This window comes from Crocuta crocuta, unplaced genomic scaffold (assembly GCF_008692635.1).
Source record: "Crocuta crocuta isolate KB4526 unplaced genomic scaffold, BGI_CrCroc_1.0 scaffold162, whole genome shotgun sequence".
NCBI lineage: Eukaryota > Metazoa > Chordata > Mammalia > Carnivora > Hyaenidae > Crocuta > Crocuta crocuta.
Genome location: NW_027529433.1, coordinates 3,032,902 through 3,176,878, shown reverse-complemented (window position 1 = coordinate 3,176,878; position 143,977 = coordinate 3,032,902). Strand labels below are relative to the sequence as shown.

General features: G+C 42.4%; 3 protein-coding genes and 1 pseudogene across 6 annotated transcripts in view; 1 reads left to right on the top strand and 3 right to left on the bottom strand.

Annotated features, from left to right (window-relative positions):
• The window catches only part of MTX3 (metaxin 3), a 26,623-nt gene extending 26,363 nt beyond the window's left edge, over positions 1–260 (bottom strand). For all 4 annotated transcript variants that reach the window (XM_077759883.1, XM_077759881.1, XM_077759884.1 and 1 more), the window contains exon 1: positions 179–260. In XM_077759883.1, the coding sequence (XP_077616009.1) occupies positions 179–259 (81 nt within the window). In that variant the 5' untranslated portion in view covers position 260. The remainder of the gene's footprint in view (positions 1–178) is intronic.
• Positions 261–45,417: 45,157 nt separating this feature from the next.
• Positions 45,418–88,551, top strand: THBS4 (thrombospondin 4). The gene is made up of 22 exons (XM_077759880.1): positions 45,418–45,632; positions 51,600–51,803; positions 63,381–63,628; positions 66,323–66,431; positions 66,812–66,894; positions 67,225–67,276; positions 67,489–67,700; positions 69,155–69,292; positions 71,459–71,527; positions 73,261–73,413; positions 76,816–76,920; positions 77,479–77,586; positions 77,831–77,990; positions 79,389–79,507; positions 80,408–80,460; positions 82,937–83,130; positions 83,965–84,143; positions 84,777–84,825; positions 84,923–85,119; positions 85,720–85,892; positions 87,681–87,820; positions 88,332–88,551. The coding sequence occupies exons 1-22, from the start codon at positions 45,545–45,547 to the stop codon at positions 88,391–88,393; spliced, it is 2,895 nt and encodes a 964-aa protein (XP_077616006.1). The 5' UTR covers positions 45,418–45,544; the 3' UTR covers positions 88,394–88,551.
• A 6,280-nt stretch (positions 88,552–94,831) lies between these two features.
• Positions 94,832–95,433, bottom strand: LOC144228053 (large ribosomal subunit protein eL20 pseudogene; annotated as a pseudogene).
• A 40,561-nt stretch (positions 95,434–135,994) lies between these two features.
• The window catches only part of SERINC5 (serine incorporator 5), a 58,848-nt gene continuing 50,865 nt past the window's right edge, over positions 135,995–143,977 (bottom strand). The window contains exons 10-11 of the mRNA XM_077759836.1: positions 143,132–143,325; positions 135,995–140,571 (exon numbers count right to left, since the gene is read on the bottom strand). Coding sequence (XP_077615962.1) covers positions 140,424–140,571; positions 143,132–143,325 — 342 coding nt within the window. The 3' untranslated portion in view covers positions 135,995–140,423. The remainder of the gene's footprint in view (positions 140,572–143,131; positions 143,326–143,977) is intronic.

The following is a 143,977-nucleotide window of genomic DNA, read 5'->3' as shown; positions in this document are numbered from 1 at the left end:
CGAGCCACGCTTTTGACTCCATGGGAGGAAACCCAACGCGGTGCAGCGAGAAGCGCCCCGACCGGTCTCGGCCCTGCAGCGCCGCAGGAAACCGCGGAGAGCGGCGACCAGGCCCAGCCAGCCTCGCGTTCTGGCCCCGCCCATCTTTCCTGCGCCCTGGTCCGCGAGGCGGCCTCACCATCACCACCAGGGACTCGCTGTGCACCGATGGGAGCCCCCAGCCACCTCCCCAGCAACTGAGCTCCAAGGGGGCCGCCATCTTGCCGGGGCCGACCTTTGCTACCCCGGAAGTACTTAGGCGCTCAATTTCCGGCACGGTGAAACACGGGGCGGGGAAAAGGGAGGGAAGGGTACTTTTAGGCTGTGAAGAGATGCGTCAGCAGGTGGAGGGGTTAAAAGCTCTCTTGGCATCAGATAGGCGTGATGGCTAGGAGTCTTGGTCCTTAAGTTAGATACTCCTGTTAGCTTAAAATATTTCTAGGAGCCTCAAGTGCCCCAACACCTTTGACCATTACTACCTTGGGCCTCAAGCCATTTGTAAAATAGGCAAGATTGTTGTGTTTAAAATTATGACACAGGGAGAAATAACCTGACATGCAATAGGCACTCAATAGTTGTTCAACTCTTTCCTCCATATATTTGACTTTTGCCTCTTCCCACTCTGAATTATGTCACCCTCCTGTTCACTTGGTCTGCTGTCCTTAAAAGTAACTTGTGAATTCTTGAAACTTGTGGACTCTGCCTTTTTTCAGTCTGGAATATCTCCTTTTCCCTGCCACTGCTTCCTCAAAAGTGAGCTTAGATGTCACCTTCTCTGGGATGATTTTACAAAGTTAGGATCTTCTAGATTCCTGCAAACCCTTGTATGTACTTAAATTGTAGCTTCTATTCCATACAAATTTTTTGTCTTTCACTCTCCTTGAAAACTCCTTGAAGACAGAAAAGGATTGGCTTCATAGATGTGAGACCTGTGCAATCACCCAAGGCCACATGCTTAAAAGGGCCCACCATTGTCTTAATGTTCTGCTACCATTGTCTTGAACTTTTTAACTTTTGAACAAGGACCTATAGCCAGTTGAGTCTGTGGGCATGAACTAAATGCTTTTTTGAACATCAAATTGACAGTTTCTCTAAGAAAGAGGAAAAATGAGTTCTCAGAATGCAATGATTCTAACATAGAGTCTGGGAGTTATAACTTAGGTTCTGGGTCCTCTAGAAGGCACACAGTCTTTCTGGGATACCCTCCCAGTCACTTCTCTCAGTTCTTTCCTTTCCTCTGCTTCATTGAGGTAGTTGGGCCCTTTAAACAACTGAAAGCTAAAAAAAAAAAAAAAATCTGCAATTTTCATAAAATTATAATTCAACGAATAATTGCTAGGTACTCCCTAGGGTTAGATGGTTTATGTGGCTTATGTGAGCTTCTAAATCTTTTATCTTTCAAAGGCAACAGTTCTCAGAAATGAGAAAGATAAAGTATGCCAATGGTGGGAATCCATTAATCATAATTTATAAATGGGAAATACTTGACATATGTACCTTTGAAACTAAGTATCAAATATTTATTGAGCAGTTACTGTATCCAAGACACTGTAAAACTCTGGGAGAATACAGAGATAAATAAGACATGAACTGTATCCTCAGGAATTTATAGTGCACACAGGAAACATAAAACTAAGTGTAACAAGTCAGATTATCATGAGTAAAGTCAGAGATGTAAGTAAAATACTATGGAAGCACAAACCAGAAATGATGCATTCTCATGTGTGATTAGTGGAGGCTGTCTCTTCAGTCTTCAGTGTAAAGAAAGTAATTCAACTTTCAGATTCAAGAAATAGGACCTCCCCATTTTGAGGTTAAAAGCCTAAGCCATAAAGCTCAGAGTCCATATACTGCAATCAGGCATTTAAAATAATCCTACACAGAGAATTTGAATTCCCTGAGTCTTATTTGCAAGGTGGAGGGGGCGTGGGTAATGGACGCACATTTTTTGTGGACACATAATTTCTCAGTTCAGCCTGCTCCCTTATTTCTGATGTTACATATGACAATTTCATTTGCATGAAAGAGAAATTAAATCTATCCTCTTAGCATTGAATTGAGACAGAACAGCACACTATTGCATCTGATTTGAAAATCCTTACACACAGGTTTATCTGTGTCTATTTAATAGGAATCTTTTATTGTTGCAATTCCTCCGGAGAGTCTATATTTGCTAGATTGAATTTTAAAACCCTAGTGCAGCTGATTGCACAACCAGGCTGAATGTTGTTCCAGAGAACCACACAGAAAGCTGAAACCTTCAGGAGTTATGCCTGGTATGGATAGTTGGCCCCCTGTGCCTTTTTCTGGCTGCTAAATAAAGTGTGTTGTTCAGAGTTCATCAAAATCATAATTTCATATTCCTACCAGGAAGCATATTATCTGCAAAACATTCACATATGTGTGGGATAACTTGAATCACAGCTTTATAATGAATATTCCAGACAATGTTTTCCCTTAAAAAGAAATATTATTTTTCAAAAGAAGGACATTAAAAATGGCCTCATCTAGTGACTGTCATGTGAACTCAGGGGACCTGACCTTGGCATCCATTCATATGCCTCATATGTTTTCTAACTTGAAAGCCATGGTGCAAGTTCTATTAGGATCCTTTTGTTTGGGTGGTTGGGAATCTGTGAAATGGCCCTGTCAGCAAAGATGAAAGTTTTGTGACAAGTGATCATACAGTATGGTCCTTTGTGGAAAAGTTAAACCAAAAAGACTTAAATATCCCTTTCCACTCTGAACATATGTAATTTAGTTCCATGTTCAGATATAAAATCCTTGGGTAGGAAAAGCAAACACTGAGTAGAAGTCAGGAGAGTTGGTTTCTTACTTTGCCTCTAATCAGCGATAAGACCTTAAGCTAATCATTTTACCTTTATTCCTCAACTCATTGACATATAAAGTCAATGTTCTTTTAGCTCTGAGATACTGTCATGCTATGTGTAATAATCATTTAATAATAGTTAACATTTGTGGAACAATTTCTACATGCCAGAAACTGTTTTCTATATCTGACATAACTCATTTGATCTTCATAATAACTCCATAAGGTGGGTACTGTTATGTTCCCCTGTTTTCAAGGAGAGAAATTAAGGCACAGAGATGCTCATTAACCTTCCCAAGTTCACCTAGCCAGTAAGTGATAGAAGCAGGATTTGACCCCAGGTAGTCTAGACTCATACTCTTTTTTTTAAATTACAATGTAAATGTTTTATTTATTTCTGAGAGAGAGAGAGAGAGAGAGAGAGAGAGAATGAGCAGGGGAGGGTCAGAGAGGGAGGGAGACACAGAATCCGAAACAGGCTCCAGGCTCTAAGCTAACTGTCACCACAGAGCCCAACATGGAGCTCGAACCCATGAACTGTGATAGCATGACCTGAGCCAAAGTCGGACGCTTAACCGACTGAGCCACCCAGGCGCTCCTGGACTCATACTCTTAACCACTATGTCATACTACTGGTAGCTTTCTAAGTAGTCCATTAAAAATTGTAGTTTCAAAATAAACCTATCAATGCCATGATAGTACTATCATTACCTGTTTTAATAATATTTTTGTGTTAATCCATTAAATAAGTTCCTTAAGCAATTTCTGTATGCCCAGCACATTGCTGGGCTATCAGGGAATAATAACTTATGTTCACACTTTCATAGGGATAGTTGATTTAAAAAAAAAAAAAGGCCTACATGTTCAAGGTAAGTAAAGGTAATTAGGGGTGCCACTTTATCAAGCAGGTCACAAGTCTAATGTGGTTTTAAACAAAGGACTTTAATATAATCCACTGCATGGCAAAGGTGTAGGGGAAGAAGTAGGAGTTTAGCTGACCTTGCAGAAAGGATGCGTACATTGGATTTAGATTGGCAAAGGGAAGGAATTCCACATGGGCTATGCTACATCAGTCAAGACGCAGTGTTGAGAATAACTATGGCAAAGAATCTTAAGTAAATGGATGCTGCATTGTATAATAAGGCTGATCAGGAAGAATGTTGATTGACTAACTTAAGAATTAGAATTGGTGGGGAGGGGGGATGGGCATGGAGGAGGGCACTTGTGGGGATGAGCACTGGGTGTTATGTGGAAACTAATTTGACAATAAACTATTTGTAAAAAAAAAAAAAAAGAATTAGAATTGGTGATGTTGGAAGGCATGGACATATGTAGTTTGGGGAAAGTAAAAAAGAAGAGTAAAAGTCTAAGTACGATATTAACAGATGCATGTAGTCATGCATGGAAAGTGGAATGCTATTGTCTCATGGACACCATAGGAGGAAGGGTTTTATGAACCTATCAATTGTATTAATTGAAAGAAAATGTGGCAAATGAAGTGAGGAAATGAGGCTGAATATTAATAGAAGAAAATCAACTGGCACCCTTGTGCTGAGCATTTTTCATTGAATAGGTTGTTAGAAATCAAATTGCAAGGGATTGTTGAAGAAAATGATCTTAGGAACAGGGGCAAGAAAAAGATCATGAGGCATGTGACAGATGAAGAAAAGAAGGAGCAGATGACTCAAGGTAAATGTTTTGAAGGAGATGACAAGGTGAATCTACATACATATGAAGACAAAATTGGCTACTAGTCAGCCTGAAGATGCCAGCGAGAAAAATGCCTTGTATCCTATTCTTAGAGTTCGCAGAATTTCCCTAAGAGTTGAGAGCCTGAGATCAGGAGTATGAGCAGTGGAGCTGGCACTGAAAATGAGAGAGGCTTTCTCTCTGACACCAAAGGAAGTTTCAAGGAGAGCATTGGATGCTGAGTTAGCCCAAGCCAGTTACCTCAAAGAGCCTGAGAGAGAGACTGGGGCTTCAGAAAGAAGGAGAACAATTTAGAGAATGTACTGGTGAGTTAGTAAAAAGTGAATGGCAGCATTGCTGACAGTGGCAAAGGTCAAATTTAAATTAATATGAAGGGGATAAATCAAGTGAGAGTCCTGGACAGGCTAATAATTAGGTGCCCTTTCAATTATTCTTTAAATATTTATTCAAATTTTTAAAAAATTGTAATGATGTTAGCTAGAGAACATTACAGGATCCATTTAAATTTTACCATTTCCATTTGTTAGAAGACCTCCATGGAAACCTAGGTTCTAGTACTACTTAAACTTTGGTCTTGAGGATTGCAGAGAAAGAGGGAGGGGATCCTAGGAATTGAATGAAGATGGAACTTATGGATTCAGTGGGCCTCAGCCATCTTTATGTCTTGCTAAGTTAGCACAGTTGCATGGCTTCTTCCACTGGTACTTTGTTGCCCAGAAGTTTAAATAGGGGGCCGGCTTCATTTATTCATTTGGTATCAAGGCTGTCAGGCAGTGATATATATTGAAAGAGATTCATTTTGTTTCTCCAGCATAGTGAATCTCATGTGTTTTTTATGAAAAATAATTACATGAAACAAAAATAGTGTTATCTGACATAGCAATCCAACAGGAAAATTATATTCTTAAAGTGAAGATGGTAAAGAGCCTTCAAAGGAAATAAGGTTTGTATATTTCCTCAAATTGGTAAAGCACTATATACCAATAGACTGTGATAAGTTACATATATATAGTAATGCCTAGAGCAACCACTAAGAAGAATACAAAAACACTAAATAAATCTAAATAGAATTCTAAGAAATATTAAGACAATAATCTCCACAAATGTTCATTAGCAGTTTTACTGGTGATTACAAAAAACTAGAAACAACCCAAATGTCCTTCAATAAATAAATAATTAAACTAGCTCATCCTTACTCAGCAGTAAAGAGGAACGAACTATTGGTATATACAACAACTCGGATGAATCCAGAAGCAAAAAAATTAATAAACTTCACAATGTTAAAGAGTGTATGATTCCAACAGATTAGTGGCTACCGGAGGTTGGGGAAGGGGGTACTGGGATGGGTGAGTCCACACAGGCATAGCTCAAGAGTCTTGTAGTGATGAAATGATTTTGATTTCAGTTGTGGTGGTGGTTACTCAAATCTGCACATGATAAAACTACACAGAACACACAGGCACATGCAAATGAGTGTGTTTGTAAAACTAGCGAAATCTGAAAAGGCTCCACGGATTGTACCAATGTTAATTTTCTGGTTTTCTGTTGTATTATATGCAAGATGTTGTCATTGGGGAGAACAGTATGAAAGGTATACAGAAGCTCCCTTTACATTTGTTTTGCAACTTCCTATGAATCTATACTTATTTGAAAATAATTTTTTTTTTTTTAAAGAATTTCTCTGTAGCAGCCTTGGGTTGGCTCAGTTGGTTAAGCATCCGATTTCAGCTTAGGTCATAATTTCATGGTTTCGTGGGATTGAGCCCCACATTGAGCTCTGTGCTGACAGGTGGGAGCCTGGAGCCTGCTTCCCACAGGCTCCAGGAGACAATTCTGTGTCTCCCTCTCACTGCCCCTCCCTCGCTTGCACTGTCTCTCAATCTCTCTCTCTCAAAAGTAAATAAACGTTAAAAATATTTTTTTAAAAAAGAATTATGATGCAATGGTGTGTGATGCAAAAAAATTCGTATATAAAATGTCCAGAATCCTCAGCCAGATGGCCCCTAAATGTGTAGACTATGTGTTTTCATGGACCTTTGTACTTAGGACATCCTTTCACCAGCAGACCCATGCCATTTATATGTTTTCCCAGAAGTGGTGTTGAGCTATGTTCAGCCAACCACACGGCTCTCCATAATTAATAAAGATGAATAAGGATGGACAGCTGGGATTAAGGATCTCTTAATCTTAGGACACAGGACACAGGACACAATCTTAGCACTGGATAAACTCTCCTGTACCACTGGGATTGAGTCAACCTTGGAGCTTCTGTATGACCTGAAAATAATCCAGCAACCTCTATTTTGGCTAAAGACATATTTTAGAGTTTTCCTTANAAATATAATAATTATAGTACATAGAATCATATATATATGATTTTATATGTATATAAATTCCTTTATGTTTCTCCCATTGAGTTAGCTCATTTTATGAGGGGGAAATCATGAAATTCACATGCCTCATTTTTTATGGTAGTAATTAAAAAACCATTAAGTACCATCTTCGTAAATGTTTAAAAATAAGTATATAAAATAATCTTAGTGATTTCCAGAACTTAAGTCATTCATGATATTCTTAAATTCTTAGGGAGCTACATTAACTTTTCCAGATTAATAAGCTACCATTAACAGTGAAGGACAAAAAAACCCTACAATGTCAAATCTTGAGGTCTAGATTGTCATTTACTTGAGGGATTCTTTGCTTTATACGTTAAGTTGTTTTAAATAGCGAACCCCACTAGCATTTAAAAATAGTTCATAAATACAAATTCTATTTATGTACAATCATATCAGTTGTGGAAAATGACACATATCTGGTCTCACACCCTACTTTATGGAACCTCCTCTTGAAATAACCATTACTTACATCAGTATTTTAAATGTTATCTTAGCAGGCTAAAATGAATTAGTGTATATTCTGAGTAATGGAAGTGACTTAGGATGAGGAAAGGACAGAGTCCAACAAATTTGAAATGGTGTCACAGGGCACTTTTACATGTGTGATTGTTCACAGCTCTTGAAATTCTTTTGTTCCTCATATTCACCAAAGGGCTGAGGCAACAACATTAAAACCAAGCCAAAAGACATACTGACTAGGTATATGAAATAATGGAATGTATGTTGACTACTTGACAATGTGTCTCTATGTAAATACTTGTGAATTATTATTAATTTGTATTATTGTATCTACTCACACCCTACAGTTGCCCACACATAAAGTTGCACCGTCTTTCAACTTCAAACGCAGGGGCTAAGTCTTATATCCTCCACAGCCAAAAAGCACATCACGGATGCCCATAGTAGATGGTGTTCCCCTAAAGGGGAGAAAAGGACACAAAACATGTTCAACTATTAAAAGAGTGACTCTTGAGGGGCGCCTGAGTGGCTTAGTCGGTTAAGTGTCCGACTTTCGCTTAGGTCATGATCTCGCGGTTCGTGGGTTCGGGCCCCGCGTCGGGCTCTGTGCTGACTGCCAGCTCAGAGCCTGGAGCCTGTTTCAGTCTGTGACTCCCTCTCTCTCTGACCCTCCCCTGCTCACGCTGTCTCTCTCTCTCCTAGAAATAAATAAAACATAAAAAAAAAAATTTAAAAGAGCGAATCTTGGGGCACCTGGGTGGCTCAGTCGGTTAAAGTCCAACTTAGACTTGGGTCATGATCTCATGGTTTGTGGGTTCAAGCCCCACATCAGGCTCTGTACTAACAGCTCAGAGCCTAGAGCCTGCTTTGGTTTCTCTCTCACCCTTTCTCTTTCTGCCTCTTCCCCACTTGTTCATTCTCTCTCTCTCTCTCTCTCAAAAACAAGTAAACTACAGGAAAAAAAAAGAAAACTTAAGCCTACTTAACAAAAGAAAGAGAGACCATGCACAAATCTTTTAAAAGAGCAAAAATTGCTTCTTCGGTTTCCAAAGTCTCACACTTACCCTTGCATCTCATCACGATGTCTGCTCCTTCCTCTGATGGTTGTGTTCTATCTTTCCATTGCATCTTTCCCTACTTTTGGAAGCTTTTTACTTTTGCTGTCCCCTGCCTCTACAAGGCATACTCATCCATAAGCTTCCCAAAACTTCGTGCTTTCTATTACTGCCACCACAGCCTTCCACTCTGCACATCTGAATCCATCATGTGAATGAGACAATAAGACTATTATGTGAATAAATATGATTAATATGCCTTTCCTCCTTTTCATTGGAGTAGATAATTAAGTGACCTTGAACTCTCATGTAAGTCATGTTAGTCATGCAAGACTAAATAAACACTGGAAACCAACAGGATAAAGGGAAGTGAGCAAAGCAAGTCCAGAGGGGATTCTCTTGGGTGTATTTTCCAGTGTGGAACAGTGACTCAGTATGAATATCCAGGGCAGTGCTTCCAAGAACATGTATGTTTGTGCAGTGGGGGGAGTGTTACAAGGCAGGGATTGTGGTAGAAGCTTCCTCAGGCAAAAGAAATATTCCCAGAGGGTCTCCACTTTGAAGAAAAAATTTTCTTCTCTCTGATTTTTTTGTGTGCAGATGTATTTGTTATGTATGTGGATCCATTTTTAAAATAGTGTATTTTTAAATTCATTCTTCTTTAAAATAATTTGTACTTGCAGATATGGCCAACAGTTTATAAAAATTACAAGAGACCAGTTGACTCTCAATTAAACTGCTTATCTGATCCATAAGTACCTTCCCTCTACTTGGATTTCATAAGCCAAATGGTGTCTTCAAAATTTGCAAATACAGTTGCAATTCTGTTGAACATATTTTCCATGAAAAATGTTGTGAGTACAAAAAACATCTTAGAGGTAACTGTCAATACATATTTTCCTTGCAAGTACTATGCATTTGTTTTTGTATTTTAGACATACCTTAGGAGAAGGTTGGGTAACAGAATTAGCAGAAGCATTGAATCTTTCCTCACAATAACCCTAGGAATAGTATTATATTCATTTTATAGATATATCCCTTCAATCCAACAAACATTTATTGAGTTTACTAAATGCCAGCACAGGTAATACCAAGGCAAATAAGATGTAGTTCTTGTTACTGAGTGGCTTACATCAGAGAAGATAAGCATATAACATCCATTCTATGCAACTTGTACTCACTGGTATAAATTCAAGATATTATGGGATTATAGGGGAAGGATAATTCACCCATTTGCAGAGGGCTTGGAAGGATGAAGTGGCATCAGGCAAGTACTCCTTAGAGGCAGTTGGCCAGGAAGGAGTTCCCAGCAGAGATAACAACTCCGGTGGAGTAGAAACTACCGAATGAAAGAAGATATTTTCAAATGACACATCTAGCCAGGAGTTACTAGCCAAAATATATAAAGATTAAAGATCTTATACAACTCAACATACAGAAAAACAAATAATCCAATTAAAAATGGGCAGAAGACATGAACAGACATTTCTCCAAAGAAGACAGACAACAGACACATGAGAAGATGCTCAGTATCACTCATCATCAAGGAAATGCAAATTAAAACTACAATGAGTTATCACTTGTTATGACCTATCACGGCTAAAATAAAAAACACAAGAAATAAGATGTAAAGAAATAGGAACCTTCATGTACTATTGGTGGGAATGTAAACCGGTGCAGCCACTGTGGAAAACAGTATGGAGGTTTCTCAAAAAAACCCTAAAAATTGAACTACCTTATGTCTAGTAATCACATTACTAGGTACTTACTCAAAGAATATGAAAACACTAACTCAAAGGGATATATGCACCCCTAAGTTGATTGCAACATTATTCACAATAATTAAATTGTTGAAGCAGTTTAAGTGTACATTGATAGGTAAATGTATAAAGAAGATTATATGTAAATATATAATATATATGATAATATGTACATAAAACATTACAATGGAATATTTTTTGGTTATAAAAGAATTATATCTTGACATTTGCAGCAACGTGGATGGAGAAGAGACTATTATGCTAAATGAAATAAGTCAGTCAGAGAAAGACAACTACTATATGACCTCACTCATGTGTGGAATTTAAGAAATATAACAAATAAACAAAGGAAGAAAATAAAGAGACAAACCAAAAGAATGACTTCTAACTATAGAGAACAAACAGAGAGGAATTAAGTGGGGGTGGGGGGAGGGTGAAATAGGTAAAGGGGATTAAGAGTACACTTCTCTTGGGGTGCCTGGGTGGCTCAGTCAGTTAAGTACCTGACTTCAGCTTAGGTCATGATCTCACAGTTGGTGGATTCAAGCCCCATGTCATGCTCTGTGCTGACAGCTCAGATCCTGGAGCCTGCTTTGGATTCTCTGTCTACCTCTCTCCCTGTCCCCCCTCTGCTCATGCTCATGCTCTGTCTCTCTCAAAACTAAATAAACATAAAAATTATTTTAAAAAGAGTACTCTTGAATGCTGACAAAAACTGAGGACTGATGGATGTGGGGGGCGGGGGGGATGGGCATGGAGGAGGACACTTGTGGGGATGAGCACTGACTGTTATGTGGAAACTAATTTGACAATAAACTATTAAAAAAAAAAAAGAGTACACTTCTCTTGTTGAGTACTGAATTATATATAGAATTGTTGGATCACTATGTTGTACATCTGAAATGATTATAACACTGTATATTAACTACACTGGAATTAGAATTAAAAACAAGAAATGGAATAGAAAAATATATGTTGTCATCTGAAAACTATGTATAATTCAACTTTTCAGGAGGGTTAAATGAGCAGTAGATAATGATGAGAAATATAAGACTATAGACATAGTCAGAACCCTACATAGCCACACTAACCACACTAAAGAATTTGGACTTGGAGGCACCCGGGGTAAATACCTTGTCCTGAGAAGTGATTACATGAAGACTTTTACCCAGTTCTGTTTGTCTCCAAAGGCTGTGCTTTTTACACTCTTACATATTTACTCCACAAACATTCTTAAAGTTTAGTATTTGCCAAAGATATAAATAAATCATATTGTAAGTAGGAAAAAAATAATATTAACTTGGAAAATACTTGAATAACATTACTTGGAAAATGTGTGTTATAATCCTGCTTTCACTATTTTTTGAACTTTGAGTCTATTAATTAGCTATCTTACACTCTGCTATTTTAATTTATTTTTTACACCCTGCTTTTTTGTACCCTACCGTGCTCTCTATTGTCATTAATATTAAAATAACAAACTGACCAATATTGGGCTTATACTTGGTAGGTGCTCCAAAACAGGCACTCTGCTTCTTGAGCATACAGCCACCGCCTTCAGTAGCTACCTGACATGGATTTGAGACCAGACCTTCACATCAAGGGCATTTCTATCAAGGCACATCTGCTCGGCCTGATGGGAGCAGATGTCTCTCCCAGTCTTGGCTTAAGGGACTGACATCCCCTCGCTGGAGGTCAGAGGAAACCTGACCTTACTAAGAATGACTCTGCTGCCCCTAAACCATTAGCATTTTCCAGAGAGGAACAGAAGCATAAAGACCATGCCCTCTGTTGTATTTAACAGTCATACTGCCTCAGGAGGGCTGGGAAGAACTCCTTTGGATGACCTCATGCTCCATCTTAACATGAATGGTCTTCATCTTTTCCCACCAAACCATTTAAATAGAGAGGGTGCAGAGAAAGTCAACTGTAATCACTTCGTGCAGAGCAGAGAGCAGAGAGAGAACATTCTATATTCAAGAATAAATTGTCCAAGCAGTAAATGTCATTGGGGTGAGTCCTGTAATGAGACAGGAGAGAAACATCAAACAGTTGAAGAAACTCCAGGAGAGAAAAAGGAAAATTCAAGAACTAGATGAAAGAGCATTAAGACTATATGGCTTCAGAAAATTGCCTTGATGGTGCTGGAAAGGTGACCTAGTACATATCCCCACCACAGGAGGTGGGTCAAGGACCTATTATTGCAATGAAAGCTCTCATGAAAAGCTTTGTTTCCTCTTTCTCTTTAAAAGTTTTGATTAATGCCCTGATTCTCATTATAAGAACAAAGAATGTATTTTTTTTTCAGTAAGAACAAGGTTGTCATCTTAAACTTTCTTATGATTGTCTGTTCACATTCAATATTGTGTTTAACTCCTGGGATGGAGAATGGAGGGTGGTTATTTCCAGGAGAGGGAGATGGAAGGGGCCTCAGTAATTTGCAGTAACGAACTTAGCTGACAGTGGGAACAAATGTTTGTTGTATTACTCCTTATGCTCCAGTATATACCTGAAGCATTTTATATCCTTTTAAAAAGTGAATTCGAAATTCAGGCAATATTTAGAGAAAGGAGAGAAGGAGCAAGAAAGATTTCAGAAGGGCAGGGGATGAGACAAAGAGGAGAAATGAGGGAGAGGTAGAAAAAGATGAGAAGGGATGGTTTTGAACCTACCAGAGTTTTTTGACTCTATGCTGCTTGCTAGTGGTTTGCCCTACCAACCATTGCCCTGATTGAGTACGCTCTCTAACTGTCTCTCGCCACACGAGGCTCAAGCAGAGGCCGAAGCAGATGTCCATGGCATTCTGATCTTTACAACCCAGACACAAAAGCAGTTCTTCCAAAGGAAAGAAGAGAAAAGAAAAAGAGAGGGAAAAGGACAGCAAATGCAGTTGTTTCAGGAAGAAAAGAAAAAACAATGAACACATATATATATATATAAATGAACCTAAAGCCACTCTAAACTACTTCCCTTTGGGGACAGAAGCAGATACCTCAGCCAAGTTCAAAATGAAATCCCATATCCCTCCAGACCCTTTTCTTGTCTTTACTGTGTAATTTATATGCAAGTTGTCTGCATAGTTAATCTTTTGTAGCATCTGGTATTTATCATCAGAAACAGATTTGGGGGAGATTCTGGAGGAGCTCATCATATATTGTGGGTTTTTAACATGTCTACAAGTCTCTTTCTTTAAAAGTTAGAAGTGCAGCTGAGCACAAGGAAATATGTAATACAAAGTAAGAGGGGCACATTACCAGGGAGGTGAAGATAAATCGGAACTAAAATTTTTGTAGTGTTTTATTTATTTTTGAGAGGGGTGAGGGCAGAGAGAATCTGAAGCGGATTCTAAGCTGACAGCACAGAGCCCACTGTGGGGCTCAAACTCACTAATTGCAAGATCATGACCTGAATAGAGAGCTGGATGCTCAACTGACTGAGCCACCCAGGCACCGAAAAGGGAACTCAATTTTATAGCTAAAGGGACTTTGAAAGTCTTCCAGTTCAGCTCCCTGATTTTTTACAAGGAACACTAGCCACAGTGGCTGAGCTAAAACTAGAAGCTAGGTTTTCTGAAACGTCATTCGTGTTTGCCTTAAGGTTTTACTTTCACCCCCAAATAGAGAAAATGGAAGGTTTTATTAGGTTATCCATTTTAGAATGATGACTAAAATGTGTGAAATGGTATTGTTCAACTTCTGTAAGTGGGATTAGCATTGCATTTGACTGGCCTGGGAGAGTCAGGACTCTGCCTTCTAGGCAGGTGCTTTCCACTGTTGGTGACAGGGAATATCTCTCAGTGTTCATTCTTGAGATGCAGATCTGAGATCTTGCCAGACACTTCACAGGCTAGATCTCTGCAGGACATTGGTTGGATCCTTCTTCCTTCTCACCTACTACAGTCATTCCTTCTCTGTGGCCTGTAGATTTGATTTAGAAATTTTAGAGAAGTGTTTGCCCATTGCAGTAAAGGTTCACCTTTTAGCACTCTTGCACTGTGGTAAATGAAAAAATAAAAAAATAAAAAACAATTTAAAATTAGAGTAATAATTAGAGAGCAAAAAAATGACAGTAATTAGAGTTCATGTGGGAAATTCACAGTCAATATATTTTGGAACAAGGTAGGTTTTCCTTGTTCTGTTTCTTAGCTCCTTTTGTGTATATTTATTTTAGAAAATCCAGAAAGTATTATAAATGTTTCACTTTCACTGTAATATTGTCCAGATTTCCCTATATTGGCAAACGTAATGGATCATGATTTTCTCAAAGTTTAGTAGCTTGTACTTCCATGTGTAATAAAAATAAGTATAGTTAAAGGTTAATTTAATTAGTAAATGTACAGTTATCTGAATTAACTATCCCTTAAAATTTAATTTACCAGGAATGACAATTTTGGATTAAACTAAGTCATTCCTAATATATTTTAATAGACCTAAACCACAAAGTACCTTAAACTCTGTATGGAGACAACTTAGCCTAGAAGGATGAACAGTGTATGTGAACTCTAGTGAGTTGGGGTTGGGGTTGACCACATGTTGGTCTGAGCTCTTCACTTCACTTCTCTGAGTTCTAGCATCCTGATTTGTGTAGAAGGGCACCAATCACCCTTCTGCCTGTCTGGTGGGCTGTTATAAGGATCCAGAGAGATAGAGTAGTTAGAGAAGTTTATAACCTGGAACACTGTGCACACAGTATGTGTTTTGTTTGTGGCATTGTTCTTAAAGTAAAGAGTTTTGTATGCATTTTTCATTTTCCTGAAAAGCAATGGTTTTCAGAAAAGGAACTGGGGAAACGTTTTTTCCTTGTAGCTGTAAAATATCAAGAAGTTTCATTTCCCCAGGTTAGTCAATTCTCTTCTGCTCTAGTTCTTCTGGAGTGACACCTCTTCCCTCCAGATTCTCTTGCCACTCACGGTCAGCTTGGACACCACTCTCCTCACTGGACCTCAACATCGCCCTGCTCTCAGATCCCACAGAGTGCATTTCTTCTCCCATGGCGCTTACATTCCAAAATATGAGAGCCAAAGAAATCAGAGTCCCAGAAGCATCAGATAGGAGGGTGAGTGGATGATGCCCAGTGAACAGGATAATGCCCAGGAGGTGTTCATCCTCTGCCATAACTTCATAGCCCATAAACATATATAGAACCAGACTCAAACATAATGTGTTTGGATACTAACAGAGAGTAATTAAGCTTATTTTTTCTTAGGAATTTCACAGACATATAAAAGAACATGGTTAAAAAGGACTAAATTTAACCCTGGTAAATTTTTTGAACTTTCTGGTATTTAGTGTCAGTTCCTACTTGTCCCAGCCATGCCCATGGGTAGGGTTGTGGGCCTTAAAGGGACAGTCTTCGTGCAGCCCTGAGTGATCAAAAGCAAAGCTGAGTTTATGGGGCATCTTGCACCTCCTAAAATTAGTTTGCACCATGATGCCAGGTGAGTAGTGTTCAAGGTCAGCCACTCCACCCCTGAGAACCAGGCATCCTTCCTCCATGCCCCATCTATAGGACTCAGCTATTACCCAGATCCTTCTTCTTGGTCAAGCTCTACTTCAAGACTGAAATCCTGTCAATTGACACAGCTCTTGGGCTCCATTTGCTTCAGGGACCCAATTTGTCTGTGCATCAAACAGAAGCCCAAGAATGGGTGAGAGGCCCAGAGTGAGCCAGTAACAGGATCTTCTCCAGAATGCAGGCCTTCTGATACCAGCCTTGGGCCCATACACATATCACACATGTCACTTTTCTTCTGGTGATGTGGACAGTATGTTGAGTTTTGTCTGAGATGAACGGTATCAATTATTCTTCTCAAATGGTAAATACTTAGTTTTATTTTGACAGTGAATAAGGCCACAGATGTTCCTGCAAGAAAAGAAAATGTAAGGCCCTGATCTGTGTATTTTGGGTAAGATCTTATTACAAACTGAACCCAGGTCCAGAATAAATGTGGACCCTTCTTAGCAGAGCTTAGGAGCCTTAAAACTATTATAGCATCACAGCAATGCTAACAAAAATCAGACCAGTATGATTTTCAGGGAAGAAACTAAAGATACACTCAAGCTGTATTCATAGTAATAGAGTATTTGTGAAAGATAATTAGCTTGTTTATGTACTGTATCAACAACAAAAAAATTTTACAGACCAGTGAGCATCTTCTAACTAAAATCAGTGATTTAAATTAACACCTAAAAATGGTTCCACCAGTGAAAAACTAAGGCACATATCTCCATCTTCAGTGGAGTTGCCAGGTAAAATACAAGATGCTCAGTTAAATTTGAATTTCATATGAATAACAGATAATTTTTATACTAGTAAAAGCTTTAAATTTAACTCAGCTTCCCATATTTTTATTTGATAAATATGGAAACTATAATCTAAGGGAAAAAATTTTGTTTCCAGATAGTGGTCCTGTATAAAACCCAAAGGCAATGATGGCAAATAAATTTGGAAAATATTTGAATACAATTTCAAATCTTACTGAGGCAGGGTTTCTCAACATTGTCACTACTGACCATTTAGGGTGGATAATTCTTTATGAAGGGCAGCCCTGTGCATTGTAGGGTGTTTAACAGCATCTGTGGCCTCTACCTACTAGGTGTCAATAGCATTCCCTAGTTGTAACAACCAGAAATGTGTCCAGACATTGCTAAATATCCCCTAGGACACAAAATCATCTCTGGCTCAGGACCATTGTTCTGAGGTAAGAAGCTTATTTATAGGTAAGCATGGTGCATGCACTTATTGATAGAAAACTAGCCTGTCCTTGTCTTGAAGAAAGAAGGGAAAACCCTTATTTTATACAGTTTTCATTTTAAGGCATCTTGAGAGACACCAATGGAGAACTGATGGAAAGTGGTTGAGGAGCTGAAGAGCTGGTAGACATAGGATTGTTTTGCAGTCTGAGGCTCTGTGAGAGAAACTTCTGTTTCCTCTCTGGAAAAGAAAAAAAAAAAGGCAGTAGAGAGGACTTATGTGAAGGCTCAGGTTCCCAACATAGCCTCATCCAGGCTCTGAAAGAACAGTTAGTACAGAGTCTGCTGATTTCTGGAAAAGGAGTGTTATGTTTGGATAGCAATAATTGAAATTCCAACCTAGACCACCTAGCTGAATAATCATGTGTGTGTCCAAAAACCCCACATTGCCAAGAGATGTGTTGAGAATCGGAGCAGGGAAAACTTTACTGTTTCATCTTCAGAAAACAATTTGACAGGAAATTTTGCTATGGTGTTGTTGCTTCTGTTTTCCCCAAGAAAACATATGAATTTAGTTTGCTGTCTAAACCAAGAAAGTAATGTGGTTACACATATTATGGAGACATTTTTTAAAGAATTAACCTTTCAAGCCTTTGTGGCTCTAATTACTGTTCTTTGGTCGTACATAGAGAGTCACTAATCATTCCTTCCTCCAAAGAATTTATAGCATAATCCTATTTTCCACTCAAGTTCTACATGATTGCCAGATTGGAGTGAAAAATCAAATCAACTTCCAGTGAAGAGAGACTCAAAAGAACAGTGGTTCAAGCAAAATTCCAAAGAGAGTACATAAGATTCTTATCCTGCCTTTATTAATTTGAAATCTACAACTTTGTATTTTGTGAGGGCAATGCAAAACAATTCTTTTAATTGAATCATTCTAATGAAATTTAGAGGACAAATAACCCTACTAATATTGTGTTTTAAAGTTAGGCCAAGGCAATTCTGCTCTAAAGGTGAGGCACTTAAGTTTTGGTCTGAAGTTCTTTGGTTAGGCAGACAATATACACAATGCAGCAGAGACCCATTGCTCTTAAGATAAGGTCTTGAATCCATACTGCACTCTGCAGGGTCCTGACTTATCTGACTGGAGTTGATCACACTTTCTCTAGCTCCTAGTGTACAGGCTAAGCCTCACGAGCATAGAGACCTCAAAGTGGAGTTGCTCAAAAAAGATCAGTGTTGGTTACTCTTTCACATAACAGCTTAGAATGATGCAGGTGTTCTGGGGCCCAGGGTTCATGTGGACTTTGATCCATGAAGCGATCTAGTGAGCAAGCACTCTATCTTGTGCTCCTCTACCTTGTAAGGCATTCTCCTCATCCATATGGTCAAAGCTCACTCACCAGCACCCTCTTTGTGCTCCAACCTGAAGAAAGATGGCCAGAATGGCAGGCAAAAAAGCTTTCTTTTGAAGATGTCTTGCAGGTGGGTTTCCTAGGAAACAGATTCTGAGATGGGGATCAGCGTGCAAGAGGTTTGTCAGGGAGTGCTCCTGAGATCAACAGTTGTAGGGCGAGAGGAAGGAAGCAGAATTGTGCAGGGGAGAAATTGTGCTGCAAGACGGGCACGACAAGACCTCAAGTGACCCTCTATAGAGCCCTGAGGCTGCATGGCCCTTCAGAAGTGGGATGGAAAGTTGGGCCTTTATATCCCTTGACCAGTGATAAGCTGTGAGCAGCCCCAGGTGGGGGACATGACCTGGGATGAGATGGATCTTTTTAGCTCAGGCGGTTTTCAAAGAAGGCTGTTGGCCCCCAACTATCTGCATGGCTACATGGCAGCACAGCACAGCAGCCAGGATATGATGTGACCTGGAAGTCGCACAAACCTCTTCTACTTACATCTTATTCTCTAGAATGTCTAGAATGACCTAGAATGACCACCACAGCTGGGAAAGAGACTGAGAAATGTAGCCTTTAGCTAAAAGGCATGTGCCTAGCTGTGACTAAAAGGAAGAAGGGGAGAATGGATATTGGGGGACAATCACAAGAGGGAAGATAATCATACTTGAGTTTGTTCCACTTATTGACTATTTTAGACCAAAAACTATTTCATTGAGGACGCTACCTGCAAAACACGGAGGCAGAAAGAAAGCTAAAATTGGGGCAGGAACAATAGAGGCTGCTTATATCCAGTGATGTCCCTTGACTTGTGGTGACTACACCAAACCTAGGTAGACTTTGGAATGGGCTGGGGACTGATTCTGCAGAACTCTGCCAGAAGAGGTTCCTAGGGAACAATTCCAATCTCCTTCCCCAAAGCCCAAGCTACTAGTGGAACCAAATAAAGCAGTATCTCCATGAAGGGCCTTACTTTGAGTTCTATCTATATCCATCTATGGGATGAGGTGTTTTTCTAAGACCTGCTATATATCAGAACAAGTCACTTAATGTAGAGGATAAAGTGTACTAAAATATGATTCTGATTCTGCAGAGAAGACAGTAATTGTACTGACCCAAATCAAACACACATCAGATAGCATTACAATACTTTGTCACTTTCTGTTAAAGTTACTTGGATTTTCAGCAAAATAATTGTGTGTAGGAAGGAAGGAGACTGAGGAAAGCTTAAGTGCCTGCTACCCCTCTTTCTGCACAAAGCAGCCAGACTGACTCCTGCCACTGACTAGACCAGGAATTGGAACGAAAAACCAAAGCCACCACTATAGACTGAGCATAAGGAGATCACTAGAAGCCTGGTAATAAACTCTTATCAATAACAGAACGGTATTATATAGTATGGCACCAAGCAACCAACTGGTCCTCCTTATGCAGCTGGAATAAGAGAAAGGAGGAGTTAGTATGTAGGGACAGGAAAAATAATAGTGAAACTATAGAGACCAAAAGAAAGGAAGTATGAGGGACCATAGCAGTCCCACTACCAGAATGCCTGATGGACTCCTAGAAATATTCCTCTCTCTGCTCCCCTCTGTCCTGGTCCCCATCTTCCCCCACACACCCAGAGCTGGATTCCTGGGTACTTCTTAGGTACATACAGGCACGTCCACAGGAATCAGGATGGGCCAAGTTTCTGCTCTCCTGAAAAAGTGTTTTATTTCTTGACTCCTGAAGAGTTGTGCCAGGATTCTGCATGCTGACATTTTAAGAATATAGTGAAATTACCACGAAGAGAGCTACTTTGAGCCACATCTATGTCCACCTCTGAGATTTATCCATAGCCAGGTATATGCAGGTGATAGCGATGGCCTGCCCAAAGTGTAATTGTGCCAGGCAGTATAGGAGAAAGATAAAGAAAGTAGTTTCCAGAATTCCAGAGATCTGGGTTAAAGCTTCAGCTTTGCCACATATTTGCTATGTAACCTTAGAAAAGTCATGTATCCTCTTTAAGCCTCCATCTTCTCATTTTTAAAATAAACACGTAAGGATAGTACCTGCTTCATCCTTAATTGTGAGAATTAAATGAGGTAACATTAGCTCTTGGCACAAGGCCTAGAATGTAGTAAGCACCCCAAAAATGACAACTGTAATAGTACCTACCCCATAAGTAAGACTCCATGGAAGAAATATACCTTAAGGTAAGAAGAAAGTTAACGACCCAGTAGTAAAAAACAAACAAAAATTTCAAAAGGAGAGAATCTGAATACAGTTTGGTGGTTTCTAGCTCTCAGCTCTGTCTCCTGGCCCAACTTCTCAGAAATTCATCATCAAACTCCACATGGANGGCAAGCTGTAATTCCTCAAATTTCACTTCAAAATGCTGCACAGCTTTGGAATCTCATAGGATCCATAGCTTCAGAGGTGATACCTGGAAAATGTGACACATTTTTCCAGCAGACATGACTGTGGTCATGATGTGATGACAGTACCTAGTAGACATCAATATGGTGCGTGTAACAATGACCTCCAGCAGACACGAGTGCAGTACTCAGCAGACATGACAATGGTTCCTAGCAGATATGTGATATCTCTGGTGCTCTGTGGATGAAGCAGGGCCCTCAGAAGCCTCTACAGTCTGAGGCTGGTTGAGACCAAGTGGTGCTGGGGTCCAAGGCTGTGGTATTTATTGGCCAGTGGTTGGAGGAAGAGAAGAACACAACTGACACCAGACAGTGGCTGCTAGTATTTAGTTATCAACATGTGCAGTTCTAGTCCAAGATATAGAAATTTGGGTATGAGGGAAGTGGTGACCAGACTCTGAAGTGAGCTGGAGTGAAGAAAATAGGCATAAGTCTCTTATCTGGGATCCCTATAAGCGTCAAATGAAGACCTACGTATTTCAGTGAGGAATTGGAGTGAGCACTGCACCAGGACCATAGAGCACTTGGTTTTCATCCTACGCTGCCACTGACTTTCTGTGGGGAAGTACCTTAACCTCTTTGAACCTCAGCTTCGCATCTACAGAAAGGAGGGAAGAGAGTTGAACTTGATAACCAAGACCCTTTCTATGACGGTTTTACTTTATCACTACCAGATTCAGATAGAGCCAAGGTCTCTTTAACACTCTCTTCCAGTTGAAATATGTAACTCCCAAGGACTTGAAAATGTTACCATTTTGGTACAGAATCTTTTCATGGAAATATTACATCCTTTAAAGTAATTAACGTTCAGTACTCAACCTTAGAACATTATCCAAATTTAGATGAGAAAAGATGAAGGAAGGAAAAAGGTGTTACCCTATCATATTTTTTCTTTGGGGCATGCAAATAAAGATCCAGTTAGGGCATGGGGAAAGTTTTTGTTTCTTTAGTACTGAGTTGGTGACAGCAAAAGCTAAGTAGGGGTTGACTGTCTCCGGTATGGACTTCCCTGAGGTGATCGAGGTGTCAAGGCTGCTTCCTTCCAGCCAAGACAAATGATGCCCTCTGGGGCTTGCGTGCTTGGTCACAAGTCAGAGACCTTCTATAGAGATCTACAAGTCCCTGGAGAGATAGTAGGGCACATTCTAAAGGGCTAAAGTTGGGGCTCCTGGGTGGTTCTATTGGTTAAGTAACAAGTTCTTGATTTTGGCTCAGGTCATGATCTCACAGTTCATGGGATTGAGCCCTGTGTCAGGCTTTGTGCTGTCAGCTTGGGATTCTCTCTCCCTTTCTCTCTCCCTTTCTCTCTCTCTCTTTCTCCCTCCACCCCCCCCCCAATAATAAATTTTAAAAAATAAATAAATAAAGGGATAAAGCTGGCCTCCCCTGGGGATGGAGGTAGCCAACTGGCACCTCTATGAGATGTAATAGGAGAGGTGAATTCATATTCTGGAGCTCATCCCCATGCCTTCTGGTACATCTCCCCCTGTGATAAAGAACCTCTAGTAATCATATGTTTCATGGAACAACACCATCCTCGTCATTAATGAGATGATTGCTGATTGTCAACATTCACGAAGAAGATCCCTAGAGAGGCCAGGTGTCAAAAGGAAGATTGGAAGACTGGTTCCCAAGAGGAGTGTTCCTTTCCGTGGTGACAGTACCAGAGAGCAGGGTCTGGGATTCAGCCTTTGATGTATAGATACTCTTCTCTTGTCAATGTGTGAAGGAGGCTGAAGAATAATAAGCAGATGACCAGTATTGTCACTAAAAAGCAAGGTCTCTTTTATGAAGTTGACATTTGCCTCAGCCTGGTAAGAACATTCTTAGACAAACTGCAAGGAAGCCAATTTAACAGAAAGTTGCCTGGCAAGAAGCAAGGGTGCCGCTGGATGTGGTCAGCCTGTAATTACCTGATGCATCGATTTCCACCATGTGGCCTGCCTGCTTCTTGGACTCCTTGGTTGTGTTTGGAGCCAGGACAACTCTTCTGTGGACAGTACTCACATGTCCACTGCCAACGTTTGCCTCACTGACTTCCTGTGCCACCATTTCCAAACTTCAATGTCTGACCAATTCCCTTTCTGACTGACACCATCTTTCCTTCAATGTGTTAACATCCTTCATCAGGGCAGGTCATGCTCTAAGATATGGCTGCGTACTGAGTTTACCCACTACACGTGCTCAACTGACAAAAGGCTATTTCCTTTCATAGCCTAAATCTTGAGGTCACCTCATTGTTGCCCTCCTCCCATGTAACACCTACACTGTAGTCTTAAAATATCGTTTTGTTTTATTTCATTTCACTTTTATTTTCTGTGTTCTTTTGAATGTCTCCACTGATTTTTTGAGTGGGACTGCTCCGAGAAAGGGTGTTATTTTTAGTATAAATTGAATCAAAGAAGATGAAATCTTATAACAAATTCAATTGCCATAATCAACTTCATTATATTGAAGGAGGGCAGGTTNTTTTTTTTTTTTTTTTTTTTAGTTTATTTTGAGAGAGAAGGAGCACATGCATACAGGAGTGCCAGAGAGAGAGTCCTAAGCAGGCTGCATGCTGTCAGTTGAGCCCAATGTGTGGCTCCATCCCACAATCCTGGGATCATGACCTGAGCCGAAATCAAGAGTCAGACACTCAACTGACTGAGCCACCCACGTGCCCCCCCAGTACAATCTCTATTTGAGAGATGAAACTGTTCATAAATGGTAAGATGAGTATATATATATTATTACATTTAGAATTACCACTAGCTCTAAAAGTTGGTCAATAAAATACTGGCAATGTGAGGTAATAACTTTTCATTTCTCTTTTTCGTAAGATTTTGCTTGTCTTGTTTGTGTTTTGTAACCACTAGCAGCTACTAAAAAACCCAAGCCTAGACAAACGGCTTGTGATTTCAACCTTAAATGAACAGATTCAAATAGATTAATCCATACCTCACTCCCAGTACTGAACACTAAAGAGCAGGCAAAATCGTCGCTGCTTTCCAAATTTTGATCTTCTATTTGCTTTAATCATTTCTTTTTATTTACTGACCCATTCTATTATATATTTATTTATTCTTACCTGATTTGTTCCACAAAGCACTTAAGACAGATGACAAGGACACAGGATGAAAGTTAGGATTGGGGAAAATAAAAATCAATACTACATAAAGTTAGAGGAAGGAGTTAAAGATACATAAGATAGGGGCGCCTGGGTGGCTTAGTCGGTTAAGCGTCCGACTTTCGCTTGGGTCATGATCTCGCGGTTCGTGGGTTCGAGCCCCACGTCGGGCTCTGTGCTGACTGCCAGCTCAGAGCCTGGAGCCTGTTTCAGATTCTGTGTCTCCCTCTCTCTCTGACCCTCCCCTGCTCACGCTGTCTCTCTCTCTCTCTCTCTCTCTCCTAGAAATAAATAAAAATATTTAAAAAAAAAGATACATAAGATAGTAGTAGCTCCTGCATAATTATTAATCTGGAGGTCAGTGTTTGGGCTGGGCTTCCTGGTAGCAAAAGGAAAAGTGAAAATATAATAGGGACAAAATTACCTATTGCCTATAAAGAAAACCTCCCAAAACAAATAAAGCCTTTTTTGGCATTTGAAGGTAAAATTTCTTTATTAAAATTTTTTTTAATGTTTATTTATTTTTGAGAGAGCACAAGTGGGGTAGGGGCAAAGAGAGAGGGAAACACAGAATTTGAAATAGGCTCCAGGCTCTGGGCTGTCAGCTCAGGGCCCATTGCAGGGCTCAAACTCATGAACCATGAAATCATGACCTGAGCCGAAGTCAGAAGCTCAACCAACTGAGCCACTCAGGCACCTCTGAAGGTGAAATTTCCTATTTTTATCTTTACATTTAAAAAACTCAGTGATAGTTGGTGGGAGTGTAAACTGGTACAGCCCCTCTGGAAAACAGTGTGGAGCTTCCTAAGGAAACTAACAATAGAACTCCCCTATGACCCAGCAATAGCACTGCTAGGAATTTACCCAAGGGATACAGAAATGCTGATGCATAGGAGCACATGTACCCCAATGTTCATAGCAGCACTCTCCACAATAGCTAAAACATGGAAAGAGCCTAAGTGTCCATCAACAGACGAATGGATCCAGAAGATGTGGTTTATCTATACCATGGAATACTACATGGCAATGAGAAAGAATGAAATCTGGCCATGTGTAGCAACATGGATGGACCTTGAGGGTGTTATGCTGAGCGAAATAAGTCAGGCAGAGAAGGACAAATATCATATGTTTGCACGTATAGGAGGATTAGGAGGAACTTGACGGAGGAACAAGGGGGAGAAGAAGGGCGGAAATGGTGGGGGAAAGGGAGAGAGGCAAACCATGAGAGACTCTTGAATGCTGACAAAAACTGAGGACTGATGGATGTGGGGGGAAGGGGGGATGGGCATGGAGGAGGACACTTGTGGGGATGAGCACTGAGTGTTATGTGGAAACTAATTTGACAATAAACTATTTGTAAAAAAAAAAAAAAAAGAAAGAGAAAAAGAAACCTCAGTGATATGGATGACACCATCCCACAATACAGTTTGGCAACATGTAAACCAAAAAAAATTCTGTGTTTTTTGAGTTTTTTTTCCTTATTCATTTTCTTCCTTTTACTAGAGAAATATATCCTCTGTCTATTCTTCCAGAGGTTAGCATAAGTATTGTAGTATTTAATAGCATCTAAGCTTAATCCATTTTTTTTATCTGCTCCTGAGAAGTATGATCATGGACATTATGAGACTGTATCAAATTTCTTCCCTCCCAATTTTATAGTTTATAGTACTTTAGTTCTATCATACTTTTTAATTCTACAAATTAAACATTATTGTTGTTGTTTTATATGACCAATGTTTAAATTTATTTATTTATTTATGAATGTCTTTGCTCGCCATTTCTTCTTACATTTCAGACTTCCTATTTGAATTCATTTTCTCTGAGCCTGAAGTATATCCTTGAGAATTTCATTTTGTAATGACTTATATTCAGTTTTATTTGTCTTAAAATGTCTTTATTTTGCCCTCATTATTTTTTTTAAAGTTTATTTCTTTATTTTGAGAGGGGGGGTGGGGGTGAGGGGAGAGAGAGAGAGAGAGGGACTGAATCCCAAGCAGGCTCTACAGTGTGGAGTCCAACATGGTTCTTGAACCCATGTACTGTGAGATCATGACATGAGCCTAGATCAAAAGTTGGACCCTTAACCCACTGAGCCACACAGGCACCCCTGCCCTCATTCTTAAAAGGCCTTTTCACTAATTGTAGAGCTTGGGGTTTATAGTTATCTCTTCTCAGTACATTAAAGATAACATTCCATATCTTCTGGCTTTGGCAAAGGCTGTTGAAAACAGTGTTGTAATTCAATTTGTATTCACTTGAGGTGACTTGTCTTTAGTCTTTGGCTGCTTTTAAGATCTTCTCTTTGACCTTGGTGTTCTTTTGCTACAATGTGCCTAGAAGTGATTTTCTGCTTATTTATTCTGTTTGGGATTTGTTGGGATTCTCTGGTTTGGTGTCTTCCAACATTTCTGAAAAATTCTCAGCCATTATCTCTTTACATATTGTCACTTTTTCATTTTTTCTAAAGTCTGCATCTAGAACTTTAATTAGACAAATGTACTTTTTCACTCTATCATTCTTTACTTTTCATTTTTCATATTTTTAATCTTGTTTCTCTGCACATTATAATTTCTTCAGTTTTATCTTCCACTTAGCTAATTATCTCTTAATTTTGTCCAATCCGCTGTTCAAGTCATACATTGTTTTTCATTTCAGTTATAGTTTTCATTTCTAGAATATTTATTTCAAATATATAGTAGAACCTTGGTTTTTGAGCATAATTTGTTCCAGAAACATGCTCGTAATCCAAAGCACTTATATATCAAAGCAAATTTCAAGAACCATTGGCTCAGTTGTGATCATGTGATGTTTGGCATCATGTACTACACATATTGCAAGACATCGCTCGTTTATCAAGTTAAAATTTTATTAGAAATGTTTGCTAGTCTTGTGGAACACTCACAGAACAAGTTACTCGCAATCCAAGGTCTTACTGTACTTAGTTTTTTATTTAATAGTTTTTGTTTGTTTGTTTCTTGTTCTTACTTCCAGGCACTCTTTTATTTCTTGAAGCATATTAAATGTGTTAATTGTATAGTCCAAAAGTCTGTGAAGGTGTGGTTCTGTTGTTTCTCACTTATGTCCTTGTTTCCTTGAGTGTTTTGTAATTTTCTTTTTATTGTGGACTTATATTCTTTGGAACATTATCTGTAGGAATTTTTTTGAGAACGAGGTTAAATTTCTTGTCTCCCAGACAGGATTTCCTGTGACTTCAGTTGTCTAGAGGCACTACTGTTCTTTATTTGACACTGTATAGTAGCATGAATTTGGGACTGCAATACAACAAGGAGCAACATCACCTATGAAGTATTCTTGACAAAAGCTTTTCACCTGAATCTGGTCATGAGAAAAAAACTGGTCAAATCCAAAATATAGGACATTTTACATGATTGTTGGTGCAAATTCTTGAAAAAAGCCATTGTCACACATACAAAAAAGAAAAGGCAGGATACCCTTCTTAATTCAAAAAAGAAAACTAAAGAAACGTCAAATGCAATGATTCACTTTAATCAGCTTCTGTTTTTCTTTTTTTAAGTCATAAAACATATTTGGGAAAAAATTAAGAATATTAGAATACAGAGCACATATTAAATGATATTATGGAGTTATCATTACTTTTCTGAGGTGAGATCATGATATGGTGATTACATAGGGGGATGTCTTTATTCTAGGAGGTGCCTACTGAAGTAGGGGTAACATGTCCTGTACTTGTAACTTAATTTCAGTTGGTTCAAACAAAACCCTCCAAATGTATATCTATACACACAAAGACACACACACACACATGCACGCACACACACACATAGAGGAATCAGCGTAGGTATAAGTAGGGAAATCAGTAACCGTAGGAGATTTGTTCATTGTGCTTTTCTCTTGACTTTTGTGTAGGTTTTGAAACATTCAAACTTTTAAATTTTGTGGGAAAAGCAAAGCAAACAAACAAAAAACTATATTAGGCATAGCTGTAGCTACAAATTTTTAGGGGGGAGATTTTCTCCCCTACACAAGGGCCAAGATCAAGCCAGGCAAGTCTCCTGTTCTCCTTTTCTGAACAGAGGGTTTATCTCTAATCTCTTACACAGAAGGTGTAACTTCTTGAGGCCTCAGCTTTATATGGAAGAGGAGATCTTCTTTTAGACTTTTCACCCTAGGAGAGCCTTAGACTTTTTTAATCCCTTCAACCTATGAAGCTGATAAAACAGAGGTTCAAAATCCCAGGGTTTATCAGATACTCTCAGGGTAAAAGCTTACTTTAGTGCTTATCTACTACCCAGGATTCATGCTTTAACTTTATATTTGGCCATGCTGGATTTCTTGATTGTTTTCAGCCCAGTAATACATCTAATTTGTAAAATATTTTTCACCCCAAAATTTCATGGTTTTTTTATAGTTTATTGTCAAGTTGGTTTCCATATAACACCCAAGTGCCCTTCTCCATGCCATCACCCCCTTCCCCTCTCCCCCGCCCCCATCTTCCCTCAGTTTGTTGTCAGCATTCAAGAGTCTCTAATGGTNGTTAATTTTTTGAGGAAACTCCACACTGTTTTCCAGAGGGGCTGCACAAGTCTACATTCCCACCAACAGTGTAGGAGGGTGCCCATTTCTCCACATCCTCACCAGCATCTAGAGTCTCCTGATTTGTTCATTTTAGCCACTCTGACCGGCGTGAGGTGGTATCTCAGTGGGGTTTTGATTTGTATTTCCCTGATGATGAGGGATGCTGAGCATCATTTCATGTTGTTGGCCATGTGGATGTCCTTTTTGGAGAAGTGTCTGTTCATGTCTTCTGCCCATTTTTTCCACTGGATTATTTGTTTTTTAGGTGTGGAGTTTGGTGAGTTCCTTATAGATTTTGGATACTAGCCCTTTATCTGATTTGTCATTTGCAATGATCTTTTCCCATTCCGTCGGTTGCCTATTAGTTTTATTGATTGTGTTCTTTGCCGTGCAGAAGCTTTTTATCTTGAATTCAGCAAAGTTGCAGGATACAAAATTAGTGAATCGGTTACATTTTTATACACTAATAATGAAGCAACAGGAAGAGAAATCAAGAAACTGATCCCATTCACAACTGCACAAAAAAACATAAAATACCTAGGAATAAACCTAACCAAAGATATAGGAGATCTGTATGATGAAAACTATAGAAAATTTGTGAAGGAAATTGAAGACACAAAGAAATGGAAAAACATTCCATGCTCATGGATCGGAAACATAAATATTGTTAAAATGTCATTACTACCCAAAGCAATCTACACATTCAATGCAATCCCCATCAAAATTGCACCAGCATTCTTCTCAAAGCTAGAACAAACTATCCTAAAATTTGTAGGGAACCACAAATAGCCAAAGTAATATTGAAGAAGAGATCCAAAATGGGGGGCATCACAGTCCCAGACTTTAGCCTCTACTACAAAGTTGTAATCCTCAAGACAGTATGGTATTGGCACAGAAAATCAATATTATTTATTCTGCAAGAAGCAGATCTCAGAATCGTAACATTCCATGATGTTCCACAGTCACTGATTATACTAGAATAATTACTTTCCAATGTCAGTTACAGGTTGTAGATGGAGGATATTTTTACTCTCGGACCTTCCTAGGCCTGAACCAGCCCCCCAAAACTCTATTTTTCTGATCTGTATGTTGACCAACATATCTAAGTGTCCCTGCACACAAATAGTTACTCAGGAGGGAGATTATTGTGTTTCTATATAGAGCCTTGCCCTTGATTTTCATGTTCAGTTTTTCCCCTGAATTACCAAAGCAGCCAAAAGCATTAATTATGATTGTAATCAGGGTAATTTCCTCTAAATTCTGCTGTCCTTTTCTTCTTTTTACAAGACGGTTGGGTGCCCTTTCCCTAGGAGAATATGCTCTGCTTGTTTAAGGATTGTCAAGGCAACCTACTGCTTCTCCATTTCCTCTCATTTAGGTTCTGGATAATAATAGATTAACCAACTCAATTACAAATCAAAATACTTGAACCTCATTTATAAAAAAAGATAATAATGAAACAACTACTTGCCAGGCACTAGGTTACAGGTTTATATTTATTGTTTCACTTAAAGAGTGCTACTGGCATCTCCAACAAGTACCATTAGCATTTCCATCTTTGGATGACATTCCAGTCCAAGAAACAGAGCCATTACATGGCTTCCCAAAGACACACAGTGATGAAGTCAGGAACAAAACCAGGCAATATGGCCACAGAGCCTGCTGCAGTCCTAACCAGGACACTACCCCTACTTCTGTTCACCAACTCTTCTCTGAAAGAAAAATTCACATATCCGGGTTGTCAGCTTCAGGTCTCCAGAGTCAGAGCCCCAGCCTAGGAATAAACAACCACCACTCGTTGAAAGCCACAATATCTGAAGCACCGTCCTTGAAGCTGCATCTCACACAACTCGCAAGGTTGGTGTCATTCACTTTTCCCAGTGATAAAAGGAAACATGACCTGTCCCATAACAAGAGCTTAAGGGAATTCCCAAGGCCATAGACCTAATAAGTGCCTGAGGCCCATGTGACTCCTCCATACCACTTCCCCAGATTAGACCTAGCATTCCTTCACAGGTCAGGGCTAGGTCATGATACACTGTGCTGGTGACCACACCATTTTGGCAATGGCCTTTAAAAAGTGCAAAGAAAGAAACAGTAAATACTGGAAAACTGAGTTTTTTGGTTTCATGTAGTATTTTTATATAAATAAATTAATAAAAGAAATTCATTCTTATGGCTTCATTTTACTTAATTTGTCCAGGAATTAGGGTTTAGGGGTTTTGTTTTGGTTTTTTGAGAGAGAATGTGCACCAGTAGGGGAGGGGCAGAGGGAGAGAGAGAATCTTAAGCAGGCTCCCACTCAGTGTGGAGCCCTACTTGGGGCTCGATCCTACAACCCTGGGATCATGACCTAAGCCAAAATGAAGAGTCAGACGCTCAACCAATTTAGCTGCCCAGGTGCCCCAGGAAGTAGAGTTTTTTGTATTGATCAGATATTCATTCTCCCTAAGGCAACACAGCACAGTAGAAGGATGCGAGGCCTGGGGTCAGAGACTTGAGTGTGAGTCCCAGCTCTGGCATTTCCTTGGGAAAGTTGTTCAACCTCCTCGACCTTTAGTTTTCTAGTCTGTACAGTGGGAATTAAAACTATCCTACCTATCTCAGCTCACTGTGAAGACTGGGATCACATAAATGAGATATTTAAGGAGATATTAGTGAGATATTTAAAGTTGATTACTATTATTATGTGGGATACTAAGATTCTTCCACAGAAAAAAGAAAAAGATGAGGAGTGTATGTGTATGTGTGTGTGCGCGCGCGCGCCTGCATGCATATGCACGCACAAATATGCATATATGAATATGCACACAAGTACTATGTATAAGTAAGTTGTTTTATGCAAATGAAGATGAAAAAACTAGTCACAATGTCACAGGACCAGCCCTGATAGAGTGCTAAGGCAAGCCTGCAAGGCCTCTGATCTCAGCTGCTTAAACTATCAGATATGCGGACAATATTGGTCACTGCTGTGACCAAGGTAAGAGGAACAGCAGTCCTCAAAGGACTGCCACAAAGCTGCGTTTCCACTGTGACTTGAAGGGGCTGCTGTGGAACACCCTAGCTCCCCCAAAGGGCACTGGGATCGAGTTCTCACATAGAGGTTGGGGAGGAGAAATGGGGGATAATGAAAGAAGAAAATATTATAAGGGGCATGGGACTCTCTAACAGGTTCTTTAAAAGGAATCAGCATTTAACACCCCCAGACACAATAAGCTTGTCCTTGAGTGACACTTTGCTGTCTTCTCACCTTTCCTTCTCAGGACCCACTTCGCCTTCCTTTAAAATATTTTTTTTTAGCATTTATTCATTTTTGAGAGACAGAGCACAGGGAGGGGTGGAGCAGAGAGGAAGACACAGAATCCCAAGGAGGCTCCAGGCTCTGAACTGTCAGCACAGAGCCTGAGGCGGGGCTTGAACTCACTAACTATGAGGTCTTGACCTGAGTCGAAGTCGGATGCTCAACCGACTGAGTCACCCAGGTGCCCCTCTCTTTTCTTTTTCCCCAATTCCTGTGCTACTTTTTCTCACTTCTGGTTTTTCTGGTACAACTTCTACTTCACTGAATTTGTTGGGTCTATTTTCCTTTCATGCTGGTCAATTTTTAAATGCAGCAGCCAAAATAATCAATATCACTAGCAATTACATCCATACTCAGAATTACTTCTGTAAAGGGACATACCAGAGACCCATAAGGAAATCACTTTCTGAGAATTATCTAAGTTGGAGTTTCATTTTTCACTGACAGGTATGATGGAAGACATACCATATACCAATAAAAGTCAGTGGTCAAGTGGAATAATAAAATATGTTTGCGGTTCACCTCTCCCCTAAAAGGAATCACATTTTCATTAGACAGATTTTTTAGGTCAGTGACCAACTCCCTCCTATTTCTCCTGAAACTGATATAAAGCTGGCACATTTTAGTACCATTGGAAGAATACTGTACCTCAAAAGTGGAAGGAGAGAGACAGTAGATTTAATATTTATTAGTTTGTGGTACTAGGAAGCAAGATGAAACTCATGCTCTGTGCCCCTCAACTACTAGATCTGAGTAGAGTAAGGAATGGAATATTAGCAACAGGAGTCCACTAATATTTGCTTCTTTTTCCTTCCCACCCCTTCTTTTTTTCTCTACTTAATATTAAGCCTGACTTGGGGCGCCTGGGTGGCTTAGTCGGTTAAGCGTCCGACTTTCGCTTAGGTCATGATCTCGTGGTTCGTGGGCTTGGGCCCCGTGTCGGGCTCTGTGCTGACTGCCAGCTCAGAGCCTGGAGCCTATTTCAGAGTCTGTATCTCCCTCTCTCTCTGACCCTCCCCTGCTCACGCTGTCTCTCTCTCTCTCTCTCCTAGAAATAAATAAAACATTAAAAAAATATATTAAGCCTGACTTAATGGATAGGATTTTTAGGAAATGTATAGTCTAAAACAAGGCTTAGGAACTTTTTCCATTGAGGGCCAAAGAGTAAATTCTTGAGGGCTTTACAGGCCATATGCACCTTGTTGCAACTGCTTAACTTTGCCACTTTGCCACAAAAACAGCTGCAAATGAGTGAACATGGCTGTGTTCCAATAAAACTTTATTTATAGCTTAAATTTTACATAATTTTCACATGCCAGAAATAATACTCTTCTAATTTTTTTTCCTATCCATTTAAAAATGTAAAAACTCTTCTTAGCTTGCTGAGCCTACAAAAACAGATCTTGCCAATTCCTGGTCTAGAACTTCTTATATATTAAGAGTATTCTTCACATCAGACCCACTGAAATTGAAGTTATTTTGTCCTTTTTTTTTTTTTTTTGCCCTTCCACTTTTTCCTACATTGGTTATTATTTTCCCACACCCTTCCTTCTACTCTGATTTACCAGTACATCACTTTTCCTCTAGCTTCACTTATTTGTGAAACTCACAAGAGAATAAAGACCATTTCCCAAAGACCTCCCTGTAAGCACCTATCACTGTGGTGGGCACTAACAAAGTAGAAGACACAGAGTCTATGGCTGACTATGTTAATATGGTCATTTACCCATTGTTTTCTTTCTCCTCCTTCCTGGTACAGTCTACTCCCACAATAGAGGCTGGATACTAGTCATCACTTTCCCATCCTTTCTGATAGACAAGACATGGATATATCTGTGATCCACTCCTAGACAATAACACCTGAGAAATCTGTTTGGGTGCTCCTGGGAAAGGTCCCCCCCGACCCCCGACTAGAATAAGAGAGAAAGAGAGACCAACACCAAAAATGAGAGACAACAGCAGAAGCCTCATTTCCTGCTTCCTACTTTTGGATGATGTCATGTAAAGATAAGATGTTTGGAGCTGCAGCAGTGAACTTGCAACCATAAAGGAAGTCCAAAAGCTGATATAGAGGCATAATATTGTTAATTCACTGAACTACCCCTGCAACTTTCTCTCTCTGGAGTCCGTGTTATAGGAGAAATAATAAACTCCTAGGATGAGAATTCTGTTACTGTGTTACACAGACAGCCTTCACTCTTGTGAAGCTGATATTATAGGAGTGATATGACACACAAAATGAAAACTATTATAAGAAAACACAAAATATCATGGGGAGGAGTTAAGATGGTGGAGTAGTAAGGAGACCCGGAGCTTGTCTAACCCCTTGAACACAGATAGATCAACATCAAACCATTTTGAACACCTAGGAAATCAATCTAAGGGTTAACAGAACAATCTGCATAATTTGAGGGCAAGAATATGGCAGCTTCTCTTAACAAGCAGACCAAAACATATTTAGAATGTAACTTCCTATATTTGGTATTTTTAATTTTTTAATTTTTATTTCATTCTCTTATTATTATTGTTTTTCTTCCTCCTAAGTGACAAGATGGAGGAATTAATCTCAAAAAAGTGGGGGGTGGGGGGGGAGGAAGAAATGATGGCTACTAGCCTGGCTTTAAAAAATCATGGAAGACACCAGAGAATCCCTTTTTATGGAGATAAAAGAACTAAAATCTAATTAGGACAAAATTAAAAATCTTATAACTGAGGGGTACCTGGGTGGCTCAGTTGGTTGAGCATACAACTCTTGATTTCAGGTCAGGTCGTGATCTCAAGGTCATGGGATCTATCCCTGAGTTGGCCTAGGTGATGACAGCCCAGAGGCTGCTTGGGATTCTCTCTCTCTCTCCCCCTCGGTCTCTCTCTGCCCCTCCCCTGCTTGCACTCACTAACTCTCTCTCTCTCTCTCAAAATAAATACATAATTTTTTTTGAGTTTTTAAAAATGCTATAACTGAGATGCAAACCCAAATAGAGGCCATAAAAATGAGGATGGACAAAGCAGAGGAGTGAATTAGTTATATAGAAGATAAAATTATATGAAAAAATGAAACTGAAAAGAAGAGAGAAACAGAGGTCAGGGATCATGAAGGCAACTTAGGAAATTCAGCAATTTATTAAAATGTAATAACACTTGTATCATAGAAGTCCCAGAAGATGAAAGCGATAAGGGGCAGAAGGTATATGTGAGCAAATTATAGCTGAAAACTTCCTTAATCTGGGGAAGGACACAGACATCAAAATCCAAGAAGCACAGAGAATTCCCATTAAATTCAACAAAAGCCACCAGCCATCTCCAAGACACATCATAGTCAAGATCACAAAATACACAGACAAGGAGAGAATCCTGAAAGTAGCAGGAGTAAAAAAGCTGTTGGACTACAAGAGAAGACAGATCAGGTTCACAGCAGATCTGTCCACAGAAACTTGGCAGGGTAGAAAGGAGTGGCAAGATATATTCAATGTTCTGAATGGCAAAAATATGCAGCCAAGAGTACTCTATCCAGCAAGGCAGTCATTCAAAAGAGAAGGACAGATAAAGAGTTTCTGAGACAAACAAAAATGAAAGAAGTTTGTGACCACTAAGCCAGTCCTACTAGAAATTTTAAAGAGGACTTTTGAGTGAACGGGGAAAAAAAAAAGGCTAAAGTATCAAAGACTAGAAAGAACCAGAGAGCCTCACTAGAAACACCAACTCTACAGGTAACACAAATTCATATCTTTAAATAATCACTATGAATGTAAATGGACTGAATGCTCCAATCATAAGACATAAGGTGAATGGATAAAAAACAAAACAAAACAAAATTCTTCTATATGCTGTCTGCAAGAGATTCATGTTAATCTTTTTTTAAATGTTCATTTACTTATTTGAGAGAGAGCACATGAGGGGCAGTAAGAGAGAGAAAGAGAGAGGGAGAGAGAGAATCCCTTGCTGTCAGCACAGAGCCTCACATGGGGCTCAGTCTCACAAACCATGAGACCATGACCTGAGCTGAAATCCAGAGTTGGATGTTTAACTGAGCCACTCAGGTGCCTCAAGGGACTCATTTTAGACCTAAAGACACTTGCAGATTGAAAGGGGATGGAGGACTGTCTATCATGTTAATGGATGTCAAAAGAAAGCTGGAGTAGCCAGCTTGTCATATGTCAGACAAACTAGATTTTAAATCAAAGATTGTAATAAGAAATGAAGGAGGCATTATATCATAATTAAGGGGTCTATCCATCAAAAAGATCTAACAATTGGAAATATTTTTACCCCCAACTTGGAAATGTCAAATATATAAATCGATTAATCATAAACATAAAGGGACTCACTAATAATAACACAAAAATAGTAGGTAACTTTAACATCCCACTTACAGCAATGGACAGGTCACCTAAGCAGTAAAACAAGAGAGAAACAGTGGCTTTGAATGACACACTGGACCAGATAGACTTAACAAATATATCCAGAACATTTCATCCTAAAGCAGCAGAATACATATTCTTTTTGAATGCACATGGAACAGTCTCCAGAATAGATCACATACTGGCACACAAATCAGCTCTCAACGAGTACGAAAGGATCGAGATCATATCATGCATATTTTTAGATCACCGTTGTATGAAACTTGAAGTCAACCACAAGAAAAATATTGTAAAGCCCTCAAATACATGGTGGTTGAAGAGCATTCAACTAGAGAATGAATGGCTAACCAGGAAATTAAAGACTAATTTTTAAAAAATACATGGGAGCAAATAAAAATGAAAACCTGATGGTCAAAAACCTTTGAAATGCACCAAAGGCAGTTATAGAAGGAAGTACATTGCAATTCAGGCCTATCTCAAGAAGCAAGAAAGGTCCTAAATATAAAACCTAATTTTACACCTCAAGAAGCTAGAAAAGGAACAGCAAATAAAGCCTAAAGCCGGCAGAAGAAGAGAAATAATAAAAATTAGAGCAGAAATAATGATATAGAAACCAAAAATAAAAACAGTAGAACAGATCAGTGAAACTAAGAACTGGTTCTTTGTGAATAAACTAAATTGATAAACCCCTAGCCAGACTTATCAAAAAGAAAAGAGAAAGGGCCCAAATAGATAAAATCACAAATAAAAGAGGAAAGATCACCACCAACACCACAGAAATACAAACAATTATAAGAGAATACTATAAAAAATTATATGCCAACAAACCGAACAATCTGGAAGAAATAGACAAATTCCTAGAAACTCACAAACTACCAAAACTGCAGCAGGAAGAAACAGAAAATTCTGAACAGACACATAACCAGCAAAGAAATTGAATCAGTAATCAAAACTCTCCCAACAAACAAGAATCCTTGGACAGATGACTTCCCAGGGAAATTCTATCAGACTTTTTTTTTTTTAATAGTTTATTGTCAAATTAGTTTCCACATAACACTCAGTGCTCATCCCCACAAGTGTCCTCCTCCATGCCCATCCTCCCCTCCCCCCACATCCATCAGTCCTCAGTTTTTGTCAGCATTCAAGAGTCTCTCATGGTTTGCTTCTCTCCCTTTCCCCCACCATTTCTGCCCTTCTTCTCCCCCTTGTTCCTCCGTCAAGTTCCTCCTAATCCTCCTATACGTGCAAACATATGATATTTGTCCTTCTCTGCCTGACTTATTTCGCTCAGCATAACACCCTCAAGGTCCATCCATGTTGCTACACATGGCCAGATTTCATTGTTTCTCATTGCCATGGAGTATTCCATGGTATAGATAAACCACATCTTCTTGATCCATTCATCTGTTGATGGACACTTAGGCTCTTTCCATGTTTTAGCTATTGTGGAGAGTGCTGCTATGAACATTGGGGTACATGTGCTCCTATGCATCAGCATTTCTGTATCCCTTGGGTAAATTCCTAGCAGTGCTATTGCTGGGTCATAGGGGACTATCAGACTTTTAAAGAAGAGCTAATACCTATTCTTCTCAAACTATTTCAAAAATAGAAATAGAAGGAAAACTACCAAAGTCATTCTATGAAGCATTACCTTGATTCCAAAACCAGACAAAGATCCCACTAAAAAGGAGAATTACAGGCCAATATCCCTGATGAATATGGATAGAAAAATCCTCAACAAGATATTAGCAAATTGAATTCAACAGTACATTAAAAGAATTATTCACAATGATCAAATGGGCTTTATTCCTGGACTGGAGGGCTGGTTCAATATTTGCAAATCAATCAATGCGATACACCACATCAATAAAAGAAAGGATAAGAACCATATGATCCTGTCAACAGATGCAGAAAAAGCATTTGACAAAATACAGCTTTCATTCTTGATAAAAATCCTCAATAAAATAGGAGTAGATGGGACATACCTCAACATTATAAGGCCCATATACAAAAAACCCACAGCTAATATCCTCGATGGGGAAAGCTGAGATCCTTTCCCCTATGGTCAGGAACAAGACAAAGATGTTCACTCTCACCGTTACTATTTAACATAGAACTGGAAGTCTCACCTTCAGCAATCAGACCACAAAAATAAATAAAAGACATCCAAATTGGCTAGGAAGAACTCAAACTGTCACTATTTGCAGATGGCATGTAAAAAATATAGAAAACCAAAAGACTCCACCAAAAAATTGCCAGAACAAATACATGAAAACAGCAAACTGTGGGATATAAAATCAATGCACAGAAATCTGTTGCATTTGTACATACCAATAACAAAGCAGCAGAAAAAGAAATTTAAAAATCGATCCCATTTGCAATTGCACCAAAAACAATAGGATAACCTAGGACTAAACCTAACTAAATAGGTAAAAGATCTGTACTCTGAAAACTATAGAACACTTGTGAAAGAAATTGAAGAAGACATAAAGAAATGGAAAAGAATTCCATGCTCATAGACTGGAAGAACAAGCATTGTTATGTCTGTAACTACTGGGACTTCATCAAGACAGAAAATTTCTGCATAGTAAAGGAAACAATCAACAAAATTAAAAGGTAACCCATGGAATAGGAGAAGATACTTACAAATGACATATCAGATAAAGCATTAGTATCCAAAATCTATAAAGAACTTATCAAACTCAACACCCAAAAACCAGATAACCCAGTTAAGAAATGGACAGAAAAAAGGAATAGACACTTTTCCGAAGAAGGTATCCAGATGGATAACTGACACATGAAAAGATGCTCAATATCACTCATTCTCACGGAAATACAAATCAAAACCACAATGAGAAGCATCTGGGTGGCTTAGTCGGTTAAGCATCATCGTCTGCTCAGGTCAAGAGCTCACAGTTTGTGAGTTCTAGTCCGCGTTGGGCTCTGCACTGTTGGTGTGGAGCCTGCTTAGCATTCTCTCTCTCCCTGCCCCTTCCCCACTTGTGGACACTCTCTCTCAAAATAAATAAATAAACTTTAAAAAATAAAATAAAATGCTAACATCCTGTAAAAAAAAAGTAAATAAATAAACCATGATGAGATACCGCCTCACACCTGTCCAAATGGCTAAAAATTAATTAACAACACAAGAAACAACAGGTGTTGGCAAGGATGCGGAGAAAGGAGAACCCTCTTGCACTGTTGGTCGGAATGCAAACTGGTGCAGCCACTCTGAAGAACAGTATGGAAGTTCCTCAAAAAAAAAAAAAAAAAATAGAACTACCCTACAATCCAGCGATTGCATTATTAGGTATTTACCCAAAGGACACAAAAATAAAGATTTGAAGGGGTACATGCAGCACAATGTTTATGGCAGCAGTATTAATGATAGCCGAACTATGAAGAGAGCCCAAATGTCCATCGGCTGATAAATGGATAAAGAAGATGTGTATATGTATATATACAATGAAATATTACTCAGCCACCAAAAAGAGTGAAATCTTGCCATTTGCAATGATACGGATGGAGGTAGAATATATTATGCAAAGCAAAATAACTCAATCAGAGATAGACAAATACCATATGATTTCACTCATATGTTGAATTTAAGAAACAAAACAGATGAACATATGGAAAGAGGAGGGAAGAGAAGAGAGGGAAACAGACCACAAGAGACTGTTAATAATAGAGAACAAACTATGGGTTGATGGAGAGAAATGGGTGGGAGACAGGTTAGATGGGTGATGGGTATTAAAGAGAGCACTTATTGTGATGATCACTGGGTATTGTATGTCAGTGATGAATCACTGAATTCTACTGTTGAAACCAATATTGCGCTGTATGGTAACTAACTAAAATCTAAATTAAAAGAAAATAAAAAATATCAACTTTCCTAGACCAATACATGATACTAGTTATACTTTTACTGTTCTTTGATTAAGAAAAATGCCATATCAATGACTCCCTCCCTGGCAAGAGCTCTCTTCAAAATACATGAAAATATGCTCACACCTCTCCCAATGGTTACTGCACTATCTCCACCTTCCACTTCATAAGCAAGCTTTTTCAAAGTTATCTTACTTTTATTATTACTCTTACTATCTCTACTTCCTATTCTGTGGTCTTCACTCCTTGATGCCATTACTCCACCTTCCTTTCATGCACACTACTCCATCAAGCTGCTTTCAACAGTATCTCCGCTGACTTCTGGGTTGATAAATCCAAGTATGGTTGTTTAGTCGTTACCTTGTTTGACCTCTTCAAAGTGCTGATACTGTTTACCATGACTCCCTGACCACACTTTCCCTAAGTTCTTCTCATCTTTTTCTCTTCATTGCTGGTTTCTCCTTTTCTACTGGCTCTGAAGTGTAGTGCTCATCAATGTTCTTTCCTGATCTTACACTTTTCGTAGGTAGTCTCATCTATACCTATACCTATTTTATAGGTACCTATAATGATACCTGTAAACTTATGATATCCAACCCAACTCTCTCCTAGTTGCGTACCCATGGAACTAAATGCCTAGTGGACAGCTCCATTTGAATGCCTTGAAGGTGCATTCATCCCAGTATGGCCAAGCCAAATCATCGCCTACTCATCATATCTTGGTGGATGGCACTATAGTTCACCAAGTTGCCAAGGTCAGAACCCCAGATATTGCCTTGCTAAGTTCCTTCATGCTTTTGCACATAACATGTATTTTCTGTTTGCAGTGTTCTTCCCTTACTTTGTCACATGAAGATTCTCATCCTTCATGACCCAAATGAAAGCCAGCACTTCCAGGAAGCCTTTTCCAATTCTAACTACAAGTTAATATCTCCTAAGTATTTTCTTATTTCTTAGGATACATGGCATTATAGCCCGTATCACATTATTTACATCATCTGGTTTTCTGAGTAAACTATAAGCTGAAGATCAAGAACTATGTTTTATTCATCTTTGTATGGCCATTGCCTAACACTGTGCTGAGCACATTCTAGAACTCTCAATAAACATTTGTTGAGTATACGAAGTGATGGACACATAGTAAATATTTGTTGCCAAACTCATCACATTAATGAGAAGAAACTCTAATTAAGATTTCATACCTGATAGGTAGCTATCCTTTCTAGCTTAACACATGAGTCACTGATTGGATAGCAACATCCACATAATTTTAGAATTTGGAATTGGAAAAACTGAGTATATCTAATCCAACTGTTTTATGAGCTCTTTAAGGCTCATTTGTAATTAGCAATACCAGTTTTCCTGTTGATAGTTGTTAACTAAGATCCTTTATATGTTCATTCTTTTAGTTAGGTTAAATATGTCCCCAGGAATTCAAGTGATACTATTTGTTTGCTTACAAACCTTTTTTCCCCATAGACAAACTTCAATTCAAATCAAATTATCCCCAGTTCTAAACCCCTGACATCCAAATGAATAGAATTTTAGCATTTATTGCAAGTTTTCTTTATGTCCTATTATTTCATTGCACTTTGTATCATATTTTCTTAGCAAATATATTTAGACATCTGGCACTAACTTTGGTATTGTCCTGGTGCAATAATCATTGTTATCACTTGACGTTGCAGGAACTACAATGTAGATGGATTAATGTATTGTTTAACGAAGGAGAGAAGTTCCTTTAGGAAATGCTAGTTTCAAAACTCTCCCTGGACTTCAAGTTGGATAGACATAGTTATTTGTAATAAATGTCCATACAACTGCACTTTTCCAAGAATCTTTTTACACAGTATTTAGTAATGTATATTAAAGAAGCTTAATGAGAGGTTTTTCTAATAGTCTACTTAGACACTTAGTGAGATTGAAAATGAATGATTTTACACATTTCTTTTTTGCTTCACTAATCTTCAGTGCCTAAATTGCTCTTTTAATTTCTGGGGGGGAAAAGCTTTTTACTTTTAACTGCACACTAATCAAAGCCCCCCTCCCCCAACTTAATTTACAGGCTCTTATTTGTGGTAACGAGTTTCTAGAGAAGCTGTTTTCCTGGCACTTAATCAAGTACCTTTGTTATTAACATTAAACTACAAAGTAACCCAAAGTCTGCATTTTCTTGTGTGGTGGCATAAATGTTATCACATTTCAGAGTGTAAAGTATATTCGCTTGAAACCATCTTTATTATATTTTTTTTAGAGAGAGAGAGAGTGAGGGAAGGGCAGAGAAAGAGGGAGACAGAGAATCCTAAGTAGGCTCTACGCTCAGCACAGAGCTTGATGCAGGGCTCCAACTCATGACTCTGAGACCATGATCTGAGCTGAAATCTAGAGTCAGATGCTTAGCTGACTGAGCCACCCAGGTGCTCCTAAACCTTCTTTACAGGTTAATAATTATTTCCCATTTCTATTCCCTTCAAGAATTCAAGTAGAAAACTTGACATAACTAATGATAATCCTATTCAAATAACAATTAACAAATATGTGCAAAACCTCTATTTAGTTGTGCCAAACAGCAGTATTTAATATGAGTAATTTCTCGCACTCATGAAGAACAGGAGGAGGAGCAGGATGGGTATCCCCACACCCAAAATGAGGTTTGGATGTTGAGACTGATGATGATGCCACACATGTAGCAGAAGGGTTTGAAAAAGTTTGTTACCCACATAATGAGGCTTTCCAGAGAGAGTAGGATGGGCTTCCAAGCTTTTGTGAAGATGGCTTGAGAGAATAGGGAAAAGAGATGGTTTGGGGATTTTCCTGGAGGTTAGGAGGTGAGGCTGGGGTGAGGGTTCCTGGGCATAATCTAGGGCTTGCACAGTTGGAACTTCCTGCCAGCACCAAAGGAAGGAGCGCCCAGGCTTTCTTACCACCTTGCTTAGATGTGGGGCCGAGGGGAAGGGGAGTGGCTGTGAGAAAACATAAAAAATGGAGTTACGCTCTGTATTAAACAGTTATAAATGGAGGGACATTGGGTATATCCGTTACTTACTGTAACTTCTATATCAGTTATATAACAATCCTAAAATCTTAACGACATACAAAAATATTTATTCACATGTCTGGAGTCAGCTAGACAGCTCTGCTGATCTTGCTTGAACTCACTCACCTGTCTGAGTCAGCTGTCAGCTAATCTCAGGTGGCTTTGCCTAGGATGACTGTGGTGACTCATCTCTGCTCCACGTCTGTCATCCTCCAACAAGCTAGCACAGCCATGCCATCATGGCAAAAAGGCAGAAGTGAAAGAGTAAGCAAGCACAATCACACAAACACTTTTTAAGCTTCTGAATATGGCATGTTTCCTAAATTCTATTGGCCAAGGAAGTTACATGACCAAGCCTAGAATCATGGTGGGAAGCCAAAGATGTGTAGATGGAAGAGTAAAGAATTTGGGCAATTTTTGCAAACTACTGCACAAATGGATTACTAACATATCACAACCTCTTAACCTACTTTGTTGAGAAAAGGAAAATCAATTCACTGAGCTATTTATTAGTAGGTGCTGGGCACTGTACTTGGAATTGGGGCTACAAAAACAAATAAGATAGTGTTAAGGTGCTCACAGTCTGATATTGGGGAAAAAGAAACAAAATAATACGTTCTTAATATTCAGTGTGATAAGTGCAACAATAGATATTTTAATGAGGTGGCACAGAAAAGGAACTGATTATTAAGTCTCTCACCTCCTTTATCATAGATTTCATAGCCAATTTAATGGATTTTGTTGTAATCAAATCTCCTCTTGGTTCCTCTCTTCCTTCTTTATGGAAGACATAAAGAAAAAGCTGACTGAGATTCTCCAGTGGATGGCCACATAAATATTCAGGCTCTTTAGAGGTAAAACCAGATTATAAGTATGCTGGGCTAGCAGAAAGTCAACCAAGATCAACTGGGTTCTCTTGTTGCTCCATTACCCTTAGTAGTCATCCAGTTTCTTTTTAAAAAATTTTTTTTAACATTTTTATTTATTATTGAGAGACAGAGCATGAGCATGGGAGAGACAGAGAGAGGGAGATACAGAATCTGAATGAGGCTCCAGGCTCTGAGCTGTCAACACAGAGCCACCCAGGTGCCCCATTAGTAGTTAACCAGTTTCAACCAAAATTTACTGTGGGCCTACCTGGGCAAGCTATTTTGTTGGGCATTTCCTAAGAACGGGGGTCACCTTGCAAAGATGACTAAATGAAGAGGACTAAAAAATAAGATCTGCCTCCAAATAACTTAGTTATTGTGTAAATCCATTGTACAAGACATAAATCGGCAAAGCTGTTCTGCTTATAGCAGAAGTTGGCAACCTGGAGGCTGCTCTCACCCAGGCCACTGTTGGGGACCATCATCTCATTGGTTTACAGTCACATTGCTAGGATCACGTCTCCTTTTTCTCTACAGTGCACTCTCACATGTAGATAAGCGGCACTCCATTCCATAGAGTGGCGTTCGTGTAATGTGGCATTAAATGAAACCCAGAACTGTGGTAGGCGTCAAGTAGAAGCGATATCCTAAGATAGCTTGCAAATCTCCAGGTCACCAGCTGTGGCTGGAGTCCTAACAGGTGAGGGGTTATTCTAGCACAGTTTGTAAATAAGACGATGAGTTCATCTTCTAGCTTGTGGCAGATAGCTTATTAAACTCCCAAATGAAATTCTTTGAGACATGAAGATAGGGACAGAAATACTTTGCTGGATCTTCTCCATTTCTCAAGATTTTTAAACAAGGAAACATTTTGCCATTGTTCTGAAATATCTTTTCCTCTAGTTAATCCACATTATTCTAGGGGGCTTTGCCTAGGAGAAAGACGAATTCGTTATGTTCCTTCCTTCTGTTTCAGTATGCTCCATGTTCCCATACCTTCAAACTGTCACATGCAAACTTTCGGGAGGACGGAACAGAAGTGGGCAGGCAAGAGTGTTTGGAAACTAGACTGAAAAGAGTATCTCCGGAAAGCACCGCCACCCTATAAATGGTTCTGTCCGGATTGATTCCTTGAGATGTGTTTTATTTCCATTAAAAACTCAAAACTTTCAAACGTTCACTATCCGTGTCTCAAAACTTGATGGGAAAAATATTCAACACTTGAAGTATTCAAGAAAGGCTTGAAAAAAATAAAAGAAACCAGTTGCTGTCTGGAACGCTTTGGGAGGTGGGAGAGTCTTCAGGGATCATTCTCAAGGGAACCTACGACGGCTATGGGCGTTACAAAACCTCCCCAAGCGCGGCTCTTTTTAGAAAACAAAAGGAGTAAAGGAGGTGGGGGGTCAGGGTCACTTTCTTCCTCCGTTAGCTCCCTTCTCCGTGTCTCTCTCGCGTCCTGTGTGCCTCCAGCAGCCCCCTGGCTCCCCCGCCTCTCTCCCAGGAACCCTCTCCCGCCCAGGTGCCGCTGCACCGCGNCGCCGCGTCCTGCGCACCCGGCACCTGCGCTGCCCGCGGGGCCCGACGGAGGGACGGCGCGCAGCTGGGGACGCCGAGGCACGGCCGAGGCGCCTCGCTCGCGGGCTTCTGCGGCTGCAGGAAGAGCCAAAATGCTGGCCCCGCGCGAAGCCGCCTTTCTCCTGCTGCACCTGGCCCTGCAGCCGTGGCTAGGGGCCGGCGCTCAGGCCACCCCCCAGGGTAAGTGGGCTCGCGCCGAGACGGGGACGGAGAGTCCCGGGCTCCTCTTCCGCGCTCTGCTCCGGCGGCAGGAGGGACCAGCTCCGCGCGCGCTGCTTGGCCCTCGGTTCCCAGGGGCCTCCGTCGGTACTTCTCTGAAGCCTCTGGGTTCCGAGTCCCAGTATTTTGTGACCGCATTTTCTGAGAATCCACTATCCAGCGATGAGCTCAGTTCGAAACTTTTCAGTGCATGCAAAGAAGTGGAGTTCATTTCAGAGCTCAGCACACGGCGCTAAACCTCTAACACATCCTGAAATCCAGTTTCTCTCTGCTGTGGTTCTCTCTGGCCGGCCATCCCCTAAGTCTTTGCTCCCTAAACCGTCTGACCCGGCGGGAGCGACGTTCCCGAGAAAGGCGCACACTTTATTTGCCTCGTGACTCGCTCTTTTCTGATCATTGTTTGGACCCCAAAACCATCTTTGGGAGTCGGCATGATCTCTTGATTCCTGAGACAAATAGAGCAGGAAGGACTAAGAAGTCGGGGTTTCTCTTCTAGAGATAAAAACTTAAAACTAGATAAATACTTCGAAAAGACAGCTGAATAATCTTCAAACCTCTGTGTGAGATGGGGTGAAAATAACCACTGGGCAGAACGCACTTAAGCTTAAACTGAGTGTGTGTGTGTGCGCGCGCGCGCGCCAAAAGGAAGAAATTACTTAAGCAAGAAAAGATGTGAGGTCTCTAACTGGCCCTCCGGTGATGACCTTCACCTGTTGACTTAATACTGAGGCGCTAAATAAAGCTGGAAGGAGTCACACAGGTTGAAGTAAAAGTTGTTCTTCCTCACAAAGCCAGGGTGAAGAAGGCCTCTGAGGGAAGTCTCCAATTCCTTCCCCTCTCATTGCAGCAATAACCCATTTAACCTTTCATTTCACCAAATAACTGCTTTTGATTTCAGACCAGGCAAGCAGAATAGTGGTCTCCTGGGGGTAAGTAATAATACGCTGCATTTAGTTTGCCTTGAAATATTTGAAAAACTGTAGTCTGTATTTATTCATTGTGACCTCTCTCCGAGGAAGGTGAAAAAGCTAGCTTTTTTTTTTTTTAATCGAAGTGTAATTGGCACAGAAGGATAGATCTGTTTCAGGTGAACAACAAACACAATGATTCCAAAATTGAGTACATTGTGAAATGATCACCATAATAAAGCTGGTTAACACCTGTCACCATATGCCATTACAAAAAATATTATTGTCTGTGATGAAAATTTTTGGGTCTTTTAGCAACTTTCAAATATGCAATACTGTATTATTGACTATAATCAGCATGCTGTACTTTGAATCCCCATGACCTATTTGTTTTACAACTGGACACCTTTCACCCTTAGCCTACCCCCCCACCCCATGCCAGTATGCTCACTGTCTATGAGCTTGGCTGGTTGCTTGAGTTTCTACATAAAAAGTGAGATCATGCAGTGTTTGTCTTTCTGTGTTTGACTTATTTCACTTAGCATAATGCCCTCAAGGTGCCTCCATGTTGTCACAAATGGCAAGATTTCATTCCTTTTTATGGTTAAATAATATTCCATGATATACATATACCACATCTTCTTTATTCATTCATCTATTAATGGACACTTCTATTGTTTCCATATCTTGACTATTGAACATAATGGTGCAGTGAACATGAACCTGTATATATCTTTTAGAATTAGTATTTTTAGGGTTTTTGGATAAATACCCAGAAATGAAATTGCTGGATCATACGTAGTTCTACTTTTAGTTTTTTGAGGATCCTCTGTACTGTTTTCCATAGTAGCTGCACCAATTACATTCCCGCCAACAGTACACAAGAGTTCCCTTTTCTCCACGTCCTTGTCAACACTTGATACTTCTCTCTGGTAATAATCATTCCAACAGGTGTGAAGTGGTAACTCGTAGTGGTTTTCATTTCCCTGATGATGACTAATGTTGAACATCTTCTCATGTTCAACATGGCCATCTGTATGTCTTTTAAATATAATTTACTGTCAAGTTAACCGACATACAGTATATGCAGTGTGCTCTTGGTTTTGGGAGTAGATTCCCATGATTCATTGCTTATGTAAACACCCAGTGTTCATCTATATGTGTTCTTTGGGAAAAAAAAATATCTGTTCAGATCTTCTCCCCACTTAAAATCGGATTTTTTTTTTTTTTTTTTTTTTTTTTTTTTTTTTTTTGTTTTTGGGGTTTTTTTTTTTTTTTTTTTTTTTGCTACTGAGTTGTAGGAGTTCTTTATATAGTTTGGATGTTAACCCCTTATCAGATATGATTTGTAAATATTTTCTGTCATTCAGTAGGTTGTCTCTTCATTTTCTTGATGATCGCTTTTGCTGTTCAGAAGCTTTTTAGTTTGATGGGGACCCACTTGTTTATTTTTGTTTCTGTCTTTGGTTTTTGATGTTAGGAAGGAAGCTTTTTGGGTGCCTGGGTGGCTCAGTTGGTTAACTGTCCATCTTTGGCTCAGGTTACGATCTTGTGGTTTGTAAGTTCAAGTTCCTCATCAGGCTCTCTGCTGCCAGTGTGGATCCCACTTCTGATCCTCTGTATTCTTCATTCTCTCTGTCCCTTGCCCACCAAAAAATAAATGAACAGTAAAAAGGAAGCTTTTCAATACAATTGAAAAGTTTTCGGATTGCAGATATGATATGGCAGTTTTGAACTTGCAGATTAATATTTTGTGTTGTATGAATTCCTGACGTGAACATACGGCTTCATGGTCTGCTGCAGGTATATTCCCTAAGTTATCTGTAGATGATGAGATTAAGTCAAGTTTCTGATAGATTCTTTTATTGACTTAGTCTTCTCATCATCAGCTGTCTTTTTTCATGCCATGGTAGGGCTAACTGGCAGCAGTAATTTCATCTCTAACACTAGAAGGTTATGGTTAGATCCTGGAACTATTAACAAAATGTAATAACATTAATTGAAAATTGTTGTGTCTCATTTCCTTTTCAAAACACTCTCCAAACTCATTACTAGGTAATCCCAACTCTCCGTCTTGAGAGAAGCCAATGGATTAGATGAACCTTGCAGACTGAAATAGAGTAAATTTGGCTTGAGCTAAATCATGAACATAATCATAGTCAAAGCAAGAATCCAGAATAGCAAGATTTTAGCGTTGAATGCAGTTCCCATACCTTAAACACACATTGGCAGATGCCTTGTCCTGAATGGAACTTAGAGACATATTGTTTCATTTCCCTTTGCTGTTACTTGTGGATGTGAAGCTTGCAATTCTCTGGAAATTAAAAAATTTGATTAACCTTTTGAAGTACAGTAGGCAGCAGTCTTCACGTTTTGGGGAGAGGGTGGAGTCCTAAGTGTTTGGCTTTCCTGCACCTCTGGTATTAAATTGCCTATTTGGTAAGGTCTTGAGTACATGGAAAAGAAACCATACACATCCAGTATAAATACAGATTGTCTCTTAAAGAGTAGACATTCTTGAGTAATTAGGTTTCTGCCTGTTTATTTTACAACTTTCATTTATTTCTTTTTCTTAGTACAAAAGCAGCACCTGTTGATTGTAAAAGTAAAAATTAAAAATTGCATAAGCAGGGGCGCCTGGGTGGCTTAGTTGGTTAAGCGTCCGACTTTCACTTAGGTCATGATCTCGCGGTTCGTGGGTTCGAGCCCCGCGTCGGGCTCTGTGCTGACTGCCGGCTCAGAGCCTGGAGCCTGTTTCCATCTGTGACTCCCTTTCTCTCTCTGACCCTCCCCTGCTCACGCTGTCTCTCTCTCTCTCCTAGAAATAAAACTTTAAAAAAAAAAATTGCATAAGCATAAAAAAGGAAATAGATAATTATACAACCTAGACATAGCTACTATTCATGTTAGGTTCTGTTGTGTTGTCTTTCAAATATTTTCATTTGGAAATATATACTTCAAGTGGGGTCATGTTATATGTATAGTTTTATGACTTTTTCAGTTCTGTATATCATGAACATCTTCCATTTCTGTCAGTATTCAGCTGCATTACCATTTTTGATAGATAATAATTCACCTTCGGGAGGGACTAAAGTTTATTGATCCAGGGCTCTAATAAAGGACACTTAAGTTGGATCCAGTGTTTTGATATTACAAACAATAATTTGTTGAACAATTGCATTGCTACAGGATGGCTTGGATGGCTAAAATCTCCTTGATCTCTGCCAAGCCCTTCTTTCTCTGCTAAAGACAGTTGGTGTTTTCATAACAAAGTGCTATGCTAACCAAAGGCCTTTGGTTTCCCATCTCTTCCAGTTAGATTTTCTCATAATTCCTTCCTAAATAGAAATTCGAGAATTACCACTAGTAATGGATACTTTTGGGTATCATTGTGTTTATTGTTCTTACAATCAGATGGTGAGAATAATACCTTATTGTTCAAGTTAGCAATTCCTTCATCTTTAGTTAAGCATATGAACTTTTGTGCACGCGCAAAGTGTGTGTGTGTACCATAGCCTGCAGGAACTTCAGCCTCTAAAGCTGTTTTCGAGATAGAGTAATACACACACACACACACACACACACACACACACAAGTACTTGCCATTGTAATTCTTTTCCTGTAAATTGCTATTTCATGTTCTGTGACCATTTTTATATTGCTTATTTTATTGATTTGTAAGAGCTCTTCATAAATTATGGATACGCTTTTCATAATCAGATTATCGTATCTAGAAAACAGCTTTAGGGACAAAACATAAGAGACTCTTAAGTATGGAGAACAAATAGAGGCTTACTGGAGGGGTTGTTGGGGGCGGGGATGGGCTAAATGAATAAAGGGCATTAAGGGGTCTACTCCTGAAAGAACTGTTGCAGTATATGGTAACTAGAATGTACATTTAAAAAATAAATTTTTAAAAATAAAAATTTTTAAAAGAGTACATTTCTTTTGAGCACTGAATTATATATGGAATTGTTCGATCACTATATTGTACATTGGATGTAAATTTAAAAAATAAATATGGAAGAGAAAACCGCCCTAGAGGCTGAAGTTCCTTCAGGTTTTGGAATTGTTCAAACAATATCTATATATATACCAACAGAAATACTAAGTAACTTCTAATGACTATTACCCATTTGGCCTTTGCCTTTTAAATAACTCTGGATGTATACTCTGACAGCTCTCAAAAATAGTACAAATATGTATATGTCTCTATAATTGATCTCTATTTCGATATAGATATACGTAAATATGAATGCAGATTCTAGTTTTTATAGACCAACTCTATCAGTCAGCTTACACTTGAGAAAGAGAAACCCCACTGTTCTGTTTTACATCAGGATTTCTTTTAAGTATGCCCTACATCCACTGTGGGGCTTAAACATACAACCCTGAGACCTAGAGTCTCCTACTGAACCGACTCAGCCATCCAGGCACCCGCATTGAGATTTTTAACAGAGATATATTGGAGAACTATATATGCTCAAAAGGAACACTTGGGTCTCACAAAGACGACAGAGTATTTGCTGACAGTGTGTCCCACCACATCCATGCTTTGTGCTGCATGCCTGGTGTCATTTATCACTGACCAGGAAACTACAGTCGGCTCTGGTCCAGGGGATGCATGAGAACCCTAAGGCAGCCATTTACTACTTGGGGACATAAGAGAAACAATAACTTGCGTGCTCTCACCTGTCTCCCTTGTACTGCAACCCTTTAGCGCTTTTCCTAGCGGACTTTTTCAGAACGACTTCTTGGGCCACATGAAATTTATGGTTTGCAAATTTAGTCGTACCTCTGGGGTTCATGACCTAGTGATGAAGATTATGCTGTATTTTTTTCTGGTTCAAATGTCCAGCCACTATAAGAATGAGAAGGAAGAACTGGTGAGTTTAGCAATGTAAATGGTAACAGCGTTAATTTACATTACTTAGATCTTACTGTCAAATTGTGCCCCTTCAAAAAACATGTTTGTCCCAAACTTCTTTCACTGATGATCTCTTTCTTCCCATTCCCCTAGTCTTGGACCTTCTCCCATCATCCAGCCAGAGGCTGAACCCAGCTGTTTTGCAGCCAATCCTGACAGATCCCACCTTGAATGAGGTCTATGTGATCTCAACCTTCAAGCTGCACTCTAAAAGTTCATCCACCATCTTGGGCCTTTACTCTTCCGTTGACAGCAGCAAATATTTTGAATTCACCGTGATGGGACGCTTAAACAAAGGTAAGTACCTTTGCAGAAATCCTTTTCCTAAGAATCTTCTTTTTCTGTTCCAGCTTTTGGGATCTTCCTGCTTTTAGATGGTTCCCTCCGACCATTTTATACTCCTCCTGTCTGGGGATGGTGAGTTGACACTTGGAGAGAGAGTGAAGACTTTGTGACCAAAATGCCCTTTGACATTGTCCCATCCTCCTGTTAGTCTTTGTCCAGTTTGGTAAGGGACAGGACCCAGGACCATTAGGCCACTGAGTTAGTTCAAGCCTACAACAAATACCACAGACTGGGTGGCTGAAACAAGAGACATGTATTTCTCACAGTATCGGAGGCTGAGAAGTCCAAGATCAAGGTGCTGGCAGATCTTGTTCATGGAGAAATCTTGGGCCCTGCAACCTTCTCCCCATGTCCTCCTGTGGCCTTTCCTCAGTATGTGCCAGTAGAGAGAGCAAGCGCTCTATCTTCCTTTCCTTATAAGGATGCTGACATCCTGAGGGTTCCACCCTCATGACCTAATTTAAACTAATTACTTCCCAAAGGCCGACTTCCTAATACCACCACGCTGGGGGGTTAGAGCTTCAGCTGCTGAATTTCGGTGGAAGGAGGGACACAAACATTCAGCCTCTAACAGCCACCCACACCATTCTTCTGTTCCCTTGGAAGCATGTGGCTTAGCAGGCCTAACTCCGAGCTCCACAAGCACCTCTCTGGACTTGATGGAGAGAATATACCTCAGTCAGAACTAAATGAATGGTACTCTTTTCCACCTGTTTCATACCGGTTTACACAGGTCTGTCGTCTGTTTGGTTGCTTTGCTTTGCTGTCAAATGTTTTGCTGTTAACGTGAGTTACTACAAATACTAAGAAATGATTCTCAGAGAAATGGGTCACTGTTTTTTCATCTCCTTCCCCTCCACCCATGCCCTCGGGACAACACCTGTTCCTGCTTATTGAGGAATGTGACAGATATGTGTTTCTGTTGCCTCATGTTTTTAATATAAAAAGGAGGACTGGTCCTTCTGACTAGATTTTATATTTCCTTCAGTTTGCTTTACTTGGAGTGGTTCAGACTCTCTATCAGGTGCTAATTGTGATTGAACACATACATTTTCAAATACTAGGAGCTGAGAGAAATTTCTGATTCTTAGCTTTCATAGGACTACAGAGTTAAAAGCAAGAAGGAATAGAATTTTCCCTCCTTTTATGTTAAGTTCCAACCACCCCCCTCCCCACCCCTCCCCACTCATGTGTGCTCTCTCTGTCTGCACCTCAGGTCTCTCGGGGGCTGTATTGAGGTCTCAGATAGTGAAGGGAGTCTGGGGACATGGCTCAGCAGATAGTCTAATGATTTCTGCCCCCTTTGCCCCATCTGCAACCCTGGTGGGAGGTAACTTCACAGGTCTCTCTACCTTGAATCAGACAGCCTCACTGGCCTCATGTCCCTAAAAGAACTGCTCATACTCTAATAACTCAGGCTATTCGGTTTGTGATCCATGAAAACCACCCTTCTTTATCTAAAGATCAATAGCTTCCCACAAAACTATGTATTTTAGATGCATTGAAAGATTTGTATTGAGCTCACTCAGCTTGGTGACTACAGGGCCCTCTGCCGAGTGGAAAAACTCTGCTCCTGGCTATTCACCCTCACTGAATCTCCCCCTCCATTTCAAAATTGGCCAGTATGTGTGAGCCCAGTGTGGAAAATCTGCGTTGCCTGGAAACACAAGGCAGCAAATTCCCAGGGACTGATTCTTTGTTTTGATTCTGTATGGGCAGAGATAACACTAGGTAGCAAGATGGAGAGGTAAGGGTGCTTTTAGTGTTTCCTTTGAACAACCACCTGTCATGTGCTTCAGCTGTAAACACCAGCTGATCTGCATGTTAGAGAAGAAGATGAAAGGCTTGAACACCTCTGCACCCTCCAAGCTGTTAGAGGAGATAAATAGCTGTTAGGATTCTTTTTAAAAATATTTTCTAACAAAATACAGAAATGATAATTATCAGAAAACAAAGGGGAATTTATACCAGAGTTTGGGGAGTAGAATTTGCCCTAGAGAAGTTTCATTGGAGCAATAGAAAAAGTATAGAGATGTGCCAGCATGGTGAAACTGAGGGTTTTAGAAAGGAGCAGCAGCCTTCTGACTGGAACAAGAAGAAGAGAGCACTGGGTCCATCAGCTCCACAGAACAGAGGGGGATGTGGTGACTCCCCATCAAGGTATTCGGTAGTGGCCGTGCAGGCCTGAATTAATTTGTGGAGGGTTGAGGAGAATCGCCTTCCTGGAAGGGGAACCACAGTCACTGTCGAAGGCTCTAGATGAGCTCCTATGATAAAGTGAAGTGTATTCGATGAAGAATATGAAGCACAAGTTTGCCACTGAGCTCGCTGCTTGTACAAGTCCCCCTTCGCTTGGCTGCCTCATTCTTGCTCATAAGCAAAACTTGGATGGATTTATACCTGAAGGCAGAGACCTTTAGTAGCTTCTCATTCCAAACCAAATAAGGTATAGACGTCCCTGTCAGAGTTTTCTGTTGGATGGCCCCCCCACTAGTCTTTGTCATTTATCCCTCCTTCCAACCTTCCATGTCACCTATGCTTGAGCTAGATGGACTAGTTACCATTTCCTGGGCCCACTCATGCTGTCTGTCCTTCTCTGTCCCTTTACTCTTGTCCTCTGCTCCCCACTGATACCTTTCCTGCACCATATACAGATATAAAAATTCTGAAGATGCAAGAATGCTCTTGAATTCTTTCTGACATCTTTTATTATATGACTTCTGTAGAAGGTACTAATAGTAGTTTGCTTGCAATTGAATTCTTGTTTCCAAGTGGTTGTACGCTCCCTCAAGGCAGGGACTGAGTGTCCCTTAACTCACCTTTGCAACCCCTAGCACAGTGCCTTGTACATAAAGTAGCTCATGAACAAAGTGAATAGAATAAATGTAGGCTGAGAAGAGTAGCCTTGTTTACTAAAGAAGACCTACACTGTTGTGAAAATTCTGGACATACACAATGTCTGGTACCTAATCGTTCTGGCTCAAATGCATTAATGAATGAAGGAATTTGAAAGACCATTTGGATGAAGATATAAAGGAAATGCAGTATTTCTGATATAAATGATCTATCAGATTGTTAGTAATACAGGTGGTAGAGTCTTGATAGAAATAAGCATTTTACAGAAACCACCTGGCTGGACAGAAGATCTGGTTCATATTTTTCTTGGATCTGGCAGAGAGGCAACTTTCCAGTTAGTATTCTGAGTTTAAGTCACAGTTAAAATTAACAGCTCTGTCCCCATGAATAGGTCTCTGAATTGCTTAGCCTTAGTTTACTATCTCTACAGTGGGGGTGATAATAGCTACCTCACAGATTGATTGCAAGAACTGAATTATATAAAGTATAATTTTTTAGAGTGTGAAGCTCAATAAAAATTTCAGGTTCTTCCATATGTTTCTATAAGATAGGTAGAAAGAAGAGGAAGACCAAGAGGTCTCTATGTTTTAGGGAACTATCTTCCAAAGATGATTTGGTGAACTCTTGGCCTGCCTTGATGAGACCTTCACCTTTCAAAAAACAACAACAACACTAAGAACTGCTTCTTTAGACTTAGTTTGTTTGCTACAGAACAACTTGGGGGGCACCTGGGTGGTTCGGTCGGTTGGGCATCCGACTTTGGCTCAGGTCATGACCTCAGGGTTTGTGGGTTCAAGCCCCATGCCGGGTTCTGTGCTGACAGCTCAAAGCCTGTAGCCTGCGTAGGATTCTGTGTCTCCCTCTCTCTGCTCCTCTCCTGCTTGCAATATAGCTCTCTCTGAAAAATTAATAAACATTAATTTTTTTAAAAAAAAAGAACTTGTTGCTGTGGAAATGAAGGGAACCCCAAGAATTTGCAGTAATGACTGCAGACAGTCAAGCTCCTTTGCCTTAAGACAGGACATGTCAAATAGTTCAGAGTAATGGTTCACAGAGAAGTCTGTGGGCTAAAGAGAAGCACGGCATGAGAGAGCTAGAAGAGTTTGAAAAGTAGAATTCTGGGGGCACCTGGGTGGCTTAGTTGGTTAGGTGTCCAGCTCTTGATTTCAGCTCAGGTCATGGTCTCAGGGTTCTTGAGATCAAGCCCCATATCAGACTCTGTACAGACCGTGAAGCCTGCTTAAGATTCTCTCCCCCATCCCTAAAAAATTAGATTCCTGAGCCCATGATGAAGGGGGAAAATGAGGTGCCTCAAACATGTATCATAATATTTATGGGGCCCATCCAGTGTACCAGGACTGTTCTAAAGGTTTAACACTTATCGCTTGTGATCTTCACAGTATTCCTATGAGGTGCCCCTTAATGAGCTCAGTTTTAAAATGGTCATGTATAGAAAATGGAAATATTAGTGAACTTCAGGACAAATTCCTGGAGGGTTATATTATTATTCTTGTATCTTGGGATTATCTGGAAAAGAAAGAGCTGGGATTATTTGAAAACAAGTGGGGCGCCTGGGTGGCTTAGTTGGTTAAGCGTCCAACTTTCACTTAGGTCATGATCTCGTGGTTCGTGGGTTCAGGCCCCGCGTCGGGCTCTGTGCTGACTGCCAGCTCAGAGCCTGGAGCCTCTTTCAGTCTTTGACTCCCTCTCTCTCTGACCCTCCCCTGCTCACAGTGTCTCTCTCTCTCTCTCTCTCCTAGAAATAAATAAAAACCTTAAAAAAAAATTTAGAAAACAAGTGAGTTCACTAAAAATAAGTCATGCAAACTTTTTTTAAGTTTCTAAGTGGAGATCAAAAAGATGCTGTGAGCATAATATATCTTGATATCAGAAAATAATTTTTTGAAGTCACTGATGGTATGTTTCTAGATAGTATAACAAAGAATCAGCTAGAAAACTAGTACTGTTAACGGTTAGTGTATTGTTTTACAGCAAAGCGTCTAGTGGTGTTTGACAAGGCTCTATCTTGGGCATTGAACCCTTCACCGTATTAGTGATTTAGGTGAAGACATAAATAGTATTTTACCATTTCTGCAAATGGCACATAGCTGGAAAAGACAGTTGAACATGCTGGATGCCACCATCAAGATTAACAAGATCCTACCAGGCTGTGGGAGAACTATCCTAAGAGGTCTAGTCAGCATTAAGAACCAACTAGTGTTGAGTTCAGTGCCTGACACTTAGTAGTTGTTTAGAAGTGTTTGTTGAATGAATGAACAGACACAGTAATATTTTTAAAAATCTTCTTAAGGGGCGCCTGGGTGGCTCAGTTGGTTGAGTGTCCTACTCTCGATTTCAGTTCAGGTCATGATACCAGGGTTGTGGGATCTAAACCCATGTGGGGCTTCATACTGAGCCTGGAGCCTACTTGGGATTCTCTCTCCCCCTCTGCCCTTCTCCCCAACTTTTATGTTCTCTCTAAAAATAAAAATTTTAAAAATATATATCACCTGCATCATTAAAAAAGAATCTCCTTAAATTTTAGGCTTCATTAATGTGTTCATGTTGCCAGATTAAGGAAGCTAATAGTCCCACCATACTCATCCAGGACATGTTTCACAAGGACACTCTCATGTCAGAGATTACCTTGAGGAAACTCACCAAAACAACAGCCCTCTGGACCCCATTTTTTATGACCTTGCAAATCAAAATGTTGAAGGATCTGGAGAAATAAAGGAGCCAGATAGAAGACATGAGAGAGATGAAAGTTGCTTTAAAATATTAGAAGAATATCATTTGTATTAGGGATAAGACTAAATCTGTCTATAGTTCTGAAGAGCACAGTTTGGACCCATTGACAGAAGTCAGAGGGAACAACAGATATTGGCTCTGTGTTAGGAAGATCTTGGAGAGCAATCCAAAAGTGAAATAGGTTTCCCTGCAAAGTAATTAGTTCCTTGTTCCTGGAAATGTGCTGGTAGAGGCTAAGCTTTTATTGAAGGGATTTGTGAAATGGGATATTGAGCTAGTTGACTTACGGCATTCATATTCTGTGGCTCTGCTAAGGCCCAAGAGATTACATGGGTGCTTAAGGAATTGCTTTGCAGCTCCCTCTTATAACATGACCTTGGGATTTCGTGTGCACTCATGGCTTTTGTTGCCCACCGGATACTTGTGTACATGATGGATCTCATAGCTTCTGAAAGTATAAAGCTCTCTGCATATGTTTAATATAATTGTGCTTCCTTTCACTGGGTGATTTCTTTGCAAGGTGTGTGTGTGTGTGTGTGTGTGTGTGTGTGTGTACACATGTACTCTGTGTACTTTACATTTGTTCAGACTGCTATAAGAAAATTTCAAAACTTCCACACGGCATTCATCCAACCTGGGAGTCGCCCAGCGTACTTTCAGGAAAAGCAAGTTGACGGCTTACCTTTTATATGCATTTCCAAAGCAGTAAAGTTACAAAGATCCAGTGTATAGGGCATAAAGATAAATAAGCAAAGGCAAACAAGAATATCCATCACAAGAGACATTAATGGCCAAAGGACTTTTTTTAAATGTGCAATTATTTTAAAAGTAGAGGAAAGGTTGACAGCAATGGCTTTCATCATATATTTAAAAGTGCCAAAGTGCAAAGCCATTTGCCAAGCAAAGCAGAAAGGCCCGGACTACCTTGAGAGTTTGCTGCCTGCAGGCCAGGTCACTCTGAACTCTTTTGCCCAAGCAGACAAAATATTATCATTCCCAGTTCTTGAAAACTGGTACCTTACTTCATTGCTCTGACATTCAGTACATCATCATATTTTTAACTACCAAGTCCACTTTTTCGAAAAGCACCCTTTGAAAATTCTTCCCCAAGAAAGCACTATTTCAAATGTTCGTGGCTTGGGTTCTCTTTCATCTCTTGCCAGTCACAGGGCTGGTATTTAATCAGGCTGAGCTACATGGTTTCTATGTTGGGCTGGTAGCCAGGCATGGAAATGTAGCCATAAAATCAGGCCCCAAATTTTCTGTGATACAACGATGCTAAGTTTAAATCTTTTTAATGTTTTATTTATTTCTGAGAAAGAGAATTGTGAGCAGGGGAGGGTCAGAGAGAGAGAGAGATACGGAATCTGAAACAGGCTCCAGGCTCTGAGCTAGCTGTCATCCCAGAGCCCGACGTGGGGCTCGAACCCACGAACCATGAGATCATGACCTGAGCCGAAGTCACACGCTTAAGCAACTGAGCCACCCAAGCGCCCCATAAGATGCTAAGTTTAGAAGGAAAGGATTGGTAAAAAAAAAAAATATATATATATATATATACACACCAGTATAAACTGCCCCTCGCATTGTTTAAGAGATTGTGGGTTAAAAAAAATCAGAGTGGATACATGAATACTCTATTTGATCTATTTTTCATTGAATAAATAGCTGTATTTACCATTTTCAAATGCTAAGGGATGTGAGAAAATTAATAAAAATGAGAAACTTGGCCCCAGATTTTATGCTCTAGTAGTGAAGGAATAAACAGATACACTCATACCTATATTTGTATAGCAGTTTGTAGTTTTTGCGTTTTCTTATTTGACCACCACTGAAAACCAAAGCAGATAGGAAGGGCATTCTTACTAGCTCCACTTAATAGTTTAAGAAATGGACACTTAACAAAATGAACAGGCCCAGGGTCACAGAACTATTAAGTACCTGAGTCAAGACTGGACTCGAGTTCTGGAAAAGTCCTGACAAAGTGTTACAGGACTAGAAATGAAGACAGCTGCCAGCCATGGGGAAGAAGGAAGACTTAGAGAAGTAGGGTGCATTTGAGCTGGATCTTCGTTTCAGATGTGTAGCCATGACGGATCAGGAAAGAGAGCGATGGAGCAGAGAGCATTCCACGCAGAAGGAAGGACAAGGGAGGGCAAAGGAGTTAGAGACGGTTAAAGACCTAATACGGGCTGTTCAGCTTGGCTGGGTCATGAAGGCAGGGGGAAGGTTACAGCTAGTCCTGAGATCAGGAGGTTAGATGTTACTTAGGAACCACCAGGGAACTATTGAAAGATTTCATTTCTTGCCTGCGTGTGGCTTTGAGAAAGCAATAACTTGGTCATAAAAGTCCTATGAGGAGCTCAAGCTGTCGGTCTAGGAAAATTGTGCAGACAGAACCCTTCGGTGGGAAGGTGAGGCAGGAGTGGGGTGGACAAAGCCAGCGATAGAACAGAGTCGAGGCGGAAACACCACTTGAAGACCTGTGGTTTTCTACTTGTATCACCAAACAGACTGGTTTCAGCTCGTGGTGAGTGGAGAGGGAGTAAGAGATGGCAGTGTGCCACAGCTGAAGAAACAAAGCTGTACTGATGAATGTTTTCCTGAGTGCGATGCTCCTGGAGGCGGTGACGGCAGAGGTGTGGTTGACCCAGGAGAAGACCACTCCTTGGAGCTTCAGGGGAATGGCTTTGCCCCCCTCCTAGAGGGGGACCTGATGATGTTACTAGCTCTGTAGTCTCCTCTCTGTTTTGCTCTCTCTGCTGTGTGTGTGTTGCCCTAAGATATGGCGAAGTGAGCACTGGAAAAGGGGGCCACAGAGAGGAAAGCAACCATGTCTGTCCTCTCCTGCTCCAACAGTGATTGTTGCCTCTGGAAAAGGTCAGGGAAGCTTCCACCCAGCAGGCTGCAGGCTCCTAGAGCCAGAGCTTTAGACTGGTTCTGGATTCAGTGTGACTGATGTGAAAACAGTGAGTTTTTTGAGCAGGTAGGTGCCTGTCTGCCCTCTGGGGCAGCCTTACTGCTTTGAAGATAAAATAAGTATTGAAGCGCTGAGGCATTGAAACTCCTTAGTTTGCAATAAAAAAGAAAAATGGAAAATGGAAACCATAAGAGAAATGAGAATCGCTGGATTAAATATGAAGAATGGTAAATGCAAAGCACTTGATAATTTTTCTGCTAACAGACATTTTGAAGATGGAAGTTTCCATGAGTCTTCTTTTCCTTTTGTTTCCTCTTGCCGTTGTCACAAGATCTAGGAATGTGAGGAATTTGTCATTTCGGCTTTGCACTGGAATGCAAAGCCAGGCAGAAGTATAGAATCCCCTTAAATAACAGCATGAGCACAACAGTAGGATTTGCTCCCTGCAGTAGATAGTGAATTGCCCCTCTCTCAACTTTGTAATTTATATATGGAACACTTTCCGTGCAATCATTTTATTATTCACTGAAAGTTCATGTTCACGACATTTAATGTGCACCTGTTAGACATAAAGTGCTCCACTGGGTACTCTTTATAAAATTAAACTTAGTGATTCAGTTATGAAAATAAATCATGGCCCACATGCCCTGGAAAGCCTGTTAAAAGCAGGCAAGATGCCCATGAAAATATGTTTCCTTTGAATTCCACACAAATCTCAATTTGGGGAAGAAAACCAGGGCTATTTGTTTTAAGCCACTGTGTGTATCCTCTTAAGCTGTGAATATGAGGCACTGAGGTTGTGGTGTAAGAGAATAAGGAGATGTTGAGTATACATGTCTATGACCTAATTGAAGTTTGGTGGCCCAAGTGGTATTCTCACTGGCCTGTAAAACTCCAGGATTTGTAAAACTGTTCAAAACAATGAGGAAATCAGCTATTAAAAATTGAATTAGTCCATATGTTTTGGTCAATTTTCTCCCTCTTTTGGGTACCATATATGCCTTCAATTTCCAGCTGTGTACTTACTACTTAAATTCTCAACATTATTAAACAGGTAAAAACTCCGGGGTTTCCCCTATTTATAAATAGAATGTATAAATTGCCTCAAGAATTTCTACTCATGTCTGCTTTCTTCTTTCCCACTCTTTCTCTTCCTACCACCATATATAAAATACTATGTTTTATATTAGAGTCATAGAAACGTCTTTTAGCCAGTCTGTCCTGCCAGGTCTTACCAATTGTTTTCTCTTGGTAAGCGAGCAGTGGTGAGCCCATAGGCACAAGGGAAGATCTCCTTATTTCTCCTGGCGTCTCTCTACATCAAAGAACTTAAGGCCATCTGGCCCTCTCCAGCCATGGTCAAATGGAAAAACAGATCTGGTTAGATTTTAGAAGTGGTGGGAATATCCACCTAGACAGTCTAATACATTTGGAGGAAGTCTTCAGATAAACCCTTAAAGTTTCATAGTAGTGATTATTTCCTCTGGCAGTACTACAACATAAACAGGCTGGTTACTCCATGGGGCAGCACCAAGTTGGCATTTACACTCTACAGAAAAGGTACCTGATGGATAGTCCAAGTTACTTGCAACAAATCCTACAGCTTGACAGCAGCACAGTCAGGGTATATGTATATAATTCACTTCTTTTTTTATTTTTATCTTGTATAATACATGTTTCTTATTAAAAAATCAGACAATGAAGATGAGCAAGAAGAATATATCATCCAAGCACCCACCAATGACCATGTTAAAGTTGACATACTTCCTTCTAATTTTCTGCATATTTTTTTCTGAATGAAATTATACTGTGACTCAACCTTTTTATCTCTCCACAAAATACTGGGACTCTTTTTGTGTTTTTAATATGCATCTATTCCATAGTATTCCATTTCATGATTACATTAAAATTTAAGTAGCTAGTGCACACCTTTTATGCATATATTTTGTACCAAATGTTTCTTACATATTCCTGATGATGATTTCTGGTAATGAACTTGGTACCTGTGGGTGAATCTGGAGGTGTTCTTGGTAGACTCACTTAGCCCTTAAAAACAAACCACTTTGGTTTTTAGAGTAAACCTCACCTGCTGGGTTTTACTCTCAAAGGCTCAGCATCCAGGAACACTTTAGCTCAGGGTTCAATAAATTCAAGACAGTAATGCAGTAAAAAGCAAGACAGAAAACCAGAATCTTAAAATTTATAAGAATTTTTATTTAACAAGAAGTGGAAATGCTTGAGCTTAAAGAGATATGTGAAGAGATAGCTACCTACATAGAAAAAGAAAAACAAACAGAAAATAAGGTTGTGGATCTTCTTCCTAGTCCTTCTTTTGCAACCATGGATACCTTCAGTTTTCGAACTGAGCATTGTGAAATTGAAGATGGGTTGCAAAGGGACAGTATGACAGATAATACTCCATTCAGTATATGCTTACAAAGGCCTGTGCATTGTTCGCATTCCTTTAGTCATGGAATAAACTATGGGTCAGTTTCAAATTCTAATCCTGCCACTTACTATGTCCTTGTATAAGTTCCTTCACTTACCTGACGTTCACTTTTGTCATCTGGGGTTATTCCAGTTTGGTAGTGTTGCAGCGACTAGAAATTAAGTGTTAAAAGCAACTGAGGGCAGCACACAGCTCCATCGTAGTGCTTAATAGATGTTTGGTAAATTCATGAATTTATGCATTCAGGAGCTTATTTTGGATTTCCATTGACTTTTTGATGAGTTCTGCTTGCTATTGTACTCATCACTGTCTGAAATTGTTTATTTTCAGATTGCTACTTAGTGCCTGTCTTTCCATGAGCACAAAATCCTTAGCAACAGAGTGGGTTGTGAGTGCCTAGGATAATGGCTGGCACACAATGTGGTGAATATTTATGGTTCCAACTTGCTTGCATTGTTTCTAGTAACCCAGCCTGTGACCTAGAGGCTGTTCAGCAGAGATTTGCCACCCATTCTCCTTTTCTCATCACTAATTGATATGTGCTTGGTTCCAGCCGTCCTCCGTTACCTGAAGAATGATGGGAGGATTCATTTGGTGGTTTTCAACAACCTGCATCTGGCCGACGGCAGGCGGCACAGGGTCCTTCTGAGACTGACCAATTTGCGGCGAGGGACTGGCTCTGTAGAGCTCTACGTGGACTGCACCCAAGTGGATTCTGTTCACAACCTCCCCAGAGCCTTCTCTGGCTCTTCCCAGAGTCCTGAGTCCATTGAATTAAGGACTTTCCAGAGGAAGGCACAGGTATGATCCCACAAACCTTTCTCCAATGTGAAAAGAGCCAAGGCTCAGGAAATGTGGAGGAGTATGCTGAGGTCATGGGTGGGTCTCATTCTGGGTGCATAATTAGCATTACCTGTAGAGCTTAAAAAACTATTGATAGAGGGCCCACCCTCAAAACACATTGAATCAGATTCTATAGATGTGGTGCCTAGGCATAAGTATTTTTAATAATGCTGCTTCTAATGGGAAGCTATAATTGAGAGCCATTGCTTTAGATGATGAGTGAAGACTTTATGTGTATAATTGTGAAGTCAGAAAGGAATAGCAAAAATTTGAAAAACAATCTTAGAGGGCCTCCTGACTGGCTTAGTTGGTAGAGCATGTGACTCTTGATCATGGGTTCTTGTGTCTGAGCTCCACATTGGGCATAGAGATAACTTAAAAACGAAATCTTAGAGCAATAGGATGATCTATTTTTAATCTTTCTATAATGATATTNGTAGTGAGTGTGTGTTTAGGAATTTGTCCATTTCTTCTAAGTTGTCCTGATATTACTATTTTTAATGAAAGTGAAAAAGAATGATTGGAAATGCCAAGCACTAAGAACAACATTTTTCACATGTCTTATTAGAGCAGTCCTAGCAAAAAGGACCTTGCTGCCAAGTCCTTTTAGTTCCATGAGGCCTTAACAGTCCCAGCACCTCTTTTCTGTTTTATGACATGTTGATGGTATTTTTTATTATATCATGGCACCTTCTCTAGAAATTGCCATATATATGTCCTTTAAATTTTTGTGCTAGGAAATATATTTTGTTTACTATAAAGAACTAGCATTCTTTGTCCTTCCCATTTATTATAACTGGTCATAGTTCCTGAATTTTACCTTCCATTAATGTAGAAGTCAAAATCAGTAACTATGTTCATCTGTTATGGCCCATAATGTTATCTTCTGTGTCTCAATCTTCATTTCCATTTCTATCTTATTAGTTTATTGTATGTGCTTTAGTTACAAGCTGCTCTGAGCCCTTTGTACAAAGAGGCTGGGTATAAGCAATAATTTCCATTACAACTAGGAATGCTGAGTTTTACATAATAATAGAAAAACAATGAAGCTGATACTAGAATTTTGTGCTTGGAGAATTGGAAGCATTTGCAAGCAGAAATTGCAAGAAAGCTAAAATGCTAGGGTTTTGTTTTGTTTTGTTTTACTTTGTTTTTGCAGAAAAAGAGAGATGTATATAGATTTAGTATAGTTTTTTTATGTTTTTTTATTTATTTTTTTACAAATAGTTTATTGTCAGATTTAGTATAGATTTTTATAGAGAGAAAAAAGTAGCAAAGAGAGATATGCAAAACTTTATTTCTGAATCCTCAAAATAACCCAGATAATCAGGTCAGTCAGAAATTGTGTCACTGACCATTTCAGAATTTAGTGTGTGCCACTAAATAAGTCAGTTTCTAAAAGCCAGGAGTCAGCCATGTCAAGGTCATGAGAAACTACACTCATTGGAATTTTTTCAAAAGTTCTAAATCCTTAGACTGTCAGAGTCTATAGTGTTCTGTCTTCATAGTCACCTTCTTATTTATTCAGTCAGCTAACAAATAGGCATATTCGAGGTGTTATGGAAAGCCTGGTGGTTAAAATAGTCATGGCCCGCCTCCATAGAGCTTATAGCCTGATGTCCAAAACCATATCTGTTACATAGCATGTGTTGCATACATCTTAACTTAGCTAAATTAGAAAGCAGAATTCCTCTGAAAATCCTTAGTATCCTCATTTTTATTTTTTTTAATTTATTTTTAATTTTAATTAACATACAGTGCAATATTGGTTTCAGGAGTAGAATTCAGTGACTCATCATTTACATGCATCACCCAGTGCTCACCATAACAAGTGCCCTCTTCAGTACCCATCATCGATCCAGCCCATCCCCCACCCACATCCCTCCATGAGCCCTCAGTTTGTTCTCTATTGTTAGGAGTCTCTTGTGATTTGCTTTCTTTCGTCTCTCTTCTTCCCCACCTTCCCAGATATTCATCTCTTTTATTTAAGTTCCACATATGAACATCCTCATTTTTAAAATAAGGGTGATAACTACACTGGCAGTTAACATAAACTTTTTTTGTCATGAATATATAATAATGGGTATGATTAAAAATTACAAAATAAAGTGGTGAGTAAATTGACTTTGTGATTAAAAACGAATGATTGATACCAACCAATAATGTGAAAATACCTAATAGTCATAGAATATACTGTTTATTCATTCTAGCCCAAGGAAATCAGGGTCTTTGCTAAAAGCTGGAGCGAGGTATCCTAAAAATAATAGCGTTTAAAATTGAGATCAGTGTCTTTTTTATTGCAGTCTAAACTCCATAAATAAATTCCAGACAATTCTTAAGAGGTGCCTGCCACAAAATAACTTGTTTACCATAAAAGCAAAAGCTTTTCCTCTTCTTGGAGCCACCTTGATGAACCTTCAGGCAAATGGGATGCCAGCATTTTCCTAGGCTTTTGGCTACTTCCATATTTGCTTCAGTCAAAAGGATAGGGCTGGCAGGTATTCGGAAAACTCAAACCCACAAAATTATGCAAGGTGTCAGAGTCCAAGTATACAGGGCTACTTACTCTGTTAGGAAAATTGTGTGAGTATGCAAGCACATTGGTTTTTTAACAGCATCAGCAATGTGTGGTATGAATGTGATTTCTTCCAGGATTCCTTGGAAGAGCTGAAGCTGGTGGTGAGGGGCTCGCTGTTCCAGGCGGCCAGCCTGCAAGACTGCTTCCTACAGCAGAGTGAGCCACTGGCCACCACAAGCACAGGTGCGGGCTCTTAGGCAATTTGCACACCCTCATCAATGCAGATAAACCCTGAGCCCCCAAGTGGGTTAGGTCCCCTCACTGAAAGGTAGACTTCAGTAGAGCACCACTACGGGAGGTGTCTACAGAAATCAAGCTCTTGTGGCAGAGTCCAGAACAAGAAATATTTCCATTGTACTTTTATTTTTATCACTCATGAATTTGGGCTAACAGCCATAGGCATGACTATCATTTTTTTTTTAGGTGAATTGGATGAATTACTTCCAGTTAAATTCCTCTCCTAGGGTTTTTGTCATGATTCCTTGGGAAATTGTTTGTTTTTGAGCCATGGTAGCAATGTCTGTTAGTGGCTGAATGCTCCTTGCCTTTTGCTATTGCTACAGGAGACTTTAATCGGCAGTTCTTGGGGCAAATGACCCAACTCAATCAGCTCCTGGGAGAGGTGAAGGATCTTCTGAGACAGCAGGTAACAAGGAGGGCACAGCATGAGAAATCACTAGTCCTATCAGAGAAGCTCATCATAGGAGCTAGTGGAGGTGCAGAGGGAGCAGGGCAGGGAGACGGACCTGGGGGCAGACCTCAGGTGGCCCCATGTGACCCAGTACCCTGGAGGTCTGTTTGAAGGGATCTGGAAGTGGGGGACGGGTGTGTGATAGCTCTGCTTGGAGCCATCAAAGGCTACATTAGCACTACCTTAAGAAATGTTTACTGGATTGCTACACATGGATTCTTTCATTCCTGGATTATATATCACACACTCCTTTTTCATCCTGTTTTTCCCTTCCCATTTCTAAAGGTCAAGGAAACATCATTTTTGCGAAACACCATAGCCGAGTGCCAGGCTTGCGGTAAGTGCTGTTCTAGTAACTGCTTCATCCTGGGTTGGATGAGCAGGTGAGAACTGATGAAGGGCCATGGAGTGAGGCTACATTGACTCTGGTTTCTGGAGGTTTGGCACAGAGTTGGAGGGAAGAAGTTCATTGGAAAATCAAATTGCATTTTGAATCAGCTATGTTTTTCTGGTGGTCAAAAAGTCTGCGGATTATTGGCTTTCTTCTAGGTCCACTGAGCTTTCAGTCTCCAACCCCGAACACACTGGTGCCCCCTGCATCCCCAGCACCCGCGACACCCTCGACACCCCCAGTGCGCCGCTGTGATTCCAACTCCTGTTTCCGCGGCGTCCGATGTACCGACACCAGAGATGGCTTTCAGTGTGGGCCCTGCCCCGAGGGCTACACAGGAAATGGGATCACCTGTTCTGATATTGATGAGGTAGAAGTTCAGCTACCTGGGACAGGAGTTCCCTAAGTATCTTGTACACCCTACAGCTTATGGAAAGGAAGCCAGGTTGATGATGAAGGGATAATGTGGGCTGTCCTCCAGGTGACATAAATACTACTCCCTCCTGAATCCTTAGAGACCATGAGGCCCCATGAGCAGCAGGAGGAAGGAGGCATAACACCCGGTTGTGGCTGTGGTCCTAATATCTCCTCTCTGTGTTTCCAGCTGCTCTGGTGGGCCATGTCACTAAAGTGCTGAGATTTGTACCCCAACATTGATTATTTCTCTCATGCAGTCAGTGTTACAGTTTTTATTTTTCTACACTTCTGCAAACGTGAGAGGGGGAAGATCTGTGTGAGGGTATATTTCAGGGATTGCAGCTAACTCCTTCAGGTTAGAAGTGCAGACGGGAATCTCAAACCAAAAAGTCCTATGAGTAACCAAAAGTGCTAAGGGATGGAGCCAGAAAGACATACGGCAAATGCAGGCTGTTTGGCCAGCTTGCAAAAGCCTCTGAAGGAGATTGTTTCGAGACCATGGTTAGCCAGTCGTTAGTCTGGTCCCAAAGCAGTGTTTACAGTACGTAGCAAGGCAGCCACCAGAATGCCTTTCCCCTCCCACCAAGATAGAGGAGTAGTAGAAGGAGAAAGAAGGGTGCATGCGAAGAGTTTAGGTGTGTGTGTACACACACACACGCATACATACGCTCCCTCCCTCCCTCCTGCAGGCTTCTGGTAGCACTCAGCTGATTACTTTCCCAGGTAGTAACAATTAAGATGGTCTGTAGTAATCCCGCAGTTGGAGAAACATCTGTACATGTTTCACAGAACTGCATCTGGTTTTTATCTGTGAGCTGGAATTTTCCTCCTTTTGAAAGGGCAGGAAGTGGTCATGTTTTTTACATTAGTTGAAACGGTTAAAAAAAAAATCAGAACCAATCTCCTAGACTACCAAGAGCCTTCAAACAGCCGTGGACTCTACAGGGCATGAAGGCAGGCACAGACCCTGATAGATCACATCTTGCTGAAAAAACAACAGCTACCCTGGCTTTGTCTTCTCGAGAATTTTTTCATTTGAGAATTTGGTTCAGTAATGCATCTGGATTTTCATCTTAACAGTCAGCTGACAGGCGGTCCAAGAACACTGTCCTTTCACAATGATTTTAAATTACAAGGTAGAATATCAGGGAATTTACACTGGGAGGTAGACTGATTATCATTAAGGACCTTTTCCACTTGGCTGTGCCATTATTCTGTAATACAGCAAAGCCCACTAAAAGGCAACCTCATTCTGTCTGTAACTATGAAATTCGAAGACTTTATATCCTTTTACCATGTTGGTCACCAAGAAATGGGTAGTTAAGTAAATAAGCATGTGTCCAAATAGGTGAATGAGAGTTTGTGTTTTCTCCATGTGGCTAAAGACTTGGTGTGTTTTTTTCCCAGTGCAAATACCATCCCTGCTACCCAGGTGTGCGCTGTGTGAACTTGGCTCCTGGCTTCAGATGTGATGCCTGCCCCGTGGGCTTCACAGGGCCCATGGTGCAGGGTGTTGGGATCAGTTTTGCCAAGATAAACAAGCAGGTGGGCTGAAGTTATGGTCTTTCTATGCATTTTTTATCTTAAATACCAAGAGAAGAACTTGGGTTTGTTCCCACCTCTTTGATTGTAACCCTTTACCTCCTTGAACAGCCAATGCCATGTGGAATGCCATGGTGCACAGGAGAAAATGAGGAAGTTTTCTAACTCATTTCTGAGTATAGACGTTCATAATCTCTAGCAGGGAGGAAGCCATTAAATCAGGATAATAAAGTATTGCTAGGAAAACAGTGAGTGGGGTAGTACTAAATATGTGGCTTGATTTCAGACTTACTCTGGTAGCCATTGAACATTTTGTCCTGCAGAATAACTTGAGAATCAAGGAAACAAATAAAAGCTTTGAAAAATTAGGTCACTTTTACAGAGTCATTGTTGCTGATAAGAAGCTGCTTTAGAGATGAGAGGATTTCAAGAGTAAAAATAATCCCCTGAGGAAACCCCTCTTCTTCTCATATAAGCTATAAATTGCCATAGAGCACTTGAGCACTTTATGACAGTCTCCATTTATTTCCAAATGTTCTATATCCTGGCCATTATTTAACTGACTGACTGTGAAATTCTTTTTGATGTTTGAAGCCCTTAAAAATGGTTGGTCTATAAATATATTTTACTACCTTAGGGAAATTATTAGGTTTGAAGAAGGGCAGGGGTTCATTATTTTCTAGCTGCCTATCAAAGGATTCTAGAGGGCATCATTTTTTAAGACTAGAAAAAAGGCAAGCTGGACACCTAAGAGTGACAAGAAACCATTAGAGTAAGGACCCAAAGCTTTTCTTCCTTTCCTCCAAAGACAAAAATCTCTAAGGCTAAACCAAGGAAAATAGACAAAATGAAATAGATGGTGCTTTGTGTAAGATAGGAGCACTGCCCCGTGGATTTCCAGTAATGTGGTAGACTGCACTCAAGTAGAAGGGAGCCACCCTGCTAAAACTTAACAAATTAATGCTCATGGGAGGTAGGATCTGGGTATCAGTCTAAGAGTGGGGATCTGGGATATTAGCACCTGTGTGGATATAGCAGATGTAGTCTTGGACCTTTAGAAAGATCTAACACTGCTTCATAAAGCCATGAACCCTTCCCAGTTACAAGGAGATGAGAAAACTACCAGCTCCCCAAACCAACAAGGAAACTTCATGTCATTTTTGGGACATGGTTGACCAAAAGGAATATTGCTCACAACAAATCAAAGCTCCAGGTTGGTACTGTATACCCTTATGAGCTTCAAATCTATGGTACAGATATAACGTGGAAATACAAGCCAGATAATTTACATAAAAGATAGCCCCGGTGCGGTAAAATCGCTAGGGCCCTGGCTCATGTCAAAGCCATAGCACTTGTGAAGAGACTCTGAAACCTAGCGCCAGCGAATCATGCAAAAACAGGGTACTACAGATATGTTGTTCATAAACATTTTGTTCATTAACAAAAATAGTGATTGATATGAATAAGCTACCCTGAGGAAACATGATAAATAGAAAACCATTCAAAAGGATAAAGAGGAAAAGGAAGGAATAGATACCATAATTTAAAAATAGGGCAATGGGAAAAATAAAAGGCAACTTTGAAAAATAGGTTAAACTTAATCAATGAAAAATGTAATGATTGACATTAAAAACTCGATGAGCAAGCAGCTATCAGAGAATGTATAGATTGGAAGGTGTAACTAGAAATCCTCCAGAATGCAAAACAGAAAAATCAAGATATGTGAAAATGTGAACAAGGAGTTAAGAGCCAAAAGGAGAGATTAATGAGAAAGTCCAATATTGGCTTAATTGCAGTTCTAAAAAAAGAATTGAAAGTGTAGGAGCAGAGGGAAGCTGAGAATTTTCAAGAACTGAAGAAAGCTAGGAATCCTCATATAAAAGTCCATCGAGTGCCAAGCAGGATAAAGAAGTACTTTTTGAGTAAAAAGGTTGTGGGAACAGATGAATCATACACATTGTGTTTTCTCAACACTTAAAATCCCAAGGCAGCAACTATCGTTTGAAATTAGGTTAAGTACAGATTGGTACAAACGTGAGGAGGCCAACATGACGCTCCTGTTATCATTTTACCTGAAATTCATGTCTTTAGCCAAAAGTACCAAAACAAAGCAAAATTTATTTGCATTTCTGCTTAAACGGAGTCTGTCTTTAAACTTTCCTGTACTAGGTCTGCACTGACATGGATGAGTGTCAAAACGGAGCGTGTGTTCTCAACTCTATCTGTATTAACACTCTGGTAAGTATTTTTCATGGCTGATTTTTTAAAAAAAACATTTTTATATTTTAAAAATGTGAAGAGCTTCTTAGTTTATACAGTTCAGAATATACATTTTATTGACGATGACACAATCCCCAAATAGCACTCATTATTTTTATAAATCTCTTAAGAAGTCATTTTATTAAAATGCTTCGCCCTTAGGAGGTCTAAAGTGTATATATTTAGGTTTTATTTCTGAAAGTTCTTGTCAACTGATTCCACAATAGAGGTGTGGCCCACTAAACCATCGACAAGAGAACTACTTAATTCCATTTGTGACTACTTCTAACTTTATGTCCCTGGGAAAGTCATTCCGTCTCTAGGTTCCTAGTTTCCTTGTATGCAAAACAATTTTATAGAGCCTGGGTGGCTCACTTGGTTAAGCATCCGACTTCAGCTCAGGTCATGACCTCACAGCTCGTGAGTTCAAGCCCCACATCAGGCTCTGTGTTGAAAGCACAGAGCCTGGAGCCTGTTTCAGATTTCTGTGGGTGTGTGTCTCTCTCTGTCTCTCCCCCCCTCCTCCACTCATGCTCTGTCACACTCTTTCTCTCTCTCTCAAAAATGAACATCATAAAAAAATTTTTTGACCTTTTATAAATATCAAGTCCTTTATTTTAGTTCTCACAACAACCTTGTCACTAGGCACTGTTATTCCCATTTTACAGTGGAAGAAACTGAGCTCCAGAAAAGTAACTGGGCCAAGGCCATGCCTCTTCTAGGACTTCCAGTCTGGCTGCAGAGCCTGTGTTCCTACCCACATCCTCTGCCACCTAGGAATATATAGGGATTGTTGCTGCTTAGGTATTTACCAGGGCCTTATCAGTGAGTCTGCAGATACAGATTTGGGAGATACTGACATAAAGGTAATAACTAAAGTCACCCTGGGGGACGAAAACTAGACATTGGAGCCATCTAGAAAGTAGAACTCCAGAGAACCTCAAAAATGGGCCAAGGGAAATGAGCAGCAGCCAAGAAAAGGAGAGAACTGACCAAATGGAGCAACCCAGTGAGGCCAGTAGATCAAGGAAGACCACTGGAGTCGGCAGTAAGAGGTTGTTAATGACAAAAATCATTGAACCCTGTAGTTGACATGGTTGTCTTTAATGAAATGTAATTTTATCTCCGTAAAGCTGTTTTAAAAAAAAAAGCCGTGGCTGGTGGAAGTGGCGCTGTGGCGGGGCTGACAGCTCATTTGCCAGGCTTCTCCACAGCAGCCTACCTCATCAAGGATTCTCAGTGCAAGGCCACTGACGTTTCTCGGTACAACTGTTCTTTGTCACTCCATTTTTAAAAAGCCAAAGGAACAGTTTTTTAAAAAATGCTTTTTTCCTCCCCTAGCATGCTTTCCAATCAAACCGTCTCCCTTGTCCACAGAATAAATTCCCTGTGCCTCCCAGGGCTTCGCTGACACCATCAGCCCCTTCCCCCTTGTCTTCCATGGCAGAGCGGGCAAGTCCTGGTGATGGAGGTTCACTCCAGCCTTCGTCCATCTTCCCTGCTCTTCCCTCATGCCTGCGTGGCTCGCTGCAGCTTCCATGCTGGCGGTGTCTTCCTTGGCATTCACACAGTCTTCCAAGATGTGCACATGAAAGTACAGGCAGGCATGAGTGTCCCTAAATCTTGGCATCACTGAGTACATACAAAAAGAGACAGAATTGTGGGAGCTATGCTCACAGCTCTGAGCCCAGCCTCATCATCTATCTTTGCAGGGATCTTACCGCTGTGGGCCTTGCAAACCAGGGTACACTGGTGATCAGACGAGGGGATGCAAAACTGAAAGGAGCTGCAGAAATCCTGAGCTGAATCCTTGCAGCGTGAATGCACAGTGCATCGAAGAGAGGCAGGGGGATGTGACATGCGTGGTAAGTTGTCTGTCACCTGCTGGATGATTTTTTTCCTCTTCTGTTTCAAACACCAACCCCTCCCCAGTTTCTGGTTGCTTCCAGGTAAAAGGTACTCAAAAGTAAAAACATTTCAACTGAGATAAACACAGAATATAATAGTATCAGAGTCAGCTGAATTCACGGAGAGCAATATGAAGTCCATCAAACATCAGCTGCCTTTTCTCTCTCTCTTGGCTATGGGTTGACACTATTCCTTCAGGCACATCAGCAGTAGAGCCCTCACCCCCAGGTGTCCTCTGTGGAGAGCTAAGAAGTGAGCAGCAAGAAGTGAAGGAGCCTCCTTTCCTCCCTCCCATCTACTGCCCTATTTGTTCGTGGACCCTATTAGCATACTGCTGTCCTTTCTAGCTCTCCTCAGAATCTGGCCTGATGCTCCAGGAGGCAGGTTGCAGGGAAGTGGTGGGCTGTTGTTGGCTAAACTCTCAGAGAACCCTCCTGTCGTCTGCCAGTGAGCGGGAGGGGACAGAGGGCACTTTTCTGTCTCCACCTACACCCGGATTCAGGAATAGCTCAGCGGTTGGTCACTCTTTTCTCTGTGCCTTTCCCAACTCTAGAGCCCATCTGGGGAGGAGGTGGCTGGCGAGAGAGCAGGCCAGTCACCGGCTGACATGTATCTCATGCCAGATGGGTGATGCTGGGCCCTTGGTGAATAAGAAGGTCCATTCCTGCCATCCGCTCCTGAGTCTTCAGGGCTTGTAGGCAGTGAGAAATCAGCCGCTTCAGCTGTTTGTCTCTCCTTCCCAGTAAGTCAGGACCATGGCAGGTGGCCCTTCAGATTCTGGGACTCACAGGTTCATGATGATCACTTCTGAGCAGCAGGATGGATTCTGGGAGACACTTCCTTCTCTATACCTCGAACTTAGACTTCTTTATCACTATGCTAACAAAATTTTCTACTGGGAGCATATGGCCTTTCCAACAGGAGAAATGAGAAGAGTCAAAATGAAGCTGAAGAAATGTAGTAACACCCCTTCTCTCTGGCAGCACAGAGTCTATAACAAGGTCCTGGAAAGGAGCAAGCTGGGTCAGAGGGACAAAGCCCACAACTTGGCTAGGTCCTGTTCCAGGATATGTTGATTACCATTGAGAGGCGAGTGTAAATCTGTGTTTAAATCCTAATTTTCTGTGAACAAATTAATGACTTCCCTGGGATGGTGGGTGATGGAGCTCTTAATATGTTTTTGAATTTGTAATAAGGCACGACGACAGATGGTAAAGGATTAATACACTTGGTGTGACTACTAAAATAATTTAATCTGCCAGAAAATGGCTCATTAAAAATGTATCTGTTCCTAGATGAAATTTTTTTCTTTCGTTAAAATGAGTCAAGGACCATACCCCATGGCCAGGCTTTCCAGGCCTTCCAAAGACCCACTGAAGCAATTGCACGGAAATAGGGGCACTTATGGGTGGGGTGTCTTTGGCCTCCTGCCTTCTAAATTCCCGGTTGCAGAAGGAGAGCATGGGTGATTGAAAAGAGGCAGGCTGCCACTTAGGAAGTCACTGGTCTTCAATCACCTTTTGATTAGCAAGGCCAGGAAATGTCATGTTTATTCATGTCAAGTTCATTTTCCCTAAGCCCTGCTTCTGTTCCTCAGCCTCTCTGCCCTCTCCCTGCCTTTCTGGTTCCCTGTCCTTTTCCAGGTCCTCTTCCTCACTGTTCCTTCCACTGTTCTGCCTGCCCCGTCTGCAGGGGTCTGTCCTGTTCCTGGGCTGAGCCCCCAGGTTCCACCTCATGCCCAGGGCCCCACTTATGGAATAATTTCTTTTGTCCTTGGTTTGCCAGTCATCCTTGCTCAAGAGCCTGGTTGTCTCTCCTACAATGGGGTAACAGTGACCTTGCAGTATCCTTGTAAGGATTGGAGACAATGGTTACAGAATCTGGTACGGAATAACTCTTTTTTTTTTTTTTAAATGTTTTATTTATTTCTAGGAGAGAGAGAGAGAGAGAGACAGCGTGAGCAGGGGAGGGTCAGAGAGAGAGGGAGTGACAGACTCTGAAACAGGCTCCAGGCTCTGAGCTGGCAGTCAGCACAGAGCCCGACGCGGGGCTCGAACCCACGAACCGTGAGATCATGACCTAAGCGAAAGTCGGACGCTTAACCGACTAAGCCACCCAGGCGCCCCCGGAATAACTCTTGATGTCTGTTATGCTGGCAGTGAAGTCAGGGCTGGTGACGACAGGATACTTGGGTAGACTTCTCCAGGGTTGGAGAGAACACACAGGCCTATCCCTGCACCTGTGGGAATCTTCTTCTGTTAAAAGGGCATGAATAAAGGTAAAGTACCTCAGGAGGTTACTCTTTTGATGGAAATTGATTTAGAATACTGTTAAAATCAGAGATATGATGACGGTTCAAGAGTGATAAGAGAAGTGCCACAAAAGCCACATGTACTCATTTCTGCTGGGAGAGGAAATTGAATAATCATAAGGAGAACAGGTTAACGGTAACTCTAAATGACACATGCCCTTTGAACCAGGAATTCCACACTAAGAAGCTAGTACGGGTACAGAATGACAAAGGTACAAAATAACCTGTTGTAGCCTTGTTTGCAATAGAAAAGTGTTTTAAAAACCGGACACCCATCAGTAGAGGACCGGTTGAATTCATTAAGGCACATGACTACCACTTTGGCTATGATATATCTGTGACCGTTAAAAAGAGTGACATGAATCTACTTGGAGTGATACGGAAAAAGTTCCAAGGTATGATGTTAATTCTTTTTAATTTTTTTTTAAATAAGGACAGAACAGTGGATATAGGTGCTGTCAGTTGTTCTAAAGGTCAAAAGGAGAACAAGAATCTGTGTATTTGTTTGTGCATGGTGTATCTGTGGAAGTATCCATAATAATGGATTGCCTGAGTCAAAGGAATAGGAATGGGGAGGAGTTTTCGCTCTATAGCTCCCTTTGTACCTTTTGATTCATTACACTATTCAAAAACTAATAGTTTTGGGGCGCCTTGGTGGCTCAGTCGGTTAAGCGTCCGACTTCGGCTCAGGTCATGATCTCATGGTTCATGGGTTCGAGCCCCACGTTGGGCTCTGTGCTGACAGCTCAGAGCCTGGCGCCTGCTTCAGATTCTGGGTCTCCTCCTCTCCCTGACCCTCCCCTGCTCACACTGACTGACTCTCTCTCTCTCTCTCTCTCTCTCAGAAGTAAATAAAACATTAAAAAAATTTTTTTTAAATCATAGTTTTAAAATCCTACCCAAGAAGGTGGTGTAGCTCTGGGCCCTCCCTCTGGGGATGTGCAAACAGTTAGCAAGGATTCACAGGGTCAGAGCGGAGGCTCTTTTCAGCCACCTGCCTCCTACCAGGCTCAGCATCCCAAGCCTCTCCTGGGCTTTCCCTTCACAGTGTGGCATTGGTTGGGCTGGCGATGGCTATATCTGTGGAAAGGATGTGGACATTGACAGTTACCCCGATGAAGAACTGCCATGCTCTGCCAGGAACTGCAAGAAGGTAAGGAGGGCACACAAGAAAAACACTGCATTTGCTGGGGGCTTTCCAGAGCCACAGTTTATATGGGGGAGAGATCCTATGGGTTCTATTTAAAATTGCATTTTGAAAGTAGCTGTGTCTCAAATATAGCAAAACAGCCATCAACAGGAAAGTGAGGCTGCTACAGTCAATCTTGAGGTTAGAAAGCATGTCTGACCTAAGACAGATGTAGACAAGGGTGGGGAAAATATGGAGAAGTTGATAAAAGGGTACACACTTGGCAGGCATAAGATGAATAAAGCCTGAGGATCTCATGTATAACATGGTGACTGTAGTTGGTAACACTGTATTGTCTAATTGCAATTTGCTAAAAGGGTAGAACTTCAATGTTCTCACACACAGACACACAAAGCGTCAATATGTGAGATGCTGAATGTGTTAACTCAATGGTGGGAATCTTTTCGCAATATAAAGGTATATTAAATAATCACAGTGTACACTTCGAATATATTAGAATTTTACCAGGTATACATCAATAAAACTGAAAAATAAGTCAGATGTAGATGTCTCTCTTCTCAGGATAACTGCAAGTATGTGCCAAATTCTGGCCAAGAAGATGCAGACAGAGATGGCATTGGAGACGCTTGTGACGACGACGCAGATGGAGACGGGATCCTGAACGAGCAGGTACTCGCTCTGCCGGGAGGGCGAGTGAATTGCCACACATCAGGGAAGCAGAAGAAAGCCTGTGAGGTCACCTGTTTATATTAGTCGTCCCCCATGGTAGTTGCCGTGCCTGAGATCCGGTGGCATCGCAGCTCTCTCCTGCGCTCTGCCAGTGCATGACAACGGGGATGGAGGCTCGCTGGCAGGACTGGGGACCTTGGAGGGATTCAGTAAACTCTTAGTAAATGGACTTCCGATCCTTTAGGATAACTGTGTCCTGACTCACAACGTGGACCAAAGGAACAGTGACAAAGATATCTTTGGGGATGCCTGTGACAACTGCCGGAACGTCCTGAATAATGACCAGAAAGACACTGATGGAGATGGAAAAGGCGACGCCTGTGATGACGACATGGATGGAGATGGTGGGCTTGTCTTGCTTTGTCTTTTATGTGGGACTCATGTGTCCTTTGCCCTTGTTCCCTGTTAGGAGCAGAAATAGGATTGTTAACTCACAAGGCCTCCCCCATGGAGTGGTTTCCTGCAGCCTATGTCTGGCCCACCTGTTTCTATGCCAGGAGATGCCATAGGCCGCTTCTCTATTTCAGAACCCTGGGGGTTGCTGGAACTCTGCATCATTGCCAGAAACTGTGTGGGGATTACTTCAACCAGTGTCTTGCCAGGGCTCTGTCTTCATAGGGCCTGTGTCTTCCTAGAAAGAGTGTATCTTTCCTCCCACCCGGCCCCCTTCCCACCTGTGAGATTCCTGGGAGCAGAGAATTGAATGAGGGGGCCTTGAGCCAGGGTCACAGGCTACAGCCTCGGATCCAGCCCCTCTTGCAGAGAGTAGGGCATCTCCCGGAAACGTGTCCATCCCCTGCCTATTTTGGGAAGAGCGTGGAGGCAGGAAGGCTGCCTTGCCCAGCTCCAGGCTCCACTGAAGAGGCCTTCTAGTGTGGGCTGTGTGAATGGCACCCCCAGGCGCACAGTTTGAGCTCTGGAGCCTCTAAGGATGTGAGGCAGAACATTTGTTTCTGTGTAGCCTCCACAGCATATAGATGACAACCATCAAAGTATAGGATGGATCTGATAGTTTTTGAAAAACATTTCACATCACAAGGGCTTTGAAGGAAAATCTTTTAAGAAATGTACTCCTGGGCCTCCACCCACACAGCCACCCAACACACACACACATGCGCGCACACACACACACACACACACACACACATATACACACCCCACTCTAGAATAGGAGGTATGGACCTCCCTAAAACATGACCTTATCTTCTGCAAGCCCGACTGATGATCAGATCCAGTGGTATGCTGGTAAACCAGTTCAACAAACCAAAAAAAGCTCCAAGATCTGGCATTTGCCAGTTTCCATGCTATATATACACTCCCACCATGACTGATTTCAAGCTGCCGGCATGGGACATAATCAGACAACAGCTGGGAAGATGGGGGCCTGGTGGGCCTGGCCCTCAGGTCCCAGTCTTTGTTGATACTGCCACAAGGTCCTCCCTCTACAGGGTCCGTCCACCTCAACCTCCTGACCTCCTCCTCTGGTTACAGTGATAGCCCTTGACATCGTTGGTACCTTCTAACTCCATGGAGAAATGCCTCAGATCACTGTTTATTTTTAAGTCTCCCAGCATCCATCCTTTGATGGCACCTCCAGATAATTGCTGAAAAAGCTAGTGGCTCTGGGAGGAGGGCCCAAGACATCTACTCACTACGTGTCTGGGTAGAGGCTTGAACTCTTAGCACCCAGCCTGTCCTCTAGGCCTGTGTGTTGACCTCAGAGAACTGTTCCTTTCTTGTAGGAATAAAAAACATTCTGGACAACTGCCCAAAAGTTTCCAATCGTGACCAACGGGACAGGGATGGCGATGGCGTGGGGGATGCCTGTGACAGTTGTCCCGATGTCAGCAACCCTAACCAGGTGAGTAGCGTTCAGGGGATTCATACCCTAGGCTGAGCTCCCCTAGGTGAAGACGCTTTAAGACCAGGGCCTAGAAGACAGCAGAGCTCACTGACTCAGCTGCTTGCTCTTGCACATCCCTACCAGGGCAGACGTGGTAGAATTGCACACCTGAGGCCTGGAGGTGGTGGGAAGAACGCTACAGGAGACCTGAGGCCCTCTGGGCTGCTCTCACGGGCTATAGAGTGCCTGTGAGACTAGTAGCAGGAGTTTAAAGATGCCCAAAACAAGTCTTCTTGCTGGAAGGAAAATGTAGCATCGAAGCTAACCATTGGGAGCCTTGTGTCCTTTTAGTCTGCAAGCCCCTCCACAGCCTATGTATGGACATTTCAGATGACGTTCAGTCAGCACCGTGTTGTTTCCCTCCCACTTCCTGTCTGGATAATTGGATATGATGCGTCATGTGTTTTTACAGCCCCGAGAGAGGGGCATCACCCTTGCCCTCTGTGACTCACTCCCATTCTGGCTCAATTCCAACATGCAGAAGCAGTGCCCAATCAGTCTGCCTCGTCCCCATGCCTTTGGCTGGCTGCCCTCAGACCCACGCCAGAGTTGCACGTCTCCACCTGCCCCCCTCCTGCCCCGGCGCCCTTTCCCATCAGCTCATCTGGTGTGTAGGCAGCCCAGCCATGTGGCTTGATATTTTGGAAGGCTTTTTTGACAATTCAGCATCATGCCCACACCAATATGGTGCTGTGCTTTTGCAGTTCCGCCCCAACCGAATTCCAGAGAAACCGCTCCTGAGATGCCGTGGTGAGGGGCCAGGTCTGCCTTCTCTGGAACGTCCCATGCATGAACGTCCCATGCATGAAGGCCCAATTACTCAGGGATGAGTAATTACATGCTCTGTTCTCTTCACAGTCTGATGTGGATAACGATCTGGTTGGGGACTCCTGCGACACCAATCAGGACAGGTATGGTACATTTCCCAGCTGCATTAGGGCCCGATGAAACATTGAGAGAGAATTTTAGATTCTGGAACCTTCTGCTGCTACCTTGCTTCAGGATCTCTCTGAATAAATTGAGAGAGATTGAGCTCCTGGTGGGACAGTAGCCCTGTTTCTGGCCAGGGTCACCACCCTTCCTTGAAAGTTCTCGATAGCCAGGTGACAGTGTCAGGAGGTACCACAAGGCACTGCCAGCAAGTGAGACTCTAACACAGGAGAGGCAGTAGAGCATCATGCTTCAGACATGGGCTCTGAGTGACACACAAACTAGCTAACCTCAGGTAGGTTATCAAATCTGTGCCTCATTCTTTTCATCTGGAAAATGGGGACGACAATGGCACATAACTCCCAGGTCTGTTGTGAAGACTGAGTTAATTTACAAAGAGTGCACATTACAGCTTCCCTTACATACCTAGCACTCAGTGGGTATGAGCTCCTTTATTATGAGAGTCTTTCAGCTCAGGGAAGCTTCACCATCATCCCAAAATAGAAATCTGTCAGTTTGCTGAGGGATCACGGTTATTTCATTGTCCTTGGATTTTTTTCATTTTGTGTCCTTTCTTTGGTGGTATTGTTCTGTGCAAATGAGTTTTGTCAACCTGGCTAGCCCCACACGATGTAGTCCTATATTAAGACACAGGGCTGGATCAGATGCTATAGAAACATCAGCAAGAACACAGCCAAGTGCATCTCTGCCCTGGAGGTGCCTGTGGTCCAAGGCTCTCTCCCCTTTCATCTCCATCAGGGATGCTTGTAGGGCAGCAGGACAGGGATGAGAGAGGGAAATGTCCCTTAAAGGCACAGCAGGAACAAGCAGGGCTTCCCTTCTGAACCTCCTCTCTGAGGTGGCCCTACCCACACAGGTGTGCGAGCCCAACCTTGTACAAGGACAGCTGCCATAAAGTCCCATTTTTGTCTTTGTGCTGTGTCCTTGCTGCAAAGTATGTGTCAGCCAGATGAACTTAATCCTAGTTCTCAATACTTTGCGGATGAAGAAACTGAGACTGCAGAGAGAATTAAATGCACCTCGCAGGTCCTGTAAGAATAAAAGATAAAGTAGGTGAAGCTCCTGGCAGGGCGCTGGTCCGCAGGAGACCTGTGCCAAACGCTGGCTGTGTTACTGTTACCACCGCACAAGGAGAAGCGTCAGCCACAGAACCTGACCTAGGCAGTCTCCATTTCGGAGTGGGGCCTTCCCTAAGTGATGGACATCGAGAATGTTCCCTGGTGCAGGTCCTCTTGCACCGACCACCATCTAAGGAATCTCTAAAATATCCGATCCTGTCAGCCTCTAGATATTTGCCTAAAATAAATGACTCATTCTGCTACATTTTAATTCCCATAAACTTGAACCTTGGGGAGGAGGACAGGAACTGCTTGTTTTTGCATAAAAATGTGCAAGGCTGTATAGAATGGCTGCTGATGGAAATAGCTCAGTCTTATGATTTAAAAATCAGCCGTGCTACAGGCACAGGAATTCGACTGTTGGAGCCATGTCATCTTCTACTTGCCCAGGTTGGCCTCATTTTCTCTGGGACCCATCTGGGACACATGGCCTGAAGGGCATGAGCTGGGCTCTGGCTTCCCTCCCCTGTCCTGTCCCTGCCTGGGATAGGCCGTGGGTGGAATGGGGTGAAAGAAACATGGGCTCTGATTCTGAGTAGCCATGGGAGGCCTCCATCAGTGCAGGAAAACCTCTGGGGACAGGGCAGTCTCCTCCTTTGGTGGCTGTAAGGTCGGAAGAAAAGAAATGTCAGGTGGGCAGAGAATGAAGGTCTGAGCCCAGCCTCCATGCTTGGCTCTTGGGAAGGGGCCGCCCTCTTCTCTGTGCCTTTCTTCCTGAGGCATTCACATCTGCTCCTTCTTGGGCCCACTGGCCAGGGATTGTGAAGAGGAAGAGGAAACATTGGAGGGCTTCCTAGGAGCCAGCACATGGAAGTGCTTTATCATAGCTTAAAATGTAATATGCCACATTCTAATCACAGAAGCATTTAATATTCATAACCCTATGAGGTGGGCTCTGTCACTCCCATTTTACAGATGTGGACACATCTGTGAGCCACCAAGGGGTGAAGTCTCTTGTCTGGGGCTGCATGCTAGTAACCAGCTGAGCCAAGATTCACTGAGCAGCCTGGCTCCACTGCCCCTTACCTTGTTCCCTTTGCACAGTCTCGGTGGGGAGTGGGGGGCTAGGTCATCATAGTCCCCAGGGACTGATAGGAACTTATGGTCACAAAATCACAAATCACCCTTTATCTTCTTGAGTAGATATGATGTACTTGTTTCAACAAGACGAGGAAGTGGGAAAATGGTCTTGGAGGCTCACAGGGCAGCCCTAAGGACATGTGGGTTGACAAAAGCCCAAGCCCCCACACCCCAACTCTTTCTTTCTCCCTGCTCTCCACTCAGCTGTGCTGCAAACCACCTCTTCTTCCTCCCGCAGTGATGGAGATGGACACCAGGACAGCACAGACAACTGCCCCACTGTCATTAACAGTGCCCAGCTGGACACTGATAAGGATGGCATTGGTGATGAGTGTGATGACGATGATGACAATGATGGCATCCCAGACCTAGTGCCCCCCGGACCGGACAACTGCCGACTGGTCCCCAACCCAGCCCAGGAGGATAGCAACAGTAGGCGGGCTCAGCCTCAAGCTGCACTGGGCCCTCAGGCTCCCTTCTGCCAGGCACATGGTGGCACACCTCTCCCAGGGCCTCGCTGAGTAGCCACAGCCTGGGTCCTTAGCAGACCCCTGGTGTACTCCATCAGAGAAGAGCTGTCTTGCAGCTTCGGAGCAGCCCGGGGATGAGGTCACATGGACCAGGGACTCCTTGCCCAGGAGTCACAAGTCCTGATGGCTGCAGAGGCCAGGTCAATAAGGAAGAGTGTGCACAAAGCCAGAAATGAGACCAAGTAGTGAGGACCTGGCGAGTGGGTGAGGGGGTGCCCATCCACAGCGCAGCAGTATTCGGTTCAAACATTTTAATACCAGGTCAGCTGAACAAAACGTACCAGGAGCCAGATTCAGCCCAAGGATCACCAGATGGTCTTAGAGACTCTCTGGTGACAGTCATTTCCCTCTTTGTCATTTGTTCTAGAGAAAGTACTATAGATGTTAGCTTATGTAATGTCCTCCTTAAGATCCACCGGTTGGTGAACCTCAGGTTTGTCCCCCAGCATTTCTCATGAGATAAATTTTGAACAGTTGCCTTCCACTCGATCCCCAGAAAATTTTTTGGTCACGTACAGTAGGGTTCAGCAACCCTCCATGATGCCTCCAGGATGGGGCTCGAGGCCATCTCAGACATGGCTGCTGCTGGGCTCCTCTGGCCACCTGGGGGGAGAATCCTAGCCCTGGAGGTAGGGTGTGGGCTCCCTCTGGCTCTTTGCCCAGCACTGTCTCTGTCAACGAGCAGTGGTGTATGGGGTAGTAGCCAGCTCTTCTCCTCCTCCCCGACCCCATTCAGGTGATGGCGTGGGAGACATCTGTGAGACTGACTTTGACCAGGACCAGGTCATCGATAGGATCGACGTCTGCCCCGAGAATGCAGAGGTCACCTTGACCGACTTCAGGGCCTACCAGACAGTAGTCCTGGACCCTGAAGGGGATGCCCAGATTGATCCCAATTGGGTGGTCCTCAACCAGGTAAGCATGACATGGTTGACAGCATCTCCACTCTGCCTCTCAACACAGGTTGTTCTGGGAGAAGTGGGTAACAGAGAGGGGACACTGTCCCGTACTGCATTTTACTCTTCATAGTCACCCTATGACAGCACTTTCATTAGCCCTGTGTTACACATGAGATCAAGTCCCATCAATCTTAGATGATTGCTTCTGGTAGCAATGCAGGTGATGGCCAAGAATGCTGGAATGGGGACCCAGGCAGTCTGACCCCAGAGCCATGCTCCTGATCTCTCCAGTAGGCTGCTTCCCACATGTTTTCCTTGCTGTGTAGGTACAGGCACAGAGAGGCTTAGATTTTTCAGTGTTACCCAGGAAGTCACATTCATTAGAAGCCTGTGTTCTCTCAATTAAGCTGATTCAATAAACCCTTAATTACAGTTTTAGCAAAATAATCTCTATTTAGCTTCCCACACACACACAAATATGTGCTTTCTTTGAGGACATAACAAGGTACACCAGTTCCTCAGGTGATGAAATCTTTGTGTGGAGGTCAGCTCTCGCTGATCACTCACCAGTGCTTCCAGGGGCTCCGGGCTTCCTTGAGCTTTCTCCACCCTCCCAGATGGCCCTTAACTCCTTCAACTCTCTCTACAGGGCATGGAGATTGTGCAGACCATGAACAGCGATCCCGGCCTGGCAGTGGGTAGGTCCAGGGTGTCAGGAGCAGGTGGATAGAATCCATCCTTTGCAACTACTCATGTGGCTGGTTGGCCTCTCTGGTCATCTTCTGACCCCTACAGGGTACACGGCATTTAACGGAGTTGACTTTGAAGGGACCTTCCACGTAAACACCCAGACAGACGATGACTACGCTGGCTTCATCTTTGGTTACCAAGACAGCTCCAGCTTCTACGTGGTCATGTGGAAGCAGACAGAGCAGACATATTGGCAGGCCACGCCATTCCGTGCTGTCGCAGAACCTGGCATCCAGCTTAAGGTATCACCAGTTCTAAGTCATTCATTTCTCTTCTGAGCCCTCTTTTTAAATCCTCTGTTGTCTCGTGTGGCATTTAGTTCGTCTATGAAATTGAGGTGCCTGTGCTAGGGTTCAGGTCAGGGAACACTAGAGCACACCCAGGGCTTGGCCTTCATTCTTGGGTACAAGCTACATCCTAACCTCTGGGTGACTGATGGTGAGAGTGTCAGCCTGAGTAGGGCTCAAGAGTTGGGGGAGGTCTGGGGGTACATCACCAGGCACAACATGCCAGATCCTGGCTCCTCTGTTACCTTGACGGAGCCAGCTCTGTACAGGAGGGCTGAGTGGCTGCCTCTGTCACTCCTGCTGGGAGGAAAGGGAGACTTCTGAGCTCTCATCAAACACATGTAGGGAACAGCGGAAATGTGGAATGGATTAGTTGGGTATCGGCCATTGCTGGTTACTGAAGGGTTAAGGGTCACCTCAAGGGAAAGGGCATTAAAGTGTTTACGCTTTTGTCCAAATTCAAGACGGCCAGAGTATAACCATGAAGTCACCACCTCAGGGACCCAGGAAGGGCGGTCTGTGCAGTCTGTCCTACCCTGCTACTGTCCTTTCCAGGCTGTTAAGTCTAAGACAGGCCCAGGGGAGCATCTCCGTAACTCCCTGTGGCACACCGGGGACACCAGTGACCAGGTCCGGCTGCTGTGGAAGGACTCCAGGAACGTGGGCTGGAAGGACAAGGTGTCCTACCGCTGGTTCCTGCAGCACAGGCCCCAGGTGGGCTACATCAGGTACGTGGAAGACATCTCACCTTGCACTTGAAGCAAAGCACATCCTCATTGTGCATTACCCAGCTGTCGGCTGCCCTGAGCAGTCCTGACCCAGGATGGCCTGCCAGGGGCACACTTCCGAGACTCAGGCCATGGCTTCCAGGAAAGAAATGGGTGGAAGACACTGAAGCTCAAACTCACCAGCTGGAGATTACTGCCAAACTGTGGGTGGAGGGACTTTCTGCAAGGGAGGTCTCAGCATTGGGGGATGGAAGTGCTTGAGTGGTGACCCTCTTTCTGCCATGGTGACCAGTGTGAGGTGAGCCCTGAGTACGCCTCCCTTCCACACGGGCTCTGTACGGTGCCTTATTCATGAATATTTCACGCTGCACTTCAGTGGGTCCCTGGTGGTCTCTTCCTCTCTGGACTATAAACTCCCTGCAGGCAGCACCTGTATCTCATTTTATCTTGGTCTCCCCGCTGCCAGGCCTGTACCACATGTGGCAGGAAGTGATCTTCTTGTGAGCCAATGCCATCTGCCTCATTTCCCTATAGAACTATTTAAAAACCAAGCACTAAAATCTCTTCTCGGAAACAAGGATGGCTTAGGCTACATCTTTGAAATTTAGACCATGTACTTACTTGCTCATTCCTCAAACGTGCAGCTCAGCACGGACGCCAGCTTGGGTAGACCAGATGCAGTCTCCGGACCAGGACAGGACAGTAGCCTAGTGGAAAAAAATCATGAATTAGCCACCATGTTTCGTTCTTCTATGAGACATTAAGTCTAATGTACTGTTGGTCACACAGTAAGATGATCATGTTCTGAGCCCTATGAAACCTAAAGCCTTCTTTTCTATCCCAAAATGCAGTCATAGAATATACAGTCTGCCTGCACATAATTTGGAAAACCATCTGATTCCATAACACTACAATAGAAAAACAAGAATAATTTATGACAAAATCATATAAATGCTTGAACACTGGTACACCACAGCACGAAATAGAAGCAGTGATATTCTAATGCATGTTGTTCTGCTGGTGAGTTAACTTCTAAAAGGCACACAGCTCCTTTTTAAGCAAAACAAAGGAGTCAACAGTCTCTCAATTTACTCCCCAAAATTCAGTATGTATTAAAACTGTGCAAAAAATACTTGATGTTCTCAAGTAAACGGAAGTTAGGGACTAGCCCCGCCCAGATCATTATCAACAAGGTTTTCACCTACCCAGGTGTCTGAAGGAACACTCCAAAGGTATAGAGGATGCAGGACAAGTTTTGCTCTCTCCAGGGCTTTGTAAGCCAGTCAGCATCCCTGACTTCTGTCATAAAATGCCAGACAAACAGCCACCAATTTCTAAAGCCCTTGTTGAGGGAGTGCTGTTGCTCACGATGAGATCACTATCAGTCAGACCTCAGGAAAAGGAGTGATTTTTCAGCATGTTGTCTGGACAAGGTAACTCACAGGACACTGAGGTCACCTCTTGGTCATGGTTCACATTGTGGTTTCTCTTTAACTCATCAGCAAGAACCCATAGAATAGGACTCTGTGCCCAACATGGTGTTAGGCCTTTGGAGAGAGAGAATATGGGAGGACAGGGACATACAGTCCTTGACCTCATAGAGCTTCCAATCTAGTAGGGAAGGGGCCACAGCTACAGCACAGCCCAGGTCTGTGAGAAGTGGGAGTATGAAACAGCAAAGATGTGGGTATCTAAGAAGTGGGGGGCCTGGGTCCCACAGCGGGTGCTTCACCTTGACGTGGGCTTGAGTTTCATGACATAGACCGGCTTGGGCTGTGTTGTCTGCAGAGTGCGGTTTTATGAAGGCTCAGAGTTGGTGGCTGACTCCGGGGTCACCATAGATACCACCATGCGTGGAGGCCGGCTTGGCGTGTTCTGCTTCTCCCAAGAAAACATCATTTGGTCCAACCTCAAATATCGCTGCAATGGTGACGTACACTCTTGTTCCTATAAAATATTATTACTAGAATTAATCAAATAATGCCACCTTATTTTTATAGCACGGTTTCCTCTCAGAAGCCCAAAGTTCATGCTGCATAGTCATTAAAATGTAACAGTCTCTGTGTAACCAAAGTAAATGGTAGCTCTCCTTTTCCCTGTTTGCTAGATGAGGACAGCCTGGATTAGGATTTGGGGGTTCAGTGAGAAATTCAGTCCGATTTAATTTACGGCAGCCTTTGTTTTCTTATGGCTCAAACATAATCACACTCAAAATCCATTCTGCCTGCTAATTTCCTCTAGGCCTGTGAATGAGCACTCCCGGGCTTTAAGCCAACAATTTGCAAAGCAGCCTCCAGTCAAAAATGGCTGTGGAGCCTTCAGGGGCCTGTTGCTCAGGCTGACAGTGCCCCCTACAGGATACTTGCACAGCACAAGATGGACCAGGATTCCAGGTGGAAGGAGCTTTACTAACCTCCCTGTGCCTGTTCTGGTTTGCAGACACCATCCCGGAGGACTTCCAAGAGTTTCAAACCCAGAATTTCGATCGCCTGGATAATTAAACCAAAGCAGCAATACGTAACTGTTGTTCCAAGCACGGAAGCCATATATTTTTTAACTTCCTACAACTTGTTTAATATACACTGTGCCTTTCTTTCACCAATCCAAATATATCAAACTTTTTCTATGAATGTGGCAATAAAGAAGAGATAATTTTAAAGCCTGGGTTACTCAGACATTTACTTACATGTGGCTCAGGGTGTGTATGTGGTTCTCTGAAGTATACGTCTTGAGCTTGCAGGGGGAGCTTTTGCTTACACTGGGTGAATCAGTGACATTGAACCAGTGCATCCATCAGAAGGCTCGGGCCGAAGGTCTTATCTCCGGTTACTCTGGTTATCTTCACATAAAAGCCTAACAGGGCAGTGCGTACCTCAGCAGTCTCCAAAACACATGCTCTGGGGAACCTTCCCCAAGAATATTTTTCCTGACCAGTCAGTCCTGGAGCAAATCTGACCAATTCTTTCTGACACCCTTCCCCCCTCTACACACACCTTTCCACACCGACACATTCAGCACAGTAATTGCGCTTATTTATACATTTGGCTCCCCCTAGTGGAATGCAAGCTTATTGAGACCAAGGGCCCAATATTCCCAGTGTCCAACATAGTACCTGAAATAGATTTCCAGTGTATGTTTGCCGACTTGCTGGCTGAATGCCTCTTAAGTAACAAAGTCAGTAACCCCTCACAACATATGTTCTATGATATTATCAGTAACCTAATTTCAGTGTTTGTTTTTTTTTTAACTTTTCTAAGGTCTCCAAGTCACTATTTTTTTCTTTCATAGTTTATCGTCAAGTTGGTTTCTGTATGACACCCAGGGCTGATCCCAACAAGTGCCCTCCCCCCTTCCCATCATCCCCATTCCCCTCTCCCCCACCTCCATCAGNTGAGAAAGTGATCTAGTTTCATTCTTTTGCACATTGCTGTCCAGTTCTCCCAGCACCATCTGTTGAAGAGGCTGTCTTTTTTCCATTGGATATTCTTTCCCACTTTGTCAAAGATTAGTTGGCCATACATCTGTGAGTCGAATTCTGAGTTCTCTATTCCATTGGTCTATGTGTCTGTTTTTATGCCAATACCATACATCTTGATGATTACAGGTTTGTAGTAGAGGCTAAAGTCTAGGATTGTGATGCTTCCCGTTTTGGTTTTCTTCTTCAATATTAGTTTGCAGTGCCTAATTTATACATACCATTCCATTTGTAAGACAAAGAGCCAAGCCACATTTTATAAATCCCCAAAGATTTCTGTTTCAAAGAATATTGCTGGGTGGTAATATACCCTGCTATTCCAAGACTCCTGGAGGTATCTTAAATCATAAATAAAGGATAACCACTAGCACCACAGTTTTATCATGATTTCAATAGTCAGAAAATTCAATGGCAGATGCATGACCCATAAGAGATATGGAGAATTTCAAGATAGCCCTCCACACATGTAAAGCCTAGAGGTGTATGTTGCCTCCTAACTCAGGACGTTAGGTCTCCTACATCAAGGTCTTCAGTGGGTGGACAGAACTCAGGACTATCTACCCATTTTTCCTTCTGCTGACACTGCCTAGGCCCCCAGGGGGATTCTGTTACAGGAGCTACTGTCCAAGGATTTCTGGGCCATTCTGCTCTTGTGGGATTTTTTTCAGTTTGTGGTTCCACATCTGTAATTCTTTCTCAATTCTAAAATGAAGAACATTTTGTTAGATCTTGTTCTCTTTCAATCTTGCCCCTTTTCTGACTTTTGGTATCTCACTGAGAGGTTATTCTTTCCTGAGCCCTGAGGGCCTCTAGAAGCTCTCTGGCCCATTTGGTCTTCCACACACTCTGCCAACAATACAGGTAGGTTATACCTTTATAGCTATCTTAATGGCCTTCTGCTGACTCTTTGGCACTTTACTAAGCAGTCTGTGATGAAAACCACAGATTTAGTTCTCGAGAGATTTCATTCTCATCACCAGAGTATATACCAGATGCTGGACAGGAAATACACTAATCTTTAAGAAGAGAGCGTGTTAATCAGATCTGGTTGTGAATCTGAGCTTAATTTTTATAGTATTTTGATCCAACTTTCAGTGAGCCTGGTTTCTTTATCAAAACCATTCTCTGGCTCCCATTTTCTCTCCTTCACTGCCTCTCTGATGCTGGTGGAAAGAGGAGACAGCCTTCCTGTCCCCTCCTCAACCCCAAGTCTCCCTGCTGTTAGCTATGCAGCTGCTCCAAGAAAGCAATATATTCATAGAAAAGTTTCTATAATTGATATGTACATATGGTTGCATATTTGACTTTAGACCTCTGATTTTAAGTTAAAAGGTATGAAGGAATTTGGTTGACAATATAAATAAGAGTGAGGTGGTTAAGATAAATTAAATCCACAATATATAAAAGTTTGTTATATTTACAAGAGTTACTTGAGTACCTAGGTAGTTTTTGCCAAACAAATGACACAAAAATTACTTTTATAAATGAATTTTTAACACATTAAATTTAGGGGCATCGTGGTGGTCAGTTAAGCAGCTGACTCTTGATTTCAGCTCAGGTCATGATCTCATTGTTCATGGGATCCAGCCCCATACTGGGGTTTGTACTGACAGCACAGACCCTGCTTGCGATTCCCTCTCCGTCTCCCTCTCTTCCTCCCTTCCTTCCTCCCTCTCTCTCTTTCAAAATAAATAAATAATTTAAAAATAAGCCTGAAAGTGATAAATTTTGCTATAGCACATTTATAAGTACATTTATAATACATTTATAAGTACATTTGTGTATTTATACAGAACAGTAAAAAACTTTATAAGTTGAACTTACAAACTTACGGTTTTGGAATTTGTATCCTTAATTAATCATATACTAATTTTAACAACCTGAGGCACCTGCATGGCTCATTCGATTGAGCATCTGACTCTTGATTTTGGCTCAGGTCATGGTCTCTCAGTTTGGGAGAGGGAGCTCCATGATGGGTTCCGCCCTGAAAGCACAGAGCCTGCTTGGGATTCTCCCTCTCCCCCTCCGTCCTTCCTCTTCTCTCTCTCTCTCTTTCAAAATAAGTGAATAAACCTTAAAAAAAAAAAACCCATAAAGGTCTTACGTAGCTTTCTGTGTACAAGAACTGCCCTCCTAAGCAAAAAACAAAACCCACAAACAATAGTCCAGTGCTAGTCTGGGGAAATACATCCTCAATTCCAATAAGTGGTGACAATTGTTCAACAGCACAGCGCATTTCTACAATGGGGACTGTCCCCGTACAGAAGGGAAGAGAACCTTGGTACTGCTCCCTGTGGCTCCACGGGCATCACCAGGCACCTGCTGCAGTATCTCAATGGCCTGGATGGCAGTGGTGCTGCTCTCAGCAACCAAACCCTCATTTGACGGCCATCTGGCCCAAAGAACATTGCATGGTGGGCTTGGGGCCTCAAGTGGGGATGTGGCAAGAAGCACCCCTCTTTCTTCACCCTCCCACCCACCAACCCCTCCATGTTCAACCTCAAAAAGATGCATAAATGCACCTACTTATCTGGAGGGTCAGGGGTGAATGATACCTGCAGACTCAAAGCTCCCTTTTCTGGCTAGATGCCCCAGAAGTAAGTGTGCCCTATTCCTGAGCCCATCATAAAAGAATGACAAGATTTTCCTCATATCACCTGCCTCCTCAGCCATGTAGTAGACACGAATCAGCCCTTAAACTCAAGTTTGTGAGAAAAACAACTTTAGTTCCCAATTTCAACTTGTTATTTTGAAAGCTCATCCTGCCAGACTCCAGAGACAAACTACTTCCGACTTGCGTGGGGTTTCCACTCTTCTCTCAGGATCACTCGAGGACGCCCTCTCAGTACCGAAGTGTTAGGGGCTGGGGAAGGTCTGTCCACACAGATTCCTCCTAACATGACCATGGTCAGCACTCACCAACACCCCCATTCTCAGAGGCCGTAAGGTCACAGGAGGGCCCCCAGATCTGAATGAAACTCTGGAGCCATTTCTTTTCTGGCCCTCACTTTCAGGGCGATAGGAAGCCCCTCTACCCCCTCCCTCCAGCATGGGACAATCTGACCCCAATCTGAGAAGGAAAGCCTATCTTTCCCCACTTGCTTTTGGTCAAGAAATGTTTTGTTTCCAGTTCCTTTACTTATGTCCATCCCCTAAGCTCCCCTACAGGCTCAGCTTCTAGGCTGGCTCTGACTCACACATGCCACATCCCCACCAAGGCAATAAGCTCAGCATCCACCCTCTGCCTGAATGGGAGAATTGGGGAACAGGGAAATATGAAAGGGAGATGGGGTTAGTGTCTTATGGTGCTACCCCACCACATTCTGAATGAGCCGAGATGTTGATGATCTAAGGGGTAGTGTAGGATTCTCTTTGGGTTTCTGGGGCAAACCTAAAAAAATAAAATAAAAAGCCACCAGGAATATTGTTTGGAAAAGTCAGACTTACAGAATGAAATTGGAGTTGCTCAAGAGGTAGAGGGGTGTGGTGGCAGAGGAAGAGAGAAAGGGATTCCCCAATCCTGGAGGAGCAGAGACATGGTGCAGTCTGGAGTGGACCTGTGTGCCCCACTCTTAAATGGTTTGAAAAATTGAGAAGAGCCTCTGAAGGGGGTACCTGGTCATGACCGCAGACTGGAGCAGAGACGAGGGCTCTAGATGGCCCAGCTTATAGTGACAGGTAGGCCGATCGCGAGGAGCACCAATGTAGCCATCCTAGAGGAAGCACCCCCACCTCCTCCCCATAAGCCCAGGAAACCTGGAGGGAGGGGTTGAGGAAGGAGCCCTAGTATGGACTGACATTACAGGTTGGCTAAGGGAGAGGGCAGGGCGACACACTGAGAACAGAGAGCTGGGCTCTGCTCAGCCCTAACAAAGAGGAACTGACCAAAGGAAAGTTGAGGAACAGAGGCCACAGGGACCTATGCTCAGGGAAAAGAAGAGGACCATCCAGAGAGCCGGGGCAACCTCCAGGCCCCACACTCCCAACTCCAGAAGGTGTTTCTGGTGACACTGTCCATCCAACCTCCAGTCACCAAGGCAGCCTTGGACCCATGCAGAAATGGGGAGCCCACCAAGCATATTCACTATTTTAAAACTCCTGCACATGTGTTGTTGTTTTTAAGGAGAAATGGAATAGAATAAGCATCATTCTATTCTATTATTTCTTAGAATAAACATTATTCTAAGAAAGTACCAAAGAAATCAATGAGCAATTTAAAGTGATTCAGCAGCATGGGGCGTCTGGGTGGCTCAGTTGGTTAAGCATCTGACTTCAGCTCCAGTTATGATCTCATGGTTTTTGAGTTTGAACCCTGCATTCGGCTCTGTGCTGATAGCATGGAGGAGTGTGCTTCAGATTCTGTGTCTCCCTCTCTCTTTGCTCCTCCCCTGCTTGTGCTCTGTCTTTCTCTCTCTCTCAAAAATAAAGTTTTTTAAATAGATAGATAGATGGATGGATGGATGGATGGATGGATAGATAGATAGATAGATAGACAGATACAGCAGAATATTACCTAAGACAAGTATGGGTGATTAAATGACATAAAGGGAAAAAAATAAAATGAAAATCAAACAAACAGCCATGACTTCGCCTCCCAGCTCACATCACCAAAGCTGGACCCCAAATCAGTTTCTTTAGCCACTACCACCTGGACCTGGATTCTTCAGTTCCTACTGGTTGGATTTGTTTCTAAAATGAAAAGATGCCTATGTTTAGATCAGGCCACATCCTCCAACTAGAAATTCTACAAACAGTCCCTGAGGTTGCTCCACGTGGGTAGGGGAACCCAGGTCTTGACCTTGTAGCTCCTGGAAATCCCATATTTGGTTCAAAGTACCCTGGGGAAAGGATTCATTTCAAGCCCTTATCCAAGCTATGGCCTAGCACACAAGCCTCCCCCTCACTAAGTTTACCTTGCTAACCAATACCGGGTTTATGCATCATAAAACACAATAGGAAATCACTGTCAGGCACATGTGTCTCTGCAAAAAAAGAGGTGTCCAACTATGTGAACATCTCTTGCTATATTTGGGGCGGGGGGAGGTTCCTCTAAATAGCTGTTTATTAATTGCTTGTTTTGTAGCACCTGATAGAAAAAAACAGCAGCAGATACCTAATATCTAAGAAAAATTTATGGAGGGAAGTTTTTCATTGAAAGTATTCTCTGGCAGGGGTACCTGGGTGGTTCAGTCGGCGAAGCGTGGGACTCTTCATTTCAGCTGGGGTCATGATCTCATGGCTCCTGAGACGGAATCGCCTACCACCCTCTCAGGCTCTGCGCTGACAGTACAGAGGAGCCTGCCTGGGATTCTCTCTCCCTCTGTCTCTCTGCCCCTTCTCTGCTTGCCTACACTCTCTCCCAGAATAAACAAACATTGTTTTAAAAATAGAAAAGAAAGTTTTCTCCATTAGTTTATTTTTAATGTGTTATCTTCACATTTTCTTCCTTTTTTCTTTGTTCTTTTTATGTGTTGTTGTTGTTGCGGTTTTCCCCAAGGAGTTTATTTGGGCAGACCTGGGGCCAGGGAGTCTCTGTATCTAAAAGGTGTTGGAGCCTCTCGGTGATGAAACGCTGCCGCTTGTGAGCCGGGCCGTGGTGGTGCGGTGGGAACTTGATCTTGGAGTCGTGGAACCGCTTGACTGCTGGTCAGGGGCACATGCTGGCTGCAATCTTCTCCACCTTCATGATCTGGATCGAGTGGGCCCAAGCGCAGTGCGGGGCACCCATGAGACGCTATCACCGGGTGGTGGCATCCTCAGTTGTCAGGCCCCGGTACTCCGCGTACATGCTGTGGCTGTGGCTGTGGCTGTGGGAGTCACAGCGCAGCCAGATGCCCAAGTCCTTCACCCGCACGGGGGACTTCTCAAACACCTGTCCACAGTAGACAATTCCCCCTGAAGGCTTCTTTATCTTCAGCTGAGACACAAAGTCCCAGAAGTGGGACTTAGCCACAACATGATTAGGGGCAAAGATTCCAAAGTGGCACAGGAGCGGCGTGCAGCACTTGGGGGTGCGCAGGGAGCGACCCACCACCTTGTAGTCCGAAGTGTGCCCGAGGCCGTCATGGCACACCCTCCGTCCTCAACGTCACCCAAGAGAGGACCGCTCCACCAGACTTCTGAGGACCGGGGGGTGAGAGCTAGCCTCCCAAAAGTCCCTTGGAGGCCTGTGGTTTCTGTGAGCTGCTGGGGATGAGTACTGTACAATATTCTTTTTTTTTTTTAATGTTTTATTTATTTCTAGCAGAGAGAGAGAGACACACACACAGCGTGAACAGGGGAGGGTCAGAGAGAGAGGGAGACACAGACTCCGAAACAGGCTCCAGGCTCCGAGCCGGCAGTCAGCACAGAGCCCGACGCGGGGCTCGAACCCACGAACCGCGAGATCATGACCCAAGCGAAAGTCGGACGCTCAACCGACTAAGCCACCCGGGCGCCCCAGTACTGTACAATATTCTTAACTGTACCCTACCCTCAGCCCCTCAATAAAGTATTTATTCAACTGGAAAACCCAGTTGCCTCAATTAACCCAACAGCTGGAAGCTTCAAACTCTTGTCTTTCTCCACTGAATCCACGAGGGGGCGGCAATCCTCCAAAAACAGGCCTATTCTGAGCAAGCAGCCCTTTTCCAGCTAAAAAACACCTGAAGTTCATTAAAAATCAAATAACTCCAATTTATTACTTATTTTACTCCTAGTATCAACATTGCTAGTAGTTCAGTGCTTAAGAACTCTTATAACCAAAACATTCAATTAAACAAAAACCAACAACTACACATGAGACAAATGAAATTTGAATTACTACAGATTAGGCTCTGGATTGACACAGAAGCCTCATTTTTTTGTTTGTTTTGTTCTCTTTCTAGAATTGCCTATAGAAGACCTTCCTTGTCCTTCAGCCTAACGTCACATGCCGGTCTTTTCTGTGAGCCAAGCAAAGAGCCATTCATCCATCCGTTCATCATTCACATCAGGCAAACACCTACTGAGCAATTGCTGTGCGCCAGGCACTGTGCTGGGCACCGTGAGGGCCACAAAAAAGTACATGAATCCAGTTGGCTTTAGTCCAGGTCTCTATCTGAGTGAGAGCCATTTTCACTCCAACACTGAAAATTGCAAAAGAATCATTTGTTTTAGGACTGCAAGAAACTTCGAGCAACTTGCTGGACTCCCTTGCTCTCTGACCCTATCTGTAAAGCAGTGTCCACTGGAAGAACCCCCACTTACTTCATCCTCAGAGTTTTCAGCGAAGCCAAACAAAGCCTTGTCCTAAATGTCTCACCAGGAGGAATTACTTTCCAGGGAACAGAGGGCAGCTTCCCAGGCAGGGACAGGTGGCTTGACGGAAGTTAATTCAGCCAAAACCTGTTTGGCCTGCACAGTGTTTTCGCTGTTCTTGGGGGGTTTTTTTTGTTTGTTTTGTTAACTTATGCAAACCTTTAAAACTCAGAAGAATGTGGAGTCCTAGTCCAAGATGGCAATGTAAAAAGACCTGAATTCACCTCCTCTACAGGCATAACAGATCTACCCTCATTTGCAGAACAGTTCCTCCTGGAGAAAGATGGAGGGTTGTCTGCACAGCTTCTGGACAACAAATGATACAAAGAGCCCACAGACAAAGGCAAGACATGGAAACAAACAACAAGGGGAACTCCCATCCCCAGTGCTGCCAACTGCATGGCAGAGGGGTGGTACCCAGAGTCTGGGAAATCCTCTACCCTAGAACACAGGGAAAAAAGCCTAAGCTTAAAGAGCAACTAGAGGGGCGCCTGGGTGGCTTAGTCAGTTAAGCATCCGACTTTCGCTTAGGTCATGATCTCGCGGTTCGTGGGTTCGAGCCCCACGTCGGGCTCTGTGCTGACTGCCAGCTCAGAGCCTGGAGCCTGTTTCAGATTCTGTGTCTCCCTCTCTCTCTGACCCTCCCCTGCTCAGGCTGTCTCTCTCTCTCCTAGAAATAAAGAAAANAAAAGAAAAAAAAAAAAAAAAAAAAAAAAAAAAAAAAGCCCTAAAATCCTGCAAGACAGTGGGAGAGTTAGGAACACTCTCAAGGGTAGAAGGACTGGTGAGCACCACAGTTTACATTCCCCTCCACCTTGACAGTGCGGACAGGAGCAGAGCCCGGCACCACAGCTGTCCTGCTGCCTCAGGGAGCCCCAGGGCCCCAGCCCACACCAGTCACAGCCGTACCACCAAGGCGGCCCCACATTGGTGCACACCCGGACAGTCCTGGTCGACGCTCTCTACAGCTAACAGCCATTTCACCCAGGAGACACAGGCACAAAGCAGCCTGCAACCCCCCCAGACCCACATCACTTTGGCTCCAGACAACTTGCCAGGGCACCCCCAGTGCAGAGCAACCTGTGGGTACACCGATGTTGGTTCCAGCCACTCTGGCAGGAAACCACCTACACAAAGGGCCCCAGAATCCCGTGGCCGGTACACCTCAGCTCCAGCCATGATGCCCAAATACTCCCTGCACAGGATGCCCCGGAATACCCTGGCTTGTACCCATTTCAGCGTCAGCTGTCCTGCCAGGGCACCTTCTGCAGAGAGGGTCCCAGGACCACTCTGGGCCACACCTCCTTCAGTTCCAGCCATCCCAGCAGGACAGCCCAGGACACAGTGCCCTGGGACCCCCAGCCCATGACAGCCACATCTCCAGCCAACCAACCAAAGTCACCAGGAACACACTGTCTTCACAGGGGATGACTATACACAAGACCATTCCTTCAAGGCTAGGAGAGGTAGATGTTTCACCTAATTCATAGAAACACAGAAAGTCAAGCAAAATGAGGAGACAAAGGAATATGTTCCAAACAAAAGGATAAGACAAAAGCCTCAGAAGGACTTGAAGAATATACTAACTGAAATGAAAAATACTCTTGAGGAAATCAACAGTAGATTGGAGGATGCAAAAGGAAAAATCAGTGATCTGGAAAGCAGGATAAGGGAAAGCACCCAAGCTGAAAAGAAAAAAGAAGAAATAATTTTTTTAAGAGCATAAGCAAGGAGCAGGAGAGAAGGGCAAAAGGGCAGAGGATGAGAAAATCTCAAGCAGGCTCCATGCTCAGCACAGAGCCTGACGTGAGGCTCAATACCATGACCCTAAGATCATGACCTGAGCTAATATCAAGAGTTGGATGCTCAACCAACTGCCACCTAGATGCCACATACAAAAAAATTTTTTGAGAGTATTTAGAATGTTATATATGAACCTCATGGTAACCACAACCCAAAAACTTCTGATAGATACACAAAAAATAAAGAGAAAGAAAGCCAAGCACAACACTAAAAAAAGTCATCAATCATAGAGAGGAAGAAATAACAGAGAAGAAATTCAAAAACAACCAGAAAACAATGAATAAAATGGCAATAAGTACATACCTATTGGCAATGACTTTAATTGCAAATAGCCTAAATGTTCCAATCAAAAGATAGAGAGAGAGGGAATGGACTAAACAACAAACAACGACGACAAGACTCATTTAGACAGTGCCTACAAGAGACTGACTTCAGAACTAAAGACACATACAAACTCACAGTGAAGATACGGGAAAGATACTCCATGTAAAGCCTGGGGGAAAAAGTAAGAGTAGCAATACCCATATGGGGTAAAATACACCTTAAAACAAAGACTGTAGCAAGAAAGAAAGAAGCAAATTGCGCAATAATAAAAGGATAAATCCAACAAAAAGATATAACAATTTTAATAACTATATGCTTGACATTGGATACCTAAATACATAAAGCAAACATGAACGGACATTAAGGGAAAAATTGACAGTAGTACAATACTAATAGGAGACATAATACCCCACTTACATCAATAGATAAAACACTCAAGCAGAAAATCAGTAAGGAAACTCTTTTTTCTTCCTCCCTCTCTCCAAAGTGTTTTTGAATGACACATTAGACCAGATGGATTTAAGAGCTATACACAGAACATTCCATCTAAAAACAACAGAAACACAGGTTTTTTTTTTCAACTGCACATGGAACAGTCCCCAGGATAGATTACATATTATGCCCCAAAACAATCTCAAGAAATTTAAGAAGGAAATCACATCAAACATCTTTTCCAACCACGACAGTATTAAAGTAGAAATCAATTACAAGAAAAAAACTGGAAAAAACGTGAACATATAAAGACTAAACACCATGCTACTAAACAACCAATGAGTCAAAGAAGAAATCAAAAAGAAAAACAGGGGTGCCTGGGTGGCTCAGTTGGTTAAGCATCTGACTTTGGCTCACGTCATGATCTCACGGTTTGTGGGTTCGAGCCCCACGTCGGGCTCTGTGTGGACCGCCAGCTCAGATTCTGTGTCTCCCTCTCTCTCTGACCCTCCCCTGTTCACACTATCTCTCTCTGTCTCAGAAATAAATAAAAAACAAAAAAAATTTAAAAAAAAATACATGAAGACAAGTGAAAATAACACACAACAATCCAAAATTTTAGGGTCACAGTAGAAGCAGTTCTAAGAGGGAGATTCATAGTGATACAAGCCTACCTCAAGAAACAAGAAGAATCTCAAACCACCTAACTTTATACCTAAAGAAACTAGAAAAAGAAGAACAAAGCTCAAAATTAGTAAAATGAAGGAAATAATAAAGTTCAGAACAGAAACAAATAAAATACGGGACCGCCCCCCCCCCAAAAAGAGAAAAGATTAACAAAATCAAGAGCTATTTTTTTGAAAAGATAAACAAAATTAATACCCTTTAGCCAGACTCATTAAGAAAAAAAGAGAAAGAACCCAAATAAATGAAATCAGAAATGAAAGAGAAGGGGTGCCTGGCTGGCTCAGTCAGAAGAACAAGTGACTCTTGATCATAGGATTGTGAGCACCATATTGGGTGTAGAAATTACTTAAAAATAAAACCTTTAAAAAAAAGAAATCAAAGAAAAGAAACAACTGCTGACACCACACAAATACAAAGGATTAGGGGTGCATGGGTGGCTCAGTCAGTTAAGCGTCCAATTTTGGCTCAGGTCATGATCTCACAATTTGTGGGTTCGAGCCTCATGTCAGGTTCTGTGCTGGCAGCTCAGAGCCTGGAACCTGCTTCAGATTCTGTGTCTCCCTCTCTCTCTGCCCCTCCCCAACTCACATTCTGTTTCTCTCTCTCAAAAATAATTTTTTTTTAAAATACAAAGGATTATCAGAGACTACTATCAAAAATTGTAACCAAAATTTGGACAACCAAAAAAAAAATGGATAAACTCCTAGAAACATATAATCTGCTAAAACTGAATCAGGGAAAAATAAAAAATCTGAAATAGATGGATTACTAGCAATAAAACTGAATCAGTTATCAAAAACTCCTGATGAACTAAAGTTCAGGACCAGATGAATTGATTGGTGAATTCTACCAAAAATTTAAAGAAGGGTTAATACCTATTTGCCTCAAACTATTCCAAAAAATAGGATAGATAAGAAATCTTACATATACATTCTATGAGGACAGCACTACCCTGATGTTGAAACTAGACAGAGACACTTCAGAAAAATAAAGCCACAGGGCAATATTCCTGATGAACATAGATGCAAAAACCCTCAGCGAATTATTAGCTAACCACATTCAATAACATATTAAAAGGGTCATTCACTATACTCAAAGGGGATTTATTCCAGACATGCAAGAATGGTTCAATACCCGCAAATCGATTAATCTGATACACAATATTAACAAAATTAAGGATAAAAATACACACCGTCATTTCAATAGATGCCAAAAAACCATTTGAGGAAATTCAATATCCATTCATGATAAAAACGGGTAACAAAGTGGGTTTAGAGGAAACATATGTTAACATAACAAAGGCCCTACCTATATGACAAATGCACAGCTAAAACCATTTCAATGGTTAAAAAAAAGAAAAAAAGAGAGCTTTTCATCTAAGATCAGGAACACGACAAGGATTTCCACTTTTATTCAGCAGAGTACTAGAAGTCCCAGCCATAGCAACCAGACAAGGGGAAAAAAGGACCCCATATTGGTAAAAAAGAAAACTGTCACTGATTGCTCATGATATGATACTGTACTTGGAAAACCCTAAGGATTTTACCATAAAACCTATCAGAAGTAATAATTCAGTAAATGTACGGGATACAAAATTGATATACAGAAATCTGTTGTGTTTCTATCACCATCCCAGATTTCAAGATATATTAGAATGCTATAGTAATCAAAACGGTATGGTACTGGCACAAAAAAAGAACACGTAGATCAATAGCATAGAGAGTCCAGAGATAAACCTATACTTATGTGGTCCATTAATCTATGACAAAGGAAACAAGAATACACAATGGGGAAAAGACAGTCTCTTCAATAAATAGTTCTGGGAAAACTGGACAACTAGATGCAAAAGAATCAAACTGGGCCATTTTCTTACATCATACACAAAAATAAACTCAAACTGGATTAAGGACCTAAACAGGAGACCTGAAACCCTAAAACTCCTAGAAGAAAACATAGGCAGTAACTTCTTAGATCTCAGTCTTAGCAATATCTTTCTAGATATGCCTCCTCTGGCAAGGGAAACAAAAGCAAAATTAAACTGTTGGGTCTACACCAAAATAAAAAGCTTTGCACAGCAAAGGAAGCCATCAACAAAACAAGAAGGGAGCCTACTAAATGGGAGAAGATATTTTCAAATACATCCAATAAGCAGTTAATATCCAAAATATGTAAACAAATTACATAACACTAAAAAAATTCCAATTAAAAAATGGACAGAAAAACTGAATAGACATTTTTCCAAAAATGACACTCAGATGGTCAACAGATACATGAAAAGATGTTCAACATCACTAATCATCAGGGAAATGCAAATCAAAGCCAGTATGATATATCACCTTACACTCTCAGGTATTAAAACGACAAGAAATACGGCACCTGGGTGGCTCAGTCAGTTGAGTGTCTGACTTTGGCTCAGGTCATGATCTCATGGTTTGAAAGTTCAAGCCCCATCTCAAGCTCTGTTTTCCTCCCTCTCTCTGCCTCTCCATCTTCTCTCTTTCTCTCTCTCTCAAAAATAAATAAACCTTAAAAATTTTTTTAAATACAAGAAATAACAAGTATTGACAAGGATATGGAGAAAAAGGAATGCTCCTTAACTGTTGGTAGCAATGTCAATTGGTATAACCACTGTGGAAAACAGGATGGAGTTCTCTCAAAAATTAGAAATATGGGGCACCTGGCTGGCTCTGTCAGTGGAGCTTGACACTCTTGATCTCAAAGGTGGTAAGTTCAGGCCCTACATTGGGTGCAGAGATCACTTAAAAACAAAACAAGAGGCGCCTGGGTGACTCAGTCAGTTAAGTTTCCAACTTTGGCTCAGGTCATGATCTCACAATTCGTGGGTTCGAGCCCCGCATCAGGCTCTGTGCTGACAGCTAGCTCAGAGCCTGGAGCCTGTTTCAGATTCTGTGTCTCCCTCTCTCTCTGACCCTCCCCTGCTCACGCTGTATCTCTCTCTCAGAAATAAATAAAACACTAAAAAAATGATTTAAAAAATTAGAAATATACAATTCAGTAATTCCACTACTGTGTATTTGCCCAATAAGAAAAAAACCTAATTTGAAAAGATATATGCACCCCTATGTTTATTGCAGCATGATTTACAGTAGCTAAGGTATGAAAGCAACCCAAGTGCCCAATGATAGGCGAATGGATAAAGAAGAGTGGTGTACACACACACAATGGAATATTACTCAGCTATAAAAAAAGAGGGGCAACTGAGTGGCTCAGTCGGTTCAGTGTCTGACTTCTGCTTGGGTCATGATCTCGCGGCTCATGAGTTCAAGCCCCACACCAGGCTCACTGCTATCAGCCAGTCAGCACAGCGTCTGCTTGGGATCCTCTGTCCCCCTCTCTCTGCCCTTTCCTCACTTAGGCTCTTACAAAAATAAAAAATGTTTAATGCTTAAAAAAGAAAAAGAGATCTTGCCATTTGCAACAACATGGATGGACCTATAGGGTAAAGTGTTAGGCGAAGTGAAACAAATCAGACAAAGGAAGACAAATACCGTGTGATTTCACTTATATGTGAAATCTAAACAGACAAAAAGGAACAAAAGCAGAAACAGACCCATAAATACAGAGAACAAACTGGTGGTTGCCAGAGGAGAGAAGGTAGAGGGATGAGAAAAAAGGGGAGAAGGAGAATGGGAGGTATGGCTTCCACTTACGGAACGAATGACTCAGGGGAATGAAAGGTAGAGAATACGACCAGTGGTGCTGTGATAGTGATGCGTGGGGATAGGTGGCAGCTACACTTGTGACAGAGTTGAATTACTATGCTGCACACCTGAAACTAATTATCATGGTGTATCAACTCTGCTTTAATTAAAAACAAAAACAAAAAACTTGGGGATGTCTGGGCAGCTCAGTCAGTCAAGCATCTGACTCTTGATCTTGGCTCAGGTCATGATCTCATGGTTCATGAGTTTGAGCCCCACACTGGGGTCTGTCTTGATAGTGCAGAGCCTGCTTGGGATTCTCTCTCTCCCTCTCTCTCTGCCCTTCCTATGCTTGTGCTGTCTCTAAAAAATTACTATTTAAAAAAATTTTTAAACAAACAAAAAAACTTGGATGAGTTCACATTAAAATCTGGATTTTCAGCTTAAGAAATCAAAAGTTCTGACCGGTGTCCGTAGTGTAGTGGTATCACATTCACCTCACAAGAGTAAAGGTCCCCAGTTCAATCCTGAGCAGAAACACACTTGTGTTTGCCCCTAGTGTATAATTTTAAAATGTTTTTCAGAGTAGCAGTAATAAAAATCAAAAGCTCTGGCCACCCTCTCTGCATTCCTGCACAAGAATCTTAGTGAGGGATGGGGCGCCTGGGTGGCTTAGTCGGTAAGCGTCCGACTTTCGCTTAGGTCATGATCTCGTGGTTCGTCGGTTCGAGCCCCGCGTCGGGCTCTGTGCTGACTGCCAGCTCAGAGCCTGGAGCCTATTTCAGAGTCTGTATCTCCCTCTCTCTCTGACCCTCCCCTGCTCACGCTGTCTCTCTCTCTCTCTCTCCTAGAAAAAAATGAAAATATTAAAAAAAAAAAAAGAATCTTAGTGAGGGCTGCGATCTGCCCATGCCCTCTTCATTCAACCTTCTTCACTCATTGAGCTCTTGTCTGGCCCCTCGAGGTGACAGAGTCTAAGACCCCTGACTTGTGATGTTCAAGGCACTCTGAGAGGCCCGTAGGGGTTACCGAGGCGAGTTAGGGTCCACCCCTGTGGCTGACACCGGATAGGTGACCTTTCCCTACTTCCACAGTTACCGAACCGCAAGGCCTGGGCTCCCAGCCAGGAGTCCCAACTCCTCCCACCAGCAGGGCTCCACTAGAAACAGATGGCGCACTCAGTTAAGTAATTAAGATTTTTAATAAAAGGGCCATTTATGAAGGCTGGGGCAGGTTTCAGGAAACTGGAGAGCACAGTACCCCCTCCACCGCCCCAACCAGAGGGGGTGCTGCTCCCACCCCTTCCCACCAGCCTTGACAGAACAAGTGGAAAGAACAATCATCATTCCCAAAGAGGGGAGGAGTACAGTGGGGGTCGGTGGACAACAGCTGTGGCCTTAGAAAGAAGCGCACGGCAATCTCACAAAACCTTAGAGAGAAGGAACCAAGGAAATTGGTAGCCCAACCTCAACTCCTCCCCGTCTCCAGTTATTCAAACTCAGCACCCAGCTTTGCAACGGGGTCCATTAATGAGAAATATTCATCCAGCCCTTTAGACAGAAAGCAGGGTGGAAGCAGGTAGCAGGTGGGCCTGACTTTTGCCCCAGGACAGAGAAGGCCCAAACACACTCCCTACTCCACCTGAGTTTGGCCCCATCACAGCGCCTTCTGCCCCAGGCATCCGACCAAAACATCATAGTGCCAAGACACAGGGAAGAGAAAAGATGAACGGAAACGGGACTAGCTCAGCTTACCATTCCTGACACTGTGCACACATTACCTCTAATCCTGCAAGGGGCGAGGGGAAGCAATTCTTTTTCTAAGTGAAGAAACTGAGGCACAGAATGGTAAGGACTTGGCAAACGACAGCTACTTTATAAATGGTGGAGGCAAGATTCAAACTCAGTGTCACTAGCTCCAAAACCTAAGTTACTATATTTAGTTATAGAAAACAGTCATCCATATGCAGGAAACAGTTAAGAAAGCAGGCCTGAGATTGCTATCCTTTCAAATGCCTGTTTGCAAAGTTGGCTCTTGGCTGGCGACGGAGAACTTGAATTTCGGTCACGTCTGGTTTGTCAAAGTCACATGGCTGTTAGCAACAGGACTGGGCCTAGATCCCAGGTTTGGGGACTCATAGGCTGATGCTGCTCCACTAGGAGAGCTGCCTCCGAGGAGCAAGGTCAGGGTGAGGTATGAAAGGCTGTCCCTCGGGGTACTCAAACAGAAAGTGCTGACAGTTCCGGGGATCTCGTGGGAGGCCATCCTCACTCCTGGTCTTGGTGAAAATACAGCAGTAGAAAGCAGACACATCCTGGGACTTCAGAAGCCCCCATTTTCCTTCTCCACACCTTCCTCTCACCCTTCTGAGACTTCATGCCTTCATTTGCTCTCAGAGTTCCAACCTGGGTTTACTTGGGAGTATCTCTTATGCTATATACTGAGCAGAGCCTGGCTGTGCTTCATCCCATCTGTACCTCCACGGCCAGCTGCCTTTAGGAAGCACACAGAACCAACAACTTATACAGGGGCCCTGGTCAACCTCAGGCTTGAGAAAGAACTCACTGGGCTCCATCTAGCTTTTCCGTGCACAATGGGCCTTGTTTACCTGAGTGTTTCTACTCAAAAACACTGTAGCAGATGCTTTTGGTGGCCTGTCCATCTCTCTTACCACTTGTCACCCATTGATGTCTAACTGCCAACACCTGCAGTTTTTTAATGTTTTATTTATTTCTGAGAGAGAGAGAGAGAGAGCATGAGCAGGGGAGGGTCAGAGAGAGAGGGAGACACAGAATCTGAAATGGGTTCCAGGCTCCAAGCTGGCTGTCAGCACAGAGCCTGACACGGGGCTCGAACCCACGAACCGTGAGATCATGACCTGAGCCGAAGTTGGACGCTTAACCGACTGAGCCACGAGGCGCCCCCAACACCTGCAGGTCTTTATGTCAGAGAATTCTCTGGCACTCAGGCCTTCTCGCTATCCCCTAACCCCTTGGCAGGCTAGAAGTGCAGGGAATTAGGTGGTACTTGCCTCCCCACCCCTGCCTTATTCTCTACTCCCCTTCCTAGTGTTCCTTCACCTCCCAAATAAACAAGTTGTACTGCAATCCTTAGCTCAGAGTCTGCTTCTGGATAAACCAACCAGAAGCAAATTTTGCTCAGCACTAGCCCACTTAGGTTTTACTTAATCCAGAGTTAGGGAATCTGAGGCTTGCGTGGAGACCCTGTGCTCAGGAGCACCAGCACAGACACATCCATATAGAGGACTTCTCTCGGAGCCAGCCATTCCAAAGACATCCGTAGTCCTCAGCCACTTTGCCCCTCCATGAACAGCCCAGAAGTCCAGCAAGTGGAATGAAAACTAGCACAATGGAGGAATAGTGGTATTGGATCTCATTCATCTTTTTAACTCCACTCACCATGACACCCAGCCCTCAGGCCTTGCTAAGTGCTCATTAAGTATGTTGATTGGAGGGGCAATTGGGGCGGGCAGCCTCTGCTCCACAATGCTCCACTCCCAAGCCCTGACTATTTGACCTCTCAGGGCACCCAGGATGATTCCGCCACCCTTACTCTCTCTGCGCATAATGGTGCAGAATCTGCATTTGGTCTTTAAACTATTCTTCTGCATCTTCAGGAGAGCGTGCCAGAAATATGCTCTTGAAACAGCCTGCCTGTTCACAAATACATTTCCATTGCAGCAGGAGCAGCTGTCACTCCTGTGGGGGGCCTGCTGGCTCATTGAGGCCTACTGGTCTCACCCTTGCCACCTGCCCAAAGGGAAAATTTAATCCATAGAAACTTAAGAGGGCCTAATTCAACCCCTCTTCCAATTCACAGATCATCTCAAAAGCCTGCCTGATGTTTTTCATCTATTTCATGAACACTTCAAATAATAGGGAACTCACTACTACATGCTGTAGCCTATTCATGGTTAGAAGGTTCTAATTATTAAGTTTTTAGTAATAGACATTTATTAAACACTTACTATGTGCCAGGTACTATCATTTTTTTAAGTTTACTTACTTATTTTGAGAGAGGGAGAGAGCAGGGGAGGAGCAGAGGGAGAAGAGAGAGGATCCCAAGCAGGCTCCGTGCTGAGAGACCGATGTGGGGCTTGAACCCACAAACCAGGAGATCATGACCTCAGCCAAAACCAAGAATCGGAATGCTTAACTGAGTGAGTTACTCAGGAGACTCTTTTTCTTTTTCCNGCTCCGTGCTGAGAGACCGATGTGGGGCTTGAACCCACAAACCAGGAGATCATGACCTCAGCCAAAACCAAGAATCGGATGCTTAACTGAGTGAGTTACTCAGGAGACTCTTTTTCTTTTTTTCTTTTTCCTTTTTTTTTTTTTTTTCTGTGCCAGGCACTATTAAAAGTGCTTTATGTGCAGACTCTTTTTATCACCATCATCTCATGAAATAGCTGCTATTTATCATCCCATATTGCAGCACAGAGAAGGCAGTAGTCTGCCCAAGATGACAGAGCTGACAAGTGGCAGAATAAAATTCCAAACCAAGGAAGTCTCATCCAAAGTCTTCCTGCATTACCTTTTTGTTACTTGGGACTGAAACCTTTCACCATGTAACTTAACCTTTTTAGGTCCAGATCCCTGTGAGATTGTGATGAACATAAGGACTCTCCCCTCTTGCTAATGTGCTTATGTACACACAATTTTACATATAATTTCAGGAAGTCAACCCACTCCAGCCCATGACCCCCAGGTTAAAAACTTCTGCCAAATCCCTATCAAGATTCCAATGACATTTTTTACAGAAGTAAAAAAAAAAAACAACAAAAAAAACCTCCTAAAATTTATGTAAAACCACAGAAGACCCCGAATAGCCAAAGAAATCCTGAAAAAGAATAAAATAGAAGGCAGCACATTTCCTGACTTCAAGCTATACTCTATAGCTAGAGCCATCAAAAGTGTGGTATGGGCATAATAATAGAAAAATAGACCAATGGAATGAAACTTAGCGCTGAAAAATAAGCCCAAGCATATACGGATTTACGATCAACTAATATTTGACAAGGGAGCCAAGAATACTCACTGGAACAAAGATGGTCCCTACAATAAACGGTGCTGGTGTAACTGGACAGTCATATGTGAAAGAATGAAACTGGATCCATACCTTACATCATTCACAAAAATGAACTCAAAATGGGTTAAGGCCTCTTGTTTCCTGGGTGGCTCAGTCTGTTAAATATCCAACTCTTGATTTCAGTCCACATCATGATCTCACAGTGGGATCAAGCTCTGAGCCTAGTTCTACGCTGACAGCATAGAGCCTGTTTGGGATTCTCACTCTCCTCTCTCTCTCAAAATAAAGAAATAGATACAAAAAGCCTTAAATGTAAGATCTGTAACCATGAATTCCTAGAAGAAAATATAGGAATAAACCTCTTTGACATGGGTCTTCGTAATGATTTTCTGAATGGGACAACTAAAGCACAAGCAACAAAATAAAAAAAAACCAAGTGGGAATTGAGTAAGCTAAAAACTCCTGCAGAACAAAAGAAACCATCAAACAAGTGAAAAGAATACCTACAGGATAGGGAAAAAAATACTTGCAAAGATAAAAGTGATAAGGTGTTAATATTCAAAATATATAAAGAACCTAAACAATGCAACAGAAAAAAAATTTTTAAATGGGCAGAGCACCTGAACAGATATTTCTCCAATGAACTGTCTAGATATGAAAGGATAACAGGTACATGAAAAGATGCTCAGCATCCTCAGTCATTAAAGAAATGCAAATTTAAAACACAATTAAGATCTCACCTCATGCCTGTTAAAATGGCCATCACCAAGAGGGACATGAGATAAGAAGTGCCGGCATAGAAGTGGAGAGAAAGGAACCCTTATGAGACTATCATTTGGTACAGCCACTAGGGAAAACAGTATGGAAGCTCCGCAAAAATTAAATTATCATATCCAGCAATTCCACTTCTATGAGTGTATCAAAAGAAATGAAACCACTAACCTATAAAGATGTCTGCACCACCAAATTCATGGCAGCATTATTTACAGGAGCCAACACATGGAACCTAGGGTCCATCAGTGGATAAATGGATCAAGAAGTTGTGGGGGCCTCTGGGTGGCTCAGTTAGTTAAGCATCCAACTCTTGATTTTGGCTCAGGTTGTGATCTCGCGGTTCTAAGATCAAGCGCCAGGTAGGGCTTGGTGCTGACATCGCAGAGCCTGCTTAGGATTCTCTCTCCCTGTTACTGTCTGCCCCCACTTACATGCTTGCTCTCTTTCTCTTTCTCTCAATATAAACAAACAAACATTTAAAAAACGAAGTTGTGGGGTATGTGTGTGGTATATATATACACATACACATGTGCACACATACAAAAAAATATTATTCAGCCATTAAAAAAAAGGCAATCCTAACGTTTGCAACATGGTTGGACCTTGAAAGCATTATGCAAAGTGAAGTAAGTCAGACAGAGAAAGACAATGCTCTATGATTTCATCAATATGTGGAATCTAAAAACAAAAAATCAAACTGATAGAAAAATCAAGCTCAGACTTTGGTTACCAGAGGCAGAGGGTCAGAGGAAGGGGGATTAAGGAAATACGGTCAAAAAGTACACAATTCTGGGGCACCTGGCTGGCTCAGTCAGTAGAGCATGTAACTCGGGATTATGAGTTCAAGCCCCACATTGGGTGTAGACATAACTTAAAAACAGAATCTTAAACAGGGGTGCCTGGGTGGCTCAGGTGACTTCAGCTCAGGTCATGATGTCCTGTCTCATGAGTTCCAGCCCCACATTGGGCTCTGTGTTGACAGCTCGGAGTCTGGATCCTGCTTTGGATTCTGTGCCTCCCTCTTTCTGTCCTCCAACCCCCGCCCCCCGCACCCACTTGCACTGTGTCTCTTTCTCTCAAAAATAAACATTTAAAAATTTTTTAAAAATAGAATCTTAAACAAAAAGGTATAAACTTCCAGTGAAACACAAATAAGTAAATAAGATAACTAAGATAATAAGTACTGGGGATGTAACATAAACATGATGACTATAGGTAACATTGGTGTATGAAATCTAGGAAAGTTGTTAGCAGAGAAAATTCCCAGCATTCTCATGACAAGAAGATGTGAGCTGAACCAACAATGTATGTGAAATGTGCTATATTGCTTAAATGTATATAGTGATGTATGTCAATTACACACACACACACACACACACACACAGAACCACTGCCAACACACCAACAAAAAATATTTTGCTTTTGCAACTATTTGCACATCATTTGAGGAGCTTTTCTATGTCCGGTGGGCTTCCTCAGGTTTTTCTAGTCTGTTTTTGCAGATTCATGTGAAAGAGTATTCAACCTTATTAGTAACCAAAGAAAGACAAATAATGAGATTTAAACAATAATGACTGCTAATTTGTACTTTTGAAATTAACAAGAAAAAAGACTCAGAAATCATGTGCTTGAAAGGTAGTGCTCATTTGTTGCTGTTGACATTGAACCTGTTGATCCACTACCTATAGGAAGCAATTTGGCAACGCACAGGAAAAACTAATGCAAATGCCCACAGGATTCTGACCTGGTAATCCCACTCCCAGAATTTATTCCAATACAATGATTTAGAAAAAAAAAAAAAAGCCGTATGTGGACAACTATGTCTAGCAAGCTACCTGTAAAAAGATAAAAAAAAACCCTTAATACCCTACAAAACAGTTGGGAAATTATAAGTGAATAAAGTCATTAATGTAGTGGAACACATCAAACAATGCACAGTGTTAACAACATTCAGAGAAAAGAAGTGGAGCAGAGAAGCAACATCTGGATTGCTGTTAATTATGAGGCGATAGGGCGGGAATGCCCAGGGAGCTTTTAATTTGTTTTCAGGGTCTTACTCTAAAAGGCAAAAGACCAAGCAATCAGAATTAAAGCACCTCAGGGGCACCTGGGTGCTCAGTTGGTTAAGTGTCTGACTTTTGTTTTTGGCTCAGGTCATGATTTCACAGTTTCGTGGGTTCAAGCCCTGTGTTGGAGTCTACACTGACAGTGTGGAGCCTCTTTGGATTCTCATTCTCTCTCTCTCTCTCTCTCTCTCTCTCTCCCTTCCTCCCTCCCCTGCTCACACTGTCTCTGTCTCTCTCAAAAATAAGTAAATAAAACTTTAAAAATTTTTATCAAAAAAAGAATAAAAGCAACTCTGAGGGGAGAGAGAAAGGCCGTAAAAAGATCAAAGGAAAAGTTAGAAAAAAGAAAACTATAAGGGCACCTGGGTGGCTCAGTCTGTTAAGCTTCCGACTCTTGGTTTCAGCTCACCCCATCTCATGGTTTATGAGTTCAAGCCCACATTGGGCTCCAAGCTGACCGTTCAGAACCTGCTTAGGATTCTCCCTCTGTTCCTCTCTATGCCCCTTCCCACTCATTCTCTCTCTTTCTCTCTCTCTCTCAAAAAACAAATAAACTTTAAAAAAATAAAGAAAAAACTAAACAATACCCTCCATGAGCTATTAGAAGACGTGTGTTACAGTCTGAATGTTTGTGTCTCCCCCAAATTTACAAACGTTAAAATCCTAGTCTCCAAAGGTGATGGTATCATGTGGTACACCTTTGGGAGGTGTTTAGGTCCAGAGAGTAGAGTNTACTGGCTATGATCCAGGAAGGGGACCTCACCAGAAGGTAACCATGCTGGCACCTTGATCTCGGACTTCCAGTCTCCAGAACAGTAAGCAATATATTTCTGTTCTTTATAAGCTTCCCCATCAGTGGTATTTTGTTATAGCAGCTTGAAAGGACTGAGGCAATATGCATCCATGAAAGAAGAACAGAATGCTATATGTAGGAAAGAAAAGGAATAATCACAAAACAGAAAAGAGCTCTTGTGAGTTATAATTATGATAGCTAAAACAGTAATTCAACAGAAACTCTGAAAGATAAAAAGAGGAGATACCCGGTCAAGGGAACAAAATAAACAGGTAGAAAATGGAAGAGAAAAGATGATCAATGTACAAGTCTCAATATCTATGTAATAGAGTCCAGAAAAAAAAAATTAGTGACAATTTCCAGGAAAGAGAGTTTAATTGGCTAAGCCAAAAGCATTTGCACAACCCATAGCTGGATATGGAGAGGAGGATCTAGCCCCATTGGGTTCTATAGAACAAGGCATTGTCTCAAAGATAACTACACACAAGAACATGCCTCCCAAAAGGGAAAGTAATAGGCCTTGTTAGTAAGTGAGGGTGAGCAGATGGATGAGGTGGGAAACAAAGGAAAAAGGAAATGGCAGATGAAATAAGATTTCCTTATAATCTGCCTCCCATTGACAAATAATTAACGCTGATTTCCCCAGGAATTCCCTACTGCCTTACCCTGCTTTGCTAGAGGGAAAAACAACGTTAGCTTGACAATAGCTAGGCCTCCAGTATCTTGTGAGTCTTCTTTAGCATATGAAAATCTCATTGGAAACTTCCCCTGGACTTGACCTCCCCCAGCTCCATGGTATATAACTATTCTCTCTTCGTGGTCCCGGGACACTCTTCATGCCCAAGGGTCCTGTCTCCCATGCTTTAATAAAATCACCTTTTTGCACCAAGAATTCTTTCTTGGCTGTCGGCTCCAGACCCCATGAACCCCACTCTCACCCCAAAAAAACCTCATCAATGGACACCCAGAATCTACAAACGCCGCTACTCAGGAACACGGGCTGACTCCTAGTAAGCAAACATTCTTCTCTAGCTTCTGATAGAATACCTTTAATAAGATCTGAGAATCCTATCAAATGTGTAATCGCCCCCTCTAGACCTTGTGCGCATCATCATAGATAGGTAAGAGTGCTCCCGCATGTCCTACATGACAGTTGCCTCACATGGGTTCTCTCATGAAAGCCTTACAACAAAGCCACATGCCCATCTTGCGAATGAGGGAACTACTGCCCAGAAAGGTCAAGAAGCAAGTTTCCATAGGGCTGGCTCAGTCAGTAGAGCACGCAACTCTTGATCTCAAGGTTGTAGCCCCATATTGGGCAAAGAGCCTACTTTAAAAATTTTTTAATTAAAAAGGAAAAAAAGAGAAAGAAGGAAATTCACCAGGTAATGATGAAAGCTAGGATTTAGACCAAGTTCATCTGAGCATGAAGCCTGCGCCCTTAACCCATCCACAAGACTTTATATTCCTCTGACCAGTGCTCTCTGAGCCCCACATGCACCACTGCCCTTAGGACCCCCGAAGAGGACCTCAGGTGGGTCGTTAAATGGTTACGATGACCTCAGCAGAGCACATGGCTCCATACCTCAGCTTCGGGAGCCCCTGGCACCCAGACCACCCAGAGGGGGGTCCAAGAGACCTCGCCTTTCAGTTTTTTTACATTGACATGTACCGTTAAGTTCAGGTGTGCAACATAATGATTTGATTTTTGTGTATCTTGCAAAATGATCCCCATAATAACTCTAGTTACCATCTGTCACCAGTTACAAATTTTTTCCTGTGATGAACATTTTTAAGATTGACTCTCTTAGCAACTCTGAAAGAAACAATACAGTATTATTAACTGCCGTCACCATGTTGTACACCACATCTCCAGGACTTCTTTTATACCCGGAAGTGTGTGCCTTTTGACCCCCTCACACATCGTGTCCACCTCCCCGGCCCCAGCAACCACCAATCTCACCTCTCCTCCCGCATCTCAATCAGGGGCTGCGAAAGCAGAAGCTTGAGGGGGTTTGAGAGGCCCCCCCCCACAGCTGACGCTTTCTCCCAACAGCAACAGACAAGGCCTCCAGGGCTTCACCAGCATGGGAGCAACTATGCCAAGAGCATCTGGGGCCGGAAGGTTTGGCGGGGACAAGCTACGGGTTGGGGGAGACTCACCTTGGAGCCCCTTCCTCTATCTTTTTCTGCCTCTCCCTCCCTTGCTTGTTTCTTTAAAAATGCTGACCTGGACAGAGAAGCTCTCAGCATTTAGGAAACATCAATTCTTTTTTCTTATTTTATTTTTTTTTTAATTTCAGGAATAGAATTTAGTGATTCATCACTTACAACACCCACGGCTCATCCCAACAAGAGCCCCCCTTAATGCCCCTTGCTCGTTTAACGCATCCCCCTACCCAACACCCCACCAGCAACTCTCAGTTTGCTCTCTGTATTTAAGAGTCTCTAATGGTTTGTCTCCCTCTCTGTTTTTATCTTATTTTTGCTTCCTTCCCTCTGTTCATCTGTTTTGTATCTTAAATTCCACACAGGAGTGAAATCATCCGATATTTGTCTTTCTCTGACTGACTTACTACACTTAACACAATACACTCTAGTTCCATAGGAAACACTAATTCTAACTCCATCAGATGTGAGATCTCTATAAAAGTTCTTGAAGGGAGTCCCACTCTCAGGCCACAAATTCATGTGTGGGGAAAATAAACTTATCCTATCCTTCAGTTTATTTTGGCCCGTCTCACCGACATAGCAGGGGCATAATCTCAAGTTGGAATTTACCCGCTGAGCCTTGGATCTTGTCACAGTTCCCTTAAGCTTTGAGCGATGGGGTGTTCAGTGTCTGGAGGTGTCACATACGGTCACTTACCTTGTGCCGTGAAGACTGCAGATGCGCCATCCAAAACTTTTCTATTGCTGCTGTAACAAATCACCACAAACATAGCTGCTGAAAACAATATAAATATATCATCTCATGGCTTCCATAGGTCACAAGTCCAGCGTAGGTTTTACTCAGGTGTTGACAGAGCAGGGTTTCTATTGGAGACCATAGGGAAGAGTCCTCTTCCGAGCGTGTTCAGGTTTTTGGCCCAGTTCAAAAGCTCAACAAGCTTTGATGCTTGTTTGATTTTAGGTTTGTTTGTTTAAGTAAGTAAGTAATCTCTAGGCCCCACGTGGGGCTCAAACTCAATACCCCGAGATCAAGAGTCACATGCTCTTCTGAGTGAGCCAGCCAAGTGCCCTGTAATTCAGTTCTCTGTGAGGGACTGAAGTCTTCATTTTCCAGCTGGCTGTCAGCCAGAGTCACCCCCAGCTCCTAGAAGTCTCCTCCCTGGCCTTGCTTGTGGGCTTCTCGGCACCAGTAAAGTAGCAGCAAATCCTCCTCATGCTTAGGCCTCTGACTTAGCCTCCGGCTGCTGCTCTGTGAGGGACTCTTCCGCCTTCCTCCTCTGCTCGAATCCATCCAGCGCCCACCTGGATAAGCCCTATCATCGTTATTTTAGGTCAGCTGGTTAGTAACCTTAATTCCACCTGCAAAGTCCCTTCCCAGCTGTACTAAATTGGTGTTTGATCTGAATAACAGGGGTGGGGGAATGGAGCAGGCAAGGGGCGGGGATCTCTGATATTCCAACTATCACAGAGACTCTGTGTGAAGGCTTCCCCGAGGGGTGCATGCAGCTGCCCTGCAAGCTGCTGAGACATCGCTTGCCCCTTCAGCTCATGGTCACTGGAACATGAGCCATCCTTTCAAGGTCATGGTCTTTTTTTTTTTTTAATGTTTTTATTTATTTTTGAGAGAGAGAGAGAGAGAGAATGCAAGAGGGGAATAGGCAGAGAGAGGGAGACACAGAATCAGAAGTGGACTCCAGGCTCTGGGCTGTCAGCACAGAGCCCGATGCGGATGTCTGTACTTATGAACTGCAAGATTGTGACCTAAGCTGAAGTCAGACATTTAACTGACTGAGCCACCCAGGTGCCCCAAGGCCATGGTCCTCTTCATGCTGAAGCCTCGCTGTTATTACTCTGGCTGTCTTGGGAAGGCACTTGCTCTGCTCTGAACCACACCAGGATGGGACCTCTAGGGGCCAAGGTGTCACCTCTGTCTGAACACACCACACAAGCCATTTCCTATGTGGGTTCTCCCGGGGCCCTTTCTAGTTTGCACAGGACACCCCCTTTTCTCCATCTAGGAACCACCCTTTCTATCCTGTCATTGTTTTTCCCCCTTCCTTTTCCTCTTCCTCCCCCAGAGGGATCTTTTGCCACATACAGAGGAAATTACCCTCTCTTCAAATCCAGCAGATACTACATCCCAAATACTTTGCTTAGATCCAGAGTCCTGTATGTCCTGGGGTGGCCTTAGACTTTCAGAATCTGAGGCCTGGTCCTGTTTTCCTCTCTGTCTCATTCCTCACCTGAGACAAAGAGCCTGGAAAATCAGCTGTTTTCAGGTTCAAGTTTGTGTGTGTTGGGGTGGGGGTTGGGGAGAAGCAAAGCAAAGCAAACATGTTTTCCTGCCACTCTCCTGATGTGGTCTCTTCTTTAAAATGCCCTTGGCACTTGGTCCATCACAGGCTCCCGTCCTTGGCACTAAGGTGCAGCCAGCATTTCTCTCTTCAAGCACTGGGCAAAGAGGGGCTGTGAGCAGCTTTGAGGCCTGCACCCTACTTGTGAGTCGTCTTTGTTCCCTTTTCAGGGCCCATCTCAGAGCTCACCTCTCTATGTGACCTCTCCTTCCCTTCTTAGGGATTCTCACGTTTGCTCTCCGATGTCCTTTCCAGCAGGTAATGACACACTCCACCACTGAGAGGGCTTGTTCTCAGGGTGAGACTGGAAGGTCAACGTGAGAGCAAGTCACAAGAGCTTGTCTCTTGAATGAATGCACTCCTGTGCCTCGGGCTCACCTGGAACGATCACATCAGGCTCAGGCCCAACCCTAACCATGCAGGAAGGTCTAAGAGCAGAAGAGGAACAGAGCAAGGGAGGAAAATCCTTCAGATCAACATAGTTTCGTTGATCTTCTGGCCAGCACTGGGCGAAAGGCCAGTGGAATTTCTAAAAGGAACATAACCTTGATCCTTGTCCTCAGGAGGCTTATGATCACTGAGGAGAAACAAGATTCTCACATAAGTGAACGAGACCCGACCCCATGAGGGAAGGAACAAGTTCTCTCCAAGACAAGTCTGTGTAATGAAGAGCGAGCTGGGCAAACTGTAAGCGGGGGGCAGGGTGAGGCAGAAGTAACCACAGCTGTTCTATTAGTTTGCTGGGGCTGCTGTGACAAAGTTCTGTATACTGAATGGCTTAAGCCACAGGTTTTTATTATCTCACAGTTCTAGAGAATTGGTGTTGTAAATCAAGGTTCTTTCTGAAGGCCAAGAGGGAAGAATCTATCCAGGGCTTTCTCGTCGCCTTATTGATGGCCATCTTCTCCCTGTTTCTCTTCACATCGCTGTCCCTCTCTGCATATCTGTGTCCAAATGTCCAGGACACCAATCATATGGGATCAGGGTCCCAACCTCACAACCTTATTTTAACTTGATGATGTCTGTAAAGACCCTTTTTTCAATAGGGTCACATTCTTATGTATTGGAGGTTAGGACACCAATATATCTTTTCTAGGGGCCACAATTTAACCTGTAATGGGTGGCTTCAGGAAGGAAGACTTGAAAGACTTGAAATTGGGCTATCTGAAGGGGTAGGTCCCCAAACGCAAGTAGGTAATAGGTAGTCTTGAACTTTGTGATTAATTAATTGCAGGATTTGGAACTGTGGGAACAGCTTCAAGGCCAACAGATAACACGTTGTGCAGGCCTTCTTTATGCCTTTGCATATGCCCCACATACGGGTACAACAGAATCCTGGCCCCTGAGGAGACGGTGCCCAGCCATAGGCTTTGGCTAAAGCCTAGTCCCTAATTTTCCCACCAAAGGGGAAATCTGCTGGGATCCACGTGAGGACCATAGTGGAGACTGATTCAGAGGGCAGCAAGCAGCCAGAGTAGATTAAGGGGGAGGGAAGACCCTTCTCCCTGTCCCCACCACACACACAAACAGGGGAAAAATCAAGCCCTTCCCCCTGCTCTCTTGGATGGCTTACGGGTTCAGTACACCGAGAGAGTAGAAGAACATCCACTGGGCCTCCATCTTACATTCATGGAAACATTTTACTTCTGATGTTATTTCCAAATGTGTTTTATGAGCTGTGTTGTATGCTCCCCAAATTCTAATGTTGAAGTTCCTAAGCCCCCAGAACTTCAGAATGTAACTTTATTTAGAGATAGGGTTTTAAAGGAGTGATTAAGTTAAATGAGGTCATTAGCGTCAGCCCTGATCCAACATGACTGGGGTCTTTATAAGAGACAGTTGGACACAGAACACAGAGAAAGCCATGGGATGACACGGGAACAGATGGAACTCTACAAGCCAAGGAGAGAGGCCTCAGAAGAAGCCAACCCTGCAGACAGCTTGATTATAGACTCCAGGCTTCTGAACTGTGAGACAATTTCTGCTATTGAAGCCACCAAATCTGTGGTACTTTGTTAATGTAACCCTAGCAAACTAATATTCCTATCAATGTTCCTATTGTATGTGTTATTTCACATTAATTGTTTTAAGTTCATTTATGTATTTTGAGAGAAAGAGTGAGAGAGACAGTGCGAGCAGGGGAGGGGAAGAGAGAAAGGGAGAGAGAGAATCCCAAACAGGCTCCACGCTGCCAACTGCGGAGCCCACCATAGGGCTCCACCTCACAAACCCATGAGATCATGACCTAAGCCAAAACCAAGAGTCCGACGCACAACCAAGTGGGCCACCCAGGTGCACCTTTACACAGTAATTTTTAAATGTAAGTATTAAAAGACTATAAGATTTTAATCTGGGCATTTCTGTAGTTTGAATGTGCTGGAAACCACAGCCACCCCTCAAAAATGAAAGTGGCTCGGGTCTCTCCGTACCTCTGAGCAGCCCGGATGCCGTGTCTCTGCTATGAGGAGAGAATCCAGCAGCCTCCTGTCAACTCTCTGGAGATCCAAAATGATCATAGGCCTGGACGCAGCCTTCGTATCTGGCCCGAGAGCCAGCTGGCACCAGTGGACTGAAGAGAGGGCTCCAGGCTTTCTCAGCAGGCTGGCAACATCCCAGCGCCCCTCCTCCCAACCCCCACAAAACCGTCTGGAAAATGAAAATAATACCTTCTGCTTCCTACCAAGCCCTAGGGACCCTATGAGGGACAGGGAGGGATTATCCCCTAAGCCCCCACATTCCTAGGGAAGGTTGCCCTGGAATAGGCTCTTGTCCAGCCTCCTTTAGCCTAAATAGCAGAAGATGTTCATCATTGCTCTCCAGCTGTCCTGGGCTCAGGAGCCCTCGCTGCCTCTAGCCCACTGGATTGCAGGTGAGGCTTCCCAGAAGCTCGGGCTCCTCAGCACGCCCCTCTCTGCAGTGTTATGCAAACCTAGTGCGCCTGGGGATTCCTGAGAATGCAGACTCCAGCTTCTGCATTTCTCCCTGGTGACACACATGTTATTGGTCAGAGTGGAAAAGCGCTAGACAACACAGCAGGAGGGAGATGGAATCTCCCATGCATTGTGGCAGAAACCTGGACTCCCAGTCAAGCAGCTTGATGGTTGTTTAGAGGAAAGCGTGCTGCTCTCCCTGGAGGCTCAGAGGGGGGTGCAGATCCACCTGAGCTTCTGCCCAGATACATCTGCGGACGCTCCAAGGTGGGCACACGGCCGCAGAGTTACGGCAGTGTTTGGCTGGGCTCTCGGTCCAGTGCCAGCAATTAATCTGTAAATTAGGGCCCTGGAATCCATAGGTGGGCACAGTTTAGTTTTGTAGTGTCCCTGAGAAACAACGCAGCCCCTCTCCAGATGGGCTTCTCTGCACCTCCCCTCCCTCCAGCGAGGGCTGGCCCGGGCCCCAGGGAGGATTCGTTCTGGTTAATTGCACTTTTCCTGGCGGGGTTTCCAGGCTCATGAAATGTGTCTCTTGCCAAAGGCAGAGGCTCAGCTGGCAACAGAGAGCGCGGGCTGCAGCTAATCAGGTGCAATCCTTTTTTAATGACATCTTTCTTCCCCCTGATTATCAAAATCTCGCAACTCACTTTAGCAAATCTAGAAAACAGTGAGAAGGATAAAAAAGGAAATAATTTCTGCAATTCTAGAACTCAAAAATAATCCGTTTTAACATTTTGAAAACTGTCCTTCAAATCTTGCCTGTGCTTAAGTGCCATCAGTATACAGTTCCACACTGGGCTCTCTAGATTCTCTAAAAGCGTGGTTTTTCAATAGCAACATTAGTTTCCTCCAAACGGATGCTGAGCAACTTGAGGGTAAAACTTGTTCCCTTTCATATGCCTAGAATTTGACAAATAGTAGGTGCTCAACAAACCTCTGTTGAATAAATGAGAATTCCCTGAGTTTATTGTTTACTGCCAGAAAGATTATACAGTTTTGCTAATTTCAATCCCAGATGAATCTCTGAAGGCTAGATAAGAGTATACAAAACAATATATATATATATGGGGTCAGTGCAGTTACCCTCTGCAAGCAAGGCCATCTAGAACTCTCTTCTGGCTCTATGATAAACATTCAGTGGGGATTCCTGCCTCTGCTAACAAATGGGGAAAATTGTAGAAAGGAAGGAAATCCTTGATTGGGGTGTTTAATAGATTGGTCACAAAGTCAATGCAACACTGAAATGGACAGACGATGTCAATTTCAACAAATGTAAAAGAAATTAACAATTGAGCCTCATTTGGGAAAGCCATGCTGGGAAAGGCTGGGGGTGGTGGGTCGAGCTGAAAGCCTCCTCTTGGCTGCTGCAAGGCAAAATCAGGCCCCTTGCCTCTGGTCCGGCAGGCATTCCATCTTGTCTCTCCCCTCCTTGGAGAAGCAAGCTATATTCAATCACCTTTACAAATTCTAAAACCAGGCTTTCCTGTCAAGACTCAGCGCCAAAGACTTTCCATTGCCTCTTGAACTGAGGATATTTTATCTGGGGCTCAAGTCCTATAACATCGATAGTTTCTGGGAAGGAAATAGAAATGAAAATCTAGCCTTGCGATTCCTCCTCTAACTGAAAAAAGGGTGGGACAGGCAGGCTCAGTCCAGGTCAGTATGAACCTTATAGGAAACTTCAGTCCATGTTCCTCATTTCCTTCTCTGGGACTTGCATGCCCTATCTCCATGCCCTGTGGCTGAGGTGGGGAGTGACAGGGAGTGCTCACCAGCCCTTTCCCCCACTGGGGGCAGAAGCTCAGTGACAGAACTCAGAAACTGGTGGCTTACCTCCAGGAGGATGTCATAACACTCCTCCAGTGGCCCTGGAAGCAGCCAGAGCTCAGCTTGCTTCCTACCCATCCACCTGACTCATTAGCACACTTCTGCAGGGCCGACCTGCCTGGAGGGTAGGTTCCCAGAGACCCTTCATCATTCCACCTCCGACTCTGGCCACCTGAAGTTGTGGAGCCCTGAACTGCAATGACTCACCCAAGCATGTGCAGAGAAATAACTCAGAAGGGAAGTGGTGCAGGGAACTGCTTTTTCTTTTTTTTTATGTTTTTTTTTTTTTTTTAATTTCTGAGAGAGAGAGAGAGCATGAACAGGGAAGGGTCAGAGAGAGAGGGAGACACAGAATCCAAAGCAGGCTCCAGGCTCTGAGCTGTCAGCACAAAGCCTGACACGGGGCTTGAACCCATGAACCGTGAGATCATGACCTGAACCGAAGTCGGCCGCTTAACCAACTGAGCCACCCAGGCGCCCCAGGGAACTGCTTAACCCAAGACTTGGGGATAATACAGATCTGAATACCAGTTATCACTCTGCCACTTAATGCCATCCAACCACAGAGGGCATATGACCTCCCTGAGCCTTGGTTTCCTCATTTGTAAAAATAGCCTAATACTGGTACCCACCTGGAAACTGGTGGGAGGTTTCACTTAAGTGTGCTGGTCCGTCAATGTGTCTGGTATCTAGCACATATTAGGGGCTCAATATTAGAAATGATGAAGGGGATGGTGATGATGATGCCATAAGTCTGTCACAACCAAGAAGAAGGGACATATGCTGACCGATAAGCACATGGGCACACTGACTCCCCAGTACCAGCAATCTCTTTTTCTGATTTTCAGGGTTGTTTTGTTTTTCCAATCTGTCAGCACATGACATTCCATCAGCCCTGAATGCTGCCTGATGTTTTTGCTTAAAACAAACAGGTTGGAGGCACCTGGGTGGGTCAGTAGTTGAGTGTCTGACTTCTGCTCAGGCCATGATCTTGTGGTCCGTGAGTTCGAGCCCTGCATTGGGCTCTGTGCTAACAGCTCAGTCTGGAGCCAGCTTCATATTCTGTGTCTCTTCCTCGCTGCCCCTCTTCCACTCACACACTCTCTCTGTTTCTCTCAAAAATAAATACCTCCCCCCCCCCACACACAAAAAACCCAAACAGGTTATATTAGTTTCCTGTGGTTGCTGGAAAAAAATACCACACATTGGTGTCTTAAAACACAAGCATTATTCTCTGACAGTTCTGGAAGCCAGAAGTCTGAAATCAAGGTGTCGCCCTCCCTCTGTGATCTAGGGTGTCCATCCCTTGTCTCTGCAAGCTTCTGATGACTATTGGCATTCCTTGGCTTACAAGAGAGAGTGAGTTGGGGTGGGGAAGAGAGAGAGAGAGAGATTGAGAATCCCAAGCAGGTTCCAGACAGCAAAGAGCCCAACACAGGCCTCCATCTCATGAACCATGGGATCACAATCTGAGCTGAAATCAAGAGCTGGATGCTTAAACAACTGGGCCACCCAGGTGCCCCTCTACTCAAAATATGTTCATAGGATAAAACATGATCCCTCTGTGATAGACTGAACTCTAAAGATGGCCGCTCTGAGATTCCTGCCCGCTGGTTATTCAATCAACTGGACATAAATCCTTTTGTGAAGGAATTATTCAGATGTAATGAAAGGTCTAAGATAACTGACCTCAAAATAAGGAAATTATCTCAATGGGACTGATTCAGTCACATAAGCACTTTAAAAGACAGAACGGAGGGGTGCCTGGGTGGCTCAGTCGGTTAAGCGTCCAACTTCAGCTCAGGTCATGATCTCACAGTTCATGGGTTCAAGCCCTGCATCAGGCTCTGTGCTGACAGCTAGCTCAGAGCCTGGAGCCTGCTTCGGATTGTGTGTCTCCCTCTCTCTCTGACCCTCCCCTGCTCACACTCTCTCTCTCTTTCTCAGAAATAAATAAAACATTAACAACAACAAAATAAGACAGAACGGAAAGCCAGAGAGATTCAATTGTGAGAAGAATCCACATGTCCTTAGTTCTTTGAAGATGGAGGGCCTTGTGAGAAGGATTGGGGGTCGGCCCCTGGCCAGCAGCCAGCAAGGAAATAAGGACCTCAGAGCTACAGCCACAAAGAACTGGATTCTGCCAATAATTTGAAAGAAGATTCTTCCCAGAGTCTGCAGATAAAGGCTGTCTAGCCAACATCCTAATTTACAGCTCTGTCATACCCTGAGCATAGAATGTAGCCAAGCCTACCCAGACCTCTGACCTTTCAGAACCGTGAACTAATTAATTTGTGTTGTTTTAAGCCACTAAGTTGGTGGTGATTTGTTAGAACAGCAATAGAAAAGTAATTCGTTCCCTAAATCTGTTTTCTCACTTATTTTTTAAAAATATGGTGTGGGAAAGACAACTGGGTGGCTCAGTCGGTTAAGCCTCCAACTTTGGCTCAGGTCAGGGTTTTGCAGTTAGTGGGTTCGAGCCCAAGTCAGGCTCTCCACTGTCAGCATGGAGCCTGCTTTGTCATGTCTCTCTCTCTGCTCCTCCCACACTCATGCAGCTTGTGCTCTCACTTTTTCTCTCTCTAAAAAATAAGTAAACATTAAAAAAAATTTTTTTAATTAAAAATGGTGTAGGGGTTCCTGGGTGGCTTAGTCAGTGTTCGACTCTTGGTTTTGGCTCAGGTCATGATCTCATGGTTCATGAGTTCGAGCCCCACGTTGGGCTCTGTGCTGACAATGTAGAGCTTGCTTGGGATTCTCTCTCTTTCCCTCTCTCTGGCATTGCCCTGTTCACTCTCACTCTCTCTCTCTCAAAATAAATAAATAAACTTAAATAATGTTTTTAAATAAATAAGTAACCGTGTGGTGAGTACCATTTGCTCAGTTCCTAGTGCCCAGTTGTATATTCAGGAGTTCCTTGCTCCTTATGGTGGGAGCACAGCAGGGTCTGGATGTTAGCTGCAGCTTTATAACCGAGACAATCTACTCCCCACTTCACCAGCCTCCAGATTCAAAAGTTAGAAGTGGCACTGATGTCAAGAAAAAATGTTGAGCAAAGCGATTTCAAAGCCCAATGTACTGTCCTTCAAGTAATGGGGCTGAGTCTCCCACCCTGCAGCAAGCTCTGGATAGGCTTTGCTTTTTCCCATGTAGGTGGTCTTCATCTATTTTACACTGTACTTCTTTTTCAAGTAGATTTAGGGCTCTGAGATAAATAACATGCTAGTTGTTTTCAGTCACATGAATTATTCACACTAATTCTTATAATAAGAAGGGACTTTTTATATAAGGAGGGTACAAGAGTATTTTGTGGAACCTCAAGTTCAGGAAAGCATCTGAGCCACAAGAAGACCCTAGAACCAGAGTCTGGAAAACCCACCAGAGCTCTCTAACTATCTTGCATCTTGTCTTAAAAACCTTTCTTTATCCAGGGACACCTGGGTGGCTCAGTCGGTTGGGTGGCCAACTTCAGCTCAGGTCGTGATTTCACAGTCTGTGGGTTCGAGCCCCATGTTGGGCTCTGTGATAGCACCTCAGAGCCTGGAGCCTACTTCAGATTCTGTGTCTCCCCCTCTCTCTGCCACTCCCCTGCTTGCTCTCTGTCTTTCTGTCTCTTTCTCAAAACTAATAACCATTAAAAATTTTTTTAAATCTTTATCTTGTCTTATTGAAAACAGGCTACTTTCTCTATTTCTCTGGTCCACATGACAAAAAAAATGTGACCATGGACATGGCCTGTGTTTAACAGAGATTGGCAACCTGTAGAAAGACAACTGCCCCCCCCTCACCACCCACCCCCCATCCTGATTACAAATTCTAGGGGGATGGACACAAGCCAGACCACCTTGGGTCAAGTACCATTCTAGAATAATTCATCAACTAAATCCCCAACCCCCTAACACAGGCAGTGAGTGGCTGTGGTCAGTCTTGTTTATGAATGCGGCAGTCAGCCCATCCTTATAACCTTTTAGAAGGAAAGGCTAGGATGAGGACAGTTTCCAGAGAAAATGTAGAGGAGCAGACAAGCCAAAAGGAGTTTACCCCATTCTTGATAGCACAATGAGATAGTAGTTACCTGGTAGTAGACTCTGTCCTTCCCAATTTCTCAGAATTACTAACAATGTGGTATGGTAAGATTTCTTTATGAAGCCATTCACCCATCCATTCATTTAACAAACAGCAATTGCACGACCCAATATTACACCAAGTACTTGGTACACAATGGTGATAAAAACTACAATCTCTGCCCTCTTGGAGAAGGCGATACCACCATGTAAGTAGAAAATTGCAATACTGTATAAAAGCTATTTAGTCTAAAATCCAAATCAGATCGGGGTTGGGCTGAGGAGGAGGCTGTCAAGAAATTCTTCCTAAAGAACATGATACCTTAATGGAATCTTGAAAATTAGTGTGGTTGATAAAAATAGGGGAATGAAGAGTGTTCCACGTAGCAGCAAGGTTCATTGCCAAGGAAGAGCATTTGGGGAAACCTAAAGTAGTACAGAAAGGTGACACTCTCACTCGGGGTGAGAGTATTGTGAGGGAGACTAGAAAAGGGAACAGAGATGAGATCTGAAGGGACCTGAAAACTATAAGCATTTGATGAAGGCGATGGACTTCGTATATATAGGCATGACGTAGGTAACTTGTGTTACCTTCTTGAAAGTTCAGCATGGCTTGTAATAGATTGGGAGTATCCGAAGATGGAAACTTGCAGGTGGGCAGTTGCACTAACCTTGAGGTGGCCAAGGTAAACTAAGACTGTGGCTTTGAAGATGGAGAAGAGAAAGTGATTCAAGAGATGTCACTGCATGGGTCAAGAAAAGGCCAAGCAGTGGGTGCGGTGGTGAAAGAAAGATATATAAATGTAGTTATTACTTGAAATAATAGAAAAAAGATTAAGAGATTGATTCTATCAGCATTTATTGACCAGGCACACGAGGCTGAATCATGAGTCTTCCCGTAAATTTAGTCTAAAATTTGTTCAGTTCAGAAACTATCGGAGTGAGGAGGAGCTTACAGGTCAGCCATCAATGTGGTCTTCTGGGTTTTCTTGTTTCCATGGGACAAAGAGGAAGAAAAAACGTCAGGGTTATTGTAATGAAAATTCAGTTAAATACAATGCAGAACCAAAACGGTGGGGGTGGGAGGAGAACTGATAATTTGATTGAGTCTCAACCAAGTAGAACTGGGACAAAAATGACCAACTAGGCAGAGATCCAATTTGGATTATAAAAAGCTAGTTCATCAATAAGATCAGTACTGACTATAAAATCAGAAGCAAATGAAGGGTCAATGAAGCACAAAAGTTTTGCTGTGATGCTATGCAGTAAGATCCAAACTGTACTAAGTATGAAATTTCCTGCCAAGGAGAAATATAATCTTCCCTGGTGGCAAAAGTCAGAATTTCATAACTAACATCAGCTACATAACCACGAAAGAATGTATCTTGTAATACAAGATGTCTGTAAGCTATCATGAGACTATGCCCTCCCCACTAATTAACTAACATTCATCATTTACTGATTGATATATTTAACAAACACATTCCATTTTGTAGCCATGTTCTTATTATGCGACAGGTTGAATAGAGATATATCTAAAATGTAAGCTTGCCAACATTCATTTTTTCCTTCGATGTTGTGACATTTATCTTTTTGTAACAGTTGCACACATATCACCGTCCCTGTTACTAAAAACAACCAATTACTTATCCACTGCCTTTTTGCCCAAATAAAATTTATAAATTTTAATCTGGCTACCAAATACATTTTTTTTATGTTTTTATTTTTGAGAGACAGAGCATGAGTGGGGAGGGGCAGAGAGAGAGGGAGACACAGAATTGGAAGCAGGCTCCAGGCTCTGAGCTGTCAGCACAGAGCCCGACATGGGGCTCAAACTCACCACCATGAGATCATGACCTGAGCTGAAGTCAGATGCTTAACTGATTGAGCCACCTAGGCGCCCCTACATTTTTAATTAAAAACTTTAATTTAAGGGGTGCCTGGGTGGCTCAGGCAGTTAAGCATCTGACTTCAGCTCAGGTCATGATCTTGCAGTTTATGAGTTGGGGCCCCACATCAGGCTCCATGCTGACAGCTCAGAACCTGGAGCCTGCTTGGATTCTGTGTCTCGTTCTCTCTCTGCCCCTCCCCTTCTCCTCCTCCTCCTCCTCCTCCTCCTCCTTCTTCTCTCTCTGTCTCTCTATCTCTCAAAAATAATAAATGTTAAAAAGAACAACTTTAATTTAAAATGTTTAATCTGGCCACAGTATCTGGCTACATTCAGTATAGAAATTTCCAAAGAACAAAATTAAAATCATTTACTTCTAACACTCAGAAGCAATCAATTCCATAAATTAGGACATATTGGCAGCATGTGTGACAGAAAAAAAGGAAAATGTAAGAAATTTTTTGAAATCTCCTGATTCCTGGGGCACCTGGGTGGCTCAGTTGGTTGAGTGTCCAACTCTTGATTTCGGCTCAGGTCATGGTCTCGGGGTCATGGAATTGAGCTATCTGCTGGGTTCTGTGCTCAGTGTGGAGCCTGCTTGGAATTCTCTCTCTCCTTCTCTCTCTCTACCCCTGCAACCCCCCCATGCTCTCTTTCTCTATCTTTCAAAATAAATAAACATTAAAAAATTTAAAAAGTAACATCTCCTTATTCCCCTATTATAGTAGATTGTATTATTATTCTAAATATTTGCTCTCCCGCCCTTGAAGGGATATATTACTTCCCTGTCTCATTACATCAGCCCTGGGTGTGTGACTTGTGTGCCCTCCTTGTGGGAGGGTTATAGGTCCCCACCCTGCTGACCTCAAGAGTGGCCACAGGACTTGCCTTGGGCAACGTAATGGTAACAGAAAGTGTGTCCCACCTCTGAACAGAAAATTTGGGAATCACCACATGGTTGTGCCATCTTCTCTCTTCCAAAAGACCACAGCAGGGGAGAAAAAATAATTTCCCTTCGACTCTTCTAAGTTCTAAACTGTGGCCCCTATAACAGAAGAGATTAAAAACAGAACAAACAGAAGTTTATTGACATCTCATAGGAAAGGAAAAGGAATTTTCACTTTACTCTTGAGTTCTTGGTTGAGACTTATGCTAATGATAGATTAGCAAGAGGAAAACAAACAGAAGTATATTAATGTGTATATTTCATGTACATATGGGAGATATTCAGGGGGAAAAGGAGTAACTCCCGGACATGGCTTAGAATTCAGGCTTAAATACAATCTTGATAGGAAAAGGGATGAGGGGTGGGACGGGATGCAGGCCTCATAGGGAGAGTAAAGGATCTTTAGGAAAGATGAATGGGCCCTTAGGTGAATGGATGGGAGGTATGATAGTTTGGGACAGTTGTTCTGGGTGTGGTATCACCGTCTAGTCTCTCCTGCGATGAAATTCAATCCTGCCTGGTTGATGAAAATCCCAGGGAGGAATTTATAATAACTGAGTTCCTTTTGGAGGATCTACCTTTACACAAACAAGGAGAGTTGAGAGAAATTTTCTCCCTGCATTTACTGTGTTTAAAGTTCCTACAGCTCAAAATAATCAATATGCCCAAGTGACATGTTTGCTACCCATCATTCTATACCTCGTGTATACATGAGAGATACGCAGGATAAAATAAGTAACTCTCAGAAATGGCTTACAACTCAGGCTTAAATAACATCTTCAGCTAAAGACAAAAGTAAGGGGAGGGGGAGGTCATGTATGGGCAGGTAACCAGAAATAGCACAGCAAACCAGCGTAAGGTTTAAAGTTTAAGTCAGTGTCTCCTCCATTGTTGTCTCCTGGGATTAACATTTATTTGTCCTTCCTGGTGCAGAGAGGATGAGGGATAACTTTGTAATTTTATGCCCTCCTTTTAGGTAAATAAGGAGAGAGTAGAGCTTTTCTTCTGTTTCTTCTCAATTACCTTCAGCTCACAATAATCTTTATGCCAAAGTGGCCTATTTTGGTGTGACACATTCTGTCACACTTCATCAGCAAATGGAGCTATTCCCAAGTAGAAGCTGCTATATCAACCTGGCTCCCAGAGTGAAGAGAACTAAGCAGATGGCCCTCAGCTGACAAGTAACCTGAGTAAAAACAGAATTTTGGTCAATGTGAATCACTGAGACTTCCAGAGTTGCTCATTACCACAGAATAACTAAGCCTATGCTGACTGATAACCCCAGTGTCAATGTAGTTTTTACATCTGAAGACAGCTTTCACACACTGTGATAAATAAGTTGAGGGTCAACTTACATTTTATATATTTAAATAATGTATTTTAAAACTTAATTTCTTTTTTATTTGTTAATTTATTTTAAAATTAATTTTCTGATTGAAATTTTTTCCCTTAAGTAGTTTATTGTCAAGTTGGTTTCCATATAACACCCAGTGCTCATCCCTACAAGTGCCCTCCTCCATGCCCATCTCCCCCCTCCCCCTCTCTACCACCCCCATCAGCCCTCAGTTGGTTCTCAGCATTCAAGAGTCTCTCATGGTTTGCCTCCTTCCCTCTCCCCAACTATTTTTCCCCTTCTCCTCCCCCATGGTCCTCCGTTAAGTTCCTCCTAATCCACCTATATGTGCAAACATATAGTATATGTCGTTCTCTGCCTGACTTATTTTGCTCAACATAACACCCTCAAGTTCCATCCATGTTGCTACACATGGCCAGATTTCATTGTTTCTCATTGCCATGGAGTATTCCATGGTATAGATAAACCACATCTTCTTGATCCATTTGTCCATTGATGGACACTTAGGCTCTTTCCATGTTTTGGCTATTGTTGAGAGTGCTGCTATGACCATTGGGGTACATGTGCCCCTATGCATCAGCACTCCTGAATCCCTTGGGTAAATTCCTAGCAGTGCTATTGCCGGGTCATAGGGGAGGTCTATTAATTTTTTGAGGAACCTCCATACTGTTTTCCAGAGGGGCTGCACCAGTTTACATTCCCACCAACAGTGTAGGAGGGTGCCCGTTTCTCCACATCCTCGCCAGCATCTAGAGTCTCTTGATTTGTTCATTTTAGCCACTCTGACTGGTGTGAGGTGTATCTCAGTGTGGTTTTGATTTGTATGTCGCTGAGGATCAGTGACGCTGAGCATCGTTTCGTGTGTCTATTGGCCATCTGGATGTCCTCTTTGGAGAAGTGTGGAGTTTGGGGAGTTCCTTATAGATTTTGGATACTAGCCTTTTATCTGATATGTCATTCGCAGCTCTCTTTTCCCATTCTGTTGGTTGCCTGTTAGTTTTATTGATTGTTTCCTTTGCTGTGCAGAAGCTTTTTATCTTGATGAGGTCCCAATAGTTCATTTTTGCTCTTGATCCCTTGCCTTTGGGGATGTGTCAAGTAAGAAATTGCTGTGGTTGAGGTCAAGGAGGTTGTTTCCTGATTTCTCCTCTAGGTTAGAACTTAATTTTTAATCCTTTTAAACTCATGTAATTTTATTTTCAAATTGGTGAATTCTGTGTTAATACTTAATTATCCAATTTCATTTGGTTTTGACTAATAAATTTATAAGACTAATTGGCTAATAAGGCTTATAAATTTGATAAAGTGCACCCCAATATTTATCAAATTTTTAAAATTAGGTTTTACAAAGTTCAAAGTACAATCTAATAAATTTGATTTTATCAAATTTCTTCAAATTCCAAAAAAAGTAGATTCACATTCCTATAGACTAAATCTTTCTAAACATTTAAAACACACTAAATCAAGGGCACTTGGGTGGCTCAGTTGGTTAAGCATTCAACTTTGGCTCAGTTCATAATCTTGCAGTTCATGAGTTCAAGCCCTGCACTGGGATTTCTGATGTCAGCACAGAGCCTGCTTCGGATCCTGTCCCCCTCGCTCTCTGCCCCTCCCTGTCTTGTTCTCTCTCTCTCGGCCCCTCCCCCTCTTGTTCTCTCTCTCTCTTTCAAAAATAAATAACTTTTAAAATAAAACACACTAAATCCAAAAAGTTTAACCATGTAAATTAAATAAATTAAAACTTAAACACTTAAACATTGACTTCAAACTTAATCACCTATATCTTCTTATGAATTATTGATATTATAATTCTAATTAATCAGTTTCTTTACTCACTTTCTCACCCTAAAGAGCAGAAAAGCACACTACATACTGTAATGATTACAAAACTAATTTGGGGGTAAAATCCATTATTAGACATAGCTTAGCTTGTCATCATAGTCTTTGAAAGTATTATTGTTTACTGACGATTACAAAATATTCCAGACCCTTATATTTCCTGCCCTCAAATATGCAATGTTCTTCTCACCAGGGAACCCTGAGCCCAACTTGGTTTTCTGCCTGGAATGTACAGAAGATTGATCAGCAAAGTAGCCCCTGGGGGCCACAAAGCAAAAGCCAGAAATTCACAATAAACTTTGGCCTGACATCCTTGAGATGCTAAACCAAAATCTCAGGTGTTTAAGACCCTGAGGTCCAAGGGGTTACACAAATGCAATTTCTCACCAATATAATTGTTATACAAATAGAGAAGCCAAGAGAAAGCTGTACAGGTAAAAAGGAAAAACTGACCTAAAGGGGTGATGGGGGCGGGGGTCAGGGAGAGGGAAGAGGGGTAGAGAGAGGGAGATTTGGCCACCTCTGTAAAAACAATTGCATTTAGTAAGAATTTTATGAAAACTTACCCTTTTTCCTCACGTGTAAAATTAGGGTTAGAACAGTAAGGCCCATAGGATCTTTGTGAGCATTATGTCAGGCACAAAACAAGGGCTCTGTAAACATGAGCTACCATTATGGTTTTAAACTGGAATTCCATAAGGGATTAGAGCTGGGGGGACTGGATGACACAGGACATGTAGAAGCCCTTCCTTGCCCTCTCCGCCTCCCCCTTCTCTTTCACAACTCTTCCTCGGCATGTCCGCTTCAGTCCTGTAGCTTTCCTGTAATTCGGCTGCTTCCCTGTGTCACTAACAACATCTTTGAGTTTCTCACCTCTTCGGCTCAAGACAGCAGCCACTCTATAGCTGTACTTTCAGTTCTAAGCCCAAATTTTGGGAGGGGTGCTGCCATGAAGATAAGAGATGAACACGTGGTTATGTTTGCTGGGTGTGCACGCTTGTGTGCATGTTCTGACAAAGACCCTCTCTCCTCTGGGCCCTCTTCTTGACTAGGCCCGGGCCTTCTGTGTCCATCTTCTTCTTGCCGGGCCTGCACAGCCCCATCTTAGCAAGATTCTCCCACCCTTGACACCTGCTCATGTTTTTCACCCCTCACCTTCGATGTACAAATCCTTGGCCTGCCTTTAGCAAGTGTCTTGTTTAGGTCAGTTTAGCAAGAATACTCTACACCTGATAACTCCTCTCATAATTTCCATCTACTGACCCTCTCCTTCTGCTTCTTGGCCACACATCCCCCACTTATCCTTGTTGTGTTCAGAGTTGAGTATATTAAAACATAAACTGAGGGGCACCTGGGTGGCTCAGGCGAGGCACCTGAGGGGTGCCTGGGTGGCTCAGTTGGACCAAAGCGTCCGACTTTGGCTTAGGTCATGAACTCATGGTTTATGAGTTTGAGCCCTGTATTGGGCTCTGTGCTGACAGCTCAGAGCCTGGAGCCTGCTTCGGATTCTGTGTCTTCTTCTCTCTCTCTCTCCCTCTGTCCCTCCCGTGCTCATGCTCTGTCTCTCAAAAATAAATAAATGTTAAAAAAATTTTTTTTAAAAATCAGTATTAAAAAAAGATAAACTGAGACATATTTAAAAATTTAAGAGTTTGAGTAAAAGTGGATTAAAATTGGGCAGCATCCAGTCTAGCAGATAGAAAGGAGCTTTGAGGAGCAGTATGAAATGGAAGACACAGACAAAAGGGAGCAGGGACTAAGAAGTTAAACCAGGGAAAAAAGTGGAGTGGTTATTACATGGTCATTTTCCTTTGGGGGGATGGCAGGGTCAGTGAGGCAGATTCGCTAACAACTGCTGATCATGTGATTCCTGATGAACTGGCTTATGATTCCTGATTAAACAGTGTAAGGTTTTTGGGAGAACCAAAACAAAGTCTCCATTTGGCAATGTGAAGCATAAGCAACTCCATTTGGGGTCTGCCATCTTTTTTTTTTTTTTTTAATGTTTATTTATTTTTGAGAGGCGCAGAAAGAGAGGGAGACAGAGAATCCGAAGTGGGCTCTGTGTTGTCAGTGCAAAGTTGGACTCAAACCCACAACTGTGAGATCATGACCTGAGCCTAAGTATAATGCTCAACCTCAACTGACTGGACTATCCAGGTGCCCCTGTGGTCTTAACTGCCCGATCTCGGCTCTATTGCAAAACTCCAACTGTAATAGTCCCAAATAAAATCTTCCTTACTGTTTTAACAAGTGTCAGAATAATCTTCTTCTTTAACAGTTCACACACACACAGAGGATATGGATTACACTGCAATATAGTTTTGTAAATTATTTTTCATTTAATAACATACCTGAACACATTCAGTGAAATACTTTCAACAGCACTGATTTATTACTTAACATTTCTAAGATGCCACAAGTGAAATGTGGCCTCAGGGTCAAGATAAAATCCCTCTCTCCTAAGACCTCAGAAAGATTTAAGAGAGTGATTTCCAGATCCTTCTGGCTAGACGAAAGGGTGCCTGCAAGAATAAGGGTATTGTCACACAGCACTCTGACCTGCAGTCCCAAGTAGAGGACATGTATCTGGAAAAGACCAGCAGAGACAGTTTTTGTCTGACATAGTGAATCCCACGGAGATTCACAGAAAACACAATGTTTTTAAGAGAACTGGACAAAAGCACCACCAGCTTAAGCTACAAGACAAGAACCCAATTCAACCTACAGCCACTGACTAAACTCCCACTGAGTTATGGGCAGGACTCAGGATAAGCAAATGAATTAGCTAGAAATCAGGCCTTATGGAAAAGAAAGGATGATCTGGAAGGCGGTGCTAAGAACTAAGTCAGTCCACTTGTCGATGATGCTCCCAGGAGTGGTTCCTTGGGTGTGGTTCTGTGAGTCCAGAGACACGGTAACTAAGAAAAGTTATCTGCCTCTTCTGATCTTAAGTACGATGATGAAAGGAACAAGATAACTATAATGGACATTCCCTTTCAAACCATGGAGATGAGTATATGTAAAACTCAGTGAAATCTCAATAAGATAATTTAGTTAACACGGTCAAGTGCTTCTGACAAGCCAAGTAAGGTAAGGACATTGGAGTTAGCAGCAGAGGTTGCCAATGGCCCCAAAAAGCAGTTTCAGGGAAAAGGTGTATTGTATGTAAAGCCTTGTTGCAAAAGAGTTAAATTCAATAGTGAAAGGAAGAAATGATGGCAACAGTAGAAGCAGAGATTTTGGATATTCCTGAATTCCCATATAAAAAGAGGAATTAGCACAACCAAAAACACACAGACAACATAATGCAACAAAAAGTGGTGGACCCTAAAGTGCACATGAGCCAGAAGACCTGAACGGTATCAGCTTCTACATGGGAAGAAGCCAAAGTGGGGAGGAAATGAAGCAAATGACAAATTCACAGAGACAGAAAGTAGAATAGTGCTCTCCAGGGGCTGGTGGGAAGTTGCTGTTTCATGGGTGTAGAGCTTCAGGTTTGCAGGATGAGAAGAGGTCTAGAGATTTGCTGCACAACAGTATGGATGTCCTCAACATTATTGACAGTACACTTTGGAATGGTTAAGATGGTCAATTTTATATTATGTGATATGCAAAATTAAAAACTCAGGAAACTAACCTCACATTTAAAAAAAAGACTAGAAGAATCAAGATTAAATTTCATGCAAAGATATTTTAATAAGAATAGAAATATTATACCATGCTACTAAAGAAAACTTTTAAAACTGGGGCACTTGGGTGGCTCAGTTGGTTAAGTATCCAACTTCACTCAGGTCACGGTCTCACACTTCATGGGTTTGAGCCCCACATTGGGCTCTCTTGTCAGTGCAGAGCCCTCTTCAGATCCCTCTCTCTCTACCCCTTCCCGACTCATGTTCTCTCAAAAAAATAAACACTTTAAAAAAAAGAAAAAGTTTAAAAACCTACATAAATGAAACATTACCTTGATCAGCAGACTTAATGTTATACTGCCAATTCTCCCCAGATTAGTCTAATGACACAATGCCATCCCAATCAAGCCTACAGTTTCAAAGAAAATATAAAAATCCTAGAAAAGCCAAATACTGAAAAAGACGGTCCACGTCGGAAGACTTGTACTACCTTCCTAGAGACTTACTCATATTTAAGATAGTACAGCACCACCTAAGAATGAGAAGAAAAAAGCAAGGCCCCAGAAGCTTTCAAAGGTGAAGGAAACAAAAAACTTGGGTTTTCGTGCTTATTTTCATTCTCAAGAATTGGAATAGACTCTATGAAGCTTGAGAGAAAGCTGATTAACATTCGAACACTTTGGAAAACACCACCTAGAAGACTTCAATTACTAAAAAAACCCAAAACACACACACAAAACAACAACAATGTAGTTTTCCATTTTAAATTTTATTAAAGTACAGAGTTAACAAGTTTTGAGTTTTCTACATAGGAAACGACTGGTCAACTTCAGACGCTTCATAGAAAAATTCGCATTCAAAAAACAAATACAAACCCACAGTTACCTTTGTGTCTAGAGGGTAGAAAATAACTTTTTAAAAAGTTACCAAAACTATAACGATATCCAAGACTATTATAAATTTCAAACAGTAAATTCACCACACATAATACGTTTCAAATTCTAATATAGCAAAACATAACCACATAATTTGGCTACAGCTAATTATTTCACAATAGTTTTTAAAAAATTAACAAAGTTATGACTATAAAACTTTTGTAGAATTTTTTTGCAAAGTAAAAAAAGAACTTAAATCTTTAATATAGGAAAGCAAAACAATCCTCTTAAATTTCTCATAAATAACTCTCAAGACATATATTACACATCTCTTGCAAGCTTTCTTCACCTGAGAGAATTTCCCAGGATCCTTCACCCAGAGGATTACCTTAATGATTTCTTCATTTTACTCACATAAATATGATTAAACCCCTTTAGATGTAGATTTGGACATAGGCATTTTTAATCTATCCTTACCCAATTGATTTTTTTCTGAAGGAATTTTGCCTAAAAACAAACAAACAAAAAACCCTCTTTGGTAAAAGCCAAATATTTCCTCCTTTCAAAACCAATGCCTCTGCGAATGATCTACCGATGAAGGAAATCTTAAAAAAGAGAAAGTTCTTTAGAATGACCAGCATTAGTTTGAAAGATCTGTGTCAACAGCTCTCCAGTCCTGTAAGACAGGTTCAACATTGGAGAGCCCACCTCTGCCTGAAATGCAACACTAAAGTGTCTGAGGCTTTACAAGCATCTTAAAGATGGCGGGATACATGATGGCCTTAAGAACAAAGCAGAGGGAGTTCGTTCTATCAGGAGAATATTCCACAGCGAATTCCATGAGCAGACTGGCTACTGCACTGTCCTTGATTAAGGAGGACCCAGCGTTCTCTCTGGACATGCAGGGCCTTAGCCCAAATCGCTTTCATTCCCAAGAGGAGTAGAATACAAATGTAGGCCAAGATGAAATGCTATTTAGAAAGGCAGTCAGAGGAGGAAAAAGCCAAGGCAGCTTAAACACAGGCTCTGGAATTCCCTTTGCAGGGTAACATGAAGCACCAGCACCAATGGTGGTAAACTTCTGGCTAATATTAAATAAGTACATAATCTTAAATAGGGAGAGGGGGACAATCGGGGGGTGGGAGTGGGATTAGCCCTGCATGAAGGTCATCCAGAAGGAAGGCTCCTCTGAGGAACTGGAAATAAACAATGAGGTGTGGGGGTGCAAATGGCAGCGGTTCCCCAAATCTCCAGTAGCCCCACCCTCCAACAGCTCACAGGCATACAGTCCATCTACTCATGAAAGAGCCCCAAGTATCTCTGATGAACAATTCTTTCAAGCCATTTCCAAGAAACCAAGAGGACAAAAGGAAAACCAACTAGTATTACAAAAACTCAACCCAGTCTGGACGAAGTTGGGGTGTCGAAAGCCTTTGACAGAAATGTCTCTGGCCTTCAGCGAGGTGACGCATCTAGGTACACAGCAACTTTCCCAGAAGAATCCCTTCCCCCATTTAGTGTTTTTACTCATGAAAACGAGAAGGGAAAAAATTTCCACGTCGAAGGAACAGTGCAGAGGAAATATACACATAATGGTTTTTTAAAAACACTTCTTCCACTTTCATCGCTAAAGGAGTCTGACCAGCAGCTACGGGGAATGTAGTTTTTTAAATCGCGTACAAAATGTTGTAGGAAGCAAAATTATATGAATACGAGATCAGTGAGTTTATCAAACGAACACCATGACAGAAACTCAAAGCAATTGGCACAATTTTTCCAGTTTCTTAAATCACGATAGCACAAAAATGTAGGTTCTCTAAACCCACAAACATGGACTCATCACCTGAGTATTATTTATTACAATTAATAATCATTAAAGTCAACTTATTTATATGCCCTCAGTCCTTAGAGTATATCCACATCTCGCTCACTGTTCAGATAAACTTGCTTCAAGACTCAGTTGAGCATAAAAATCAGAGTGACTGCAACTCTTTCTCTCGTGTCAGACTAAACTTCAACAAGAACTTTGGGCCACAAACCAAGTTTTAAGCAGCTGGCAGCCACAGGACTGGCTGGGCCAGCTAAAGCAGGTGACTCTGAGGGCCCGGCCACAGGCGGCGAATGTCCTTTCCCTTTGTGTTTCCCTGAGCTTCTTTCTGCAGGGGAGTCCCGCCAACCAAGGGCAGCTAAGGAACAGCAGCCTTGTGGGCGGGACTGTGAGCTGCCCTGAGAACCAGTTCTGAAGTCACAGAACTGGCGGCTCAAGCCAGCTAGACTCCACCAGGCAGAAAACCACACCGAAACTAGTATCCCAGCCCCTGAGTCCCCAAAGCCAAACTCAGCTTACCCAGAAGCCCCGTGTTACTACCTCACTAGCCGCTGTGGCGGCTTCTGCCAGGGGGCTGTCACACACACAGCCCACTTCCTCAATCTGTCCCTGATGCACAGAGCTTGCAGTCCCACTAGCTTAACAGGGGCTGCACGCGGCGGCTGTCCATTTTGTGACTCCGGAGGAACTCTGAACCACCAATCTCAAAGAGCCTCTGGACTAAAAAAGTAAAGCGGATAAAGTTTACAAAACAAGGCCCTCACACATGCGTGAGTGCCTTTAAAAACGGAATCTCAAACATATAAATAAGGCAAGATTCTAGAGGAATTCATCCACTGAATTTATTTCCCTCTGGTTTTCCTGGGAGGAGGATAAAGGAGTAGAAATGAAGAATTTGACTAATTCCCCACACCAGTGCTTTGCACAGTGGGAACCAGTTCTGCCCAACTCATACAGTAGGGCACACAAAATACAGGCCATGTCTCTCCATTTTCAGACTCTCTGTGCCAGGGAGCTCGAGAGGACTCTTTCCACCCTGCGTGAGACCCTAACAGGAGCACCCCCACTGTATCTCCACTGGGGTTTCTAACGGCCTTTCCACTGAGAAAACTCTTCCATGACTAAGGACATCAACACTGAACATGGAAATCTTGGGCAGCTGCATAAAGTCATATCTCTTATCAGTGTTCCAAGTAGGTGTTTTGGAAATCTCCATGGATGTTGTTTATGGCTTAATTAAATACTCCTCCCCATACCGCACCCCCCAACCACCATTTCTTCTAACGATATTTGGCCACTTCTACAACTTGTATAATAGGCTTTTATCTCCTTGGTCCGGTTTGAGGGGCTGCCTGGGATCCTGACCTAAGCAATTCTACTCCAAAAAACCATAGTGGATATTAACACTGTGGTCACATTACAGATCCCGGAAATAAAAGCCCTTTTGTTCTTACAACTTCAAAGGCCTTGAGGAGGAAGAGAAACTTGTTGACTTTTATAACTGAAAGAGGGGCGCAGCCAGCTTCAGTCAAGAAGCAACTTTTCAGGTAAGGTCCTAAAGTATTATTACTATTAATACGTACAAACAAGTAAGAACTACAGAACTATAGCCCTCCATTGTTCAAACAAAGAAAACAACACGAATACTGCTCTATCACCATGTGAACACCACCACAAAAAAGGAATCATAATTATTGCAGTAACTCGGATCAGGGACGAAGAATACAGTGGGGACCACATGGTAGTGATGGCAAATTGTGCTTTTTCACATTATTAAGCAAAGATGCTGAGCCCAGAAAGGAAGAGGGGACTCTCTGGAAAGGGCAAGGGCAGAGAGCGAAGCTGTGATTCCCAGCATCACAGCTTCAACGGGCCACACTGGGGGGCCGGGAGGAAACAGCACAAGGGTGGAGTTACAAGCAGGTGCTTCCTCTTGGACCCTATAAATACCAAGTAGCTGGGAGCAAGGGGCCTGCAGGACGAGTTCTGTTTGCGGAGCCCACTGGGGATGAGACTCCCAGCGGAGGTGTGTGAGAGGGGTCTGTATTCTGTCAGGGGCTGAGGGCTCAAGATTTTGGCGTGTTTTTCTATACCAAGGATGAGAATGACAGGCCACACAAGAGAAGTTGTATCCCTGTGATCAGATGTCATGTCCCAAACCCTGTGCTGGTAAAAACATACAGAAGCAAAAGACTAGCCTAACTTCTATTCCAATTTTTAGGATTATGACACACACAAAATACATTATCACTCAGGATCAGCTTGTGTGAAAATTTCAATTCTTTTGGGATAAACTGATCATTTCTTTTTGCTTTTCAGGATTAAAAAGCTAATCAGGTGATTTTTTTTTTTTCTGAAGGCCTTTTCAGACCAACTCAAACCAGCATGAAGATGCCAGCTTTTCACAAAACACCAGACCTCTGGGACACTTGTTCAAAGGATGTCACTTCAGCCTGCAGGCCTGCTCAGATCCCCTTCACACGGAGAACTGCCGAGAGGGGCAGCAAAGGGGAGCGACCAGGGTCCCCAGGTATAATAGCACACACATCCAGCAAGAGGCCATCTTGACCCAGAAGATGGACCAGCTTCCGCTGAAGAAGGTTTCAATGTTGGCGCTTTCGTAGCTGTGGAAACAAGAGACCCGCTGTGGTCAGAGCAGGAAGAGAAAGGAGAAGGGGGGGGGGGGGAGGTATCTTCCAGCAGGTGTCTCCCTGCTTCCACCCCCTCCAGCCTTTCTGTTTTTTGTTTTGATTTCCTAACAGCTCAATTCAGATACGACTCACATCATTTCTCCACCTCCTCCATCCAGCATTCACTCATCTACTTTCTGTCTCTATAGGTCTGTCTATTCTGGACATTTCATAAAGATGGAATCATGTGGCCTCTCGTGACTGGTTTCCACTGAGCACACTGTGTTCAAGGTTTAACCATGTTACATCATGTATTCCTTTTTATGGCTGAATAATATTCCATTGCATGCATATGGCACATTTTGTTTATCTATTCATCAGGTAATAGGCATTTGTGTGGTTTCTCCTTTTCCCTACTATAAACGAGGCTGCTATGAACATGTGTGTTGAAGTTTTTGTGTAGACATACTTTGTTTTCCCTGATGGGTAGATATTTAGGATTAGAACTGCCAGATTGTGTCATAACTCTATGTTTAACACCTTGAGGAACTGCCAAACTGTTTTCCAAAATGATGGCACCATTTTACAATCCTACCAGGAGTATAAAAGTTTCCAATTTTTCCCACATTCTCGACAACATCTGTTATTTTCTGCCTTGTTGATTAAAGCTCCCTCCATCCTTTAAGCTTCCCACACCAAAACTTTCTAAGAATTATCAAAGCATTAGAAGCAGTAGGGACACATTAGAAGCTACCTCCTCCTGTCCCCCTCAGGATGTTCTGGAAAAATCTCCCCAGTGAAGCATTCCGCTGTCCCCACCATCCCCAAACTTCACCTGCTACTCCTCATTCCTCTTCCTCAGTTTACTCCCTAATAGTTATTAGCATTACCTGCCAAACTGTATTTGATTTGATTTGGAAGTCTGTGTCTTCCATTCGATTACAAGCCCTGCCATTTATAACAGTGTGGCACACGGGAGCCACTCACACAGTTGCTGAATGAATGGATAAAAGAAAGTACAATGAGCCTAAGTGCCTATCCTATGTTTATTCTGAGTTATAACAAATTATTATCTAACATAAACTTTGGATCAGTGAAAAGTGATTTGAAAAGAATTAAAAAGAATTTCTATGTGGTGATAGGGAAACAAAAAAACAAAATGAAACAAAAAAACCTTGAGGGGAAATATGTATAGTTGTCCTTATATTTAAAAAATGTCATAGGCTTGGGGCACCTGGCTGGCTCAATCAGTTAAGCATTTGACTCTTGATCTCGGCTTAGGTCATGAGGTCATGTTGATGAGATCAAGCCCCGTGCTGGGCTCTGTGTGGACAGCATGGAGCCTGTTTGGGATTCTTTCCTTACCTCTCTCCCTGCCCCTCCCTGGCCCGTGGGCTTTCTCTCAACATTTAAAAATTCCCAAACATTTAAAAATAAATAAATAAAAATGTTATGATGACACAGGCTTGTAAATGCATGGAAAACGAGTGAAAGAGTATGTACCATGTTACCAGTGGTTGTGGGGCATGGCAGTGGGGGGGCGGGGGGAGGACACTGTCACTTCCCATACTTCTAAGCTTCTATGTCAGTCTTTTAAAGAGAGATGTTTAAAAATTCCATAATAAAAGTATAAAATTTAGAAAGACAAACAAAATACAAAGTAGGAAAAAAAGGTATTTTCTCTTTCTTAAAAGGAAGACTGCTGAGGTGCCTGTCTGGCTCAGTCAGAAGAGCCCGCAACTCTTGATCTTGGGGTTTTGAGTTCAAGCCCCATGTTGGGTGTAGAGATTACTTAAATAAATAAAAACTTAAAAAAAAAAAAAAAGCAGATGCCTGCTTAGGAATTCCAAGTTCTGGGGCACCTGGGTGGCTCAGTCGGCTAAGCGTCCGACTTTGGCTCAAGTCATTATCCCGTGGTTTGTGGGTTCAAGCCCTGAGTCAGGCTCTGTGCTGACAGCTCACAGCCTGGAGCCTGCTTTGGATTCTCTGTCTCCCTCTCTCTCGGTCCCTCCCCCTGCTCATGCTCTGTCTCTCTCTTTCTCTCAAAAATAAATAAACATTTAAAAAATTAAAAAAAAAAAAGAATTCCAAGTTCTTACTCCATTACTATTATTGTGTTTCTTAAGACCACCCTCCATTACTATTATTGTGTTTCTTAAGACCACCCATATGCGTTTACCCTTTCATTCTCTCTTTTCTAAAAGGTTTTATTTTTAAGTAATCCCCACACCCAACATGCAGCTCAAATTTACAACCCTGAGATCAAGGAGTCATATACTCCACTGACTGAGCCAGCCAGGTGCCCCAACCTTTCATTTTCTTAAAGCTGCAGGGAGCATCGCCAGTTCCAAGGGTTAAGGGCATACCCACAGACTGTTGAGACCCCAGGACTGTTTCTGTGTAGGTGAGCACTCGGGACTTGGAGAGGAGTTAAGCCAACTCTAGGAGATCAGATTTGTGACTGAGTGGGCCTCTCAGCACTTAAAGAACAGGACTTCACTCAATTTTCTAAAGAATATCCCTTCTAACATGTCTAAGAAAATGGATCACTCACTTGAACCAGCTGGTGACAGTCATCATCACGTAGAGGGAAGCCAAAAAGAACACGAAGTGGAAATAGGAATAGCTATAGACGGTGCCTCTCTTCTCATCATAAATGACCCGCGGTCCCTCCTTCACGTTCTGCTGCTCTTCAGTGTCTGTGAATGACAGAGTGAGCACAAGCTCATGGAGTGAAAACTTGCACACCTGCTGAAGAGCCAAAAATTAAGGCCTCCATTAAGAGAAACCTCGGGCGGCACGTAGCCCCAGTCCCAGTCCCAGGAAAAGCCTCAGACTGTTCAAGGCTAAAGCCATCCTCAGACCGCCCTCAGTTCAGCTACTCAAAAAGAAAAAAAGAACCATTCCTTTTTTTTTTTTTTTAGTTTATTGTCAAATTAGTTTCCACATAACACTCAGTGCTCATCCCCACAAGTGCCCTCCTCCATGCCCATCCCCCCCTCCCCCCACATCCATCAGTCCTCAGTTTTTGTCAGCATTCAAGAGTCTCTCATGGTTTGCTTCTCTCCCTTTCCCCCACCATTTCCGCCCTTCTTCTCCCCCTTGTTCCTCCGTCAAGTTCCTCCTAATCCTCCTATACGTGCAAACATATGATATTTGTCCTTCTCTGCCTGACTTATTTCGCTCAGCATAACACCCTCAAGGTCCATCCATGTTGCTACACATGGCCAGATTTCATTGTTTCTCATTGCCATGTAGTATTCCATGGTATAGATAAACCACATCTTCTTGATCGATTCATCTGTTGATGGACACTTAGGCTCAAAAAGAACCTTTCCTATGGTCTGAGTCAAGGCTGGAAACTGCAGATACAAACTAGCTCCTTCCGCTTCTGTTTCTG

Excerpts from the sequence above, each read along its gene's own strand:
- THBS4 (XM_077759880.1), top strand. The coding sequence starts at position 45,545 with ATGCTGGCCCCGCGCGAAGCCGCCTTTCTCCTGCTGCACCTGGCCCTG. Across the intron at positions 45,633-51,599 it reads CGCTCAGGCCACCCCCCAGG|TCTTGGACCTTCTCCCATCA; the intron begins GTAAGTGGGCTC and ends CCATTCCCCTAG. Across the intron at positions 83,131-83,964 it reads AGCCCAGGAGGATAGCAACA|GTGATGGCGTGGGAGACATC; the intron begins GTAGGCGGGCTC and ends GACCCCATTCAG.